The sequence below is a fragment of the Narcine bancroftii genome, chromosome 6, assembly GCF_036971445.1.
Source record: "Narcine bancroftii isolate sNarBan1 chromosome 6, sNarBan1.hap1, whole genome shotgun sequence".
In the NCBI taxonomy this organism is placed as follows: domain Eukaryota; kingdom Metazoa; phylum Chordata; class Chondrichthyes; order Torpediniformes; family Narcinidae; genus Narcine; species Narcine bancroftii.
This window is the reverse complement of record NC_091474.1, coordinates 222,622,364-222,766,542: the sequence shown is the minus strand read 5'-3', so window position 1 is coordinate 222,766,542 and position 144,179 is coordinate 222,622,364. Positions and strand designations below refer to the sequence as shown.

Genomic DNA, 144,179 nt, shown 5'->3' with positions numbered 1-144,179 from the left:
TCATGAAATTATTCAAAATTTTGATGTTAAGTACTGGTATTTTCCAATTTTAAAATAAAACCAAAGATGCAGGAAATACTTAAAATGGCAGACAGCATCTGTGGAGATGGTATCAGTGAAAGATCATTGATCTGAAACCTAGATTGTTTTCTCTCTCTGCTGAGGTAGCCTCCCTGCTGAGGATCTCCGGCATTTTCTTTTCATTTCAGTCTTTTATATTCCAGTTTGCTTTAAGCACCAACTAATTTGTGAAAATGTGTAAAACACCTACTTTACATTATATTTTTGAGCCTTGTCGAGAAATATAATTTATTTTCTAAATTTTTTGTATCACATTTGTGAGTTCTATCTCAAATTCATCGTATTCTGCAATGGGTTCATCGTAATTAACAGAAAACTAATGTCACAACTAGTGCTGAATTATCAGTCAAAAGTTTTGTCGGCAAAAATAGAGAAATATCAAATAAACATGGAACTAGTTTATTTTTATATTTTGTGCATTCAGTTGGAGGGGGAAATTAGTCCTGATTTACATAATTTGATTTTTCTGGGACAGAACAAACCCTTTCTACGGTAAAATGAAACGTACAACAACTTTTAATTAGGGCTAAATTGCTGAGTTATTAATGTAGCTTTTAAATGGGTATTAGAAACAAAATAACTGGGAAGGGAGGTGTGCACACCAAGGTAGCAAACACTTTAAACATGTTTAAAAATTGGGGGCGTGGCAAGATGGCGTAGGGAACAGACGTGCCTTCCAGACCTCTCCTGACTCTGATTTATTGTTTTGTCTTTAAGTTCCCGTTAAAGATCTTTTAAAAGTTTATAAATAATAAGAGGTGTTGGATTAGTGCCTAATGGTTTATATGCAAAAAAAAAAGGTAAAAGAAAACATCAACAGACTGTTAAAAAACTACATTTTCCGAAATTGTCTGAGCCTACTTGTTTACAAGAAGCCAGGACTCAGCGTAGAATGGATCCAGAGGAAGACGTACAGAGTTCGGCATTGAAACTCCGTTTTAAGCCGGTGAGGCTCTTTGAAGGTCGCATTCAACAGCTTTCAGACCAAAGAGCTGGACGGGTGCCAGTATTTCACACAACGGCCACTGTGAGTGCTGTTACTCAGACTTTGACAGTTGAATCAGCTGGGGCGCCACCAGCTGGAGAGTTAAAGAGCTGTCATTCGACTGCTACAGTGGTGGCGCTGCAAAATGAATCTTCAATTACAACGGTTTTTCCAGACATCGATTCAGTGAAGATGATTAAAGAGATTTGGCTTAAAGATAACTCTGATCTTCAGTCTCCTGGCATTGCTGGGGGGACTTTGAGAGGGATTTTTATACGAAGTCAAACTGCTAGAAAAGATACTAAATTAAGGGAAGGGACAGAAGATCCCGTGGTGTCTAAGGAACAGCAAGACCCCATTATGCCTGAATCTACTTCTGTTGAAATGTCTGTTAAGGATCTTGAAGATAAGATATATTCTGTATCGAGTCACTTAGCTAATTTTGTGAACCTGTTTATTTCCAAGATTAATGCGATGGCAGAAGTCATTAATGGGGCTTTTAAGCTTGAAACCATTGAAAGATTTGAAATGTGTGATTAAGGTTTAGTCGATGCACAGGATCAACTGCAAGATGAAAATAGAATAATTGAAACATTGCAGATCCAAAATAAAAATTTAGCAAAAAAGGTTGATTATTTGGAGAATCAATCTAGACGGAACAACGTGAAACTTGTTGGTTTGCCAGAAGGCATAGAAGGACCAGATCCAAGAAAATTTTTTACTGAATGGATTCCACGAGTGTTAGGTCAGGATAAATTCCATGAAGGTTTAATACTGGAACGTGCTTATAGAGTTTTAAGAAGAAAATCTTTTTCAGGACAGAATTCAAGATCTGTTTTGATCCGTTGTTTAAACTATTGTGACAGAGAGACAATTTTACGTACGGCTATTAGAAATGCCCAGCAAAATAGATCTCCTTTGATGGTTCAGAATAATCCTGTTTTCTTCTATCAAGATTTGAGTCAAGAAATTATGTTTCACCGACGTGAATTTAATTCTGTGAAAGAACGATTGTGGAAAAAAAGACATAAGGCAACATTCAGGTATTCTGCGGTACTGAAGATTTTTTAGGATGGAAATTAGCCAAAGTTCTTTGACAATCCTAAAGAGGTTATGAACTTTGCTCAGTCTCTACCAATCATGCAATTTCAGGAACGATGTAGTCCTTCAAGGTCTCCAAAGAGAGTAGAGATGTAAGGTGGGATCCAGATTTTTAAAAGAAATGGAAGCAATGGTGACCGAAGTGGTAACGTTGATTTTAAAAAAATAAATCTTTTATCTTTTTTTTGAGAAGAGTTTAAATAGTTTAAATAATGATGATAGTTTAATGAAATGGGAGTTGGGAGAGGGAACTGGGTGGGCACTAGTTTCCAGAAGTCATTAGCTACCTGTGAGTTATCTCACACCCAATATTTTGGGGGAGTTACCGCTTTGGGCGGTTTAAACAGGAGGAGGTAGTTGTGACCTCCGACCTGTTTTTTTTTTCTTTTTAATTTTTGGGTTAAGAAGTGAAGGTTTTTTTTATTATTTTTTAAATAAATAATTTTTTTTTACTCTTTTTGTTTTCTGATTGTAATTGAGAGGGAATTAGGAGGGTTTTTTTCTCCTTTTTTTCTTTTTTTTGGGGGGGTTTCTTTTTTTCAGTGGATGATGTCACAGAAGGATGATAAGTCAAAAATTGAGGATGTTGAATTAGATGAAGAGGAAGATGAGGGGAAAGGTGATAAGAGGAAAAAGAAGAAAATTAAGTACAAATACATTGAGGGAGAAGAGTTTAATAAAATTAAGTTAATTTCGATAGAGAATTTTGAAGATGTTATAAATGAAGAATATGGAGAATTTTATAAGAGTTTGAACTTTTTTTTTCTTTTATTTTTCTTTTTTATATAAGGGGAGGGGAAGAGAATAAAAAGTTTATCTGATTGTTTTTCTAAGGGATGTTTTTGTTCTCTCGATGAATTATAAAGGAAACTTGGTATTAATGGAAATTCTGTATTATGTATTATTAATTATGATTTTTTGTATAACAGATATGTGGTTGATATATGATTTTAATATTTGAACTTAGTTTTAAAGTGGATTTCATTTGTTAAATACATGTATTATGTTTGATTTAAATATATGTTTAAGGGTATTATTTTAGTATTGATATTTTTTTTGTTGTTAGTAATTTTTTTTGTTGTTAAGTTTTATCCTTTTTTTTGTAATTGGGGTTTTTTCTATTTTATTTACAACATTGTTAATTAATTCTTCACTCTTTATTTTGGGGGGAGGGTTGGACTAATTTTAAATTAGATGATTAATGTTGTGTTATAATTATTGGGGGGGTTAATTTGTGTAGTTTAATGATGTAGTATTCTAATTTTTATTATCTTATTTTTTATTATTTCTTTAAATGTAATTTTTATTTTATTCATGTCATAAAATTTTAAATAAAGTTTAAAAAAAAGTGTTTAAAAATTGCTATCTGCAAATTTGTTAATGTATTGTGTTAACATAGCAGGACCTTGCAAGTAGGATTTTTTGAAATGCACGGTAATGAAATGTGGATGGTTGGAGTAAGCCATGTGCTGCATTAATCCTGGAGCAGGTGACAACCTGTGGGAATTCAGATTAAAACTGAGTATGGAGAGGAGATGAGATGACGATGCTCATTGGAGGAGTTATATTGGACTACAACAGGCATCATTGTTGACAGCACTGGTATTTCTAATTGAATTGAACTTGGAAACCCAGTATAAATTAATAACATTTGCAGATAATGCTAAACTGAAATGGAGAGTAGAATACAGAGAGCCAGGTTAGAAATAGAAATATCTGCATGAGTAAATATGTAAGAAAACAGAACAGCCGGAATTTAAATTTAAATACATTCAAGGGATTGGCCAAAATGTTGACCTCATTGTTGGGGGTGGGGGTGAAGAGAAGAAATGTAAATAGCAATGAAAGTAAAAGAGTAGTTGTAGTGGACTGAATATGTCCTCTATGGCTTGTGGTTCAGCATACTCCAAACAATGGAGATCAGCAATCAATAAAGCTAATTAAATGTTGACCTTTACAGCTAAAACAATAGAAGACGTGTCAGGGGAAGTCACTGGAAAATATATCGTGCTTCGAAATGGCTTTACAGGTCGAGAACCCCTTATCTGAAATGCATGGGACCAGAAGTATTTCCGAGTTTGGAATAATGTGTTTAATAATGTGAATAATGTTTTGTACTTACCTAAAACAAACTTGATCTCTGCTTACAAAAGAAGATAAATGCACCAACCACCAAGTCCTAGAAATTGTGCTGGATGGCAGAAAACACAGTGAGTAATGCACGTAGGTCTGGCAGTGACGATGGTTGGTCACAAACTGGCGCCAACTTGTGGCGTCATGTCAGCGCTCAAAGCAGTTTGGATTTTGGAGCATTTCAGATTTCAGAACATCGGATAAGGGGTGCTTGACCTGTACTAATATCGCTGCATCCAGTCCCTTTTGTTGTAATACAACAGGAACCAAGATAAAGCACTGAGGCTAATGCAGAAAAGCACCAGAGTTTAGACAGGTAACTGGAAACATTTTGGCATATCACATTAGATGGTATGTGAAAGTTAACCTTGTGAAGGGATGGTTGTTCTTTCATGAGGTAATTCAATTAAAAAGTTCAAATCCAAGATACGAAAAAAAGGAATAGGAGATACTGTAGTGTTCAGCAAGATGGAAGGGTTGTATTTTATTGGCCACGAGATTACACAGATGGAGTCAAAATCAGATAACTGAAGTTCGGGGATAGAGAGTAATTGGACTAGGCATGCAACTGATACGTTTTGAGCTTGTAATTTTGACACATTTTTATAAATTTGAAATTCAACAGCCAATAGAAATGTGATATTCTGTTTTTACACCTTCCCTCCAATGGTTGCACATTGAGAGTGAACTTTCAACGGAGCGTCCTTTGGAGAGAGGCACAGTGATTTGTGTTGATGCTTGGGGTTGCACTCATTCCACATCCAAAAAAACAAGTTGTGTTCAAAGACACTTGCAGTAGTTCTCATTGCTCCACACAATCTCTGCTGCTCTTTCATTATCGCTGCTTGACTTGCTCCATCTCTAGTCCAGTTTCCATCTTGCTGAACACTACAGTATCTCCTATTCCTTTTTTTCGTATCTTGGATTTGAACTTTTTAATTGAATTACCTCATGAAAGAACAACCATCACGGTGCTTCCTCTTGGCTGAACTTCTCAAATAAAAATCCATTCTTTAGCCAACCCAATGTGGAAATCTAACCCCATGAGTATTAAGGCCTTCTGTGGAGCAGGCCAGTCAGTGTAGTGAACTGAGGCTGCCAGAAGTTTTAGACAGGTACATGGATGGGAAAGGCTTCGAAGGATATGGGTTCAATACAGGCAAATGGGACTGCCTCAGGAAGACAACTTGGTTACCAAGGACATTAGGCTGAAGGGAAACTCCATGATTCTAAGCTGTAATAATAAATCTGGGAATTTACAATTAAATATAAAAAAGCAAGAGAATATGAGCTTAAAGACATTAAATGCATCCAATGTTCCCTTCATCTCCAAAGTTCATTTGAAGGTATCTGTTTGTATAACGCCATGGCCAATCAATCACAAGGCCACTTGTATCACGCTACTAATTGAGGCTGAATTCCAAATGTCACCAATTTTCCTTCACAACTCCGATACGTACACATTCTCTCTAGGGCACACAGGGAGTGACAGCAAACTGGATGCAGTCTGTAGATGACATTTTACTCTGGTGTCAGTCAAAATATTGGTGGTAGAGGAGATGTTTTTTTTAAAAATAATGACTTATTTTACAGAAAGCAATGAAAGCCAAGATTATACATCCAGAAAGCAACAACTTCAATATCAGGCATCTTATTACGATGAATCTCCACTAAATGAAGAAAACGGAATGTAATTAAAATTGTAGCAGTTTCTCTCAATAGAATCATAGTTATTTCCTGAAATTTTAGAATATTATGAGTGATCATTTGACCTGCCCTTGCCCTGACCTGTCTCTTTTTGAGAGCAATCCACATTTGTGCAACACCCCCTAGATTTAACACATTGTGTCCAGTTGATCCAAGTGCATTTCTTTTATTTCTTTGTGCTGCTTATATTTCGTAATGAGATCATGCCCAATCATGATTTTTGTTGAGATCAGCCATGATCTCAATTGAATGGTGGAACAGGCTTGATGGGCCAAATGGCCTACTCCTGCTCCTATTTCTAATATTCTACAAGTCCATAATACACTTATACAAAATCAAATATGAAATAAATCCCAAGGTTCTTCATGGGAGAGAAATGTCAAGCCAAATGTAAAGAGGCCAACTCAAAACTTGGTTAATGAGTGGAATTTCAAGGGAGGTTATGAAGAAGGTGGGGAAGGCAAAAAGGTAAATGGCAACAAGGGAATTTGAAGGGAGGTCATGTTGCTATAGAAAGAGATTTAATCAAGAATAACCTAAATTTGGAGGTTAATATAGATGAAGGGGGGGGAATGAAATAGCAGGATGGTGAGGGGAAGAAAGTGTTTAAGATGAGGGTAGAGGATGGTAAGTTTACCAGTAAACTTTGAAAGATAAGATTGAGGCAGGTACAGCTGACATTATTATCCCAAAATGATAGACAGTAGTTGTGAGGTACAAAAAAATATATTTGGCTAAAAATGATTTTGAGGGTCAAATCTCTCTACAATAAATGATCTAAACTGAATAATAGTTGATCATAAGGATTGCTTCTTTATGGCCTCTATTAAATGTGAAATACTGCTAATTTTTATTAATGTTAGCTTAAATTTACCTCAAAGTAAATCCAAGTATTTTGAATAACTTAATCAGTCTCATATTTTGCAATCCCTAATATTATTCCATAGATTCTGATGAAATAACTTTTAGGTTTTCCAGAATATGTATGCTTCTGCAATGCTTCTTGGACACCTGCAATTCCTTTGCAGATGAGAACAGTTTTGTACAGTTTCTCCTGCAGTTTACTAGTAGCAATGTATCTTAAAGTTCCTAATGATGCACAATGCGCAAGTTTGACAGTTGTTTGTAAATCCATAATTTTTTTGAGTTAGAACTTTCAGAATCAATGAATTGAATCATTTAACCTATTTATTTTAAAGTTAGGAAAAATAAGAATGTATGGTAATTTAATTGGAAACAAACCAAATGGCATCTTTTCGTAGATACAACAGATTAAATATGCACTTTCCCTGATGTTTTATTTTTCTACTTTTCTGCAGTTGCGTCAAATAATCAAGGCTGGAAAAGGTGTGAGTTCATCTTATGAATTATGCCATTACCATGGAAACCAGGCACTGGAAGCCCTAAGATGCTTTCCTACTTCAGAAGCACGATCAACTTTGGAAAACATAATTTATGCTGTAACCAAACTCTGAACTGTGAATTTCAATGAAAAATCAACTATCGTACAACCATGTGGATAATGTGTCAGTGGAACCTGCTATTTAATCCTTTGTTTAAAAAAAAATTATGATTCAGTTAGTCCTCATTGAAATTGTGCACTGATAGAGAAAGGTTTGTTCTTTTAGTCTCAGTTTAATGAAGCAAGTTGGCATGGGATTCTCCTTCTTTCTCATCTCCCCCTCAAAAAAAATTATAGAAATTTACAGAAAGGTCAAACAGTTTTCCCTTGTCAGGCCAGAAACACACTGGAGGCAGCAAGGGCAGAAATAATTAATGAGTTTTGCTGCGGCGACCTCAGCAAATGGACAGGAAATAAGGCCGTATTGATTGGACACAACCAGGGATGGCGCCACTGTGATGCCCTGTGGTTTTTTTTGTCCCTACACTTGGAGGCCGGGGGAATGAGACTGCAGGTGTTGCAAGAAACACTTCCTTCATAACCTGGCTGATAGACCTGCCAGTTCAATTTATCACCTGATATTTTAGGATAAAGATTTTACTCAAGGTTGTGCAAGCAATACAGTTCTTTCAAGAAAAAAATCTATTTATGAATCATGGGGGGGGGGGATGTAAACACCAGACTGGAAACTTGCAAGGAATATTACATCTTGCAAATGCACAATGAAGATTTGATTATTTTTCACCTACCACTGACGTGTTCTTTTGGGTTTCCCTATTTATTGGGAAGGACCAGCTTGGTACCTTCAGGTGGATACTACACTTAAAACTGTAGCAATAAATCTGTTTATGGTAAAATTAGTCAATGCATCATTTATGAAAGTGTTTGTCTGTTTTATAACCATCAAACTTTCCCTTATCTGTCTGGGTCTGTTGATAGCTTTAACCAAAGATAGAAGAAAGATTTTATAATAAAATAGTTAAAGTATAAAAATTATTTCTATCATTTCACAAAGTTACTTTGATTCATTTCCCATTTATCATGTTCTTGCTGAGACAAAAAATAAGTATCTTTTTAACCTTAGGACTTGGAAAAGTCTTGAAGAGTGAAGCAAAAATGACAGTCGCAGTATCTGGGATATCAAGTCTGTAAAATGACACTGTCTCTATTTTGTTCATTGAGATGATTTTTGTGGTTTGCATTCATGCAACCTGAGAGCAACATTGACAAGAAGGCTGAGTTTACATAAATGGTCTGGGTCAGGACTAAGCTACCTTTCTTCCTTCTGTGGTGTAATTTCAGCCCAATTTTAATTTGAAGACAGCTAGCACAGCAAGCGATTTTATTACAAGGTTCACTCAAATAATCAGTGTGTTTACATTCTCTGGATTCCTCACCAAAAAACATTGCGTCACATTATTGTACTCCTATTGCCTCTTAACCTTCTTCAGTTACCTCCATTATGCTGATTTCAGTTAGCACTCAAGAAAAGTAATTTTTAATATAAATCATGTTGCTGCATTAATTTTTATTCTCTAACTGGTAGTCCTGTGTCATTTGTCTGTTAGGTGTCTTTGTTGTCGAGCCACTTTTTTTTTACAGAGCTGACAATCTCCTGAAATGTCTTAACTTACAAATTCATTCCTTTTTAGGTTTAATTGGAAAAAAAAAGATGCAATTTGTCTGAGTAATCATTCTTTCTGATCTGCATCTTCTCTGTCCAAGCATCTTTCCTTCAACGAGAAAAGATAACGGAATCCTATTTCATATCAATAAACCTTTGCACTCATAAGTGTTGATATGACTAGTTTTGATCCATGTAGAATAAGGAATGCAAATTAATTTCTTGAATGTGCAATTTGTCCAATCGCCTTTAGAGTATTTTAATGAATAGAAATGCCATTACAACCAGCAACTTGAACTTTGGGTTAGGTTTGAGGTCTGCTCTTCAAACATTCTTCTTCAGATGTATAAAGACTGTGCTGGTGTTATGGAAAATGTCATTATCAACATCAGCTTTAATGAGAAGTGGCTCCCGAAATACGTTAAGTAGTCTAATTTTTCCAGTGTCTCGATGTGGACCTGGGGATCATTACTGAATTTTCAAACTTGGAGAGGAGCCTCTGAGAAGCATATCAAATAAGAACCTGGAGGTGCTATAATCATGGCCATCTTTAAGGGAGGTTAACAAAGCGTATGGTGTGCTGGTCTTCATTAGTCAGGTGATTGAGTTCAAGAGCCTTAAGGTAATGTTTCAGCTCTATAAAACTCTGATTAGACCACATCTTTTGAATATTGTGTTCATTTCTGTTTTGCCTTTTTACAAGAAGGATGCAGAAGCTTTAGAAAGGGTGCAGAAGAAATTTACCAGGATGTTTGGAGAAAATGTCATAAGAAACAAGGTTAACAGAGATGGGGCTTTTCTCATTGGAGCGATGAAGGAAGAGAGGTGACTATTAAGTATATAGGATTTTGAGGGACTTAGATAGGGTGGACAGCCGGCATGTTTTTCCTGGGGCGACATTAGCAAATACACATGTTCTAAAGAAGAGAAATCTGATGATAGTAATTGCAGGGAAATTCACTGCAAGGATCTCCTTCCACTACTTGTTTCCTAAATCAGAAGAATTGACCCCCAATTTAGTGTAAATTTGGTCCATTGAGAGGTAGAACAAAAGTAGGAAAAAAGTGGTCACCTTAACAAAACTTTTACCTGTCAATCTTAAAACTTCCCTCAGAAATGTTATGCTTGCTACATGCTAACATTGCAAGTTTTATTCCAGCTACTGGATTGCCTACAATCAAATGGACCCAGTGGGTGGTGAGGTCATGCAAGGCTGCTACTTCTCTGCCCTTGTCTTTATTTCGACATTATTGCACCTCCCTTCCCACTGGACTGGCAGCTAATCTACAGAATGGATGAAATGCTGTTCTCTCGAATCCAATCAAGATAACATTCTCTTTCCAGACACTAGGTACGCAGCATCATGTCTCCTTTTATGCTGCAATGCAGTCGTCAACTTTTGGATTTTCTCACACCTCTTTCTCACCTGAAATTTCTGAATCTTTCGCTGATGAACTAGAGGAGAACTGGCACTGCAAATGGTAGAGCCGTGGAGAGTGCCGCATAAGGGAGAGAGCGAGGAGTAGAGGTGCACAGTTCTCTGAAGATGATAACGTGGTGAGGAGAGGCAATTTCTGCCACCTGCAAATGTGATCCTACCACCAGGCGCACACCAGCTTTCCAGCGTCCACTAATTCCACACCCTCCCCCTGTACCTATCCTTGTAACCGCAAAAAATGTGCCCACACCTCCTCCGTCACCACCATTTTCGTCCTCTGCCCCTTTCTCCACCTTTTTATTCAGGCTCCTCCCTGTTTTTTTGCTCATACCCTGATTAATGGCTCGGGCCTAAAATGTTGGTCACCCTTTACTTCCCAAAGACGCTGCATGACCGACCTACTGTGTTCCTCTCACACTTTTATTGTATATTGCAGGCTGATGAAGAAGGCTTTGGTCATGTTTGCCTTCATTGAGTAGTGTATTGAGTACAAAAGTGGGAACACCATGATGCAGCTTTGCAGGTCATTGGTGAGGCCACATTTCGAGTGCCCACAGCAGCTTTGTTCACCCAACTAAAGGAAGAATGTCATTAAGCTGGAAAAGTTTCAGAAGAGATTCATCAGGACTGTACCAGGACTGCAGGGCTTAAGTTAACTGGAGAGGTTGCCTAGGCTGGGGGTTTATCTCCTGGAGTGTAGGAGACTGAGAGCTAACTTTGTAGAGGTACATAGAATCATGATGGTAGATCCAGTCTTTTTCCCACACTAGATGATTGTAGAACTAGAGGTTTACGGGGAGAGATTTAAGAAGGGAACTGAGGACCACTTTTTTTTCCACTCAGAATCTGAAATGAGCTACCCGAGGAAACTATTACAAGCAAATACTGTACTATTACAAGCCCAAAAGACATTGGACAGATGCTGTGCCCTCCATAATGTTTGGGACAGACACTTTTTTTCTTTATTTGCCCTTTGTGCTCCACAGTTTTAAATTTTAATCACATATAATGAAAGGGCACATTCCAGATTTTATTCAAAGGTATTCGTGTACATTTTGGTCTGACCATGTAGAAATTGCAGGACTTTTTATGCATAGTCCCCTCATTTCAGGGCAACATAATATTTGATATTTAGCAATGATATGGACAGTATATTAAAGTAATCATGTTTAGTACTTTGTTGCATATCCCTTACATTCAATGACTGCTTGAATCATAAAGCCACTTTCAGGTGGCCAGAATACCTGATTGTAAAGCCTCCTATTCTACCCCAATGCAGCTGTCGGGTGGCCACCTGAAAGTGGAGAAACCGGCCAGGAGGAGCACTAACCTAACCCTCCTCCACCTTGGAGAATCCCCCGTTGCACCTGAAAGCAGCACCAGGTAAACCAGCTAGCTGCCTTCAGGTGCTTAGCAGGGGGCGGGGTGATGACAGTCAGCTGGTGACCCAACTCCCTGCTGCCTGGTAGCCCCTTCCTCACTGCCTGACAGACCCCGGCGTGGGATGTCAGGGCTGGTGCAGGACTATGGGGGCTGAAGTGGCCGGCATGGTACTACAGGGCTGGGGTGGCCGGTGTGGGACTATAGGGCTGGGGCGGCCGGCGTGGGACTACGCGGGTGGAGCAGCTGTTCAGCCCCATAGTCCCACACCGGCCACTCCAGCCCCGTAGTTCCATGCTGGCCCAGACTCAGGAGCCGGCATTTGTTCCACGCCACCTCTCCCTGTTTCGGACCTTTCAGGTGGCAGAACACCGCTTTCAGCGCTGCCATATAAACGTCCCTTCACAGACAGCTGCAGCCACTCTGGAGCCGGATTCTCCAGGCGATTCCACCTGAAAGCAGCTATAGACATCATCAGGTGCTGAGTATCTTCTGTGGTTATGCTCTACCAGGCTTGACCGCAGCCATCTTCAGCTCCTGCTTATTTCAGGGGCTTGTCCCTTTAAGTTTTCTCTTCAGCATATGGAAGGCATGCTCAATTGGATTTAGATCAGGTGACTGAATAGGCCAGTCAAGAATTTTCCAGTTTTCAGCTTTGAAAATCTCCTTTATTGCTTTAGCAGTATGTTTGGAATCATTGTCTTGCTGTAGGATGAAGCGCCGTCCAATGAATTTGGAGGCATTTGCTCAAACTTGAGCAGATAAGATGTTTCTATAGACTTCAGAGTTCATTTTGCTCCAGCAATTACATCATCAATGAAGATAAGTGTACCAGTGTCTGTGGCAGCCATACATGGCCAGGCCATGTCACCCTCACCACCAGGTTTCACAGATGAGGTGGTATGCTTTGGATCTTGGGCAGTTCATTTACGCTTCCACACTTTGCTCTTGTCATCACTCTGATGCAGGTTAATCTTGTTCTCATCTGTCCACAAGGCTTTTTTCCAGAATTCTGCAGGCTCTTTTTTTTATATTTCTTGGCAAACTGTAATCTGACCATCCTGTTTCTGTGGCTAACTAGTGGTTTGAATCTTGCAGTGTAGCCTCTGTATTTCTGTTCATGAAATCTTCTGCAGACAGTAGTCAGTGACACATCTACACCTACCTCCTGAAGTGTTTCTGATCTGTCGGATGGACGTTTGGGGATTTTTCTTCCTTATGATGAGAAATCTTCTGTCATCCGCAGTGGAGGGTCTTCTTTGGCCTACCAGTCCCTTTGCAATTACTGAGCTCACCAATACACTCTTTCTTCTTAATGATGTTCCAAACAGTTGATTTTGGTTATCCTAAAGTATGGGCAATGTTTCTTACTGTTTTATTCTTATTTTTCAGCCTGATAATGGCTTATTTGACTTTCATTGGGGCACAAGTCTGATCCTCCTGTTGAAAAATGGCAACTACCGAATTCAAAGGTGATCAAAAGCTGAGAAGCAAGCCGAGCTCTCTTATACCTGCACCAATGAAGCAATTAAACCTACATGAGTACTCACAAACACTTGTGAAGCCATATATCCTAAACATTATGGAGCCCTGAAATGAGGGGACTATGTGCAAAAAGTAGTTATTTCTACATGGTCAAACCAAACTGTATAAAATAACCTTGAATAAAATCAGAAATATACACTTGAACCTCAATTAAATTGCGTGATTACTAATTTAAAACTGTGGAGCACCGGGACAAATAAAGGAAAAAAGTGTCTTGTCCCAAACATTATTGCGGGCGCTATGTATGGAGGTGATATCAAGCATGTTGTCATTTAATATTTATTATACAATGTAGAAATGCAGCAAAAGATTTTTATTTGATGGACCCAAACAGGTACTTGGAAAGAAAAGCTGTAATAGTAAACTAATCAAACTAAAATAAGAGGAAATAATAGAAAAGAAAGGTAATAAATATTCACAGTAATATGATAGGTTGAAGCAGATCCAAATTGGTTCAGTACAGTGGCATGAGGGGAAAAGAAACATTTAATTCATGAACTGAAAATGAGACCATGAAAGAAGGACAATATAATAAAGGAATAGCCTCTTTCTGTAGCACTACACGCAATCTCAGGATGTTCCTCCAGGCTTTATTATGCATTTTCACTGACACTGGCTGCCGGGGGAGCTGCGGGGAGTTTGGTGGTGGACGAGGCAATGTATGGGGATGCAGTAACAAGACAGTGCACCCGGTATGGTTTTGCAGAAATTGGTTGATGTGAATCTGGGCGCCAAGCAGACCTGAAAGGCTGACATCAGTGTGGCTTATGAGTGGTCCTGAAGGAGAGACGGCAGGGCAGGGCGGGGCGACGCGTGAGTGGACCAGAAGGGGAGACAGCGGGATGGCATGCGAGCAAATCTTGAAGGGGTGAAGTCCAGCGGGCCGTGTAGGTGGAACTGAGGACAGGGATGGAGGGAGTGTTGGTGGAAGCAGTGATGGGGTTCCAGGTGAAGCTGGGAGCAGAGTGTTTGGGGAGGACCAGGCAATGTGAGGTCATGCAGGGTGATAAGTCAGCGCACCAGAATGGTTGGCTTGAAACATAAAGAAGTTAATCCTGAGCCACCTCACATTAGTTGTAATATTGGATGTGGCATAAAGCAGGAAGTGACAGGTGAGGGTGATAGAGGTAATGCAACAATCAAGAGTCAGTTTCACCACATTTAGACCGGATAAAGCATTTTTCATAATTACTCTAAACAAAACATCAATCCTGGTGCCGTTTAAAAGACATTTGTTCAGGTAGATAAACTGGACTGATTCAGAGGGGATATGGGCCAAACGCACCATGGACAAGTTGGGCTGAAGGGCCCTTTTCCCTGCTGTACTATGCTATCACTCTTACAATTTTAATTATAAACTTTCTGAAATGAATTCATTGTTGCAACATGAAAAATGTTGCAACAAACTTGCACACAGCAAGTTCTCACAAATAACAACTGGCCTAATGATGTCACTAATGCTGGTTGAGATATAATTATTTGCCGAGACACCGAGAGAACGTTGATGATTTGTTTTCTTTGAGAAGATACTTAATCATCTGATAGGTAGAAATGGGGTTTTATATTTATCACTTTCAAACAACCGTATTTTCAAAAGCCCCTCAGAACTGCACTAAGATTTTGTCCTCAACTTTTAACAGGAGTAGAGTCAAAAGAGCCACAGTTGACATTGTGGTGGGCAGGGAACTTTACACGTTGAACTTGGACATACAGCTGCAGAAAGTTTTTGCCCCATGTCATCTGAAAAATAGACTGGGCATGAACTGACTTTTCAGTAAGTCCTTTAACAGAGATCCCACTAAATTGGCATGTCAAAGCCAGGTCGGGTCGGATCGGAGTGTTCACACTGGACCAAGAAAAGCCGGTTCAGCATGACCTTTTACTTAGGGACCCGGCCTCCTGGTGCAAAAGGAGGCAGAATTGCAGCATTATAGCATTGGTGTCCCGGGAAGGTGGGTGAGCCTTTCACAATGTGAACTACATCGGCGCTGATACTTCTTACCATGGCGGGTAAGTACCGGGATGAAAATTGCACCCCTTACCGTGTTCGACACATTGACACAGGTAAGTAAGGCAGTAAAAAGGTGGTTAATTACTGTCTTTCAAGGGCAGTGTAAAAGGGCCAACAGATTACACAGAGAGTCCGGTGAAAATCTCATCCCATGAAAGGAGTTAAAGATAATGAGCAATAATGGTTAAAAATCTAATATATTAAAGGCTCTGACATAATTATGGTAAGGTTTAAGATGATGTGTGATGTTGACTAGTGGAGGATCAAGACTCCTTAAGATAAAGACCTGCTGATCACCTGAACAAAATTACCATATGAGGGTATCAATATGTTGGAAGGGGTGCAGAGAAAATTAACCAGTGTTGCTAGGACTGGAGGGTTGGTGTTAAAGGGGCAGATTGGATAGATTAGGTCTTCATTCTCTTGCGCACAGTAGGTTGAGGGTGACTTTATAGAGATTTATAAAATCGTGAGGGGCACGGATAAAGTGAATGGTCAAGGTCCTTTTCCCATTATAAACAATTCAAGAGCAAGAGGGTTAAATTTTAAATTTAAATTTTATTTTAAATTTAAACATGCTGCACGGTAACAGGCCCTTTCAGCCATGGGCCTATGCCGCCCAGTATGTTTTGAATGCTGGGAGGAAACCGGAACCTCAGGTAAAAACCCACACAGACATGGGGAGAACTTACAAACTCCTTACAGACAGTGCGGGATTTGAACCCCAGACCTGATCGTTGTTGGCACTGTAAAGGCATTGGGCTAACCATTATTCCAACCATGCTGCTCCTAAGGTTTAAGGTGAGAGGGAGAGATTTAAGAGGGATCTAAAGTGGCCACCTTTTCACTCAGAGGTTTCTCCTTACCAGAGGAAACTGTAGTAGAAGGGACAAGTTTGGTGTTCAAAAGGCAAATCTATGGATAGGAAGGGCCTAGATGAATATGGACCAAATGCAGGCAAATGGAACTTGGTCGGAGTGGAAGAATTGGGTCGAAGGCCCTGTTCTGTGACATCCTCTCTTTGAAGCAGTTTAGAAATGACTCTTTTCCTGTGTGCTTGGCTAGGTTTCTGCTTCACCCTTAAACCAGTTTGGCAGCACTCTGGTTTTCTCTCTGGATGTTGGACTATGCATCTTGAAGAGTCTTTCCAGGAAGCATTAATTATTCTGTAAGTTCTAATGTGACATGTAAGAGAGATCATTATTATTATGTACATAGATTCAATGTCAAATGCACTGAAATTCTTACTTGCTGGAGCTGAATAGCTAAACTATTCCAACGATAATGGCACAATGGAAGTCCAAAAGTCTGGACGTCAGAAATCCAGACCACCCAAGAATCTCGGACTTTTCCAAAGCTCTCAAACTTTTAAAATTCAGCATTCTTTTGTGTGTGTGCATGCACGCGTGAATACGAGCCACAGATGCACAGCAGCATTTTTATTGTTCTTTAAATCTGCTCGTTTTGATTAATGAATAAAACTATCAAAATTTACCTGTTCATTTCTTCTTCATTCCTCCTTAAATTTGAATTTTAAAAGTACTGCCCAAAAATCCGGAAAATTCAAAAATCCAGGCCGACTCAATCCCCAATCAGTCTGTCTTTTTGGATTTCCACCGTGTAGATGAAACTGCTGTAACTAGCCATGGCGAAGAACAAGAGATAATAAAGATAAATATTCACAGCTGCAGTTGGTAGAAAAACGGTGATATTTCAAGAGTGCAGTCCCTTTGGTGATTTGGTTACTTCAGAGAGGTTGAAAGGACTGATAGCTGTTGGTGGGGGGAGAGAGGGGGTGGGGAGGAATCTGTTCTTGAACCTGAAGGTAGCAGTGAGAAAAGATTGTGACCAGGGTGATGGGAGTCCTTGATGTCATTGGCTGCATTCCTGCGTGACGCTGCCTCACATAGATGTTTTCAGTGGACGGGAGGTCGGTGCCTGTGATGGATTTGGCTAGGTTTGGCATTTTCTTGTTGGAATATTGCTCGAGATAACATCATTTGACTGCCGGTAGCTCGACTTGCAACAGCTTTGCAATTAAACAGCAAAAGTGTTCTTAAAGCAGATTAAGATCCACAATCACAAACAAAATCAGCTACTGTGAATTTTGTCCAGGGCTGCTTAGAGTGGTGTCAGGGGGTTGGTTAGTCTTTAAAAAGCTTCCTGGAGTTGATATTAAAAATAAACTAATAACATTGTTTTTAAAATTTGACAGCGCTTTATCAAAGATAAGTAAAAATTAGATACATTTGGAGTGAAATCCTGTGATTGAAGGCAAATGTACACAATGAAACACGCAAGTCTGCAGACACTGTGATGGTAGTAAATACATAAAATGCTGGAGGATCTCAGCAGGTCAGGCAGTGTCCATAGGAGGCAAAGATATATATCCAATAGTTCGGGCGTGAGCCCTCCGTCAAGGCATGAGCAAAAAGCAGGCAGGCATCGAAATAAAAAGACTGGGTGAGGAGCACAAGCCAATAGCCAAGGGGCCAGAGGTGGACGAGAGTAGGGAGGCAGGAGAGGGAATAAAGATGATCGGAGAACGCAGAGCGGGAGGAGAGGAGACGGAGGGAGAGGAGTGGGAGAGAAAGAGAAACAGAGGGAGAGGAGAGATGGAGGGAAAGAGAAACAGAAGGAGAGGAGAGGAGACGGAGGGAAAGGGAAACAGAGGGAGAGGAGATGGAGGGAAAGAGAAATGGAGAGGAGACGGAGGGAAAGGGTAACAGTGGGAGAGGAGAGGAAACAGAGGGAAAGAGAAACAGAGGGAGATGAGAGGAGACAGAGGGAAAGAGAAACAGAGCGAGAGGAGAGGAGATAGAGGGAAAGAGAAACAGAGGGAGATGAGAGGAGACGGAGGGAAAGAGAAACAGGGAGAGGAGAGAAGATGGAGGGAAGGAGAAACTGAGGGAGAGGAGAGGAGGCGGAGGGAAAGAAAAATAGAGAGAGAGGAGAGGAGATGGAGGGAAAGAGAAACAGAGGAAGAGGAAAGGGGATGGAGGGAAAGAGAAACAGAGCGAGGAGAGGAGACAGAGGGAAACAGGGAGAGGAGAGGAGACTGAGGGAAAGAAACAGAGGGAGGGAAAGAGAAACAGAGGGAGAGGAGAGGAGACAGAGGGAAAGAGAGACAGAGGGAGAGGAGAGGAAACAGAGGGAAAGGGAAACAGAGGGAGAGGAGAGGAGACAGAGGGAAAGGGAAACAGAGGGAGAGGGGAGGAAACAGAGGGAGAGGAAAGGGGTCAGAGGGAAAGAAAGACAGAGCGAGAGGAAAGGGGACAGAGGGAAAGAGAGACAGAGCGAGAGGAAAGGGGACGGAGGGAAAGAGAGACAGAGCGAGAGGAGAGGAGACAGGGAAAGGGAAACAGGGAGAGGAAAGGAGACAGAGATAAAGAGAAACAGAGGGTGAGGTGAGGAGTCAGAGGGAAAGAGAAACAGAGGGAGAGGTGAGGAGTCAGAGGGAAAGAGAAACAGAGGAAGAGGAAAGGGGACGGAGGGAAATAGAAACAGGAGAGGAAAGGGGATGGTGGGAAAGAGAAACAGAGTGAGAGGAGAGGAATCGGAGGGATAGGGGAAGTTGAGGGGGAGGGGGTGATAACAGAAACTGAGGTTAATGCCAGAGGTTGTTCTGTGTGTTTTTCTTTACTCAAATTGAGAATAACAGCTTAAAAATGTTCATCATGAAAACATTTTAATGAAAATTTAGTGTGTCCATATCCTGAATGTGTTAATGATTGAAAGTATCTCTTTTTTTTCCACAGATGGTGTTTACTGTTCTTGATAGTGTGGAATTTAATCCCTGATCATAGAAAGCAAATAGATAGGTATTTTATCAAATTTAACATTTACAGTACATTCATTTAAGAATTACTCATATTTTTCAATGAATTTTCCGATTTTATAGAATAAAAGAACTGATTGAAAAAGTTTCAAACACCAATGCTTTATAGATTGTGTTTACCAGATTTAAACAGAAAACTTGAAAGTTTAATTATAGGGTTTAATTGCTTTTGAATGTTTCTACAGATGTTAAACATGCACTGTGTATATAAATGATTTCCCCCTATTCATGACCAGTGATTCTAATTCCATCTTCTGTTTGGAAACTAGATGTTAGTCTGTGATGTGAAGAATTTAGAAACAAGATAATTATCGAACGAAAACTCCCAACCTCTGTCATTCCGTAAATGACCCATTTTAAATAATTAAAAACCTTCCCAATCTTTGAATGAATTTAAAAAGTGTACTTTTTTGGTTGGCAGGGAAAGTATTCATAGACAAAACAGCTCATGGCACATTGAGTTAAACAAGGTCTGCAGACACTGGGGTCGAGTGCAATACACAATCGAGCTGGAGAAACTCAGCAGGTCACACAGCACCCAGAGGAGGTAAAGGGGAGCCAACATTTTGGGCCCAGGCCCTTCATCAAAGAGGGGAAGATGCCTGAATAAAAAGGTGAGGTGGGGGGGGAGGGAAATGGGAAGAGGAAAGGGGAGGACAAGTTAATAGGTAAGAGGTGATCAGTGGACATGGAAGGGTGGAAGAGAAAGAAGTTGAGGTGATTGGGGAGAGGCTTGAGGGTAGCTCTTTGGTAGAAGGGGCTGAAGGGATAGGGAAAGAGAGAGACATAGGGGAGTGGGGTTAACGGCATGGTACGTTGATATGTTGGGACTCAGAAGAAATAGGTAGCCCGTTCTGAAGAAGCAGGCAGAACCTAGCAGTGAGTGCTGAAAGGTAGGAACTCTTCCTCCATTCATAACATTATTTCTTTGAGTATATGACCAACATTCACACCTGCTCCCACAGTCCAGGCCAGTGTTCATCCCGGAAAATGAGGCAGCCCATGAAGATGTACAAATTCAGAAGATAATATTTAATTGACAGAAGGACTTTTTTCTTAAATTTATATTATTATTTTGTGGGCCTTTTTTTACAACTGTGATGCAGTATTGCTGGTTTTATCTGTGCTCTTTTAAGCAGGAAACAAAATTTTGATAAGATTTAGTTGGCATTAGCTAACAGCACAAGGTATACAGATAGTCCTTGATTTATGTCCGTAATGGGACCGAACGATTAGTTGCAACTTGGGTTGGTCATAAGTCAGGGACTGCAGGAAATGAGGTCCTTAGGTTGCCACGGGGAATGAGGACCTCGGGCTGCTGCTGGGAAAGGGGACCTCAGGCTGCCGGGGGGAACGGGGATGTCAGGCTGCCGGAGGGAACAGGGTCCTTGGGCTGCCATCTGGAAAGGGGACCCCTGTATCCAGTACTTTTATAACAAAATATGCACTTGTACAGTAGTTTTAATAAAGATTTCTTTAAAAAAGAATTTTGGTCGTAAGTGTGGGTGGACGTAGTTCGCGTAGGTCGGAAGTTGAAGGCTACTTATAGTTACCATCAAGGTTCCCATAACCACAGTAACCTTTCCACTCACAGTAAGTGACTGAGACTTTGCCTGTCATAGGCTCAAAGGCAGGAATTCTCCTCCCAATCTCTTTGGTTGTAATTTGATGATTAAAGGGAAATTCTTTAGGCACGACTAGACCATGATGATGAGCAAACCCAAATCACATCATTCATTGTGGATAGCACAGTGTCTATTGTCCTTGGTGCCTGGAGGCAAAGTCTCTGCAGCCTTCAGTGGCCTACCTCTTTGGCGTGGTGCTGGTACCTTCACCAGGTGCACTGCATCCAGGTGTGCCAGCTTCAGCCTGTCTGTGGTGAAGACCTCCATTTTGCCTATGACTTCCTGCTCAAACATTGCTGTAGATGACCCGGAATGGACCCTCGTATGGGCTCTGAAGCGGTGGATGATGTGGACCCCTGCGAATGAAAACATACTCACAGTCCTGCAGGTCTTTGGATATGTTGGCCCTTGCGTGTCCATGCCTGGAAGGTGGAATCGGGGCCAAGATGCCAACTCTTTCCCTTAGCCTGCTGAGGAACGCTGCAGAGTCGTCAGCCTGGGGATGGTATGAATTCTTCCGGGGCCACCAGTGAAACTCTGTAAACAAGTTTGGTGGAAGAGGTGTTGAGGTCCTCCTTGGGTGCTGTATGGATGCCCAACAATGCCCATGGTAGCTCATCTACCCAGTTGGGTCCTTGGAGTCTGGTCATGAGCGCGATTTTGAGGTGCCTGTGGAAGCGCTCCACCAACCCATTGGACTGTGAGTGATAAGCTGTTGTGTTATGCAGCTGGGCACCCCACAGGCTGGCTAGGTCAGACCACAGACTGGAGGTGAATTGGACCCCTCTATAGGACGTGATGTGGAACGGTAACCCAAACCATGTCACCCAGGACGAGATGAGGACCCTGGTGCACGAGGTTGTGGATGTGATGGTCAACGGGATTACTTCTGGCCACCTGGTGAAGCGGTTGACCATCATGAACAGATAGCAGAAACCCTGGGATACCGGCAAGGGTCCTACTATGTCCACTTGGATGTGGTCGAATCTTCATTCTGTGGGCTCTAAATGCTGAGGTGAGGTCTTGGTGTGCTGCTGTACTTTGGTTGGTTGGCACTGTGTGCACACCTTTGCCCACCCACTGACCTGTTTCCAAAATCCATGCCACACTTATTTGTTGGACCATGGTCCTGATGGATGAGTGAGCCAGTCGTGGATGGAATCGAAAACCTGTCATCTCCAAGCTGCCAGGACGATAGCTCGCGGATACTTTGCCTGGACAATACATCGGCCACCATGTTGTCCTTGCTGGAGACATGCCTTACATCTGTGGTGTACTCCAAGATGTAAGACAGGTGTCATTGCTGGTGGGCTGACCAGGGGTCCGAGATCTTAGCCAAGGCAAAAGTCAGGGGGTTGTGAAGGACCTGCTCTCTACGGAGTACCTGAAGAGCCAGGTAGCTCAATACTTCAGTTCTGGAGGCCGCAGATGTTTGCTGAAGAAACCCAGTGGCCACCAACTTTCTTCAATCTGCTGTTCCAGAACTCTGCCGATCACCATTCCTGAGGCATCCACTGTCAGGGCTGTTGGAGGGTCTGACCTAAGATGTGCCAGGAGAGCAGCATCCATCAGGCCTTCCTTGGCCTTCACGAAGGCTTCCACTAACTCCTCATCCCAGGTGATGTCCTTCACCTTGCCTGCCATCCGGGTGAACAAGGGCCGCATGATCTGGGCAGCTGAGGGGATGAACCTGTGATAGAAATTGATCATCCCCATGAACTCCTGTAGTCCCTTGGTCATGTTGGGTCTGGGGAACTTCCAGATGGCCTCCACTTTACTAGGTAGAGGTGTGGATCCCTCTCTGGTTATCCTGTGGCCCAGGAAGTCGATGGCCTCCAATCCAAACTGGCATTTGACTGGGTTGGTCGTCAGGCTGAACTCACTCAGTTGGGTGTAGAGGTTGCGGAGGTGTGTCATATGCTCCTGTTGGTTCCTCTTTGCCACCAAGATGTCATCCAGGTACATGAAGGTGCCATCCAGGTCTTGGCCCACTGTGTCCTTGAGTCACTGGAAGGCCTGTGCAGCGTTCATTAGCTCAAACAGCATTTGGAGGAATTCGAAGAGGCCGAACTGGGTGATGTTGGTGGTCTTGGGGACATCATCTGGGTGCACCAGGATCTGATGATATTCCCACTCGAGGTCCACCTTGGAGAAGATCCTTGCCCCGTGCAGGTGAGCCACGAAGTCCTGGATGTGTGGCATGGGGTACCAATCTGGTATTGTGGCCTCATTGAGCCGGCGGTAGTCACTGCATGGTCTCCAGCCCCCAGTTACTTTGAGTACCATGTGCAGAGGAGAAGCCCTTGGGCTGTCCAACTGCTGTATGATGCTGAGCTCCTCCAGCTGAATTCCCCCTTCGCCAGCTGGAGCCTCTCCAGAGAAAGGCATATTACCCTTGCGTGGCGGGCCCTGTGTCAGGATGTGGTGCTTTACTCCATGTCAGAGCATCACTGTGGTGAATTGGGGGGTGATCACTGGAACTCGGCCAGGACCTGGTGTACTCATTGTCCAATCTCTATACGGAGTCCAGGTGGAGTACTGGGAGCCTGGCATCTTTGAGGGGGAAGGTTTCAAAAGTCTTGGCATGGACCAGTCTCTTTCCCTTGAGGTCCTCTATCAGGCTGTGGGAACACAGGAAGTCGGCCCCAAGGAGCAGCTGTTCCACTGCGGCCAGCGTGAATACCCATGCCTCCCAACTGCAGTTGAACCTTGCGGGTACCTTAGGTCTGAATCAGCGTGGGGCCCAACTGCCTGTTCCTGGTGTCCTGTCCTGATGGGGGCAGGATGCTGACCTCCGATCCTGTGTCCATAAGGGAGCTTCGTCTGAACTGGTAATCCCAAACATACAGGAGGCTGTCTTGGCGGCCAGCTGTCATGGCCATTAGTGACAGTTGGCCCTGGCATATCCCTGAAACATGCATGATGTCCTGCACTGGCAGGCTCCGGCATCCCATCTCTGGTGGTATAAACACCACTGATCATCTGGATCACCTCCTCTGGGGCACTGCTGTTCTCTTGTCGGCTCTGCACGGGTCTGGCTGCGGGGTTTGGTGACAAACCTCACAGACGTCGAGCACTCTCTCTTCTGTTTCCACATAACATCTGCTCATGCTGCAACTTTCCGGAGGTTGCTGATATTCGTGTCAGCCAAGAGCAGTTGGATGTCCTCAGGCAGTTACTCCAGGAATGCCTGCACAAACATGATGCAGGGCAGATGTATGCTGAGGAGGGCCAGAATCCCATTTATGAGGCTGACATGGGCCTGTCCCCTAGCCCATCCAGGTTGGGCAGATGTGTCCCCTCTCATGCCATGAGAGCCCAAAGGTCTCCATCAGCAAGTCCTTGAAGGCGGTGTACACGCCTTCCGATGGGGGATCCTGGCCTGCTGTGTCCTGGTCCAGGGCACTCACCATGTGGTAGCTCCGGGTGGATTCTGCTGTGATCTGCCAGATCTGGAATTGTGCCTCAGCCTGGTCAAACACGCATGATTGATTTGTCCAGAAGGTTGGAAGCTTGAGAGCGACTGTAATAGTATGGATTCTATCACCAATATATATATGTGTATATTATAGTATAGGATGGCTGTGATTGGCTGAGAGCATAGCCACGCCTACTGGCAGGTCTTAAAGGGTTGCTCCTAGCCAAACCCAGATCATTCTGGACTGGTTGACCCTCATGTGATACGCTCCAGTCTTTTGGTTAATAAAAGCCTTGGTTTGGATCAAAAAGCCTTTGATTCTTTCAACGTGCACTACAGTGACCACGTTGACTGCTGTCTGTTTGCTCATTGCTGGGTTTAAACTATCGGGGTCACCAATTGTAGCTGTGCTACTCAAAAGAAGACACACACACACTTAGTGTAGTCAGGTTAAGCTCTGAGTTTTATTAGGGCTCAGGTCCGACTTTTATACTTGCAATGTTCCCACCGTTACCCCCCTTTGCTGACATCACAACATGGATAGCAAAAGCGGGTTACCTGCGCACTTTCCTGCATAACAATACCCTTCTTCCCCGGGCGCTGTCCCTGTCTGTTGGCTGCGCAGCAAGGCCAACACCATTTTGGGGTCGCTGGCCTTTAAGCTGCCCTTGCTATTCATTTTGTTGGGGCCAGGGCCACTGGCCTTTGGTTGTGCTCGCCGCCCAGAGCGCTGGCTCAATCACCACTGTGGTGAACCGCCACAACTCCACTGTTACTGATCAGCTTGGACAAACACACACACACAAACATATCTGCTAAGATCAAACTGAATGACAGAGAACAGGCTGGATGTGAGAATGTAAGTTTCAAAGTAGAAACCAAAATAATCCAGCATGGTGAAAGATGATTATGAAGAACAGCAATCCCCTATTTGGGAAAGACCGTGAAAACTATTAACCCTTTGGGTAAGGGACATTGCCCTGATTAACCAATCCCAAGAGAATTTTAAGAAGCATATATGGAGAAGTCTGTTTGACTGTTCTGGAAAACTGGAAATTTATTTGTATAAATATGCACCTTGTGAGCCACGCAGCAGACTTTCTTGTGGCGAGACTAGCTGCAGGTGGTAGGGCTTCTTGCTGTAACTGAGTTCTCACACTTTGCAAAGCAACAATAAAGCATGTTTGTTGATCAAGTGTTTGCAGATCCACTTTAGCAGATGGGCTGAACAGTCTACTTTTTCATCTCATTCTGGTGCAACATCTCAGTTATTTCTTTGTATAATTTCAGTCAGTGTTTGACCTTGCAATGCAAGTGCAATTGTTCTTTTACCTGAAGGGTGATAAAGACAAATGCCTTGTTTCCAAGCAGTCACACTCATCCACTTATTTTCCTGCACCACCATGTTCTCAAACATTGAATATGTCCTTGCCACAGGATCAACATTCTAAATACAAATAAAAAATATCCTAAACTTCAGGAAACGTGCGAACATGAACTATCAATGGAAAGAGCGATGTTTCATTCATCTCTCAAAAAGTAAGTTACATTTTAGTTAGTTTAGGTTTGTACTTTTCCTTTTTTTCCTTTTCTTCTTTAAACTGGATAATATAGCAGATAATGGCTTTGCTCAACCGTGAATGATACAACATTTGATAAAAATTATTACAGTATGAGAAGGAAAGACAATTATACACCAGCGCAGGCTTATTATAGGCCAGCGCAGGCTTATATCCCAGAGGGTGATTGATCCATTCGGGCCGACTGATTGCCAGCCGGCCAGGTCTTGTCCTGTCCACTTACACTCCTGCAGGTACAGAGGTTTCTCCCTGCAGTAGGCCGCTGATGTACCACCACATTCACCCCTTCTTTAAAATTGTACCGGGGGGGGGGGGGCATTAAAAAGGAATCGCACCCACTAAGTACGTACAATATTTACAGGTTGAGATGATCTGGCGGCCGCCGGGGTCTCTGTGTCTGTCTTAGGACTGGCTCCTGGTCACTGGTCAGAGGGGAAACTGGCGGCATGGGTGTGTGTGGCTGGTGTTGTGCCGCACGGAGGGGTGGCCGGGGTCGACGTATGCGGGTTGTATTGGATGGGTGGGGGGGGGGGGCGGGTTCATCTCCTAAGGCTGAAGCAGGCCCCTGGTGGTCAAGGAGGCCCTGCGTGACCCATAGCTTCTTGGAGACGGGGATGTATGCCTGGTCAGCGTCATCCTGGGTTGGAGGGAGGCGTGGTGTGGTGGATGCTCCTGCTGGTGCCAGGTCCCTGGTTGAGATGGTGTCTGCCCTGTCACTGCCGAACCTAACATAGGCGTAGTTATGCTTTGCATGAAAGATGGAAACCTGCTCTACCAGGGCTTCGGCCTTGTGTGTCCATACATGCTTACACAGAAGCACCGGTCCCGGGAACATGAGCCATGCTGGGAATGACATTCCAGTCGCCGACCTCCTGGGGAATGAGAACAGACGTTCGTGAGGGGTCTCATGGTAGCCGTGCACAGCAGTGACCGAATGGCATGGAGCGTCTCGGGCAGGGCATCCTACCAGTATTCAACGGCACACCCATTTTACCTGAGAGCCAGGAGGACTGCCTTTCAGACCACCCCATTCTCGCGTTCCACTTGCCCGTTGCCTCTCAGGCTCTAGCTTGTCATGTGACTGGTCACGATGCCCCTCACCATCAGGTACTGGCGCAGGTCATCGCTCATGAAACTAGACCCCCAGTCACTGTGGTTGAAGGCGGGGTAGCCAAACATGGTGAAAATCTGCCCAAAGGCCCTGATGACGGTGGCCGTGAAGGTGTCTGGACAAGGGATGGCAAAAGGGAAGCATGAGTACTCGTCCACTACCGTGAGGAAGTAAACTTTTCAGTTCGTGGAAGGCAGGGGCCCTTTGAAGTCCATGCCGAGATGCTTGAAAGGCCGAGTGGCCTTTACAACATGGGCCTGGGGGGGGTGGAAGAAGCAGGGTTTACACTCCGCACAGACCCGACAGACTTTGGTCCTGTCCCTGACGGTGTACGGCAGATTTCGGGTCTTAACGAAATGGTACAACTGGGTGATGCCCGGATGGCAGAGGAACTCATGCAATGCATGCAACCTGTCATTATGCATAGACGTTCAGGTGCGAGAGAGGGCATCCGGGGAGTTGTTAAACTTCCCAGGGTGGTACTGGATGTCGTAGCTGTAGGTTGCCAGCTCGACTCTCCAGCGCAGGATCTTGTCGTTCTTGATCTTGCTCTTGTGGGTAGTGTTAAATATGAATGCCATGGCCCGCTGGTCTGTGAGGAGTGTGAATCTGCTGCCAGCCAGGTAGTGGCATCAGTGGTGGACCGCTTCCACAATCGCCTGGGCCTCCTTTTCAATGGCGGAGTGCCCTACCTCAGAGCCGTGGAGGGTCCTGGAGAAGAAGGCAACAGGGCGCCCCCCCCTTGGTTGAGGGTAGCAGCGAGGGCCACCTCAGAGGCATCGCTCTCCACCTGGAAGGGGGAGTCCTCATCCACAGCCTGCATCATGGCATCCGCGGTGTCTTGTCTGAGGTGGGTGAAGGCTGCCTGCGCCTCAGGTTGGAGGGGAAAAGTTGTGGCTTGGGCCAGTGGGTGGTCCTTGTCCGAGAAGCGAGGGACCCACTGCAAGTAATAAGAGAACAGGCTCAGGGACCTGCGGGTGGCTTTAGCAAGGGGGGGAGGGGTAACTCCATTAATGGGTGCATCCTTTCCGGATCTGGGCCGACAACTCCATGGGCCACGATGTCCCCCAGGATGGTGAGGCATCTACTTCACACACACTTCTCCTTGTTGTAAGTGAGGTTCAGCTCTGGGGCCGTCTGGAGGAATTTTTCCACGTTAGCATCATGGTCCTGCTGGTCACGGCCTCAGATAGTGATGTTATCCAGATATGGGAACGTTGCCTTCAGCTCGTGCTGGTCTACCACGCAATCCATCTCTCACTGGAAGATGGAGACCCCGTTCGTGACCCCAAAAGGAACCCAGCAGAACTGGTACAGGCACCCATCTGCCTCAAAGGCGGTGTAGGGCTTGTCCTTCGGGTGGATAGGGATTTGGTGATTCGCTGACTTCAGGTCAATCGTGGAGAAAACCCGGTAGTGGGCTATCTCATTGACCATGTTGGCAGGGGGTAGGCATCCAGCTGGGTGTACTGATTAATGGTCTGGCTGTAATTCACGACCATCCTCAGCTTACTTCCCCCTTTGACCACGAGGACTTGGGCTTTCCAAGGGCTGTTACTGGGCTCTATAACACCTTCTGTTAGGAGTCGCTGCACCTCCGCCTTGAAGAAGTCCCTGTCTACAGCACAATAGCGCCTACTTTTGGCGGCAATCAGCTTGCAGCCTAGCGCAAGATGTGGGCAGAGCGCCGGCGGGGTGATGTGCAGTGTGGAGGGGCCGCAGGTTGGCCGGGGCTGGTAGGTTGGTGTACTGTGCAATGTGAGTGGAGGTTGGGGCCCCCCAAAGGCAAGTGTGACACTCTGCAGGTGGCACTGGAAATCCAGGCCCAGGAGGAGTGGTGCGCAGAGTTTGGGCTTGACCAGGAGCCTGAATCCTGTGTAAGTCTCCCTTCCCACTATTATATCATGCGAGCTATGATCGAGGGTACCAACAGTCTTATCCTTGGTGGCAAGGGCGATCGAGCAGGTGGTGAGGTGGACCTTTAACCTTAGGGAGTGGGCCACGCTTGGGTGAATGAAGCTCTCAGTGCTGCCACTGTCAAACAGGCACTTTGTTACCTGCCCATTGACTCGCACGTCTATCATCAAGCGCCGAGGTCATGGGGGATGTCCCTAGTCAGCGTGGTGGTGGCCAGCACCGTCTCGGAGTCGGAGTCTTCACTATCCGGAGAGATGGGGAGCATCGATTGGGCGGCCTGGTCATCGCCCATGTTGACCACGTCGACATCGGTCGTGAGGTGCAGCATATGGTAGCCGATGGTCTCAGGAAGCGTGGGGAGCGTCAGTAGGGTGGGGTCATCGTCCGTGTTGACCACGTTGCCGATGGTCGGTGGGTGCGGCATGCGGCAGCTGATGGCACCCAGAGGCATGGGGAGTGTTGGTAGGGCGGCCTGGTCATCGCCCATGTTGACCACGTCATTCTCAACGTCGTCGGGCACCCTCCGTGTCGGGTGCTGCCTGGCCCAAAATGGCGGCGGCACGTGAGGGGCCACTGCGTGGCTGGCCTCCTTCCCCAGCCGTGTCCGCTGTGCCAGGGGAAGTGACGTCATCATGGCCGGCAGCAATGACATTGTTACGTCAGCCAGAAGTGATGTCACACCATGTGCCGGAAGTGACATCACTGTAGTTCTCAGTGAGCAGCGCTGGTGAGGGTGGGGGCTGGTACAGATGCTTGGGGCACACACTGCAATGGTCGCTGGCAGGGCCGAATGTTCCGCGAAGTCGGGGAAGTCGTCGTGGGTACAATGGTGCCGCCCAGCATGCGCATGTGGGGGAGGTCATAGAGGGCCGCTGAGCTGTCGGCAGGTTTAGAGAGGCACACTTTTGCAAAGTGGTCTTTCTTGCCGCATTGGGAACAATACTGGTTCCTAGCTGGGCAGTTTTGGCACGATCGTCGATCTGACCCACACCAGGACCCACAGTACTTACAGGGGCGCCGGGCGCCTGCCGTAGCAATGGTCTCCTCCCCAGCTTGGCCTGGGGCTGCAGCTGCAGTGTGAGAGGACCATGAGGGAACCTGGAATTGAAGGCTTCGATGTGCAGGACTGCTGCTTCCGGGGTTTGGACCACTTCCACAGTCCTGGTTAGGGCATAAATGTTGTCTTCCAGCAGCTTCTGCTGTATGGCCCTTGAACATAGCCCTCGGACGAAGGCATTTAGGATCAACCTCTCGACCTCCTCTGCACCTACCCCGGGTTCAGCCAGACACGGTCTGGCCAACTCTCGCAAGTGTCCCAGGTAAGACTTAGCCGTTTCCCCGGGTTGCTGGGCTCAGGTGTTGAGGAGGTACCTTGCACAGACCTCATTCATAGGGGGGCTTGTACAAGTTCTCGAGAGTGTCCATTGCGCGCTTTTACATGGAGCAGCCTTTGGTTACCTGGAAGGCGCAGGCACCCAGCCTTGACCAGAGTAGGACCAACCTCTTCTGATGAGAGTCCAGGATGTTGCCCTCGAGTGCCTCGATGATTGCTTCGACCACGTGCTGCCAGATCTCAAAGCGTGTCTGGGCTTCCGGGTGGCATGGGTCGACCTCGAGGCTCCCTGCGCAAAGGAGTCTTTCCATAGCCGCCGTGGGAAAATTTTGTGGATTAAATTGTGGTGCACTGTTAGCCAGAATCAGACACACACAGAGATAAAGAATGTACAATAGGCTTTAATCGACAAAGACTTCCACAGAGCCAGGCTGGCTGTGACTGCAGCAACTCTGAGTGAAGCCTCGGGAGGCCAGCACAGGCTTATATCCCAGAGGGTTGGGCTTGATCCATTTAGGCCAACTGATTGACAGCCTGCCAGGTGTTATCCTGTCCCCTTACTCTCCTGCAGGTACAGAGGTTTCCCCCTGCAGTAGGCCGGTGGTGTACCACCACAATCCCAAAGTTTATTTTATTGTCATGTAATAATAAATAAATATTTAACGTGTTTTTTTTTTTTGCATTGCTAATTAGTGGTAATTCTGCTGTGCCCGCAGGAAAAAGGAATCTCAGGAAAGGGAAACCTGGAGAAAACAAACCATTCCTCATTGAGGGGTCAGAAGTGAAACTTCAAATTCCTGGGTGTCAACATATCTGAAGATCTATCTGGGGTCTTTAAGTCGATGCAATCATGAAGATGGCTCACCAATGGCTATGCTTCATGAGAAGTTTGAGAAGATTTCATACGTTACCAAGACTACAAGTGTATTGTGGAAAGCATTCTGACTGGTTGCATCACTGTCTAGTATGGAGGGGCCAATGCACTGGACAGGAAAATGCTACACAGGTTTGTGAACTCAACCAGCGCCACCATGGGCATTCGTTTTCACTCCATTAAGGACAATTTCAAGAGCTGGTGTCTCAAGAAAGCAGTCTCTATCTCAAGGACCCTCACCACCTTCTTCTCATTACTACCATCAGGAAGGAGGTACAGGAGCCTGAAGACAAACACCCAGTGGCACAAAAACCGCCTTCATATTTCTGAACGGACAATGAACCAGACACTTCTTCACTTTTTTCTCTTCTTTTCCACTCATTTTTATAAAATAGTGTATTACAGAAATGTGCACCTGTAATGCACAATACCGTTACTGAAAAACAGTACATTTCATGACGCATATTCATGACAATAAAATCTAATTCTGATTCTATTTGTTTTTAGATTTTGTACTGGTTTACATTCATAATCTATCTTCCCTTCTTGCTCAGTGGTTCTTTATACTATTTTAACATTTTCCCCATCTTCCAGCTTCCCACCACTCTTGGCAACATTATACATATAAGCTTATAGTTTGATGCCTTTCTTTTTTTTTCCCTTAGATATCCAAGCTTAGGTCTCCCCAATTTTATTGTCCTTGCTTTTATCCAGAATGTCTGGAATAGAAACAGAAAGTGCTGGGAAAATGGAACAGACTAGGCAACATCTTTGGAAAGAGAAGCAATTAATGGCAGTTCATGTATTCATCAGATAAAGAAGCTGAAGCTGGTCACATTGGCGCCAGATATTTTGGGCCTCATAGTTTAGCGCCCACAATTTGGTGCTGGACATTTTGGCAGCCACAGTTTGTGGATAGACATTTGGCCTGTCACCCCACTCCGTCCTGCCTGAACCTCCAGCATTGCAGAAACTCCCTCCCCCCCAGGAAACCGTCTCCTGCGGCTAACAAGGGTTTTTTTGTAGCTTATAGCAAAATATTGAAATTGTTAAAAACAGTCAGAGAACAATAAAAACAAGGGCTTTTGTTAAATTATAACGATATATTTATTAGATATATTGTAAGTTTTTTACATTGTGACAGAGTATATAGATATGTTTTTGGGAGATAAATTGGGAAAGGTTTATTAGAGTTGGTCACATACAGACACTTTAAAACAGATCTTATTTGAACTACTGGAGCTCTGCTAATGCGAGACATATCAGCCCCACAGCCTTTGCAAAAGCTTTTGAGAGTGCCCAAGAGACTTTACTAATGGACTGTTGTTTACAAAAAGGCAACAGATGAAAGATCTTTTCGGAGCCGCAGATTGTCTGGAGATGTTCTAAGAGGGTCATGTAGTTTGGCAACCCAGAGAGAGTCAAACATGTATTTTCTCTGTGTGTGTGAGAGAGAGAGAGAGAGACACACACACACACAAATCACTTCTACAGTTTTACAGCCAGCAACAGCAGCTGGGACTGGAACAGGACAAGCTGACAAGCTTGAGGAAAACCCCATTTGGAAGATGGGTTGTGAGTTTTTAATTCAGCCTGGTCAAAGCCCTTTTGGGTCATGCAAGAGGACTGGCTGCCTAATGTTTCACTTGGAATAAGGGAAACAAAAGGCACTCTGTGGTGTCCTGAAAGAAAAAGGTTATCATCTGGAGAACCCTGAAGGCAGCAAGTTTCATCAGCATGACACTGGAGTGACTGATTAAAAAGGAATCGGTTGTGGATGTCCTGGAACAACAAATCTCTCTCTGAAAACTGACAAGAACCTTCCTCAGCGGTAACCATTTACCTTTCAAACACCAAAGCCTGGTGAATTTTATAAATGTTAAATTCTGTTCACAGTATAAGAATTGCCTACAACGAGTGAACTTAGGGGAATGAGAAGTGAGATTGGACTGTGAACCAAAGAACTTTTCTGAACTTACATTACATGCACATGCGCTTAGAATTAGAAGGGGGTTAAGTTAGGTTAGTTAAGTCAATCGTGATAAGTTAAAGTGTGATTCTGTTTTCATGTTTAAAGATAATTAAAAGCAACTTTTGTTTAAGTTACCCTTTGTCTTGGTGAATATCTATGGCTGCTGGGTTTTTTGGGTCCTCTGGGCTTGTAACAACATATAATGGAATATATAATTAATTGAATTAAAAATTATTAAAAACATTCGTTAAAAACCATCCAGTTGTCATAAAAATTATTAAATTATTTAAAATTGTTTATTAAAAATAATCTAATGGTTCTTTCTCTGTGTGACTCACTTAAACCATTGTGGTGATGACCACTGTCACCAGTCTCTCTCTGCAGTGTCGTTCATGCAGCTTCTGACAAGAAATTGTGATAAAACTATTGAAAGTAAAACCCATAGTTAATCAGACAGTCTATAGTTACAACCTTCAGTACAAGTGATAGGGTGCAGGTAGGCGTTGTTAACAAGAAATGTGCATACACATACATATAATTAATACCCCGCAATATATTACTAATGACAACTACCGTTCGATCTGCCACTGCCTTTGCCACCAGGGGAGTGGTTTCCTGTGGGGAGGGTGTTGCTAAAACCCTGGGGGTGAAGGGCCAGGCCAGCACCAAACCGTGGGCACCAATATGTCGAAAGGGCTACACAAGTTTTTTTGCCAAATTGTTCAACGCTAAAATGTCCATCACCAAAATGCGAGCGCCAATGTATCTGACGCCAAAATGTCTAATTCTGCCTTGTTCCAACCATCACCCTTCCTCATCCTCCCTGCTATTCAGACTAACTTGTTTACTGCCTCTCTCTCAGGTTTTTTTAAATTTTTCACACTGTGAACCATATCAACCAAAATATATTCAAACGTTTCTCATTAAGTATACACAGTGGCATTTTCTCCCTTTTTCCCCCTACCCTCCCTCCACGCCTTCCCACCCCCCTCCAAAACCAATAAATATTCAACATATATAATACAATAAAACCATAAAACAATGTCTTCGCACAATGAAAAATGAACAAGAAAAATGTGTAATCTACTTTTACACACTGAATCAAGTCATTTCATCTTCTTATCATTTTAGGGGGTGGAGGTCTGAGGAAAGCCCTCTCTATTATGTTCCATGTATGGTTCCCAAATTTGTTCAAATAATGTGACTTTATTTTTTAAATTATACGTTATTTTTTATACAAGTATTGTATCCTTGGGAAAACATTCACTTTAATACAATTTACCCTCCCTATCAACTTTAGTGGGAATTCTTTCCAATGTTCTAAGTCTTCTTGCAATTTCTTTATTAGTGGCTGATAATTTAGTTTGTACAACTGGCTTAAGTTATTATCTAACCTGATACCTAGTTATCGGATTGCTTGTTCTTGCCATTTAAATGGTGATTCTTTTTTAAATTCTGTATAATTCGCGTTACTCATTGGCATCACTTCACTTTTATTTGCATTGATCTTGTACCCTGATATTTCTCCGTACTCCTTCAATTTCTTATGTAATTCTTTTATTGATATTTCTGGTTCTGTTAAGTATACTATGATGTCATCTGCAAATAAACTGATTTTATACTCCTTCTCCTTTATTTTTCTCCCTTTTATTTTATTTTCTGTTCTTATCAGTTCTCCCAATGGTTCTATTGCAAAGGCAAACAATGAGGGGGATAGTGGACATCCCTGTCTAGTTGACCTACTTAATTTAAAGTGACTCGATACATATTCATTTACTGTTACCTTTGCCCAACGGTCCATTATACAATGCTTTAATCCAATTTATATATTTTTCTGGTAGATTGAACTTCTGTAATACTTTAAATAAATACTTCCATTCTACTCTGCCAAAGGCTTTTTCTGTGTCTAAAGCAACAGCCACTGTTGGCTTCTTATTTCCTTAAACTGCATGAATTAGATTAATAAGTTTACAGACATTACCCGCTGTTCGTCTTTTCTTAATAAATCCAGTTTAATCTTGTTTTACTATTTTAGGTACAGAATCAGCCAATCTGTTTGCTAATAATTTCACTATTATCTTATAATCTGAGTTAAGTAGAGATATTGGTCTATATGATGTTGGTGTTAATGGATCCTTCCCCATCTTTGGTATTACTGTAATTATTGCTGTCGTACATGAATCTGGCAAGTTTTATGTTTCTTCTATCTGGTTAATTACTTCCAGGAGAGGAGGAATTAATAACTCTTTAAATTTTTATAAAATTCTATTAGGAATCCATCGTCTCCTGGCGTTTTATAGTTCAGCAGCTTTTTAAATATATCCTGTACTTCCTCTATTTCAAATGGTTTTATCAATTTGTTTTGTTCCTCTTCTTGTAATTTCAGCAGTTCAATTTTAGCTAAAAACTCTTCTATTTTATCATCTTTCCCTTCGTTCTCAGTTTGGTATAATTGTTCATAAAATTTCTTAAAGTTTTCATTAATCTCTATTGGGTTGTATGTAATTTGTTTGTCCTTTTCCCTTGATGCCAATACAGTTCCTTTAGCTTGTTCTGTTTTAAATTGTCAGGCTAATATTTTGTGTTTTTTCTCCCAGTTCGTAATACTTTTGGTTTATTTTTATTATGTTCTTCTCCACCTTGTATGTTTGTAATTTTTCGTATTTTTTTTTGTCCGCCAATTCTCTCTTCTTCATTATATCATCCCTTTTTACTTGTTCCTTTTCTGTACTTACTATCTCCCTTTCCAACTGCTCTATTTCCCGATTGTAGTCCTTTTTCATCTTAGTTACATAACTTATTATCTGCCCTCTGATGAAGGCTTTCATTGCGTCCCATAATATAAATTTGTCTTTTACTGATTCCGTGTTTATTTCAAAGTATGTTTTAATTTGGTGTTCAATAAACTCTCTAAATTCCTGCCTTTTAAGTAGCATGGAGTTTAACCTCCATCTATATGTTCTTGGTGGGATGTCCTCCAGTTCTATTGCTAATAACAGGGGTGAATGATCAGATAGCAATCTCGCTTTATACTCAGTTTTCCTAACTCTCCCTTGAATATGGGCCGACAATAAAAACATATCAATCCTTGAGTATGTTTTATGCCCACTCGAATTATATGAATATTCCTTCTCTCTTGGGTGCTACCTCCTCCATATATCCATAAGTTTCATTTCTTGAATTGATTTAACCATAACTTTGGCCACTTTATTCTTTTTGCTAGTCTTTTGTCCAGTTTTATCCAACATTGGATCCAAATTAAGGTTAAAATCCCCTCCTATCAATATATTTCCTTGTGTATCTACAATGTTCAAAAAAATATCCTGCATAAACTTTTGATCCTCCTCATTAGGTGTATATATATTGACCAAATTCCAAAATTCTGAATATATCTGACATTTTATCATTACATACTTCCCTGCTGGATCTATTATTTCCTCGTCTATTTTGATCGGTACATTTTTATTGATTAATATGGCTACACCTCTAGCTTTTGAATTATAGGATGCTGCCGTTACGTGCTCGACCCAGTCACTCTTTAATTTGTTATGTTCCACTTCAGTTAGATGCGTTTCCTGCACAAATGCTATATCTATTTTTTATTTTTTCAGTAAATTTAATAGCCTCTTCCTTTTAATTTGGTTATGTATTCCATTAATGTTCATAGTCATATATTTCAATGTGTCCATCTTATATCTTATTTACACCTCATTTCTGCTTCCTCACCACCACCACCATCCCTATTTTCATCTCTCAGTTTTCCCTTTTTAAACTCAATGTATGACAACACATTTAAAACATAAAATACTCCAACAATTCCCACACCCAATATTACCTTAACTCCAAATGCCCCCCCCCCCCTCTGAGTTGCCCCTTATCCCTTGCCGGGCAACCACAACTCCCCTTTCCATTTGGATTGCGATCTTGTTCGCAAGTGTCAACTGATTTCGCACTGACAGTTATTCTCTCCCCCAAAACCCCCCAGAAAACACTTTTTTTTACACATATAACAAAGCTCTCCCTTTTTTTCCCCTTACTTCCTTCCCTTCTTTAGTTCTTTACATATTCATTGTTTTTACATCTTTATATATACTTTATGGCCATTCTTCATTCTTATTACATCTCTTCATCTCTCCTCTGTCCCGCAAATGCTCTGCGAATTCTTGTGCTTCCTCCGGATCCGAGAACAGTCTGTTTTGCTCCCAGGGATAAATATTTTAAGCACAGTTGGATGTCTTAACATGAATTTATAACCTTTTTTTCCGTAGGATCGATTTTGCTGTATTAAACTCCTTCCTCCTCTTTAAGAGTTCAAAACTTATGTCTGGATAAAAAAAATATTTTTTGACCCTTGTATTCCAATGGTTTATTATCTTTTCCAATTTTATTCCTTGCCCACTCCAGTATATTTTCTCTTGTCATATATCTCAAAAATTTTACTAAGCTGGATCTTGGTTTTTGATGTATTTGCGGTTTCGGAGCTAGTGGTCTGTGTGTCCTTTCTATTTCCATTCTTTCCTGTATTTCTGTCATTCCCAGGACCTTTGGGATCCATCCTTTTATAAATTCCTTCATGTCTGTGCCTTCTTCACCCTCCTTCAGGCCCACTATTTTTATGTTGTTTCGCCTACTATAATTTTCCAACATATCAATTTTCTGAGCTAACAACTCTTGTGTCTCTTTAATTTTTTTTGTCACTTTCTTCTAATGTTCCTCTTAAGTCGTTTACTTCAATTTCAACAGCTGTTTCTCGTTCTTCCACATTCTCTACACTTTTCCCTATTTCTATCATGACTAGTTCTATCTTTGCATTTTATCTTCTGTTCTTTTTATTTTTCTTTTAATAGCACTAAATTCTAATGACAACCATTCTTTTAATGCTCTCATTTGTTCTTCAAAAAAAGCTTTATCTATATTCTGTCCATCTGTTTTACTTTCTATTTCTCTGTGAAGATCTTGGTCTTCTTCTTCCTCTTCTTCTGAGTCTGTACCTGTGTTTGTGTCTTCTTCTCTTCTTTGTATCTGTGTCTCTTCTGATTTCCCTTATGAGTTGCTTCTATCACTTTGTCGGGCCTCTTCTTGCTGGGCCTCTTGCTGTTGGTCCTCCCCTTCTGGGCTGCTCATCTGTCAGGCCTCCTGCTGCTGTTCCTCTTGCCATTCACCCTGTCGACTTTCTTTCTCACCTGGTACCTCACTCCCTCATCTTCCAGCTGAGACCCCTGGTGTTCGGGCATCCCTCAGCTGGTCACGCTGGGGTTGCCCGCTCCTCGACTGATCCCCCTTCCCGTTGTTTTTTTCTTTTACCTTCACACTATGGAAAGTAGCTCTGAAATGGAAGATCTTGCAGGATGTTCATCTGGAATATCACCAACTGCACTAGTCATTTATCATCTTACATTTTCACTTTTGTTTGTCTCTCCTTACTACAATATCCTGGGAATGCTTTACCAGAGTCATACAGTAAAGATACACCCCTCTGCCCACCATTTCCCTGCCAATCATCAGGTAGCTAGCCACCCCTATCCCATCCATTGGATTATGGCTTGTAACTGGCTGTGCCTTGGATTTAAGTGCTCATTTAGAGTTAAATACTTAAATATTGTGATAGTATCTACCATCACCAACTCATCCTCCAATACATTCTAGATTCCAAAAGCCCTCTGGGTGAAAACAATTTCCCTCAAATACCCTGCAAATCTCCTACCCCTTACCCTAAACCTCTTGTTTTAAAACCTCTGATGTATGTGGAAAGTTTCTCACTTACCTACCCTATCGGTGCCCCTCAAAAAACTTTGTACATTTCTTTCAGACCCCTCCCCATCACTCTCCCCTGCACTGAGAAAAAAACCAGCCAATCCAGCCTCTCCACATAACTGAAATGCTAAATCCCAGGTAGAATCCTCCTAAACCTCCTCTGCCCCTTCTCCATCACAACCACGTCCATTCTATGGAGTTGTAAAAAGAAGTGAATACAGAAGTTCAATGATACCCCAACCAACGTTTTATAAAGTTATACTATAACCTCTCTGCTATAATATTCTACAGCAAAGACTTTAAACATCACTGGGCACAATATTCATGGTTCGGACCATATTTAACTCACTTTTAAATGTTGCCCTTCAGAGACCACAAAGCAGTCCAATTCAGAAAATATTACATAAAAGGAACTGATTCACCATTCACTGGATTGACAGTGACAGATAAATTATAGGAGCAGGGCTTTAATTAACAACATCAACTTTCAAAAGGAAACAAGGGTTTAATGGGGGGAAAGATGGTCTGGCAGCCTCATTTGCTCTCGTGAGTAAGTACAGTGTGGAGCTCATTTACAATTGATATGGAAACCATTGTTTGTAATCCTTGCTGCAAAGTTTCTAAGAAAGGTTTCAAGCAATACCCCATCTACATTCCTTGTTGAACAACAGAGGTTAAAGCATTCACCCTACTTCCAAGGAAACTCCTTGTGGTGATATGTATATACTGTTCTGTGCTGACCTGTGTATAAGTGGCTGGCCCGCCCACTGATGACTCGATCCCCTGTAATCCCTCCCCCTGTGACCTGGCCATAAAGGTCGACCTCCTTACTCCCTTCCATTCATTCGAGCACATGGAGTTGGGCCAGCTGAAATCTAATGTGTATTAAAGCCTATTGTTCCTCACTCAGTCTTTAGAGTCATGGATAGTGCGTATCAATTTAAATCACATTAATTTTCCACACGGGATGGACAAGCTGCTGAGACCTGACTGCCTCAAAATCGGTCCCCAGACACCCAGAGCTGCTGAACGGTACAAACAGTGGATCGCCTGCTTCACAAACTTCCTCGGAGTCACAGTGGGCCTGGTGGACTCAGACGAGAAGAAACTCAAGGTCCTGCAAACTAGAATTGGCCCCCAAGTGCACCTGGCTATCAGGAACTGCACGACCTACTCAGAGGCCGTGGCTGAACTCTGCAATCGCTACCGACCTCAGGTGAACAAAGTGTACTCACGGTATCGACTGACCTCGAGGAGACAGCAAGCTGGTAATTCCATGGACAAGTTCCTCCAAGCACTGTACAACCTGGCAAGAGACTTCTGGGGCACTGCTACAGCCCCCATGCCTGTAACCCAGTGTGTGGAGGAGCTGTTCTGAGATACCTGCGTGGCTGCAGTGAGGTCTGACTACATTCATCAGTGACTGCTCGAGGAGGACAAGCTGCCCCTGAAGAGAGCCTTCCAGCTTGCCAGGACCCTTGACTCAGTCCCAACGCAACACTGACGAGATCTCCGGTAAGAACGGGGCCTCTATGTGTGGCCTCCAAGTACTGCCATGTTGGGACCCAGCGTCACAGATTGCCTCCGAAATAGTAAGCCACAACCCCACCCCTGCCGCAATCAGACACCTGAGGTGCCACTTCTGTGGCCAGCAGAAGCTCCCCCAACGACTCTGCCCAGCTAAAGAGGCGAACTGTTCAGAATGTGGGAAGAAGGGACATTATTAATGTGTCTTTAAGTACAAACACTCCCGAGCAAGCAGTGTGGCGCTGACATCACGTCTGGCCCCGAACGGCTTGACTGCGTGCGTGACTTGGGAGTTGCCATCTTACCTAGTGTCTCCTCTGCCCTCCTGGATGATGTCCCTCCACCTTCCACCACCCGGATGATGTCACTTCCTCCTTCTTCTTCCAAGGTGACAGTGTGGTCAACATGGAGGCTGCCATCTTACCAGTCTGACAGTGATTATGACGACCTGATCCTGGCCTCCGTGACTCTGAACGAGGGCAGCCCTCATCCAATCGCCTACTCATTGATGGAGATCAAGGTAAACAGGAAAAGAACAAACTGCCTATTTGACAGTGGGAGCACAGAGAGCTTTATTCACCCAGACACTGCCCAGAAACTCTCTCTCTCGGTCAAACCCACGAGCGGCACCATCTCTACGGCCGCAAAGGACCAATCCACTGAGATCGGGGGTACTGTGTAGCTTTGTTAATAGTGGGGGGGTGAATGTTATGATAACCTTCATTTGCATGTAATGCCACAGCTCTGTGCGCCGATACTCCTGGTACACAACACCTGACTCACAGCCCCCTCCCCCCAGCAGCCGGCCCCCACCTGCGGCTTCTCCACCCTCTGCATATCCCCTCCATCATTATTTGAGAACCTGACCCTGGAATTCAGGCCCATCGTGACAAAAAGCCGGGGTTATAAAGTCCAGGGTGCAGTGACTCCTGGCAGAGGGGATCATAACTCCCAGTTCGAGCCTGTGGAGAGCCCAAGTCGTGGTGGTCAGGGGTAGTAGCAAATCCCACATGGTGTCAGATTACAGAAAAACAGTCAACCGCTTCACTCAGCTAGATGCTTACACCCTCCCCCGGATGGCCAATATGGTCAATAAAATAGCCCCGTACAAGTGTACTCCACAGTTGACCTGAAGTCAGAGTACCACCAACTCCCCTTTGTGGCCCAGGGGACCACAAATACACTGCCTTCAAAGCGGATGGCAGGCTTTATCACTTCCTCAGGGTGCTCTTCAATGTTCTAAAGGGAGATGGATCGGACGGTAGACAGGTATAAACTGACAGTGACGTTCCCCTACCTTGACAATGTCACCACCTGCGGCCATGACCAGCAGGACCACGACGCAAACCTGGTGAAATTTCTCCGCACAGCCAAATTCCTGAATCTGACTTGTAGCAAAGAGAAGTGTGTATTTAGCACCACCGACCTGGCCCTCCTTGGATGCATTGTGGAGTATGGTGTTATTCCCCCGACCCCATGTGTCCCCTTATGGGGCTCCCGATACCACACAACCTCAAGGAGCCGAAATAGTGCCTCAGGTTCTTTTCTAACTATGCCCATTGGGTACCCAATTATGGCGATAAGGCTTACCCCTTAATAAGGTCCACAAGCTTCCCCTTATCGGCAGAAGCCCAGGTGGCATTCAACCAAATCAAAGGTGGAGAGCAATGCCTCCGACTTCACACTCAACCAGGCGGGCAGGCCAGGATTTTCATCCCGCACCCTCCATAGCCCCGAAACATGGCACTCCTCAGTCGAGAAGGAGGCACAGGTGATCGTTGAGTCCGTGCGCCACTGGCGTCACTACCTGGCTGGGAAAAGATTTACCCTGCTGACGGACCAAAGAGCCGTTGCCTACATGTTCAACACAAAACTGAGGGGTAAAGTAAAAAATGATAAAATCCTGAGGTGGAGAATCGAGCTCTCCACCTATAACTACGATATTCTGTACTGGCCTGGCAAACTCAATGACCCCCCCAGATGCCCTATCCTGTGGGACGTGTGCCTGCGCATATCTCAACTGCCTCCATTCCCTCCACAATGACCTCTGCCACCTCTGGGTCATGAGGTGTTCCACTTCATAAAAGCCCGGAATCTCCCGTACTCCATTGAGGACATCAGGTCCCTGACCAGACACTGGCAGGTCTGTGTGGAATGTAAACTGCAGTTCTTCAAGCCCAATGAGACACACCTCATCAAGGTCATGCACCCCTTCGAATGGCTGAGTGTTGATTTCAAGGGACCCCTGCCCTCGACCAATAGGAATGACTACTTCCTTAATGTCATAAACAAGTTCTCCAGATTCCCATTTGCCACCCCCTGTCCGGACATGACCTCTGCCTGTTTGGGTACCCAGATTATATTTGTAGTGATCAGGGGTCCTTGTTCATAAGCAACAAGCTGCGGCAGTACCAGTTGACTAGAGGCATACCCACTAGTAGGACCACAAGCTATAACCCCAGGGGAAACGGCCAGGTGGAGTGAGAAAACACCACCGTTTGAAAGGCGATCCTCTTGGCCCTTGTCAAAAGGCCTGGCTGTGTCTCACTGGTAGGAAGTCCTGCCAGAGGCACTCCATGCCATCTGATCTCTCTATGCACTGCTTCAAATATGACCCCTCATGAACTCATGTTTTCCTTCCCCAGGAGGTCGGCGACTGGAACCACTCTGCCGCCCTGGCTCTCATCTCTGGGACCAGTCCTGCTGAGGAAACATGCGAGGGGCCATAAGACCAACCTGTTGGTGGAAGAGGTGCAGCTCCTGCATGCAAATCCACAATATGCATACGTCCAGAACCCCGATGACCGGAGTCACCCACCTACCCCCGGCCACCACATACACACACATCATCCCCTATAGGGACTTGGTGCAGGCTATCAACCCCCCACCAACCCCCCTCTGCCTGGGCACCCACACCCTCACCCAGCCGAGCCAACCACTACAACCACCCCCAGAGTCAACCAAACCTCATCCGCTATGGTGACAGCTTTACTCCCCACCCCCCTACCTGGCCTCAAGACACCTGACAAACAACAGAGTTGACCAGTACACCACTGGCAGAGCTGTGCAGAGCTGACCGGCTGAACCTCTAGGACTGGGTTTTGTTTTTTTAAAGAGGGGGTGAATATGATATGTATATACGGTTCTGTGCTGTCCTGCATATAAGTGGCTGGCCTGCCCACTGATGACTCGATCCCCTGTAACCCCTCCCCCTGTGACCTGGCCATAAAGGTCGACCTCCCGACCCCATTCCCTTCATTTGAGCACACGGAGGTGGGCCAGTTGAAATCTAATGTGTATTAAAGCATATCATTCCTCACTCAGTCTTCAGAGTCATTGATAGTCCGTGTCACTCCTCAAAATGCTTTTGACAGTAAGAACAATCTTTGGGTGACACCTGGCTGGAAGTGAGGAGAGACCCCAGCTGGATGGTTCTCAACCTTTTTCAGTCTAAGGCCTACCTGCCTTCTAGCTTAACATGCCATGACCCACTAGTGGCAATGACTGAGCAACACTGGTGACTCGGTTCGCATAGCAGTTAGCGCAATGCTGTTACAGTGCCAGCAATCAGGATCGGGGTTCAAATCCAGCGCTGTCTGTAAGGAGTTTGTACTTTCTCCCTGTGTCTATGTGGATTTTCCCTGGGGCCTCCGGTTTCCTCCTACTGTTTGAAACATACTGGGGATTGCAGGTTAATTGGATATAATTGGTGGCATGAGCCAAAATGGCCTGGTATGTCTAAATTTATAATTTTTTAATTTAATATTTTCAAATCAAAGGCAGCTCTATAAGAAAGATTTTTTTAAATCTAATTTCAAATATTTTATTTAACATTTTTCAAGACCCACATGGGAAAATGCTGTGACCTACCAGTGGGACATGGCCCACTGGTTGAGGAGCACTGGTCCTTTGATGGACACGTGTGCTTTTGTTGGATGGCAATAGTGAAGGAGAAAGGCAGCTGGGCCATCCAGGTCACAGAAAGATATTGTTCACAGGAATCACAAAAACTGCAGATACTTGGATCTTGAACGAACAAAGAGAATCTGGAGGGATTCAGCCGCTTGCTCAGGCAGTGTCCATGGGTAGAAATGGTCAGTCAACATTTTGGATCGAGGCCCTTTACAGAGACATTACTGAGAAAATTCATTATTAGTAACTTTGGTAAAAGTATTTCACTGCTTTGCAAGTTTAGAGCAAAGGATTACAAAATGAAATTTCTGTACTGGCTCAAGGACAGAAACCTGACTGGAGAAATTCAAATAACTCCTGCTGAAAAAACTAAATTGTACTCATATACGGTCTGGAGCAATTAGCATCCATCTGGGATTGTCTGAACTTGTAACGGAAAGGAATTAGAAGAAAATTGTAGAATTCCAACAGTCTCTGAACATTTAAAACAATCTTGCACTGTTTACTTCGATGACCACGATATCTTACATTTAAATTTAGACATACAGCACGGTAACAGGCCGTTTTGGTCCATGAGCCCCTGCCACCCAATTTACAGCCAATTAACCTACACCCCATCGGTACATTTCAAATGGTGAGATGAAACCAGAATCCCCAGGGGAAACCCACGCAGACAAGGGGAGTACATACAAGCTCCTTACAGACAGCGTGGGATTCGAACCCCAGTCCCAATCGCTGGGGCTGTAAAGGCATTCAGCTAACCACTACGCCAAATGTGCTGCCCATAACCATCTTAATCCAGTTGGTTCAGTAGAAATCAGCTCTCTCTTCCTAATGTCCTTGCTATGATGTGAAAAGTAGCGGTATAGGGGGGTCAAATAAGGACCAAAAATTGAATATATGGGAGGTTCCTGTTTAACATAAAACATTACAGCACAGTACAGTACAGGCCCTTCTGCCCTCAATGTTGTGCTGACCTATACATTCCTACCAAAAAAAATACTAAACCCTTCATACCTCTATTTTTCTTACATCTATGTCTAAGTGGCTCTTAAATACCACTAATGTTTCAGCCTCCACCACCTCCCCAGCAATGCATTCTAGGCACCCACAACTCTCAGTGTCAAAATTTACCCTGATGTCTCTCCTAAACGTTCTTGCCTTCACTTTGTACAGAAGTCCAGTACTGCAACAACTCATCTTTGACTCCCTCTAGTGGTCAGGCTTATCACTAGCACTCTTATCATTACATCCTCTTTCCTTGAGATGTTGAATCTAACAACATGACATATTAATACAGTATTCATTTCAATTTAAAGTTCAACACAAATCTAAACACAAACGTCAACAGCACAAACTTTTTAAGTGTGCAGTTCTTTTACAGATTCAGCCTGTCAGGTGCCTTGATAACGCATGTAGATATTCTTAACCCTGGTGCTTGTGCCGGCTCTGCTGGTCCACTACTGTCTAGCACTGGTGATGTTTCCTCTGTGGCTGTGCAGGCCACTTCCTCCAGAAGGGTAGGTTATTTGTCCCAAGTGTTAAAATTTCCGAGTCTCACTGTGCCATGTTGTGCTAGTGGGCCTAAGCTTCTTGCTGACTTGTCGTAATTTGCTTTTTTTGTCTCCACTGCAGGTGCTTTTTGTTTCCATTCAACATCTTCGACGTCTCTGTTCTTGTTTGCATCTGCAGAGTAGGGTAATGTGATGCGTAGTCTACTTCCCATCGGAAGCTCAGTGGTGAAGGTCTGTAGCTCAATAGAGCTAGGTACAGATCTGAGCCACTGTCTAGTGCTTTCTTGAGCAACTGTTTAAGCATGTGAACTCCTTTCTCTGCTTTACTGTTTGACTGTGGATGCAGAGGACTTGAAGTCACATGTTGAAAATCATACTCTTCTGCAAAGTTCTGGAATTCTCTACAGCTGTAGCATGATCCATTCACACTGTAGACAACTTGAGGAATTCCATGTCTTGCAAAGATCAATTTCATATATTTGATCACACAAGCAGTAGACATGTTAAGAAGCAGCGCCATCTCAGGATAGTTTGATAAATAGTCAATAACCAGCCAGTAATTCTTTCCATCCATGTGAAGCAGGTCAGCCCCAACTTTCTGCCATGGTTCTGCTGGTAAGTCAATTATGATCATGGGTTCTTTTGTCTGCATTGCTTGATGTTTCAAACAGGTCTCACAGCTTGCAACCATCAGGTACTACTGTAAACCTGAAGTGGTGCTCTGTATCTTTAACTTTCACCTTGAGCTTGCATGTACCTTTCGTGTTGATGCTTTGAGCTGTACAGGATTTGCATGGATGAATGGCTTTATCTCCAATGACCTGATGTCTGTAGTTGGGAAAATGCTTGAAGCCGTCATTAAAGATGAAATAGTGAAACTTTTTGAACGTAAGGGTTCAATCAGGCAGATGCAGCATGGTTTTAGAAAGGGAAGATCTTATTTGACAAACTTGTTAGGATTCTTTGAGGATATAATGGGTGCAGTGGATAGAGGGGAACAGGTTGATGTTGTATATTTGGATTTCCAGAAAGCATTTGATAAGGTGCCGCACAAGAGACTTATCAGTAAGTTACAGGAAAGTGGAGTCCGGGGAAGTACATTGGCCTGGATTGAAAATTGGTTGTCTGACAAGAGGCAAAGAGTCGGGATAAATGGGAGTTTTTCAGGTTGGCAGAGAGTGGTAAGTGGGGTGCCGCAGGGGTCAGTGTTAGGCCCACAACTGTTCATCATTTACATTGATGACTTGGAGGAGGGGACAAAACGTGGTGGAGCCAAGTTTGCGGATGACACCAAATTGAGTGGAAGAGCAAATTGTAATGAGGTGGTGGAGAGTCTGCAGAGGGATATAGTTAAGCTGGATGAGTGGGCAAAGGTCTGGTAGATGGAATACAATGTTAGTAAGTGTGAGGTTATCCACTTTGGCAAGAAAAATAAAAGAGCTGAATATTATTTAAAGGGTGAAAAACTACAGCATGCTGTTGTTCAGAGGGACTTGGGAGTGCTTGTGCATGAATCACAAAAAGTTAGGTTGCAGGTGCAGCAGGTTATTAAGAAGGCAAATGGAATGTTGGCCTTCATCGCTAGAGGAATTGAATTCAGGAGTAGGGAGGAAATGTTGCAACTGTATAAGGTACTGGTGAGACCGCACCTGGAGTACTGTGTCCAGTTCTGGTCTCCATATTTGAGGAAGGATATACTGGCTTTGGAGACGGTCCAGAGGAGGTGTACTAGGTTGATCCCTGGGATGAAGGGGTTGACTTATGATGAAAGATTAAATCGTCTAGGATTGTATTCGCTCGAGTTCAGAAGAATGAGAGGAGATCTTATAGAAACATATAGGATTATGAAGGGTATGGATAGGATAGATGTAGGATGGGTTTTTGAGCTGGCTGGGGAAACTAAAACGAGAGGACACAGTCTCAAGATTCGGGGGAGTAGATTTAGGACAGAGATGAGGAAAAATAGTTTTTCCCAGAGAGTAGTGAATGTTTGGAATTCTCTAACCAGGGAAGTGGTTGAGGCTGCCTCATTAAACATATTTAAAATTCGGTTAGATAAATTTTTACATGATAGAGGAATTAGGGGATATGGGGAGAAGGCAGGTAGGTGGAGTTAGGTCATAAATTAGATCAGCCATGATTGTATTGAATGGCGGAGCAGGCTTGATGGGCCATTTTTGGCCTACTCCTGTTCCTACTTCGTATGTTCCTATGTTCACAGATCAAACTGACCTTTGCCCCTTTGTCCAGCTGGAAAGGAATATTTGTTTCATTTGCATGCAATGCACAGTCTACTTATCCTGCTCGACTCTGTTCATGTTTGGCTATTCAATGTCTGTTGGTTTAGAATCTTTCTGCACTACCATGCCAACAAAGAGTGCATCACTGAGAGCAGGTTCTTCTATAGTACGTATAGTGTGCACGCTTTCACTTCTGTTTTGTTTCCCCTTTGGAAAAACATTGCTTTGTGTATTAATTCTGCCATTTGCACTTATTACAGACTTTTCCACAGGCTGGGCATTGTTTTGGTACATGTTGAGTACCACATCGTTTACAACTGAATGTCTCTCCACCTTTTTGTTGTTTCCTATATCTCGGTTTTTGCTTATGTGTGTGTCCAAACTGGCTACGACGATGCCTTCATTTTCACTGGCTTTTACACTATCACTGAACTTTCTCACGCATTGCAGAGCTATTTCACTGCCGTGGCATAGCTTCACAGTTCCAGCTAAGATAAACTCTGTCTCTCGCAGCAACCTCTTTCACTTACATATCAATAATCCCAAACACAATTTGATCATGGATCATTGAATCTTGCAGCGATCCAAAATTACACGTTCTTGCTCTTAACTTCAAGTCCGTTAAAAAAATATTAAAGCTTTCTGCCAGGAGCTCCGTGCGTGCGTGAAATATCAACCTCTCAAACCTTTCATTTTTCTTTGGTGAATAGTGTTCATCAAACATCTCGATAACTTTGTTGAACTTGCCCTGGTCAGCTGTGTTGGCAAAATCAAATGTGTTGAAAACCTCTAGTACTTGAGGTCCCACCATGCTAAGTAGTAGTGTAATCTTCTATGTATCAGGTTTGCTATCGTGTCCAATGGCTTGCAGGTACAGCATAAATTGTTATTTGAACAACCTCCACTCGTGGTTGACATTTTCAGTCCAACTTATAGAGTCAGAAGCCTTTATACTCTCCATGTTTTCTGCTGCTATCGACTGATTCTCACTCTGCACACTTATGGTTTTTCTTCCACTCCTGGTGTTTACCCCACTCCTGGTGTTTACCCCACTCCTGGCACCATGTGATGTTTATTTTATTGTAATAAAAAAACTTGGGTTCTTTTATAACAACTGTAACTGCAACACACCACATGACCTCCAAGTTATATACAGGAAGTAAAGAAGACAGGCAGGAAGTAAAAATCCTCCCAGTCTCACTTTAAAAACAGTTACATTACAACAACTATACTTTATTAGCTACAGTACTCACTCACGACTTCGTGGAGACATCCATTTTGAATCTACTCTAAGCTGCAACAACTCGTCTCTGACTCCCTCTAGTGATTAGGATTATCACGAGCACTCTATCATTACAAACACCATACTCTAAGTGTGCTCTCACAAGAGATTTGTAGAGTTGCAACATGACCTCTCAATTCTTGAACTCAATCCCCTGACTAATGAAGTCTAGCATCCCATAGACCTTCTTAACTATCCTATCAACCTACGTGCAGCCTTCAGAGATGTATGGATGTTGGCCATAGGTGTTAAGTAACTGACCATTAACATACTCAGCCTTCAGGATTCACCTCACACTTATGCAGATCGAACTTCATCTGCCTCTTTTCCACCCAACTCTGAATTCTGTCTATATCCTTTAGTAACCAAAGACAACTTTCAGCTCTATCCACAACTCTTGCAAACCTTGTATCATTTGCATACTTAATGGCCCATCCTTCTGTTTCTTCATCTTAGTCATTTATAAAAATCACAAAGAGCAGGGGTCCCAGAACAAATCACTGATCTTCAGGCAGAATGGTTTCTATCTACAATTACTTTCTGATTTCTACAGGAAAGTTAAATTTTAATCCACACCCAAGGTACTGTAGATCCCATGCCTCATGACTTTCTGAATGAGTCTCTAATGGGAGTCTGCCACACCAACCACCCTGTGACTGCTCTGCCAGTCACCTTGTGACCACCCCACCAGCCGCCTCGTGACCGCCCCACCGGCTGCCCTGTGACTGCCCCACCGGCCGCCCTGTGGCTGCCCCACCAGCTGCCCTGTGACCGCCCCACAGGCTGCCATGTGACTGCCCCACCGACTGCCTTGTGACCGCCCTGACAGCCACCTATGACCGCCCCGACACCCAAGCTGTGACTACCCACCGGGCGCCCAGTGAACTTTCCACTGACCAACCTGTGACCGCCCTGCTGGCCACCCTATGACTGCCCCACCAGCCACCCTGCTGGCTGCCCTGTGACTGCCCCACCAGCCACCCTGTGACTACCCCACCAGCCACCCTGTGACCGTCCTACTAGCCACCCTGTGACCGTCCTACCAGCCACCCTGTGACCGTCCTACCAGCCATCCTGTGACCATCCCACTGGCCACCCTGTGACTTCCCCACTGGCCGCAACCTGACTCACCTCCACACAAGTGTCCTGGTCAGACCGCCGAGGATCTGCCAACTGCTTTTTTGTAAAAACGAAATACCTTACATAAAAGCGAATTTTTGTAATTTGAGTATTCGTAAAGCAGGGTATACCCGTACCACTTGCATTGAAATAAATACATTTCCTCCCCGTTCTGTGTTTCCTCACCACATTAGATCATTCCTTCTACCATTTGCCCGATTCTCTGCACTCACATTCTGGTTCCCATTACCTTGCCAAACTAGTTTAAACCACCCACCCCTCCTGCAACAGCAGCTCAAGTAAACCTCCATACTGGTCCCCCTCCAGTTCAGGTGTAGCCTGTCCTTTTTGTACAGGTCAGACCTTCCCCAAAGAGATCCCAATGATTCACAAATCTGAACCCCTGCCTCGCCTCCCCCCCCCCCCCCCCAAAACTGTTCCTTCAGCAAGACACTGGAGTGGCTGATTGAAAGGAATCAGTTATGGGTGTCCAACTAGCAACAAATCTCTCTCTGAAAACTGACAAGAACCTTCCTGAGCAGTAACCATTTACCTTTCAAGCACCAAAGCCTGGTGAACTTCATATATGTTAAATTCTGCACACAGTGTAAGAATTGCCTGCAACCTGTGAACTTAGGGGAGTGAGAAGTGAGATTGGACTGTGAATCAATGAACTTTTCTAAATTTACACACGTATCACATACATGTGCGTTTAAAATTAGAAGGGAGTTAAGTTAATAGTAATAAGTTAAAGTTTGATCCTGTTTTCATGTTTAAAGATAATTAAAAGCAACTTTTGTTTAAGTCACCCTTTGTCTTAATGAATTTCTATTGCCTCTGGGTTCTGGGCACATAACACTATGTCATTGGTACCAATATCGACCATGACATCTGGCTACTCTCCCTCCCACTTCAGAATGCCGTGGATTTGATCAGAAGCACCCTTGACCCTCGGGGAGTCTCAATCTTGTTCACAGAACGTCCTATCTGTTCACAGTGCATCTAAAAATCTGAAAGGGAATGGAAATGAGAACAAATGAAATACATTTACAGAATCAGAACTGATCAAGCCCGTCGACATCCCCTGCTCCTGTTTGGAACTTTAACAATGAGGGCAGTGATTTTAATAACCACAAGTGCAGATAACGGAGTTAAAGGATACACCATGTACTCTGATGAACACTTGTCTAATCACTGTCTACCTGTGGTGTGTTAAAGACCTTGTGCTTCAGCATGGGAAATATTCACCATACCACATTGTTAACACTGGACAACAGTTTCTTTCTCAAAAGGTTTGCTTCATGAGAGAAATTTAGGGATTATGACAGACAGCTTCAAGCTGAATACAAAGATAATTTCATATTTGCTGTATCACGTGGGAAGTTGGAGAATCATTAAATTAACTTTTATTGAATTTAGCAGGTTTAATCGCATAATGATGTTGACACATTGCGTTAGTTCAACTGACCTAAAAAATGTTTTGTTGCTGATTTTCATTTAGACTCATCTGATACCTCTCATGTCAGTGTCAAACAACAGTCGGGCAGCATTGATAGATTCCAGTTGCCCTGATACCACTTTTCTATGGTTGCAATGTCCTGGTGAAACCTTTCACCTTTAGTAAGGCCTTTGACAAGGTGGACAGGGTTGTAACGAGAGCTTTTGGTATCTTAGAACCATAGAACGCTACAGCACAGTAAACAGGCCATTCAGCCCTTCAAGTCTGTGTCAAACACCACTCCGCTAGCCCCATTGTCCTGCTCCCATTCCATAACCCTCCAGACCTCTCCCATCCATGTATCTATCCAATTTATTCTTAAAACTCAAGATCGAGCCCACATTCACCATATCAGATGGCAGCTCATTTCACACTCCCAGCATCTCTGAGTGAAGAATTTTCCCCTAATGTTCCTCCAAACCTTTCCCTTTCCAGCTTAAAACTACGACCTCTCATATTTATCTCCCCCAATCTAAGCTTAAAAAGCCTAGCACATCAACTCTTAGTTTTTATAAATTAAAGTACTGAGTATAGGAGTTGGGAAGTTATGTTGAAGTTGTTTAAGATGTTGGTGAGGCCAAATTTGGAGCATTGTGTGCAGTTCTGGTCATCTAACTACAGGAAGGACATCAATAAGATTGAAAGAGTGCAGAGAAGATTTACTAGGATGTTGCCAGGTCTTCAGGAGTTGAGTTATAGGGAAAGATTAAACAGGTTAGGACTTTTTTCCTTGGAGCAAAGAAGAATGAGGGAAGATTTGATAGAAGTTTACAAGAGGTATAGACAGAGTGGATGCGAGTTGGCTTTTTCCGCTTAGATTGGGGGAGATAAATATAAGAGATCATAGTTTTAAGCTGAAAGGGAAAAGGTTTAGGGGGAACATTAGGGGGAATTCTTCACTCAGAGATGGTGGGAGTGTGGAATGAGCTGCCATCTGGCATGGTGAATGTGGGCTGGATCTTATGTTTTAAGAATAAATTGGATAGATACATGGATGGGGGAGGTCTGGAGGGTAATGGAATGGGAGCAGGTCATTGGAATTAGTGGAATAAAGGTCAGCACAGTCTTGAAGGACCGGATGGCCTGTTTTCTGTGCTGTGGCATTCTATGTTTGTCATTGGCTGAACCAAGATCGGCGGGGAAGAAGTCCAAGTGAGAATGCAGAAAATGAATTTTCAATGACATGTTGCACTTTAGGGTTTTGCATGCTTGAAGGAAAATTAACATATGGCAGAAATCACAAACGTAGGTCATATCTAAAAAATGGTACGTGTTAGAAAAAGTTTAAAGTGATTTTCGTGATCTGCAGCTCAAAATCCATAAAATAGACCGAAAGGCGTTCTTTAAAAAAAAACTTCTTTTAGACATAACGCTGAAACTAGGGTGCTTTTCCCAGGCAACAATTAGTCCTGTGAGCATATTGCAGATCCCAAGGCTGTGAAAATAATGAGTTCTAAGACGCACCTTTGTTTCTCGATGTGGGAAAAGACTTACTCGTAGTTTAAAATGAAGTGTCTGTGAGGGAATTTTTCAGAGACCCAGGCTCATGTAGAAAAAGTTAAATCTAGAAACCAAGTTCATGACAAAGTGAGGGAAGGTGAAGTACTGATGTCAAATTTACGATTAGCAATACGAAATTCTTTACACAAAGTCTGATTAATCACTCTGAGATGAAAGTTAAATGCCAGATTAAATTTTAGTAGAGTGCCTGGATGCTATGATGAGGGAGAATAATTGTTTCTGAAATAATCGGGCAACTATTCATCTAAACCATTTAATTAAAGCAGTGATTGCAAAATAATGCAGAAAAATGTCTGTTTCTGCTGCAATAATCATATTATGAAGCTAGAATCCAAAACATTTTTTTCACATTTCTGCTGATCTTTCTGAGTGTCAAAGTCTTGCAATTAGGAACTTAGTGACTTTGACTGAATTTGGGAGAATTTCAAATTACAACTACTGCTTCCCCCAAGTAAATAGAACCGTCTGTGCTGCATGTCTGAAATCAGCCCTGTGCTGTCAGGGGTTAAACAGCAAGTAGATTCAATACACCTGCACAATGACAGGTACCTTCTGGCAGTGCCACTGCATTGGCTAGCAATGACCTCCCATTCAGCCAGATGCAGTTGGCAAACAACCTGAGAGCGCACTCTGCAGGCAAAAGTACATCACTACATTCAGTGAGCAATATGAAGTGCTGGAACGCTACCACCATTCTCAAGTTCAAGTTTAGTATCATCTGACTATACATGTACCATCAGACGAAACAGAGTTTGTCCGGAAACAGTGCACACACATATATACACACAATACAGTGCACACACGTATACACACAATACAGTACACGATAACATAAAGATAGACTTTGAAATAAATATATGTAAATATTTTGGAATGACTTACTCAGTTACAAGATACTGTTTATCCACTTCACAGCCTGCGGAAAGAAGCTATATTCCAGCCTGGCAGTCCTGATTTTGATGCTCTTGTACCTCCTTCCTGATGGTAGGTTAAAGCTACTGTGGGCTAGATGGAAAGGATCCTCTATAATTCTTTGAGCCCCCTTCAAGCAACGCTCCCAGTGAATTTCATCAATAAAGGAAAGGGAGACACCAGGGATCTTCTCGCCAGTTTTGCTCATCCCCTGTACAGACTTCCAGTTTGCACATACCATTCCTCACGATGAAGAGGGAGACAGGACACTCTCAGTCGTGCTCCTTTAAAATGTTATCAAGATGGGGGCAGTAACCTTGCCCTCCTCAATATCCTCAGGAATGTGACAAAAAGGTAATTCTCATTTTATGCCTTTGTAAAGGTACGACAGATTAACACTTAGAAAAGTTTACGTTCACAAGCGTGAAGGATTAATGTGCAACACCAATGAACTGTAGATCAGATATATTAGCAAACTGCTTTAGACTGGAAAAACAAGCAACAAAGCAAACATCAAGAGGAGAAGATGAACTAGCAGTGACAATCGATCAACAGTTCAAACAACAAAGATGAGTAAAGGTATCCACAGCTAGTACTGAGTGTGCTAGAAGTACTCAGCAGGTCAGGAATGGTCTGAAGAAAGAGAGAGTCAGAGCTAACCTTCCAATATGGTGATCTTCCATCAGAATTCCATCAAGAGGGAGAAATCAATTATGTTTAATTGCAGATTTTCCATGTTATAACCAAAGAATAAAAATTTATAGTCACAGCTAAAATAGAGCATGTTTTTAGCACACTGGCATCAGAGTGCAGTGTACAGAGTGTGGACTTTGGTGCAGTTAAGGAAATGAAAGAAATATTTTCAAGGCAAATTTATTGTTGTCTGATTGCACAAATGCAACCCAACAAAGCAATGTTCTCTCTGGTCCTCAGTGCAAAACATGCAGGCACACAACCAGACATGACTCACCTACAGACAAACAATATGCAAGTAGGACAAGTGTTCATATAAATAAATAAATAGATGTTGTTTCATGAATGTGAGAGTGTAGGATGGTTAGTGTGAGCAGTACCTTGGGTCATGCCGCATTCTCACTGCTGTTCCTCAGCCAGGAGGATCTGGCTCTGATATTCCTTCCCAACGGGAGCAGCTGAAAGATGCTGTGTGCAGGGTAGAAGAGATGATTCTGGTAGATCACATCAATAATGTGGGGGGGGGGGGGGGGCAGGGAGGCTCCAGTGATCTTCTCTGCCACTCCTTTAGTGCTGTGAATTGACCTCATATCCATTTATCTGCAGCCACCGTATCACATTGTGATGCAGCCGGCCAGGATTCTCTCGGTAAAACTCCTGATGGTGAAAGTAAGGTTCTTCTTCTTTAATACTTTCAAGGCTAGTCAAGCCTATTCCTCTCAAAGCTTTTAGTCAGGGCAGGTAAGCTCAGACCGGTCTTACGTCCCTCCTGCACAAGGTGGGAACTGCTAGTGGATTCACATCCTATAGGGGGATTGCCTGCTGGCGCTTTTAGGGAGGATCTGAACTAATAATGACAAGGGAAAGGAAGAAAGACAGGGGGAAGCAATGCAAAGACCAAAGCAAAAGTTAAAACATAGAAAGGTAGAAGGAGAGTAAAGTCAAGTGCAAAAGAAACAAGGATGACAGAAGGACAATCAGCATAAGGGCATTTTATCTGAATACCCTTTGTACTTGGAACAAGGTCAATGAACTTGTGACACAAAAGGGTATGATTCAGCAACCATTACAGAAATGTGGATGCAAGGAGGAGACAGTTTGAAATTAAATTTTAAAGGGAGTCGGGTAATTTGGAAGGGTATGCAGGAAGCTAAGGAGATAGGGTGGCGCTCTTAATTTAGGATGAGATGAGGACGATATTGGGAGATGATACAAGATCTAAGAAGCAAAATGTTGAATCCATCTGGGTAAAGATTAGGTATAGCAAAGGGGAGAAAAAACACATTGGTGAGAGTTAAAATGGCTCAGGCGATAAACCAAGAAATAGGTGATGTGACTATAAGGGAGAGAGATAGCTATGGGACTTTAAAAGATCAGCTCAGCTCTGAAACTTGTCTAACAGGTACAAGGTTCTTGCATTTTCTCCGCACTTTTATAGTTCATTTGTTCTTTCTTGGACTAAAATTGTAATGGGCCTAGCAAATTCAAAAATAAACATAATGGTAAGAAGGTGCCATCAGATGGGTATGTCCACAACAACCTCTGTGCCTTGTAGTTTAAGAGTAGATTGATGGGTGGTAATCTAGACTGGATTTGTCCTGCTGTTTCTCTGTGATGTTACTAGAAATGTTCCACTTTGTCGGTTAATGTCAGTGCTGTACTGGGGCAGTGTGGCTTGTGGTACATTCACTTCTGGAGCACAAACCTTCATTATGACACCTGAGACATGATCTGTTCTCAAAGCCTTTGTAGTTTTTGGTGGTTCCGATATCAAATTAACGCTGCCATCTATGTTGAAACATCAAATCAGATGATTTGTTTACTCTGCAATCCTGGATGAAGATGGCTGGATCACCTTCCGATCATCCTCAGTAAGGACAAGATGTTTGTGGAGCCTGATCCTCATGTTATTTTTTTTTTCCTTCTGTAGAAATGTTTTAGGCTTCAAATGCAGTAAGATACATTTACAGGTATTGCATGTTAAACCAGTAACTTAACATGCATGAGAAAAAGCATCATTTTACTTATCTATGAGAACAGGGAAATAATTTGTGTTGACCTTGATGTTCCTTTCAAACCATACCAAAGAATGTAATAGGCATTGAGGTATCTTTGAAGTACGGTCACTAACGTCATACAAACACTAAGACCAATTTACATGTAGCACAAGCAGAATAGAGACCCCATACAGGAGAGGCTGGATGAAAGAAGCTCCCAACACACACAAAATAAATTTAAATTTAAACAACAAGGTAACAGGCCCTTCTGGACCACGAGCTCGTGCCGCTTAAATGCCCCAATTAATCCACAACCCCCATATGCTTTGAAAAGTAGGAGAAAACCAGAGCACCATAGGAAGCCAACGCAGATACGGAGAGAACATACAAACTCCTTACAGACAGTGCCAGATTCGAACCCGGGTTGCTGGTGTTGTAATAGCTATGTTAACTCTGCCACTCTTTTATAATTAAATTCAATTTTTATACATTTTAGACATTAGGATAATAGCATTTCAAATAATATCAAGATATAGTGTCCGTCAATGTTTTGAAAGGGTGTAACTAAACAGCTCCACAGATTCTACACTAAAAGCATGCCCTGACATGACTTTGCTAAGATAAGGTGGCTCCACTCCCCTAATCAGAACAACTTCTCACTGCTACGTTTGCACAGAAATTACAGAAGCCTGAAAACCAGCACCTCTAGGTTCAAGAACAATTTCTTCCCAACGGCTATCAGACTCTTGAACCTCCACTTGGTTCACTAATCATAGACTGCTCAGACATTACTAAAGGACTTTTGTTTGGCTGCAGCGAGTCAGAATTTCAGTGCATAAGTGATTGACATCATCAGGTTTAAATCATCATTCTTATAGCTTCTGAGGGAAAAACCCAGAAATTCAAAATACTCTTACACAGTATTGTGAAAGACAGCTCTCTGGGAGCACCAACATCTCAATTCTTTCAGGATATAACAGATTTCTACAGGTGTACCATGGAGAGCATTCTGACTGGTTGCATCACCGTATGCTATGGAGGTGCCAATGCACAGGACAGGAAAAAACCAGAGAGTTGTGAGCTCAGCCAACGACTTCATGAGCATCAGGACAACTTTAAGAGGCAGTGTCTTGCAACCATACTTAAATTCCATAGGAGCACAATTATAGTGTGGACCATTGCGCCTTGCTGCCCCACCTTCTCCGTCTATCCCTCAATTGGTGGGGGGGGGCAGGGGCGGGGGTTCCACTCCACCCCAACCAAGAGAAGAAAACAGCCTGAGCACTAGCCTCTGTGTCATGACAAATCCATAAAACTCTGACATATGTCTTGTACCTTTGTTGAGAGTGCCTTGAATGCTGTGTGTAACTGTGGTTAGTTAAGGTCGGGGGGGGGGGGGGATGTTGGGAGGAGGATGAAAAGAGCTTGAACTCTGCAGAAAACTGTATAGAATTGATAATTGTAAATTGTAGTCCTGCTGATACTATTAACACTGATAATGTTGATAATTGAGATTGTTTGGAAAATCATTAATAAAATATTCAAAAGAGGGGGTCACTTAAGAAAACAGTCTCTATACTCAAGTAGCCTCACAAATCAGGCCACGCTCTCTTCACACTGCTACCATGAGGAAGGAGGTACAGGAGGTTGAAGGCAGCTTCTTCCCCATCGTCATTGGATTTCAGAATGGACAATGAGCCGCAGGCACTACCTCACGTTCTCTTTTTGCACTGATTCATTTTGTTATACAATTGATGCACCATTAATAATCACAACAGACTGAATTTGTGAAACTGACAGGCTTTTATTAGCTATAGACTGGAACAACTGTCAACCTCATTGACTGATCGAGGCAGAGCGGAATGGGGACAATGCAAAGGGCTATGGGTAGGAACAGTCCCAGGAGGAGTGTCCAGCTGGCAGCAGCCAATCATAGCATAACAGTGGTTTACCACAATAATTTATAGCAATATCTGCACCTGTAATGTTGCCACAAAACAACTAGTTGTGTGACATATTCAGGAGTATGATTGTGACCCCATTTGATGCGCAAAGTGGCAAAATCAGTAGTCTAGGATCTCCTTTGCTCCCTTTCCACAGTCGGAAACACAGGATTCCTTTATCTGTGTCTAGTGCCAGATTCCAACGTTTGGAGCTTCACATCTTGCTTTTCCATACAAAAGGATGCCACACTTTTTCCTGTGTAGTTGTGGTCGGGTCTTTGATATAGACCAATTAACATAGTTCTGTTGTCAGAGCATTTGGCCAGAGCATATGGGAATGTCGCATGGTGTTCTAAGTTTCCAAAGTACTGCATATCAATTAGGTGACCTCCACAGTGAAGCGGCAGCATGCTTCCATGAGCACTGTTTGTTTAGCCAGCTGTCCTTGGCATTTCAAAACTGATTGCAGCTTGTAAGTTACATTTGGAAGTAGTTTGAAGGCTGTTTCTTGCTAGTATTAATTGTCAATGGTTATTTTATACTCTCTGTTTTGGCCTGCTGGTCTCTAATAGATCTTCCATGAACAGCAATCTGTTTCTATTGAAGTCCGAGGCACTGTGGATAATATCTCTTCACTTTCTCAAGATAGTGCTATGAAATATTTTATGCCTTTCAGACGAGACCTTGCATGAACAACTTATCTAAAAAATAACAGTTCCACGCATGCAGTCCTCTCCCAGCTCTATATTGCCTCTCATAGGCTTGTTTGTTTACGTGCAAGTATCTGAAATTTGACTTGATTCCAAAACCTCTGACTCAGAAGACAAGATTCCTACCACCTAACTCACAAATGACAAGAAGAAAGATGGATATTAAAGGCAGTTCAATATTATTGTTCTTGAATAAGGTGAAGTGAACTGACATTCAAGTAGGTAACCCTGCTGTCTGGGAAGTAGTTCATTGATTTGACTCTCCAGGTGGTGACTGGTAACTATATCGGTGGGAGGAAATTTAGTCAATCTCTTCAACCAGTGTCCATCCAGATGATAACAATCAAAGGTGGCACAGTTAGCGTAGAGATTAGTCCACAGTGTCAGTGATCTGAGATCGAATCCAGCACTGTCTGTAAGTTTGTACATTCTCCCCTTGACCTGTGTGAGATTGCCCTTGGTTCTCTGGTTTCCTGCCACCCTCCAAAAATGTAGAGTTGGTAGGTTAATTAGGTATAATTGGGTGACGCGAGTTTCATGGGGCTGGAAGGACCTTCTATCGTGCTGTATCAAAGAAAATGGCAATAAAATTGTTCCTTATCCAGGGTTTAAGGCTCTTTAAGTCACAATTATAATACTCTCATAATCAGATCATTGGTCTAATGTCAAATAATTTTGATTAATAATAATGCATTTAATACTGTTTTATTTTAGCTTTTCATTTTGTTAAGTAGTTCTATACATTTACAATTTGCTATTCAGACTGGCTGAAAACTTCACCAATATTTATTCAACACTTTTCCCTCAATTTTATTCCCAAATTGTTATTTTGTAACTACTAAGCCATATGTTTACAAGCAGAAAGAGTTGAGGGATAGAGGTTAAAACCTTGTGTTTATGCTTTTTGGTTGTTTTATGACTTTCCCTTTAAGGATTAATTGTTTCTGTAGAGTTACCATAGATACTATGATGTCATATATTATAACATCTGAGCGGCCAATGAGCACATTCTCATTATTGGAAGAACCATGGAAGGAGAGTAAGTTCACTTGGGAAACTTTTCTTTGAATTTATCCTTATTATTCATTATTAATCCTTTATCATTTTAATTCATTTATATTTGTTTGAAGTTGAGTATTGTTATCATTTACAATATACTTTGTTTTACTCATCGTTATGAAGTGTGAAGCTATAAAAATATTTATTTGCTTTTATCAACAAAAAATTAAAGCTATTTAAAGCTGCAATTACGAAGTTTGATTTATTTGGACGAATGAGATACAATTCGGAATATCAAGGCTTACTTTCCTTGGAAGATGACGTGTTTTGAGATTGAACAATATTAGAAGCTGGGAAGAGTTATCTACAATGAGGAGCTGGTGGAGAAACAACATTATCCCTCCAGCACATGATAAAGGTAGAAAGGAGGCACAGTTACAACACTGAACAACTTTTATTCAGTGCTTATCAGAGTGGAAAAATCTCTCTGTAGTGGGTCGCGAAGCAAACATTAACCAAGCTCTGCTTAATCAGATCCATTGCATAAGCAGGTAATGTCTTTCTAGTTAATTCTGTAACAGAGGTAATAAATATCCTGATGCATCATCAATAATCACAAAAGATTGGAGTTGTGAAACTATCAGGCTTTCATTAACTATAGACTGGAACAGCCATCAACCTCAGTGACTGATCAAGAGTGGAATGGGGGACCATGCAAGGGGCTATGGGTAGGATCGGTCTTGAGAGGCGTGTCCAGCCGGCAGCAGCCAATCAGAGCATAACAGTGGTTTATCACATATCCTAATCAAGGATTGTGCGAATTCTTCTCATTTGAACTCCTTACTGCATGGTCAATTTGACTGTCTGATGAGGGCATGACTAACTTTGAGACTAATTTCCCAGTAAAACTGAAAAGAACACTTCCAGAAAATATTTGTCAATATATGAAAATTCAGAATTTTTCATTAGAGAGTACCTGAAATGTCAGCATTTCGGTGAAAAGGTTGTAGACCATGGAACAGGACAACTCAGGAACAGGCCCTTCAGCCCATGCATCTATGCCGAAGATGATACCCAAATTAAACTAAAACTTTGCTGTGTGCACATAATACATATCCCTCTATCCCCTGTATATTGATGTATCCATCTAGTGCTTCTACCACTACTCCCAGCTGCCCATTCCAGGCACCTACCTCTCTCTGTGTAAGAAACATGCCCCCTACATCTCCTTTAACTACACCTCCACAGTAAACACATGTCCTCTAGTGTTTGACATTATTTTTTACCCTGGGGGTAAAAAGATCCTGATCAATACCCATCAATGCTCCTATAATTTTATAAACTTCCATCAGATCTCCTCGCAATTTAACTAACAAAAGTGCAACACCTCACACTTGCCAGATGAAATGACCACCGACCAGTGGCTTTAACATCCACCATGATGAAGTGCTTTGAAATGCTGGTCATGGCTCTCATTGACTCGAGCTTATCAGCTACCACTTCAATTTGCCTACCAGCCAAACAGATCCACGGCAGATGCCATCTCCTTTGCTTTCCACTCAGGCCTAGAATTCCAAGACACCAAGGACATCATTTTCAGACTACTGGTCAGAATTTACAGGTCTGCCTTCAATACATGGCATCTCTTTTCAGCCAAGGTTCTCTTAACTTGCCATTTTTGTTCTTCCTTCGAACTGGAACATGACAGTCCTGGGCTCTATTTAGACATAAACAGCTCCTATCTAGCTGTTGTAGACTTGGCCAGTAACCGCTGCTCTCAATTAGCTCCCCCTACTCTATTAATGTTATAATTTGTCCTCCCCCAGTGTAGAACTTTTCCACCAGGTCCAGTCTTATTCTCATTTACAACTATTCTGAAACTTAAAGAACAGTGATGACTATTCCCAAAATGCTCTCCCACAGAAACTCTGATTATCTGGCCAGACTTGTTTTCCAGTGCATGGTCTAGTAAGGCCCCTTCACTGGTTGGACTATCTACTTGCTGCTTCAAGAAACCCCTTGGATGCACTTAACAAATCCTGTCCCACAAAATGTCTGACACTAAGGGTGTCCCATTCTAAACGGATGTCCCAACTAAAGTCTCCTACCCTGAAAAATCTTCCTAATCTGTTTCCCTTTTTATTCCTCTAACTTCACATTCTCAGAAAGGAGCAAAGACAAATTAAGAAACAGATGATTAATGTTAGCAAGTGGTCTGTTCACAACACAGAACAGGCCCTTTGGCCCATGATGTTGTGCCAACCCATATATACTTACCAAAAAAAACCTACACCCTCCCTACCTCATATTTTTCTTTCATTTACGTGTCTGTTTAAGAGTCTCTTAAATGCCCCTATGGTTCCAGCCTCCACTACCAAAGGTATGGAGTAAGATCAGTCCTAGTAACACAAGAACTACAGATGCTGGAACCATGAGCAAACAGAAACTGGAGCAACTCTGCAGCATCCATGGAGAGAAATGGACAGTTAACGTTTAAAGTTGTTTTTCGAGACTAATGCTGGCAAGGGCTTTATCAATGACAGTGGAACAGAAGTCATGTTTCTTGAAGAAGGAGGACGCTCAGATGTCCTGAAGTGGAAGGCTTAACCCTGGGAATGGATGTAGAGTAACAAGGGAATTGGGAGAAAGGGATGGTACTGAGAAAGGGGGGGAAGAGGTGCAGTTCAGGTAACTGTGAGTCAGTGGGTTTGTAATAAATGTTGGCAGATAAAATCAGACCAAATTCAGATTGTTCACTTTGTTAATCTGCAAGACTAAGTTATAAAATTAATCTAACCTGGTTCTGAATGCCCAAGCAGACTATCCACAAGTTGCAGTGGATTGATACGATTCAGCCGTAAAGATTGCATCTGTAAGGAACAGAAAGAGAAATAATCACAATTGGGAAAACAACTCTATCCTCAATCTTCTCCCCTCATGCCTTCTGAAGATGTACCAGGCTGCAGCTCCACATGTGATATTCACACTCTCTGTCTTATCTAAATATCTAATATCTTGTCTAATACTAAAAGTATTAGAAAATGTGACTCATGAAAGTCAAACTGTTCGCTGACGAAGTTTTACACTGACAAATACATTTGCTTTCACTTGTACAACAATTTAAATGTAATCATTTGAAATCCAGAATAAGATAATGGGACATGTGGTGGTTCAGAAAGGCTTCACATTGCAATAAGCAATGCTTGTACTGAAGGCTTGCAAAGATGGCTACGGTTGGTTATTTTGGTCATTACTGTAGAACTGGCAGGTATAGAACTTGCTATATGGACTGGTTACATTTTATATCAAATGCTGTCTGATATTTAAGAAAATAAGTTTCAATTTCACAACATCTCTGTAAATAATGTATTCAATAAAAGAGAGATAAGAAATAATGTTTATTGTCACATGTAAAGTACATATGCACCAAAATTCTTATGTACTGCAGCTGAATGGGTATTTTGTTTAAAAAGTATATATTAAAAAGAGAAAATAAATATAAAAAAAAATAATTGAGCAAGAAAAATGAAAATGGTGTTACAATATGCAGTCCTTTATGTGGTGCCATAGTTTATGATTTGCATTGTAAGGGCAAGTCCAATAGCCTGACAGACATTGTTCTTGAATTTAGAGGTGCTGGCCTTCAGGCTTCTGTACTTTCCACCAAAAGATAGCAGTGAGAAGAGGTTGTGACAAGGGCGATGGTGATCCTTTTTGATGCCGGCTACCTTCTTGGGACAGTGCCTCAGATAGGTGACATCACCCTGTGATGGCTATACAGAATTGCTCCCTCAGGGGTGACCAAACTACAGCCCGCTAGCCTGTTGCTCATTTTTAAGTGGCCTGTTAGAACCCTGATTCTACAATAAATTGCACTGTATGTATATTGCACTTCTGCACTGCCGTATTGAACAACTACTAAAGTTTTATTGTATTCATTTGTATTGTATGTCACCGAAGACTCTCAAAATCTTCTACAGTTGTACTGTGGAGAACATATTGGCTGGTTGTATCACAGTCTGGTTCGGAGGCGCCAAATCTCAGCACAAAGGAAAACTCCAGAGGGTTGTAACTCGGCCTTCAACATCACAGGTACCAGACTCCACTCCATTAAGGACATCTATATTAGGTGGTGTCTTAAAATACCAGCCTCTATCCTCAAAGACCCCCACCTCCAAAGCCATGCCCTCTTCACTCTGCTACCATCAGGAAAAAGGTACAGGAGCCTGAAGACGAGCACTTATGGCAGAGAATCCTGAATAATCAATGAACCAAAGACACTGCCTTACTTTTCCTCCACTGTTATTTTTATTTTTTATATTGTTGTTAGAAGGTTTACACTATGAAGCTGCCACAAAACATTGAATTTCGTGACTTGTTCATGACAATAAATTGATTCTGATTCTGAATTTAAGAGCAGCAAATACAGAAGTTCCTATTGTCATATATGAGCACATCATTAAACTACTATAATGTCAACAGTTAAACTGTTCAGTAGTGTCATATAGTTTTTTTGATAGAACAAGAATTTTTGATGACACTGGGGTTTTCTGGTCTTAAAAAACACCATTTTTCTTTCAGTGTAACAGTGTGACAGATATACAGAGTATATAGATATGTTTTTGGGAGATAAATTGGGAAAGGTTTGTTAGAGTAGGTTACATACAAACACTTTAAAACAGATCTTATTTAAAATACTGGAGCTCTGCCCTATGCTAGACATATCGGGGCCTCCGAGCTTTTGCAAGAACCTTGAGGAGTGCTCAAGAGACTTCACTAATGGATTGTTGTTTACAAAGGCAACAGATGAAAGAGCATGTTGGAGCCGCTGCTGTCTGGAAGAGAGCTTGCTGTTCTAAGAGGGTCATGTGGTTTTGCAAGCAGAAAGAGTCAAACAGGCTTTCTCAGAGAGAGACAGAGATCAGTTCCACAGTGTTACAGCCAACAAGAAGCAGCTGGGTCTGGAACAGGACAAGCTCGTAAGCTTGTAGAATAGCCCATTTGAAAGACGGCCTGGTCAAAGCCCTGATGGTTCATGCAAGAGGAGAGGACTGGTTGTCTAATGTTTCATTTGGACTAAGGGAAACAAAAAGGAACTCCGTGATGGCCTGAAAGAAAGAGGTTATCATCTGGAGAACCATGAAGGGGCAAGTTTTGTCAGCAAAACACTCAAGTGGCTGATTAAAAAGGAACAACAAATCTTCCTCTGAAAACAAACAAGAACCTTCCTGAGTGGTGACCATTTACCTTTCAAGCACCAAAGTCTGGTGAACTTCATCAATGTTAAATTCTGTGCACAGTATAAGAATTGCCTGCAACCAGTGAACTTGGAGGAGTGAGAAGTGAGATTGGACTGTGAACCAAAGAACTTTTCTGAACTTACACACACATTACATACACGTGTGTTTAGAATTTAGAAGAGGTTAAGTTAGGTTAAATAAGTCAATAGAGATAAGTTTGGTTCTATTTTCATGTTTAAAGATAATTAAATACAACTTTTGTTTAAGTAACCATTTGTCTTGGTGAATTTCTATTGCTGCTGGGTTTTGGAGTCCTCTGGTCTCGTAACAGTAGAAAACTGCTGGGCTTAATATTGTTTGGCCCATGACTCCTTATATTTTTCTGTATGTGGCCCACAACCATAAATGTTTAGCTTTCCCTGTGCTACCTTCTGCATTCCTGGGTAAGACCCGCTGAGTTTCTTCAACACTTTTTTGTACAGTACTGTGATAGTACAGATCTATCACCAATGTATATAGTTACAGTATGTAGACTGTGCTTACAGCGATTGGCTGAGAGCTTAGCCACGCCTACTGTCTGGGCCTTAAAGGGTTGTGTCCCTAGCCAGGTCGGATCATTCCAGACTGGTTGGCCACCTGTGAAGAGCTCCTGTCTTTTGCTAATAAAAGCCTTGGTTTGGATCAACAAGTCTTTGATTCTTTCGACGAGCTCTACATGTACTCAGCCCCCTCACCTGAATTCCTGGGCATTAAAATGACCAAAACCAGGCTGTGATGCAACCGGTCAGTATATGTTCCACAGTGCACCGGCAGAAGTTCAGCAACATGCCAAATCTCCTCAGCTTTCTTAGGATGTAGTTGTTGGTGTGGCTTCTTCATGGTTCCCTCAATGGTTCTGACTCCAGGGAAGATCTTCCAAGATATGGTCCAGTCCAGTTACTGTCACTGTCTTGGGCACCAGGATGACCAGTGGTTGCCTTGAATCCTGTGGATACTGCAGGGAGTTGTTAAAAGATATCTGTTAGGATCTCTCAGCTGGGCCACACAGATCTTCAGCACCCAACCAAGTACGTGGTCTGATCCTGCTGCTTTGCGTGGGCCAACCCTGGATAGGATGCTCCTCATCACTGCTGTGGGTCTGCAGAGTGCCTGTTATACAGTAGGATGCAGGGCTTTCCTTGGTGTTGCATTATTTTTTTTCATCACTCAGAGCATAGAAAGTATTCAACCTGTCAGGAAGGGAGACATCATTGTCATTGAGCCACAGGGTTGACTTATAGTCAGTTATGGTTTGAATACCCTACCACAGGTGCCTCACCTTGCCAGTGTCACACAGGTGTCTATGGATCCTGTGTGCATTCTCCCACTTTGCTTTCCTGATTGCACAAGAGAATTCAACTCTTGCTGATCTTAATGTCCTCTTGTCACCACACCTGAAGAGAGAGGTCTGAGCAATGTAAAAAAATTCTGCATCTAGCCAGTGGTGACACTAGGGTTGGTATCACCCAGTGCAGTAACTCATGGTGTCACCTCCCCACCACCCCCACCCCCACCATGGACCTCCTCCCGTACCAGACTATACAGAATCCTTAGTAATGCTTTTTATACTTATGTTACTTGTAAATCCTAATTCCCATATATCGCTGAATGTAATGGCAAAAGCAATGAGATAAACTAGGAAAATTAAAATTACACCTTTAAATGACAATATCATATGCAGAGCCTAAATGCATTTACAATACTAATGACAATATTATGGCTGAACTACCAGAAAATGTGACTGAAGCAGCGACGATAAAAATACCAGAAGCAACAAAAACAACAGCATGTGCTGATAGCACGTGTAGACGAGACGTGATTTGAAGCGTCATTGTAACTGGGTAATAACAACAGCTCTGACCAGAGCACATTAGGAGGTTCAAAAAGTAAAATAGCATCACGTTTTAACCTTGTAGGTATATTGATACATGTAAGCTGGGCTCATGAAAATGTAACTGCACAAAGATGTTTTAGACAATCATTTTGGTGTCACACACTCTGATGGTGTTATCGGATGTGGTCCACATATCCTTCCCCCCACCCCACCCACCCCCCCCCACCTCCCCCCGTGACACCATGGTTTCTTATTTTTCCTTTTCATGCTTGTGGAATTAAAACATTTGTACACATTATAAATGTAATTAAAACAGTCAGTCTTCCTTAATTCTATCTCCTTGCCCTGGTATGCAATATAAGCATACATACCCTGCTCAATCTCCCCCACTTCTTAATTCGTGGAATTAAAATAGGCAGATCCTGTCAGTAGAGTTTCCTCCATCTCCATGGGATTGGGACAAGTCATCTCCTGGTTCTTGGTTCATGGAATGCCAGTGATCCAGCTATTTCTCCAGAGATTAATCAGGCAACCCTGTTCAGTGGATTCTCCAATAAAATTGTGACCCTTTAACTTGTACATAAAAATTGTTGTAATTTGTTCGTGTGGCTAGATTTGATGAGAAAGTAATGAATTTAAGCAGAGTGAATTTTTGTTATCGGTAAGTCTGCAGACACCTGAATCAAAAACACAATGCTGGAGAAACTGAGCAGGACAGTTTACTTTATGTCGCAAAGATAGATACAGAACCAAAGTTTCCGTCCGGCTTGAGCCTTTCATCAAGGTATCTTATGAATAAAATGCCAGGAGTTTGTTTTGATCTCTGGCAGCTGTCTAACTCCTTGTTTAATATTGTGTTCACTTTTCCTCTTCTCCAATTCACTTTTGTTTCTCTTCTCAGTCTTATCTCATTGGTTTACCTGTTCATGCTGTTCTTCTTTCTCCATCTACATTTTCCTTGCCCCATCTTTCCTATGCTCCTTCTTCACTGAAGCCTCGTGTTTCCTCCCATCGTTTCCAGCCTCTTTTAGTTCCCTCTCTTTTCCTTTCTCCCATCACTATCCTGTTGCTCGCTGCGATTTCTCATTCACTCGACCCCCCCCCCCCACCCCCGAACTCCGGCGCGCGAGTCCCGGCTCATCCATCCCCCGTCCCTCTCTCGCCACCCCCGTCCCTCTCGCCCCCCACCGCGGGTGTTTGTGCCCTTCCCACTCCCCCCACCTCGGGTGTTTGTGCCCTTCCCCCTCCCCCCCTCGGGTGTTTGTGCCCCTTTCCCCCCACTCGGGTGTTTGTGCCCCTTCCCCTCGGGTGTTTGTGCCCCTTCCCCCCCCACCTCAGGTATTTGTGCCCCTTCCCCCTACCCCCCCCCTCGGGTGTTTGTGCCCCTTCCCCCCACCTCAGGTGTTTGTGCCCCTTCCCCCTCCCCCCTCGGGTGTTTGTGCCCCTTCCCCCCCACCTCAGGTGTTTGTGCCCCTTCCCCCTACCCCCCCTCAGGTGTTTGTGCCCCTTCCCCCAACCCCGCACCTCAGGTGTTTGTGCCCCTTCCCCTCAGGTGTTTGTGCCCCTTCCCCCCCACCTCAGGTGTTTGTGCCCCTTCCCCCTCCCCCAACCGGGTGTTTGTGCCCCTTCCCCCTCCCCCCCCCTCGGGTGTTTGTGTCCTTTCCCCCCACCTCGGGTGTTTGTACCCCTTCCCCCTCCCCCCTTGGGTGTTTGTGCCCCTTCCCCCTCCCCCCTCGGGTGTTTGTGCCCCTTCCCCCCTCACCTCGGGTGTTTGTTCCCCTTCCCCCTCCCCCCTCGGGTGTTTGTGCCCCTTCCCCCTCCCCCCTCGGGTGTTTGTGCCCCTTCCCCCTCCCCCCTCGGGTGTTTGTGCCCCTTCCCCCTCCCCCCTCGGGTGTTTGTGCCCCTTCCCCCTCCCCCCTCGGGTGTTTGTGCCCCTTCCCCCTCCCCCCTCGGGTGTTTGTGCCCCTTCCCCCTCCCCCCTCGGGTGTTTGTGCCACTTCCCCCTCCCACCTCGGGTGTTTGTGCCCCTTCCCCCTCCCCCCTCGGGTGTTTGTGCCCCTTCCCCCCCCACCTCGGGTGTTTGTTCCCCTTCCCCCTCCCCCCTCGGGTGTTTGTGCCCCTTCCCCCTCCCCCCTCGGGTGTTTGTGCCCCTTCCCCCTCCCCCCTCGGGTGTTTGTGCCCCTTCCCCCTCCCCCCTCGGGTGTTTGTGCCCCTTCCCCCCCTCACCTCGGGTGTTTGTTCCCCTTCCCCCTCCCCCCTCGGGTGTTTGTGCCCCTTCCCCCTCCCCCCTCGGGTGTTTGTGCCCCTTCCCCCTCCCCCCTCGGGTGTTTGTGCCCCTTCCCCCCCCCACCTCGGGTGTTTGTGCCCCTTCCCCCTCCCCCCTCGGGTGTTTGTGCCCCTTCCCCCTCCCCCCTCGGGTGTTTGTGCCCCTTCCCCCTCCCCCCTCGGGTGTTTGTGCCCCTTCCCCCCCCCCACCTCGGGTGTTTGTGCCCCTTCCCCCTCCCCCCTCGGGTGTTTGTGCCCCTTCCCCCTCCCCCCTCGGGTGTTTGTGCCCCTTCCCCCTCCCCCCTCGGGTGTTTGTGCCCCTTCCCCCTCCCCCCTCGGGTGTTTGTGCCCCTTCCCCCTCCCCCCCTCGGGTGTTTGTGCCCCTTCCCCCTCCCCCCTCGGGTGTTTGTGCCCCTTCCCCCTCCCCCTCGGGTGTTTGTGCCCCTTCCCCCTCCCCCCCTCGGGTGTTTGTGCCCCTTCCCCCTCCCCCCCTCGGGTGTTTGTGCCCCTTCCCCCCCCCCTCGGGTGTTTGTGCCCCTTCCCCCTCCCCCCTCGGGTGTTTGTGCCCCTTCCCCCTCCCCCTCGGGTGTTTGTGCCCCTTCCCCCTCCCCCCCTCGGGTGTTTGTGCCCCTTCCCCCTCCCCCCCTCGGGTGTTTGTGCCCCTTCCCCCCCCCCCTCACGCCCTCTCCCGTGGATTATTCCCCTCGCCTCTCTCTCCCCCTCCCCCTCTCTGCTGGCTGCGGAAATGACACAAAGTCACGTCACGGGAGCGGACACCCGGAGAAAAAAACACGGGCGGAGAGCGCGCTGCGCCGAGCCGGACCGGGCACGGACACGGACACGGGCGGGTGCGGCGGGGCCGAGCAGGTAAGCGGAGCGATCGCTGCCCTTTGACGACAGGATAAAGCAGCTGCGGGGGATTCAATTCTGTGCCAACCCGAGGCGTGTGGGTCTCTCGGCGACCAAGGACGAGCCGTGGGAGGGTCATGGCGCCACGCATTACGTGTCCAGACTCGTCGTGGCGTCTTATCCCCCCCCCCAAGCCTGATTGCTCCCAACGATTTGCAGACTCTCCCCCCGCCCCCCCACGCCGCCAGAGCCCCGTGGAATGTGCGCGGCGGGGGCTTCTCGCAGGTCCGCTGGCCTTGTCCCTGCTCACTTGGGCACATGGCGAAACCCGCTCGGCTCCCACTGAGATTCACGGTGGGCGGAACGCAGCTTGCGCGGCCCGCCCCCCCTCCCCACTTGCAGCCGGCGCGGCCCGCCCCCCCTCCCCACTTGCAGCCGGCGCGGCCCGCCTCCCCTCCCCACTTGCAGCCGGCGCGGCCCGCCCCCCCCCTCCCCTCTCCGCATGCAGCCCATACGGCGCGGCCCGCCCCCCCTCCCCACTTGCAGCCGACGCGGCCCGCCCCCCCCCCCCTCTCCGCATGCAGCCCATACGGCGCGGCCCGCCCCCCCTCCCCACTTGCAGCCGACGCGGCCCGCCCCCCCTCCCCACTTGCAGCCGGCGCGGCCCGCCCCCCCTCCCCACTTGCAGCCGGCGCGGCCCGCCCCCCCTCCCCACTTGCAGCCGGCGCGGCCCGCCCCCCCCCTCCCCACTTGCAGCCGGCGCGGCCCGCCCCCCCCCCTCCCCACTTGCAGCCGGCGCGGCCCGCCCCCCCCCCTCCCCACTTGCAGCCGGCGCGGCCCGCCCCCCCCCCCCTCCCCACTTGCAGCCGGCGCGGCCCGCCCCCCCCCCCTCCCCACTTGCAGCCGGCGCGGCCCGCCCCCCCCCTCCCCTCTCCGCATGCAGCCCATACGGCGCGGCCCGCCCCCCCCCTCCCCACTTGCAGCCGGCGCGGCCCGCCCCCCCCTCCCCTCCCCTCCCCTCCCCTCCCCTCCCCACATGCAGCCTATACGGCACGGTCCGCCCCCCTCCCCGCATACAGTCCGCCCTCTCCCGCATGCAGTCCGCCCTCTCCCGCATGCAGTCCGCACGGTGCGACCCGCTCCCCCTCCCCCCATGCTGCCGGCGCGGTCCCCCCCCCCCCCTCCCCTCTCCGCATGCAGCCCATACGGCGCGGCCCGCCCCCCCCCTCCCCACTTGCAGCCGGCGCGGCCCGCCCCCCCCTCCCCTCCCCACATGCAGCCTATACGGCACGCCCCCCCCTCCCCTCCCCACATGCAGCCTATACGGCACGGTCCGCCCCCCTCCCCGCATGCAGTCCGCCCTCTCCCGCATGCAGTCCGCCCTCTCCCGCATGCAGTCCGCCCTCTCCCGCATGCAGTCCGCCCTCTCCCGCATGCAGTCCGCCCTCTCCCGCATGCAGTCCGCCCTCTCCCGCATGCAGTCCGCCCTCTCCCGCATGCAGTCCGCCCTCTCCCGCATGCAGTCCGCCCTCTCCCGCATGCAGTCCGCACGGTGCGACCCGCTCCCCCTCCCCCCATGCTGCCGGCGCGGTCCCCCCCCCCCCCCCCTCTCTCCTCATGCAGCCCGCATGATATGTCTTGAAAATATAACTAATTGGAGCATCTTACTGAGCGTTAACACGCATTCTCAGCCAAAGGATAGCGTTCAGATGTCGTTCATGAAGCATGTTGTTACACTCTCCACATTTTGGACAGGGTTCAGATTATAGCCACCGTCTGGGTTGAACCTCAAATGATGGGTTGGATTGCAAGAGAGAGAGGGAGTGTGACTTGTGCTGAGGCAACTGTTACTTCTTCAAGGTCAGCAAGGCCAAGGAGCTGGTTAAAGACTTCCAGAAGAGGGATGAAGCTCATTCCCTGGGCTGCATCAATGGTGCCAAGGTGGAGATGGCAGACAGCTTGAAGTTCCTAGGTGTAAACATCTCCAGTGGCTTTTCCTGGTCACCCACATTGAAGCAAATGGCCAAGAAAGCAGAGGGCATTGTTCATCTTTGGCATATCACAGGTGCATCCTATCAGGTTCAGGAGCTGCTCTGCCCAAGATGGCAAGAAATTGCAGACCATCACACAAACCCCCCTCCTCTCTCTTCATTGACTTCATCTATAATTCCCTCTGTCTCTGATATTAATATATTAAAAGGCTCCCAACATGGCCACGATTACCTTACTCCTCTCCTGTCATGCAGAAGATGCGTAAGTATGAGATCACATACCACCAGGTACAAAGACAGTTAATTTAAACCTACATCATGGTAACAGGCCCTTCCAGCCCATGAGAAAATGCTGCCCAAATACCCCAATTAACCTACAACTCCCATACTTTTTGAACAGTGGGAGAAAACCGAGCCCCCAGAGGAAACTCGTGCAGAGATGGGGAGAACATACAAACTCCTTAGGGACCGTGTGGGATTCAAACCTCAGTCACTGGCGCTGTAATAGTGTCGCGCTAACCACTTCACTAACCATGCTGCCTTGTACATACAAATTATCTACTGGTCCACTCACACTGTCACTGAATCTTAGTACGAATGGCAATAAATATGAATTTGTTTGAGAAATTCCCCAGGATGCTGGTTGTCTACAGAGGGCATGGTTCAGTCCAAAAATGATGACGAAATGCCCACTGTTGACTTGACCAGTCAAATCCAGGCAGTTAGTCACTTGGATCCACAGCAGAAAATTGCTGAGTAGCTCATGGCAGATGCAAGTCCATCTGCCACCCACAAGATCTCATTGTTAAGTCCATGCCATGAAAACAACTGCTGCAAGTGTGTTAGGATATAGACAGTGCAACCAACAAGTTGAAAATTATGTTGAAAATGGAAGAGCTTCATTGTGGCAATATCCCTCCTGATGTGGAGAGGACACATGGGAGATTGCAGATGTGGAATCTAAAGCATGAAACAATCAAGAAACAGGAAATTTAACGCGTCAAATAGCATCAGTGGGTCAGATTTCCAACCCAAAACATCAACAATTCCCTTTACCCCACTGATGTTGCTCGACCCACTGAGTTCCACCAGAATATTGTTTTTTTTCTGTGGTTCATGTGATATTTCACACAGCTGAATAGTGCTGGACATTCATAAGCTTTGGTGTCTGTGGATAAAACTGCACACAGGCGCGTATAGATCAGGGTGGATGGCAAGGACAAGAATAGCATTGGACAGTTTTGTGAGAAACTTCTAATGTGTTTGACACATCTTGCTACATTTGTCTCAAGGCTAACAGCAAGTAGGCCAGTTGTGGGTTAGATGTTAATACCCACCCATGTGTTATTTTTGAACATGTTGATGTAAAATCTCCGTTATCTGGAATTCAGGCACCGGCAGCCTCAAACAACCGGCAAAAAAAAAATTGAATAAGATAAATAGGTAAAAAGTACTGAAGTTTAAAATTGGCACAAATGGACTTATCTGATATCTACCAATCCCAATAGGTGCCGGATACTGGGTGGTTTTACTGTAGCAAAGGTGAATTGTGCTCCTGTTGGGTTGAAGGCAGCAGATCTCAGGTAGTCAGCCAGCTTTACACTGTTGACAGGGTTTCTTTTCAGCTAAAAGATAATTGCAGCAGATTTTGTCCCTATGGGCATACTTCCCAGACTTTTTTCCCCTAAAATAAACTTTATTCACAATAAATTGTTTACAAAAAAAGAAAAACGGTTAAAGTTTTTTCACATCCTTATTGTCATTCCCATATGATTCCATTAATGGACATAGAACATTAGCACACAATACAGGGCCTTCAGCCCACAATATTGTACCAACCCATATATACCTACCAAAAAAGGAAACCCTCCCTACCTCATAACCCTCTATTTTTCTTTCATCCATGTGTCTGTCTTAGAGTCTCTTAAATGCCCCTATTTTTCCACCCTCCACCACAATCCTTAGCAATGGATTCCAGACACCCACAACTCTCTATGCAAAAAAACTTGTCCCTGATGTCTCCCCTAAACTTTCCACCCTTCACTTTGTACACATGTCCTCTGTTGTTTGCTATTTCCACCCTGGGGTGAAAGGTGCTGACTGTCTACCTTATCTATGACTCTCATAATCTTGTTGACTTCTATTAAGTTATCTCTCTTCTTTCTTCGCACCAAAGAAAAAAGCCCTATCTCTGCTAACCTTGCCTGATAACACATATTTTCCAATCCAGGCCACATCCTGATAAATCTTCTCCATAACTTCCACATCCTTCCTGTAATGAGATGAACAGAACTGAACATAATATTCTAAGTGTGGTCACGCCAGAGATTTCAAGAGCTGCAACATGACCTCTTGACTCCTGAACCCAATCCCCTGACTAATGAAGGCCAGCGTATCATAGGCCTTCCTAACTACGCTATCAGCCTGCATGACAATCTTGAGGGATCTATTGATTTGGACCCCAAGGTCCCTCTGTTCTTCCACACTGTTAAGCATCCTGCCATTAACCAGGTACACTGCCTTCATGTTGGACCTACCGAAATACATCACATTGCACAGCCAAATTGAACACCATCTGACACTTTTCAGCCCAACTCTGCATCCTATCTATATTCTAATGTAACCTACATCACTATCCATAACCCCTCCAAGGGGTCCAAGGACAGAATCCTGCAGAACTCCATTAGTCATCGACCTCCAGGCAGAATATTTTCTGCCAACTATTACTCTCTGCTTTCTATAGGCAAGCTAATTCTGAATCCATGCAGCCAAGGTTCCATGGATCTCATGCCTCATGGCATTTAGTATGAGTCTCCCATGGGGAACCTTGTTAAATGCCTTACTAAAATCCATATAGTCCCCATCTACTGCCCTACCTTCATCGATTTCTTTTTTAGTTCCTCAAAAAACTCAATTTAAGCTTGTGAGATACGACCTTGTCCTCACAAAGCCATGCTGACTATCCCTGAGAAAACTATCTCATAAATCCTGTTATTAAGAATTCTCTCCAATACGACTGATGTAAGGCTCAGGTCTATAATTCCCTGAATTCTCCTTATTTCATTTATTAAGCAAGGGGACCACATTTTACATTCTACAATCCTCTGGCACCTCCCATGTGGCCAAGTAAGACACAAAGATCTTCACCAATACCCCAGCAATCTCTTCCTTCTCTTCACATAGTAACCTGGGGTATACCTCATCCGGTTCCAGGTACTTATCAAATCCTAATGTTTTTAAGAAGATCCAGTACTTCTTTCCTAATCTCAACATGTTGCATCATATAGGCTTGTTCTATTTTTACCTAATTTTGAACAAGGTCCTTTTCTCTGGTGAATACTTAAGCACACTATTCACTTAGTACCTCCCCTACCTCTTCCGCCTCCAGTCACGATGCCTCCTTTATCTTTAAGGAGCCATTCCTTCACTCTTGTCATCCTTCTGTTCTTCACATACACATAGATTGCCTTGGGTTCTCCTTAATTCTACTTGCCAAGGCCTTCTCATGTCTCTTTTGAGTTCATCACAAGCCCTTCCTCTTTTTGCTTTCTAAATCCATTGTATACTTCCTTATTCCTTTTAACTAGCTGCTTCACCTGTTTTCTCTGCCACGGATCCCTTTTCCTATCATCTTTTCCCTGTCTCACCAGACCCCCATGCGTGGTCCCTAAACATCCTCCACATTATTCAGTGCTTTCTACCATGAACATGTTTCCATTTTACTCTCCCAAGTTCCTGCCTCATCCCATCATAATTAGCCCTTCCCCAATTAAGCACTTTACCATTTTGTCTGCTTTTATCATTATCCATACTTATGGTAAAGCTGAGGGAGTTGAGGTCATTATCTCCGAAATGCACCCCCACCAACAGGTCTGTCACCTGACCAGGTTCATTACCCAGAACTAGATCCAGCATGGCCTCTCCTCTTGTCAGCTGGTCCATAAGAATCCTTCTTGGACTTACCTGACATTCTGCCCATCTATCACTCTTGCAGTAAGGAGGTGGCTGTCAATATTCTTGAAGTTGAAGACTCCCATAACAACCCTGTTATTTCTGCTCCATTCCAAAATCTGCCCACTAATCTGTTCCTCAGAGTCAGGAAGGCAATTTGAGGGGCTATGGACTACTCCCAATAAATTGATTGCTCCTTTCCTATTTTTGACTTCCACCCACACTGACTCAGTAGACACTCCCTCCACAGCGCCCTCCCTTTCTGCAGCTGTATTACTATCCCTGACCAGTTATACTACTCTCCCTATTTGATGTTTGAGGGACATCCTCTCAGTCTCAGTCCCTCAATGCCCTGTAACAGAAGGACTCGAGATTGTGTTCTTACCCCACAGGGCCCTCATGTTGGCTGCACCAAGCCCCAGTCTGTCCCTCAGCACACATTCCTGCAGCCTGGAATGTACCAGTTGGCAGCATTCCTTCACCAACATCTCACTGTGCTGGAAGGCCAAGAGGTTTCAGGTAGACCAAAGCATGTCTTTCACCGAGTTGATGACCTTTCAACAATTCTATATGCCTGTCTCTGCATGTTTGATGCCAAGTAGTTAGTAAATGGGTTTAAAAAATTCTGAGCTGGAACAGGTTGGGGTTGAGACTGTTCTTATTCTCGTGTTCCATGAACCATCTGACAGAGAGTAATAGTCTAGTCATGCCAGTCAAAGTGAATATTTTGATTATCAGGCCCAGTTTTCACACAAACCATCAGGTGGAATTCATTGGATTGAGCAGCATCTGTGGAAGAAAAAGAACGGTCAATATTTTGGGCCAAATTAATTAGTTTTTATGTTCCAGATTCCAGCATCTGCAGTCTTTCCTATATCCTCAGCTCCACACTGTTTTATACTCTACTGAGGTCAAGGGGAGTAACATCTGTTTTCAGACTTCTTTGTGAATTATTTTGAATGAATGCAGTTAGTGTAAATAACTCACCGCTATGCATGGTCAATATTTAAGATGTGATTTGCTATAGAGCTACACATTCTGGGATCTTGAAATGGACAGAGAGACATGATGTGAGCAATGGTTTCATGCCCACTGACACCCTTTTCCTCAGACATTTGTAATTCATTTCAATGGATTTAAGATTGTCCAAGAAAGGGTCAGATTAATCCCTGGGCTAAATTACCCAATGAATGAGTTATCCTCAGGAAACTAATGTCTAACGAGTTTATGTGTGGAAGATTTATAACTTTGATACTTGTAAATCTGCATCTCTTTATTGGCTGTTTACATACACATTTTATCTGGTATTTATTTCCTTTAATTATAGAATACTTTAGTACAGATAAACAATGAACATTACAGAAAAGAATGAAGAGTCTGGATTCAGAGCACCATTCAGAGGTCTAAGCCCTTCAGTCAGTAAGGATGAAGAGTTGGGAAAAGAAGAACTTGGTAAATTCCTTTGCACATTTTTTTTGGTGGGGGAATTAATGACCTTTTTGATATAATGGGACTCATGCCAAGCAAGGACTTAGATTTGCAGACCCTCCCTGCAATGTGTGGAGGGTCAGTGGGAGATAGAGCAGGGAATATTTTGGGCCAGAACACTTTAATAGTTTTATTTTCAGACTCATTATTTTTAAGAGCTCTTGTAACTTGTGAAGTTCAATTAATGTTTCTTTGTGCTTAATCGCAGAAAAACAGCCCATACTTTAAAATCTTGTGTTTAGCAGACAGAATTGGAACTACAGACAAAAAAATCCTGACAGCAAGTTATTTTTGAGTAAATGTGATCTGCAAAGTTGAGACTAAAGACAATTTTACATGATTTTTCTGATAGCGCACTTCCTCCAATATATAACCCTCTTGGTTTGGGTAATTGTCTTGATATGAATGTAAATTATATTTTCTTTAAAGTCATGTGATGGTTTTCACTGGGAAACAGAAGCTTACTTTATGTCATTTATATCCTACTTTGTTCCTCTTGAGTAGCAATATCCCATTAAACACCTGTTATGTAACTGTTAATAGCTAATCTTGACTAGGTGGCTGTTTCTCATGCTTGGTGGCAATTTAGAACCAACATTATAGTTGCTATCATTAACTTCCTTCTTGCATGCAAGTCTCAGGTCTCAAGTCCATTTTTCTTTTACTCCCAAGAAGAAAGATGTCTTGTTTGCTGCATTGCTGGTTTCAAGATGACCTGTTTTTAAATATGTAATGAACTAACCAGCAATCAACAATCAGCCATAACTCAGGGAAGCAGGAGCTGGGAGAATCTTGCTCCAGTTGCTTTCAAATAATTGGAAGGGATTTAAAAAACATTTTGTAATGGTGTGGCAAATATTTTGTGTTTAAATCCACTTATATAAATCACGAGGCCTCTATATTAGTATTGTTTCAGTCCTAATCATGCTTTTATGTACCTTAAAATACCTAAATTGGACATTGATAAAGTCAAAAATTAAGATAAGAGCAGAATAACTGGACAACATATTCTACATGGCAGGTCAAACAATATCTGTTGAATGAGAAACAGAGCAAATATTTCAGGTCGAAGATCCTTTGTCAGTCCTGTCATTATTCTGCCCAATGACTTTCAGACCTGACACGTTAACCCTGTTTCTCTCCACAGATGCCGCATGACTAGCTGAGTGTTTCAAGTATTTTCGGCATATATCAGATTTTCATTATCTGCAGGTTTTTTTTTAATTGGTGGCATTTAATACCAGATTTCTGCCTCCCTACCCCACAGACTCTTGAATATAAAGATAAATAACAGAATTTATCCAAAGGAGATGCAAAACTTAGTAACTTTTCTGGCAAGTGGGGGATTGCTGCATCAGATGACAATATTCCTAGTGTGTGTTCAAAAAGTGACGTTCATAATATACCTGCTTGAGAAGTCTCTGGACTTCACCCCAGCACATAAGAGAGTTACATAAATAGAAGTTGCTTTTGGAGCCTGTTGCCTGGTGTCTCAGAATCTGCTAGTACAGAATTTCCCACATCTTCCTCCCGCAGTCCTCTTTTAAATGTATAATGTTACAGGAGAATTCATGAACACTCTAGTGGGACTTCCTTTTAGAGCAAAAAACCATAGAATATTACAGCACAGTACAGAGGCTTCAGCCCTCTATGTGGTGCCAACCCATATATTCCTTAAAAAAAAGTACTAAATCTCCCTACCTCGTAACCCTCAATTTTTCTTCCATCCATGTGCCTACTTAAGAGTCTCTTAAATGCTCCTAATGTTTTGGCATCCAGCACCATCCCCAGCAAAGCGTTCCAGGCAGGTACAACTCTCTGTGTATATTAAAAAAACCATGATGTCTCCCCTAAAATTCAACTCTGGTAACAAAGTCAACTTGTGTTCCAGTCAGTCGTGTTTGGAAATCAGGATACTCTGCTGAGCAGAAAATATATTGGCAAATCTCTGGTGTACTCTAGAAACCAATTCCCTGTTGGAACTGTGTGCTCAGAAAATGACTGTCATATTGTACAGTCAGCTAAACTATTGCACTGTGCAGAAATTTGAGTGCAAGCATGGATAATAGTGTAGGTGGATGAATGAGGGAAGTATATTTTAGTCTTTGTTAGAAATCCGTGGAAAGGCAAAACACACAGATGGTGGAAACTTGAAATAAAAACAGAAAATGCTGGAGATATTCCAACAGCTTGTGTGGCAGAAGCAAAGTCAAGATTTCAGATCGATCGGAGGCGGTCATCTGACTGAGCCAGTTCATTTTGGTAGGTTCTCAATAACATTTTTTCATGCCATTTTTGTCATTGAACAATTTGATGACAACATTTTAAAATAAAACAAGCAAATTGTCCATGTTGGCTTTAACATTTCCCATCCCTTGCCAGGTTGGCATCTTGTGGTTGCAGGAATGGTGTCCTTGTTCCCTTTGTCCTCAGGCGCACCTTCAGCAGAACACAGAAAAGTTTGAGAACAAGCACCTATCTTCTCCACTTTCACTGTACATGATGTCTAGACTGCCCCACTGAATTGTGAACATGTTCTAAATGACTAAGGATTTACCTCCACATCACAAAACTAACCATATAGGTTTCTGTAATAAATTCTACATACACCTTTGCCTCAAAACATCAACCTTTCCCCCACTATCTCTTCTCCCTCTGTTCATCCTCTCTCTCTCTCTCTTCCCCTTCTCCTCTCTGTTTGCCCCCTGTTTCTCCTCCCCCCTCTCTCTTTGTCCCCTCCTTGCAACTCTCTCTCTTCAGAAGTCAATGAGTTCTAAAAACCTAAACAACGCTTTCATTACGGTCATAGGGTCATTGGAATATACAGCATAGAAACAAGACTTTCAGTCTCCCATTTATGCTGACATAAAAACATCCATTTACACTAGTCCGACCATAATTTGTTTTACTCTCTCCCCATATTGCAACCAATTCTCTCCTGATCCTACCATTCATCTGCCCTACAGGGACAATTTCAAGCGGTGAGTTAACCTAATACTCTGCACATCTTTAGGATGTGGCTCAAAACTAGAACACACATAATCAGAGGGAGAAGGTGCAAACTCCACATGCCAGAGGTGAGGATTGAACCATTGTCACTGGAGTTGTGAGGCAGTGGTTCTTCCACCTGTGCCACTGTGCTGTACCTTGGCAGATTACTTCCAAAATCCACATTTTGGATGTCGAATAACAATCTGGTCTTCGCCAGATTTGGTGAGCAGTGGGAGCAGGAGTTTCTCAACTTTTATACCCATTACAGCTTGATTAAGAGCAAGGGCAATTTCAAGCATCCATTGGAATAAATTTTCCTGAGTCCAGTGTACAGTTTGAAAATAAAAATTATCTAAGAATTAGGGCTACACGGTTAGTGTAGTGGTTAGCGGAACACCTTTACAGCACCAGCGATCAGGAATGGAGTTCAAATCCCACACTGTCTATAAGGAGTTTGTACATTCTCCCCATGTCTGCGTGGGTTTTATCCTGGGGCTCCGGTTTTCTCCCACTGTTCAAAATAACATACCAGGGGTGTAGGTTAATTGGGTGTAAATTGGGCGGCATGGACTTGTGAGCAGAAATGGCCTGGTGCTGTATGTCTACATTTTTTTTTAATGAAATTTCCAACAGATTATTGTAAGCCACTACAAGTTTGTTCAACCTTGTATCCGTCTCTTGTATCTAAAACTTTGTCTGTCGAACTACACTCCCTATCATGGTTAACGCCTTAAATTATTTACAAAAACAAACCTGTATAAAACTTGTATTTTGAGAAACACATTCCTTTTCTATCCCCAAAAGACCTAACTATCAATTGCCTAAACTTGGAAATATCTGAAACAAGGGAAAAACCAGATTGGACCACACAGGTTAGAGCTAGATAAAATAGGGGAGAAGGTACCAGAACATATACTTTATAAGTGGGATGAAAAGCTGGTGCAACATAGAAGTTGCCCAGTACTGCACCATTTTACTCAACATTTGGAAGAACATTCATGTAGAAAGGAAAAAAATAAATTACCAACTACCAAAATTATTATTGAGGCAAAATCAACTAATCCCTTTCACAATAGATAACCTTTCCTTTAGAGAATGGGAGAGAAAAGAGATCAAAAGAATAGAAAATTGTTTTTCGGGAAATAATTTATTATCTTTTGAACAAATGAAGTACAAATATGGAATAACTCACGGTACAATGTTTGCATACCACCAACTGAAAACCTACTTAAAGGACAAATTGGGAAGCAGACTGAGATTACCAGAAGGAAGCAGCTTTGAATACGTGATTACAGAAACAACAATAATCAAAAGATTTATAACAAACATGTACATCAAGCTGCAAGAGAAAGAGAACGATGAAATAAGCTATAAACCCAAACAAAAGTGGGAACGAGATCTAAACATAAAGATAAAGAATGAAAAACTTGGGAACTCTTTGGACATCATTAGCTTCATGTCTGTGTCATCTTCAATTTTCGTCATAGGAAAATCAGACCAAAGTAAACTCTGAATTTGATGATGAATACAACTGAGACATCAATGTTGTTATTATTGCATTGTCAGATGAATTGATACTTTCTGCCCCTCTCTCCACTTACAGTGACAAAAGTCAATATCGATGTGGTCAAGAGGGAAATATGTGTGAAAGATGATGATGTGGATGGTTTTGGTCCAGAGAGAGCTGCAGAAGCCTGCAGTGTACAAGACGTAGCGAAACGGAAACAGATACAGAATGGTTTTGGTGAGAAGATCACAGAACATGAAAATCCCATCCTGTTAAAAAGGAGAAGAGTAAACTGCGAGGTAAATGTCCTCTACATTACAATGCATTTATAACCAGACAAAAATCTTTCAACTTCACGTAATGCCTTGATTGAAAGAAATGCAATACTTATATTTACCTGATCCACGTGTAATTATATTTCAGTGTGCTTTAATGAGCTCACTGGAGGTTTTGTAGAACTGTGCTTTGGAATGCTGATGTCCCACAAGCTCCCCTCAGTTCTTCATTCTACTTTGTTGCCGCCACTGACTGGATAAGTGCACCCACATAGAAGAGACAAAGCACATTTGATTTTCACAGTCCACTCATGGGATAGAAGGAGGCCATAGTCAACTTTAATGTCATCTGATTGCACAAGTACAACCCGACAAAGCAGTGTTCTACGGTCCTCAGTGCAAAACACATAGACACCCAACCAGACATAACACACAAAACACAATATATGTGCAGGACAAGTATTCACATATACAAATAAATAGATACTATTTCATGAATATGAGATTCTCAGAGTCATCAAGTTTATATCGGGTCTTGAAGGAATTTCATTCCCCTATTCTAACTTGTTCCTTTATACATGTCCACTAACAAATGCAAATTGATGCATTTTGGGAAGTTTAACCTGGGCAGGACATAAATAGTGAAATGCAGGGCCCTGTGAATTGTTATTGAACAGAGAGACCTTCAGGTATAAGTACACTGTTCCCTGAAAATGGAAACATGGGTAGTCAAGATGGTTAGGAATGCATATGACATGCTTGTTTTCATTGGTAAAGGCATTATTGTGACATTTCCCTTGATAATCGCTTGAGAAACATACAGACGTTGTTTTCACTTGTTAAAAATGAATAGTCCGTCCAAAGTAGCATTGAGTTTTTCATTGTTTATTTGAACTCTTAAAACAATTAATAAACAGACAATAAAATATTAATACATTCAAAAGTACACAGTCAAAGAAATTATCTGGATGATCTTCATCTTACTCTTGTCCAACATAGTACAAAAGCAAATTCAAAACTAACTTGTTATATTAAACACGCAGAAAAAGACTGGCTTAACAGGCTGTTTTGGAGGTATGCAAAGAATTCGTAAACATATTTAGTTGCAATGACTGGCAAACATATTTCTTGGAAATATGTGTTTGCAAGTCATTTTAGCCCTTACAATATCTAAAAATAATAATTACCACTACAAAGAAAATCAAACATGGTAATATATCGTGTAAATTTTCAAAAGAAAGTGAAAGTCAATCATTAAAGCTTTCTGCTCCTTGTAAAAGACGGATTTTGGTAATTGATCTGTTCATAAAGCCATTTTTAGTTTCCAAGGCATTCACTTTCTTGAGGGCACAACTTGGGATTTCTTTTTCTTTTTCCTTTTCTTCTGCGGTTGGTTATAGAAAAGGTAGGGCTCTCACAGCATCGGTTCCTCAAATGCTTCAGCAGCCACTTTTTTCTTGTCTTGTAATTCTGGATGCAATTTTGCAACATCCAATTCAGTTTCAATTTCTGACAATTTACCTTGAAGTCTTTTATTAGGTTCTCTCTCTGCATTAATTAACTGGGTCTTCAAGAATGTAACTTTCCCTCCTTCCCTCAAGGTGCATTGTTTTCAATAGTCAGTTATCTTGTGTCATTAAACAATGTATCAAAAAATGTATTTCTTCTTTCAGCTGTATGCATCTGTATCCATTTAGATAAGGCTAATTCCCTTCAATAACTGCATTCATTTTTGTAGCAGTTATTATTTTCTTCTGCCTGGTTTTACAAATTCTATTTACAAATAATTATCCATTTTTGTCCACTGCTTTCGGATCCTCTCTCATGGTTACCTTCAAAACTGAAGAATCATCAGATTCAGTTTTGTTTCCAAGTACAAAGTTAAAATCCTTTTGGTCATTTCTGGAATATCCAACATTTCTAAGTCCTTTCTCAACATTTTGTACAGTGAAGGCAGTTGCACCATATTGCCAATTTATACGATCGATGCAACTTTCTGCGTTAGCTCATTTTAAAACATGCTGCAAAATTTCTTCATTGATCTTGTTTGCATCTGGAGGATTTTGATTGTTATCAAGGTGCAGGAAAGTCTGTCTTGAACGGTTCTTTCAATGGTTCGTTGAGTCTCACGAAAGATAGCACATTGACACTTGTTGACTGCTTCTAAGCAGTATCAGTCGTTCCATTGATTGTCCTTCCAAGCAAAAGGTCCATCTTTCACACTCTTTATTGCTTCTATTGGTTCCAGAGCCTTTGGTGCATTTAAACTAATTAGCATCTCTATCTCAGAAAGATATCTTCCTTTATGCACAGGCATAGTTGAAAGATCACAAAAATCGTCGCTGTGTATTCCAGCATCCTCTAACCCTGAAACCGTTAGTTTCAATGACCTTTTTTTGTCCCATCATTTTCAATAGTATCGTCCTCTTTTTTTCCCCAAACTCCACAGTGCAAAATGATGCAGTGTGACCTGCGTCAAGAAATGCATGTGTGCATTCCTGTTCTTGGCTTAACTTGTACAGGCACTCTTGAGAGTTTGTAATGATCTACACCTCACTGACAAAAGGCAAAGGAGGAAAAACCCAACCCCAACCCACCAATTTTCCCCTGCAACCGTGTCTGCCTGTCCTGCATCGGACTTGTCAGCCACAAACGAGCCTGCAGCTGACGTGGACATTTACCCCCTCCATAAATCTTCGTCCGCGAAGCCAAGCCAAAGAAGAAAGACACCAGACCCAGTAAGACCACTTGTCAATACTGAAGTTTCAGCATTATTTTCACCTGCTTCCTTCATCGACCTTTGTTCCTTTTCAGTATTCTTATTTTCCTTGAAGATATGTAGCATTTTGGGATGCATTTGATTACATATAGCGCAGTGGAGTTGCTTTTTGCAGGTGTATCCTTTGCACAGACAGCTAAAACACACTCCATTTTCCTTCAAAATAGCAATTTTCTCATCACGCATCTCCTTTTCCAAATTATGCCCATCATTACAAAACAAACAATTCTTCTCAACAGATGAACTTTCATTTTCCTTAATTTATCCAACATTTATAAGAGAAGTGGCAAATGTACTTTTCTTCCTTATTGGTTGAGGATACGATATGGACTTTTCAACTGTTCGAGTACCTTTAATTTCATACACTGGATCTGTGACAACATCCACTTGACCTTCAATGAACTCCACCAAATCCTTAAAAGTAGCTGTCACATGGTATCTTCTTTGGTATTCAATAATTTGTCTTCTCCATAATTCTCTCATCCGGTTGGGTAATTTATCTACAACATTTACCATATTCTGAGGTATGTCAAGCTCTCGAAGATAGCCAATCTCCGACATGACATTGCATCATCCTCTGAGAAAGAGTGCATAAGCTTGTAAAGCAATCGTGTCCTCTCGTCTTATTAATGACCATAAAAGAGCCTTCTGTATACAAGCTCGAGAAATTCTATACTAGTCACCAAAATGCCTCTCTAGTAACCACTTAGCCTGTTGGAATCCTACTTCAGGATTCATATGTTGGCAGCTCTTTTTACAGTTCTTGTGGTGATCCCTTCATGGACTGTTACAAAAAAATATAAACAACCCTCCTGGCTTTGACACTTAATTCCAGTAGTGCATTCAAAGTTTTTTTTTATAAACTAATGGAGTTCAAGGGGATCACCATAAAAACATGAAATCTCTCTCTTAGGCAGAGAAGAGTCTGTAACTACATTAATGATGCAGCTATCTCATCTTTGCTTGTCATGCCTAGTTATACATTACTTTGTTCCCCCTAATTTCTAAAACTTGTCGGGAGCACCTGGTATGACTATGTAAGAGATGGAATTTGGCTCCCATCTTTGTCCAATGCAGCCATCATTAGGGTTTGATCTCTGGCTCCTTGGATCAACTCGGTTAATTCGGGATCTTGTATCAGCTGCGCTGCCTCAGCCCAGGGCCTAAACCAGCCTGGTCCAGGACCAAGCCCGTCTTGTGGCTATAACACTGACTCAGGACCCGAGTCTTAATCTGCTTAGTCCTTGACCAAGCCTTTCTTAGGGTTCTATCACTGACTCAGCCCTGTACCTAGCCCTGTACCTAGCCCTGTCTGTTTCAGGGCCACGCCCGTATTGTAGCTGTAGCACTGGCTTATCTTTAGAAATTAATACTTTCTTTTTATGAAGTTCTTTATCAAAAATTGATGCTTTCAGTAATTTAATTTGAGCACCAAATACCACTGAGCCTTCTAATGCCTATGACCTGGCCTTATTAGCAGCAATTTTTGTCCAGTTCCAGTCGCTTCTTATGCTTTTTTTTCACTCCATTTCCTCCATTCTTAGCTGCTTCGCTTGTACCTCCTCTTCTTTCCATTGCTGCAACTCCTTTTCTTATCATCGCCGCACGCTTGTCACTCGTATCTGCTCCTCCTTATCTTTTAAGTCCAAATTCAAATGAAGCATTGCCTTTTCCACTTTAAGAGCTGCCTCATATGAATCTTTAAATGCATAGATTCAGTACTTGTAACTCTGGAGCTCCTCCTGTTGGTAATATTCCTCTTAGGTCCTGTGCATCAGGTGATGCTTTAATCTCTGACCATATGTCATATGGCGAGCTCTCCACTGGCCACCGTGACAGAGGTGCACCAAAGAAAAGGTACAAGGACTGCCTAAAGAAATCTCTTGGTGCCTGCCACATTGACCACCGCCAGTGGGCTGATATCGCCTCAAACCGTGCATCTTGGCGCCTCATAGTTCGGCGGGCAGCAACCTCCTTTGAAGAAGACCGCAGAGCCCACCTCACTGACAAAAGGCAAAGGAGGAAAAACCCAACACCCAACCCACCAATTTTCCCCTGCAACCGCTGCAACCGTGTCTGCCTGTCCCGCATCGGACTTGTCAGCCACAAATGAGCCTGCAGCTGACGTGGACATTTACCCCCTCCATAAATCTTCGTCCACGAATCCAAGCCAAAGAAGATATGTCTCCATTTTGGATTCTTCATCCTCCACACTACTATCTTGTCATATAGCTTCAGCCACTATCGAGAATTCTAATGGTTTTTGCAGTTATTTTGTGGGATGTGTATCCCTAACAACTGTATTTCTTATCTATATCCTCCCTGAAGAGCCACTTTGTTTCCCTTTGATTCTATTTGGCACTTTTGCAATTTATTTATAAGTTCTGTTTTCTTCATCTTCTCGACATGTAGCTGCTTTAGCAGCTTCCTGCTGCTGTTTTCTTCATCGTGTCATTTGTCACACTCAGAAATCAAACATGCACAACAATCTCTCCAAAACCAAAACTGTCCTCATAGGACAAGTGGATCCAGTGCACCAAATTGTGTCCTAACCCATAATAAACACACAGAAGGCTTACCGCTTCTTCAGTGGCCTTGGTTGTTGATGTTTGTTTCTCCTTTTTAACCTGCTTCAATCCAGTCTTCTCTTCCAAATCCAATTTCCAATTTTCTATGTCTTCAATTCCATCTTCTATTGACTGACAAGTTGGTTTTTGCTGGAGCCAACCAAACCAAGAGGTGGCATGATAGAGGGATATAAAGTTGTAAGGGGCAGAGATAGGATAGATAGCCAGGGTCTGATTCTTCTCGTGTCAAGGTCCAATAATAGTCAATTAGCATTGATGGATTCCAGGTGTTCTGATACCCCTTTTCTATGGTCGTAATGTACTGGTGAAACCTTTCAGCGCGTTCGTCACTGACTGCACCAAGATCAGAAGGGAAGAAGTCCAAGTGTGAATGCAGAAAATGAATTTTGAATGACATGTTGCACTTCATAATTTTGTATGCTTGAGGTAGACTTAAAATATGACAGGAAATCACAAAATAGGTTATATCTAAAAAAAAGGTATGTGATAGGAGTATTTTAAGGCGATTTCTGTGATCACCGTCCTAGAATCCATAAAACACACCCAAAAGTGTTCAGGAAGCAAAATCTTCATTGTCCAGAGTAATTTCACCACAGTACCATTATTCCCATTCTGCCTTCATTTTAGATCAGTTCATCTGCCTCCCCTGATGTCCATCAAAGTATGGCCTTAAGAAATTAGAGGGGATGCATTCCATTTTTTTTTTATAATCATAACTGCTAAGACTTTTGGAGAATCCCAGTATTTTTCTAAATGGAACCTTTCTTGGTATCAACATTCATTGGACATTTGAAAGCAGAGGGAAAGTTCCTATATTGTGGAGTGTGCTGTGGAGAAATAATTACAGGACACATGGGAAACTCTGAGCAGGTAGCATTCAGGTCGGACACTTTCCATCAGAACTGACTTTCATTTGAGAAAATGCTGAATACAGAGATAGACATCCTCATTATAATTTAAGTAATTGGATTGTTAATCATTGGGATTGAAATTGATATGCCCTGTGACCACAGCATGGATATACAGTTGGGTTGCATACATCCAGTCTATCAAGCTGCATTTAGTCTCTTTCAAAGAAAATAAGTGAAGAATGAAAGAATTTGCTCTTGATATGTGCTGAAGAAATTGTTTAAATGCTATGGCATGTGCTTTCTGGCTGGGAGTTCAATGTATGTGGAATCTTTTGTTCCGTAGTATTCACTGAAGCTCTTTCACTTTGTTTTCCAAGGATATGCTTGCAAGTTTGAGGGGCACCGGCTCTGTAGTGTCTTCGCAGAGATTCTTTGAGGGTGCAAGCAAAGTCAAGGACACCAGTGGACCTCTGTTGATGGAGAATGAAGAGACTGGACAGGTCAGACCCTCATTCAGGAAGCCCTTGTACAGCATCACACACAAAATATCAGACCGACGAAATGTACAAACCGTGGACCAGCACACATCTGCTGAAACTCCCGACAGAACTTACCTCAACAATCTCTTGCAGCAGCGAAATGTTGCTGATACTCCCAAGGGTTATTCCTGCAACCTATCAGCTCACATTGCTGAAGGTGACTCAACCCTATACTCCTTAATCCATAGAATGTTTTTCACTCTCAACACTTTGAACTCCACCATGACCCAACTACATAGCAAAATTGATTTGTTGTCATTAGAAGTCAGCAGAATTAAAAAGCATGTGAACCCTGGGGAATCAGTGGTGGAGTTTTTACCACCTGCAGAGTACCAACTCAACAATGCTGAACTGAAGCAGGTTCTCGACCAGAGCTCCTCCCCCGGAGACTTTGCCTGTCGCTTACTCGTGCAGCTCTTTCCGGAGCTCCTCACCAAAGACGAGGTCAGTGGGGGTTGCAATGCCTGCAGGTCCATGTCAGAGAAGAAACTGGACACCCTTCACCTTCAGCTCATCAGAAACTACGTCGATGTCTGCTATCCATCGGCCAGGAACGGGAACATCTGGCAGGTAGAATGCCTACCCCAAATAAGTGACTTCTTCAACAGGTTTTGGGCACAAAGGGAAATGGAGAGCAGTCAGCAAAATGACAAGGTGATCAACTTCTATCAGACAGACCAAGGCTTAGAGCAGCCTCAGCCCAACTGCTATATCGATGAGAATGCACAAGACGAAGGATTGTCCATGGACTCCTTCAGCAGCATAAATTCAGACTTTGTTTTGGAATCTCAGGAAATCAGCGAGTACCTGGAAGAAGCTTCATCTCCTGGAGAATTTGCCATCTTGTTAGTCCATCGATTTTTCCCGGAGCTCTTTGATGTGAGGAGTTTAGCGTCACAGACCAGCTGTTACGGGTCGTCGGAGAAACAAGCACTCGATCCACAGAGGGTGCAGGTTATCCGCAAGTACACTGAGATCTACTTCCCTGACGTGCAAGACGACGAGGTCTGGCTGCAGCAGATTGTCCGCAGGCTGGATGAGGAACTAGGGAGCACCCATTGTGATGTGAGTGAGTCTGACGTCCACAGGAACGAAAGCCGCTGCTCCTCAAGCGTCTCCATGGTCGGAAGCAACGAGAGCTTTGATTTTGACAGAAACCCACAGAGGTGGAATAAAGTCTGGCTGAAGCCTATTGACTTTAACAGCCTGCCGATACCCTCTCCAGATTTCGAAGTACCTTGCCCGGAATACTTGCTCGACAAGCACCAGTTGAAAAATGTGTACGAGAACAGCCTCTCCATTGGGAATTTTGCCTCTCGCCTATTGGTGAGACTGTTCCCCGAGCTCTTCACGCCAGAAAATCTAAGGAAACAGTACAATTGCAGTGGCTCCCTTGGCAAGAAGCAGCTGGACCCGGTGAGGATAAAACTTATTCGGCACTACGTGCAGTTAATATACGCCCGAGCCAAGTGTGACAAGGTGTGGAACCAAGAATTCGTATCGAAGCTGGACGAGAGGTGCCGGCGCAGAGACACCGAGCAAAGGCGTGTTTATCAGCAACAAAGGAAAAACTCCATCATCGGCATTGAAAAGGAAGAGACAGTGACTTCACCAGTGCAGCCAGAGCTAGTCAGAAAGGAAGTTGTGCATCCAACACCAGAGAGAACAGAACGGTACAATAGAAACTTTTGCCAAGTGGCACTTGATGAACTAAACATCCCTGCTGTTGATTTCCCAGTGTCAAATAAAAATCTGCTGTCCACTAAAGATTTGAAAGAAATAGTGCAGGACAGTCTGTCGGTTGGGAACTTTGCTGCTCGGCTTCTTGTCAGGATCTTCCCAGAGCTGTTTACATCTGAAAATCTCAGACTACAGTACAACCATTCAGGCGCATGCAACAAGAAGCAGCTGGATCCAGTCCGCTTGAGGCTTATTCGGCATTACGTGGAAGTGGTTTACCCTCGGGCCAAGAACGATCAGGTGTGGCACCTGGAGTGCATACCGAGCATCGATGAGAGGTGCAGGCGGCCAGACAAGAGGAAGTCCAAGATTTCGGGAAAGTCCAAGGAGAAGAAAAGTTAAACATTCTCTCAGCTGTCTTTACAAATATCAAATTGTTTTTTTTTTAAAAAAAAAAGAGGTTTACCACAAAATACTGACTCATTTATAAAATTTACCGTAAGCTAAAAATATTTTTTAAAACTTCGAAAGAACCGTAAGTGCCAGTTCAATAGAGAACATACACTTGGAGTTCCTGCCTCCCTGGTTGTTTCATGTACGTTTCATATCTTTTTGATTTCTAATAGTGCGTTATTTTAAAATAGCATTATCTCTTCTGTCGCTGCCACCAAGAGCAAAGTTGTGAACAAAAGGTCATTGTCCTTGGTACTTGATTCACTCTCAACTCTATGCCCACTCTGCCCTGTCCAGTCCAGAGTCATCCTCTCAACAAGGACTGCGGTGTTTTTTTTTAACCTGAATGGGGAATAGAAACAGTTCCTAGGGAAGATGTTCATGTCATGAGGGGAGCTGAATTCTTGAGGTGCTGGGCAGTTCCATCCTTTCATTTTGAAACAAGATAGTTTGTCGATGCTGTGATTGTGGTTAATACACAAAAGTGCTAGAGAAACTCAGTTGATCCCGCAGCATCCATGGGAGGCAAATATTGAGAACCATTTTTTAGGCCCTACTACTTTTGTGTATTACCTAACATCCTGTGTTTATTATGTTGTCAACTTTGAGGTCTGGTTTCAGACCCAAGCAGGACAGATGGAATGAAATGTGTTCCTCATCTGGGAGTAGGGCCTGTTGGGCAAAATCTGTGTTGGCTCTCTGCCCTTCTGACTGAGCAGCCGTGGTCCTCATCCGACAGAGACATGGGGCCAGGGACTGATAGAGCCCGGTCTCTCAGAGCACAGTGTGTAAGACATCCAGAAATAAAAATTTGCATTTAGTCAAGTAGACACAGAGTGCGGTGATTGGCTGTTGTCCTCACCAGGAGTAACAGCTGCTAGAGCTTCTATTACCGTGGTGAAATGATGCCAGGGTGTGTTTGCAGATTTTTGTTTCTGTGGCAACCAGGAGTAAGTGTGAAATGCTGGTCGGAGAATTCTCATTTCTGTGGAGATATCAGCAACTTGTGGAGGCTAGTTTGGCAATGAGCACTTCTACAGAGACAACAGTGTGCGAGGTCTGCGACAGCAGCTCGTTACTGTGGAGACAGTGCAGACATGAATGGCTTGACCTCCTTCCCCAACCCCTGTCCCTTTCCCATTAAATTGTAAGACTAAAAATTTGGTACTCAGTCAACTCCTGGAGGTTGTAAGGTAGTAATGATGATAAAAACAGTGTTAATATGCACTCCTTTAACTCAATTACTCCGATGCATCACCGTGAGCAGTGGCTTTGTTGATGACATGATTGCCTCATGCTTGTCATTGGCCCAGTTATTGTCATAGAGTACCATACAAATTGCCCAGATGGAGGCAATTTGTCCTGCCATCCAAAGTAAGGTCAGTGAGACATCTCTGCCCTGACTACACCTGATAGAACATGGAACAATACAACACAGTACAGGGCCTTTGGCCCACAATGTAGCCCCGACACCATATCACACACATAACCCTCTATTTTTCATGTTTCTATCCAAAAGTCTTAAATGTCCCTATTGTACCAGCCTCCACCACCAGGCAATGCATTCCAAGCACCCATAACTAGTAAAAATAAAATCCTACCTCTGACCTCTCCTCTAAACTTCCTTCCACTCACCTTAAACAGGTGTTCTCTGCTATTTGCTATTGTTGCCCCGGGAAAAGTTATGCTAGCTGTCCGCTGCATCTAAGCCCCTCTATCACCCTTCATCACTCCAAAGAGAAAAGCCCGAGCTCACTCCAGTTTGCTTCATAAGACATGATCTACAATCTATGCAACATCAGTCAACTTCTGCACCCGCACTAAACGCAATACTCAAAGTGTGGTCAAACCAGTGTTTTATAGAACTACAACATAACCTCGCAGCTCTTGAACTCTATTCCCGAACTAATGAAGGACAGCATACCATACCCCTTTTTTAACTACCCTATCAACTTGCGCAACAACCTTGAGGGATCTATGGACTTGGACCACAAGATCCCTCTGTTCCTCCGCATTGATCCGAGAGGTCTGTCACTTGACCAAATTCCAGAAAGGCCTCTTCTCTAGTTGTCCACATACTGTGTCGGGAATCCTTCTTGGGCACTACTAACAAATCCTGCTCCATCTGAACCTTCTGCCCAAAGAGATGCCAGTCAATATTATGGAAGTTGAAGACTCCCATGACAACAACCCCATTATTTTTGCACCTTTCCAAAATCTGCCTACTTCATCTGCTCCTCAGTGTCCCAGCGGCTATTTGGGGTCATTTAGAATACACCCAATAGAGTAATTGGTCTCTTTCGGTTTCTGGCTTATTCCAATGCTGACACAATAGTTGATCCCTCCACAAGTCCTCCCTTTCTGCAGAAATGATATTATTCCTTATTAGCTTCACCACAACTCCCCCACCCACCCCCCCCTTTACCTCTGTTCCTATCCCTTTTGAAACATCCAAACGCCAGAACATGCATCAGACAATCCTGTCCATCCGTCAGTCAAATGACACATTAAGCAATCACAGGATTCTTTTTAAGACACAGAGATTTCTTTCCGTCTTTCAGGCTTTGGGTTCCAGATATCATCCTCTGCATAATAAAACTCAACTCCTCTCTGCAGTACACAAATGTGCAGGGGACACTTAGTAGGTCATGTAGCATTTCATAGGAAGTAACGAGGCCTGAAATGTTGGTTACCCTGTACTTTCTAAGGGCACCACATGATCTGCTGAGTATCTCCAGCACATTTGTAAATTGAACTCAAACCCAGCATCTGCAGAATTTCTTGTTTAACTCAACACCCCTCTGTTCCACTCTTTTGTATGCTGTCAATCATAAATGGTACTTACCGTACATTTATAAAATTTTGCAAATACTGATAATTTCTGAGATAACCATATAAAGTCCAAATAGACAACATCCACAGCTTTCCCTTCATCAACCTTTTTTGTAACCCCCTTGAAGAACTCAATCAGGTTTGTCAAGCATGATCTACCCCTGACAAAACCATGCTGATTACTCCCTATCAATCCCTGTACCTCCAAAAATTTGTAAATAGCATCCCTCAGAACACTTTCCATCAACTTGCCCACCACAGACGTCAGACTTACAGGCCTATAATTCCCAGGTTTGCATTTGGACTCTTTTTTTTTTAAACTTTATTTAAAATTTTATGACATGAATAAAATAAAAATTACATTTAAAGAAATAATAGACCCTTTCTTTGATATTTGAATGTTTCCCAGTTGACATTCATTGAAACAGTAAATAATTAAATATACAAAGTTATTATATACCAAAGCTACCAATGAAAACAGACAATGCTGGAGAAACTCAGCAGGTCAAATAGTGACTTTGATAGCAAAGATAAAAATACACAACCAACGTTTTGGGCTTTCATCAAGGTATGGAAAAATGTTGGTAGATGTCTAAGCAAAAGAGTAAGGCGTGGTTGCAAAGGCAGGAGGTGATAGGTGGAGAAGGAAGGGAGGGAACAGCAGAGATCAAGGGGAGGAGGGATGGCTGGATGGAGGGAGGGAATAGAACTGGAAAGGAGAAAGGGAAGGAGGGAGGGGAAAGAAAAGAGCAGGTTAGCAGAAACCAGAAAAGTCTATGCCATCCGGTTGGAGAGGGCCCAGACAGAAAATCAGGTGTTGTTCCTCCAATTTGTGGGTAGTCTTGATGGGATAGTACATAAGGGCATGGATAAACGCGAGTGTGGGAGTGTGACACAGAACTGAAATAGTTGGCTACTGGGAGGTCTCTGTCACTGGTGCAGATGGAGCGAAGATACTCAGCAAAGCAATAAATAAAAGAAGCGAAGTAATAAACCAGCATCCTTGAGACTAGTTTGTAGATTTTTGTACTGAAGAAGTACAATTTTACTGCTTTTAAAAAGATACAATCTGAAGGTTTCTTTTCAGTTTACACATTGGACTGCCAACCCAGCACAAGTTTTATAAATTTATTGTCTACTATCTATTGTTTTGGTATATTTATGTAGGTCAGCTATCCATAATTAACTCACAGAAATAATGTATTAGATAGATTTATTGCCTACATAAAAAAATGTGTATTGAAAATGGGCAAGTTTATTGGTACTGTGAACATATTGTAGGCAAAACCCTTGATGGTTGTCTCAGTATGAAAGTGCAGCAAGTGTAACTTGTTATGCAACTGACTGATTTTTCTTTATAGGAAATTATTAAATAATTGCTCACTGTCATTGAAAATTTGTATGGTGTTTATATTGTTTTAGAGACTCCCCACTAACTCACTTCAGTCCTTCATCTAAACTTCTATTGAACCCTTTTTATTGAGATCCTTTACTTATTCATGGTAATATTGTCAAAAACATCCATCATTTGGGTTCACTATTGCTTACCATCTTAACCTCTCATTCTTCCAGATTAAAATATACCTCGGTGTTTGCTCAGGTTAGTTTTCCCATAAATGGTGAAAATGCCAATGTTATCATCAACCATTTTATAGCTTAAAAAAACATGAACCCAATTTCCCCTCTCTTGCTCTAAGAGCAAGTACATCCTTTGTGTGATTGTCTGATGAATGGTGTACTTGCCTCCAGGAAGTATTTTAGTGATGGTCTAGGGTTAGGGTTAGGGTTAGGGTTAGGGTTAGGCTCCCCACCATGACTACCAGCCCCCCCACATCTCCATCGGGCACACAAAACTCAAAACGGTCAACCAGTTTACCTATCTCGGCTGCACCATTTCATCAGATGCAAGGATCGACAACGAGATAGACAACAGACTCACCAAGGCAAATAGCGCCTTTGGAAGACTACACAAAAGAGTCTGGAAAAACAACCAACTGAAAAATCTCACAAAGATAAGCGTATACAGAGCCGTTGTCATACCCACACTCCTGTTCGGCTCCGAATCATGGGTCCTCTACCGGCATCACCTACGGCTCCTAGAACGCTTCCACCAGCGTTGTCTCCGCTCCATCCTCAACATTCATTGGAGCGCTTTCATCCCTAACGTCGAAGTACTCGAGATGGCAGAGGTCGACAGCATCGAGTCCACGCTGCTGAAGATCCAGCTGCTCTGGGTGGGTCACGTCTCCAGAATGGAGGACCATCGCCTTCCCAAGATTGTGTTATATGGCGAGCTCTCCACTGGCCACCGTGACAGAGGTGCACCAAAGAAAAGGTACAAGGACTGCCTAAAGAAATCTCTTGGTGCCTGCAACATTGACCACCGCCAGTGGGCTGATATTGCCTCAAACCGTGCATCTTGGCGCCTCACAGTTTGGCGGGCAGCAACCTCCTTTGAAGAAGACCGCAGAGCCCACCTCACTGACAAAAGGCAAAGGAGGAAAAACCCAACACCCAACCCCAACCATCCAATTTTCCCCTGCAACCGCTGCAACCGTGTCTGCCTGTCCCGCATCGGACTTGTCAGCCACAAACGAGCCTGCAGCTGACGTGGACATTTACCCCCTCCATAAATCTTCGTCCGCGAAGCCAAGCCAACGAAGAAGATAAATGGTATATAAAGATCATTGAAATGCATTGGTGCTAAAGGGACAATTGGAAACAATTTTCTTGGTGGAGAAGGCTGTGCAAGAAATATTTGTGATGGTATTTACCCAGTTGAAGTCTCATAAAGAATTAAGACCTCAGCCTTGCACATCTATATTCTACAGTTCACTCCGTACAGTGGTCATTTTGAGAAAAAGATGTTATCTGAAGCCATCAGAGAATCGAAAACAAAGCGACTTTGTGGCTGTGTTCTTTGATTCTGAAAGACATGAATTGGTATGATACATCCTGAGCAAGGATATTGAATATGCCCATCTGCTAATTACTTTAAAGTTATGTTGGTTTACTAGCCCAGTTACATAAAGCTTATTGGGTGCCCCTGTAGTATCACTTTGGGGAATGGACCAGAGATGCTAGATCTGATTGAAAGGCTCTCATGCTGCTGGGATTTCTCTGGTTCCCTGGGATTTGACAGATAGTATACCATGTTGCCAAAAAAAGGACCAATGTTGCAATGTGATCTGTTGATCGGAAACACACGTCAAGTACAGTCTGAAACTCCTCAGGATAGATGCCTATAGTAGAAACGACTAGCTCGGGAATAGAATGCACACAGAATAAGCATCCACAGAAGCGTCCCTCCCTGTGCCAATGAGAGCTGAGAAAGACAAAAATAACATCTGCCTCGCCCTTGGAGTTAATTCATCACGTGGTACATCTCACACTGCGCAGGTTTAATGTTGCTCTTTTTATCTCCATTGTTATTTTGGAGTCCAGAGTTCACAATTATTGTCAATGAGGCTGAGCTCTCATGCCCACAGCTTTGGTGAACTGCAGCATTTTTTCTGGCCTCAGGCACAGGGGTGATCTTCCCCAGAGAGTGGAGGCCTTAGGGGTAAAACTGGTGGTGTCACTGGGGTGGGGGAAAGATCCATCCATGTTCTTGGCTGACTTGTGAACTTCCTCACCGAAAGTTGTAGTTCATTGGGTATTCCACTGCTCTTGCTCTCCCAGAGCTGGATGGGGTAGTAGTGGGGCAAGAGCCTCAACACTGCTCTCCCCCCTCCCAGAACTGGGTGCGGGGGATAGAATTTCAACAGTGTTCTCGCTCTCCCAGATCAGGGAGGGGTGGTGGGGAGAGTCTCAACACTGCTCCTGCTCTCCCAGAACTGGGTATGGGGGAAAGAGCATCAACAGCATCCCCAATCTCCCAGAGCTTGAGGGGTTGTGGGGGAGCCTCAACAGTGTTCCTGGTCTCCCAGAGCAGGGGAGAGGGGTGGGTGGTTGGGGCTTTCCCTTTTCCTGTTAATCTTTTTAAACATTTAATTAAATTTAGACATTCAGCATGGGCCCATAAACCCGTGCAACCCAATAGCACCCACGGTACAGTGGGAGGAAACCAGAGCACCCAGAGGAAACTCACACAGACACGAGGAGAACGTACAATCTCCTTACAGGTTGCACTGAATTCGAGCCACTGTCGCTGGTATTTAAAGTGTTGCGCTAACCGTGCCACCCTTTGTCCAGGATGTTAGTTGCCAGTTTCTCTCATGCTACATTTTGTTTCTTGACTCTGCTATTGCTCCATTTCCTCCACAGCCCCCTCCTCCATCAACTCTTCCTCTTGTGGAGGAAGCTCAGGCCCCAAGGCTGGGGGTGGATGTGATTGTGGTTTCCTCGCTCCACCTCGTCTCGTTCTTAGTGTTGATGGGCAGTGCTGGCTGAGGGGTTATTGATGTTGTGGGGGGGGGGGGGGGGTGGGTGACACGTTGGCAGCTCCTAGGCGTGGGTGCAGGAATGTTTCAGGCAAGCCCTGCAGAGATACCACACTTGATTTGGTGGCCTTCCTGCCTGCAGTTGTTGCAGATGACTGCACTGCATTGGGCTCCTACCTGGCAGGTCTTTTGCATTTCTGGCACACCCTGGACTGTCCAGTGTAGCCCAAGGTGCCCTCTAATGGGAAGCACCAAGGGGGTTGGTGGATGATGGCTCTCTTGCTGTCCACTCTCAGCTTCACCTTCACTTGGTGTTTGCTGGTCCCGATTCCAAACAGGTCTTTGACTTCCACACAGGTCCCTGCCCCCCTTAACTGTGGCAGCACTCCACTTGCAGGGTTGCCGAAAGCATTGTACAGCTGTGTGTCCTTTACCGTCGCCATCAGGAGTCTGGAGGAGCTGTCCAGTCTGCTGTCGGCACCACCAGATCGTCCAACTGCACTAATGATGCAGTTGAAGTCACCAGCCTGAACAATTGGCCAGGAAGATGACCATCCTCTTGCACCACACAGGCAAGGCACAGAGCACGGTGCCATAGTGTGTTAAATCTACCACGAGGAGACGCCACTCAACCACCTCCTTAACCTCGGTGATTAGAATGTTGCCTCTCCACATACCCAGATTGGAGGGATGACAATCATTTCCCACCCCACCCCCCCATCCCTTAACCATATAGACAACCCATGGGCCCAACATCACAACCACCTCCAGTAGATTCTGAGGTGCGGCAGCCCACACTTCTGAAGAAAGTCACATCTGCCTTGTCTTTGGCTAGGTATTGCAAGGTGTTTACACATCGCATAGGGCAATTCACACTGTGCACGTTGAGGATTGCTATTTTAATCTCCATTGTTGTTTATTGTAGTCTATAGTTCCCAATCCTTATGGGCCAGTGTCAATCAGCCTGTGCCTTCATGCCCACTGCTTTGGCGAACTGCTGGACTGTTTTTGGGCTGATGAGCAGGGTTTGATCCTGCTCTGGGAGAGTGGTCTCCTCAGGCAAAGCTGGTGGTGTTGCTGGGGGGGTGGGGGGGGGGAGGAGATCTGGCTGGTATTCCTCCTCCTTTTCCTGGCTGGCTGGAGCAGTTGGGGGGGAGGGGGGGGTTCAACCACCTCTGCACTGCTCCTGGAGTTGGGGGTCATTGGGTGCTGAACGCCCCATAATCCTGTTTACTTAACCCGTTGTACTTTCTTTCACCTCTAATTTGGCTCCTCCTCTATCTTTGTCAGGTGCTTGTACTGGCTTCATCCTTGGAAGATGAGAGGTTGATGGCTTCTGTTTGCACCCTGATCCTTCCCACTGCTTGCTGTGTCAGTTGCCAGTTGCTTTTGAGGCTTTTTTGAGTTTTCTTTCTTGACCACCTGCTGCCATTTTTCCTCCGCAGCTACCTCCTCCTCAGGACGGGCGTCTGGCCACGTGGCTGGAGTCTGAGGATTGAAGGCTTGGATGTGCTTCCAGTCTCTCTACTCCCCCCCAGTCTCTGTCAAGGTTGAGGGGTTGTCGGCTTCGCTGTGGGTGGTAATGTTGGTCGTTTCCCCTCTAGTTGCCTGTGCATAGGGCGCAGGCTGTGTAGAGGTGGCCTGCTTCTCCACGCAAGTTGCAGCACTTACTCTGTGCACGGTCTGGTGGCCTTCCTGCTTGCAGCTCTTACAGATGACTGGGCTGCATTGGGCCACCACATGTCCAGATTTATTGTGGTTCCTGCACACCCTGTGCTGTCATGCTACATTTGGTGACCTCCATTGGTAAACACTAAGGGGGCACCTTTCATGTCCTCTCTCAGGTTCACTTTACTTGGGGCTTGCTAGTCCAGATTCAAAAAGTGCCTTTGATGTCTACACGGGTCCCGGTACCTTCAACATAACGGCCCAGGAAGGTGAGCATGTCCATGGCTGTCTCATACGGGGTGAGACTTGTTTCTTCTGCATTAGAAGGATGAAGAGTGGCTGTGCCTTGAATAGCAAGAGTGGAGACATGCTCCTCTTCTCCTGGAAGTCCTGGAGTATCCTCTGCCACCTAACTGGGGTCTTGAAGGTCACATCAAAGTGACCATTATCCACAATGTCCTGAGGGTAATAGATGTCCTTCACCTCAAATTTTCAGCATTCCATCAAAACCTTCCTGACAAAAATCTCCCAGGAAAACACGGTCCTTTCGCTCACGTCCTTCACCATCACCATGATGGTGTCCATATTCTTTGTCCTCCCAAGGATTTTGTTGCCATGATCCTCCTCGTGAGACTGGTAGAGGTGGACTTACTGCTGGAAAGGACATTAGATTGGTCCCCCAATCAGCATGGATCTGCCCTTGCAGCAGTAGGCCAGGTCATACCAGCTGATCTCTTCTGCTCCAATCGTCCTCTCAGTTATCTTCCTCTTTCTTTATGAGACAGCTTCTCGTGGATCCAGTTAATCAGCTCACTGCACTTGATCTTAGCCAAAAGTCTTGTGAGGCCTGCCCCGATGGCCTACATCTGCTCCTTATTTTCTGATGTGTCCTACTTCTCCCACCCAGGAACCAAGGAATTCCTTCTGACATTTCATTTGGTGTGACACAAAGAACCTAGCTGCTGCTCAGGATGGTACTCGGAAATTACTGCATAAAAGAAAATGAAAGGCCCATAATTATATCCAGCTAAATTTGTAGTCCTGTGGACTTAGTTGAATCTCAGTTTTATATTCTAGAGTTAAAGGTGTGAATTAATCAAAACTGGCTCTGTTCCTTTCCCTTGAATTTCTTTTCCTGCTGTCCTGAAATCATAACCCCACTGTGTTTGAAAGGATCAGGTTTGCTATAATAGATTGAAACATTTAATGCTTTGCTATTGGGGTCTTGCTGTGCACAAACTGCTTGCTGTGTTCCCTTGCATTGCAACAGTGAGTAGATTGAACAGTTCCATTGGCTGTTTAGTACCTTGGGGAGTCCTGTGCTTGTGAAAGGCACCATATAAAAATAAGACTTTCTTTCCAGGAACCACAGACGTACCTGGGCCAATGAGCTGTTTGCGTTCAACCAAATGGCAGAGTGGAGACTCTACTTCTCGCCAACACCAACAGATCGGAGCCCACATCCACAAGGGAAGGCAATTGCTCCAGTGTGTAAACATGCCCATCACTTCCAGTTTACTGCGTGTGTTTACTCACTATCCACGCCGCGTCTCCTTTTTCCAGGGTGAAGTTGCCCCTCCCAGTGGAGGATGCAAACACATCGCTGCAAAGCATGCAATACTCAGCAGTATGAAAGAATCGCAGCTAATCCATCCCACTCACCTGGCAAATGCAGCAACACAAACCAATGGGTGCACTCAGCTCTGTAACTGCTGCACTGCAATATAAAATGATATTCTGTGGTCCTCTTTTTTTCTCTTTCAAAGTTTTATTCATGTCCTTTTTAAAATTGTGCCCTCAAACCAATACATTCCATTGGCATTGCTTCGCACATTTCCCCTTCAACAATACACCCATGAAATGTTTGAGAGGCTGTTACATGGGACCCATTCCCTCAGTGTCCAGTGACAGCAGTAATCATAATTGATGGTCCTTCACCACACATTCGTTTCTGATCAAGACTGATAAGGCTATTTTGTAGGTGTGCATACAACTCATTTAAAAGTCCTTAAGATATTTTGATGTCTTAAAAATAACACATTCACATTTTGAAGTGGTGCGTATATTTCCTATTATAGAGTCACACAGAATATATTACTTCCCTTAAACCAACAGTATCTCCTCCTCAATTCTTCCATTTTTCAATCAATTGACCTATTTTAAGTGAGTGCTGTTCACTTGCGAATGCACAGCTGGGTCAGTGCAGGTTGGGTGACAGATTGTAGAGTTGAAGCAGGCAGCAGCTGAGCTGGCGGTGTGCCACCAATCAGCCACAGTCATGGGGCACCACTTGGCAGGAGGCACGAGGAGGAAGTCTGGAGCTGCAGGAGCAAATAAATCTCGCAGAGGTTTAAGAGGGAATGAAGAGATGGCAATGCTGGGTCTCCTCAGACACTGAGGCTCCAGCTCTTAGATCTGAATTATCCCAGTCAATCAAACCCGGGTAATTGCACTCACTTCTGAAAGACTGCAGGAATATCCCGAAGATTCCTGCACTTGAAGATTGATTTACAGATTGCAATTGTTAACTATCCTGGAGAACAAAATCACTGGGGCAAATTATTTTGTGTTTTTAGACTATTCTTAGAATGCTTTTTGTTTATTACCTGAAGATGCGGGTGGAAGAGCAATCTTTGAAGCTGAAAACTCTTCCCATCACAATGAAGAATCAGCTTCCTTCTCAGCTGCATTTATGAAGATAACGTGAGAGAACTGGTGTTGGTCAGCCTGTCTGGAGGACAAACACACACTGACTGGTAAAGCTAGGAGGAGCTTCTAATCACACCAAGGAGGGAACAGGAGAACATACTGTAGGTCCAAGTATGAAGAGGGACCATCAGCCAAACTGGAAGATCAGCAACAGTCTGGAGAAAGTTGAGAAAGTGCCAACCTAAAAGTCTCTTTAACAAAAGTACCTGGATAGAAATTGTTCCATCAGGCAGATGCAGCAAGGATCCAGGAAGGGAGGGTTATGTATGTTAAATTTATTGGACTTTGTTGAGGCTATAACAAGTGCAGTGGATTGTGGGGAACAGGTGGATGTTGTATACAGCAAATCCCCTAGTATCCGGCACCTATGGGGATTGGTAGATGCCAGATAAGTGTATTTCTTGGTTGCTTAAGATTGTATGCTGTGTGGATTGGTGAACTGATTGCTATGGGTGCCAATTTTAAATGTTCATTTTTTTTTTAAAACATTTATTATCCCACATTTTTTTGCAAGTTGCTTATTTCTGGATAATTGAGATTTTAACTGTAGTTAGATTTAAGAAGGCAAAAGTGTGTGTCACACTAAAGACATCCATAAAATTGCATGAAATTGGGGTTAAGTATTAGGTTACTAAGTATTAAGTGTTAGCATGGAGAGGGGATTGGTTAATCAATCAATTGGTTAATCAATAGAAGGCAGAGAAATGGATTAATGACTAATATTCTCAATGGATGTTTCTCTGGTCGGCAATCAGATGAGAGCAGAGTGTTGCAGGGGTCGGTGCTGGGTCCACAACTGTTTACAATGTACATTAATGATTTGGAAGAGAGGATATAATCAAAACTAGCTGTTGACACTAAATTGAATGGAAAAGCAAATTGGTCACAGGATGAGGAAGTCTGCAGAGACATATAAATAGGTTAAGTGAGTAGGCAACGGTCTGGCCGATGGAGTATAATGTTGGTAAATGTAGGCTCATCCAATTTGGAAAGAAAAACAAGATCGTTACTTTAAATAGTGAATACAGCATGCAGTGGTGCAGAGGGATTTGGGAGTGCTCGTGCATGAATCACATGAAACAGGTAATCAAGGTAAATGGAATGTTGGCTTTCATTTCCAGAAGGATTGGGTTTAAGGGCAGGGATGTCCTACTGCAATTGTACGGAGCACAGTTCTGGTCTCCTTACCCAAAAAAGAATATACTGGCTTTGGAGGTGGATCACCAGGTTGATTCCAGAGAGAGTTAGCCTTTGAGGAGAGCTTGAGTTATTTTGGACCATATTCGCTGGAATTCAGAAAAATGAGGGAATTTTATTGAAGCATTATAAAATTATGAATCCAATAGAAGCAGAAATGTGCTTTCATTGATAGCTGAGACTAGAACAAGGGGACATAGGCTCAACATTCAGGGGAGTAAATTTACAATGGCATGGACAGAGGATTTGGATTAATCAATAGAAGGCAGACAGGATAAAACAGAGTTTCTCTGGTTGGCCATCAGTGGTGACTGGAGTGCTTGGTTTGCTGGTGTGGTGAGTAATTGGGACAGCAAATGGAATGTTTGCCTTCATTGCTGAGAGATAGAATTTAAAAGATGATGCTTTTATGATTCTGGATCTTCTAGCTACATTTAAATGGTGTGATTTGAGCATGCTGGTGTGGCAGGCTTGGTAGATGGAAGGGAGCTTCATTCCCAGGATTCATCCACATGGCCAGTCTGCTCAATGAAAGTGGTTGTGTAGAGCCCCTGAAGATGAAAGAATAGGTGCTCCTTAAAAATACGGCGTTAACCATCATGAACCACTTCTGGTGATCCACAATGACCTGTGCATTGAGGGAGTAGAAATCTGTCCCATTCAAAGAGGTTTCAGTCCTTAATGGGATCCTACATTGAGATGTGAGAGTAGCCCATGGCTGCCTTTATAATTGAGAAACCAGCAACGTTGGGAAAAACTTGGTGCCTGAGATATCCCTCATCTCACCTGATTGCTGGTGTAGCATGGAAGAGCCTGCAGTCACTTGAACAGGTCCTGTGGCAGTGAAATTCAGTCAATGAGAGAGCAGTTCTGGGTCAAATGAAGCTGCAGTTTATCTCCGAGAATGTCAAGTATCTCAGCAATGCAAGCCTGCAAATACATTGTTCACCTGAGAACTGTGGCCAGGACGTAAAATCTCTTTATAGACCCTCCGCAGGAAGACTCTTCTGAGATGGGTGGGTCTTTGCCTCTTGCCACAGGTGTCCCAACCCACACTAGATGATAGCAAAGAGGGCTTTCCATCATGAAAAATTGTCTTTGGTGGCTCTGGTTTCTTAGCAGCTAGTTGTTGGAACACTCAGTTAGCTTCCAGCATCTCCCCTCCATTGAAGACATCTATGTGAGGCGCTGTCTCAAGAAGGCAGCCAACATTATAAAGTATTCCATGACCCTGGTCACAGTCACTTCTCACTGCTGCAGTAAGTCTATGCCTGATGTTGGGAAGAAGTTGATCACTCTCAGAAGTGCCTGGTTTAATTTTAAAACGATTACTAATGCAAGTTCCTCAGTGCAAATTCAATTTTGATTCACATGGCACTTTTTTTTTAAAAAAGTACAAGTGCTGCAAGATCAATATTCTGGGCTCTTGATGAATCCTGCATTGATGCCACCTTGCAGGGGCAGGTGCTGGCTTAGCAGTCACAGGACACACACCAAGGCATTGTGGGCTGCCATGGTAAATTGTTGGTTGGCCATTTGTGGGGGGGGGGGGTAGTGGGCAAGGAACAATGAGCTTGATCAGTTTATTGGAACAACTCCTAAATAATTACACAAGAGACTTTTAGACAGAACCAGGAAAACCCAAGGAACAGAGGGCCAAGGATCATGTGCAGACAGAATTGATTGATTTTAATTTGGCGTTGTGCTGAATACATACATCTTTGGCTGGAGGACCTGTTCATGTGCTATATCATTTAATGTTTGTCTCTTATGGCTCACTGGGAACCACAACTGCTTCTGGTTCAGAAGGTTGTGAGCTCAAGTCTTGCAACAGAGGATTGAACATAGAATTTAAACTGACACCCCAGTATAGTGTTGAAGGAATACTACATGCCCATATTAATGTGAAATTGCACAGAAACCCCAACATCCCCTCAGGTGACACAAACGATCTAGTATAATTATTTGAAAAAAGACCATGGAGAGGTCTCCAAAGGCCCGCCTGACCTTTTGTATCTTACAATAAATTAACTCTGTGGGATTTTAAATTGCTTGCTGCAACACATTACAACAGTAGAAGTACCTCAGTGCTTGAGAACCTAATGCCATGAGAGATGTCATATAATGCAAGGCATATTCTCCACTAACATTTTCCCATTTTTAATGGGGTAAAATGCCCCCAGCCACTTTAGAATAGAATCAATAAAATGTTAATTTTGAGGAGATATTAGAACAGCTAATCAAAAGCTTGGCTAGAGAGTTGGCTTTAAGGAGCACCTTGAAAGAGAGAAGCAGAAGCTGAGTGGTTTAGGGAGGAATCACTGAAAATCAAGATACCATTGGAGAAGCCATGGGTTCAGTACCTCTCTGAAAATAAACTCTTGTGGGTGTTGTACAGCCTTCATGCACCAATACCATCCCAGGGAGAATAATAATTTATTCAACCTACAGTTCCAATATAGGAATGGGCTTTTCCAACTTACTTTTAAACCAAATCCCAGAACTACTTTATTTGGTATTGTTGGAGAGAGTGACATAACTTTATCAGCTCTTATGGCTAGGCAGGCAGTGGTTCTGAGATGGAGGGACGTTCCCCCGCCTCCTCGTGCTCAATGGCTACGGGGCATCATGTCATGTTTATATTTGGAGATTAGATGCTCAATTTTTGATTTGAATTCTAATTTTCAGTTTGGGGACCCTTTTTGAATTACTTTCAAAATTGTTGATTTGTTACGAAGATAGAAGTGTTGACTTAATGAGGTAATTTATGACTCTAAGAATTGTCTTCCATTTTATTGGCCAAACAACTTTTTTGGGAGTGAGTTTAGATTTTTTTTAAATAAAATATTAATACAATGTCATTTGTTTGATTGAGAATGTGGGGTACCTTAGATGAAATGATATGATTTAAGTGCAATGTTTCTTTATGACTTTTAACATGCATTTTTTATGTGAAATTTCAATGTTAATAAAAATACTGAAAAAGCAAGAAATAGCTTTAAGTAACAATGGAAGCACTGACTGAAGATAGGCTGGAGACATTCTATGCCCACTGTCATCATTACATACCAAGCTGTGACCTGAAGCACATGGCCACGATTACCAAGCTGACTGGGTCCTGAACACACAGCCACCAGATAAGGCCAGGGGCGAGGTGAGATAAAAAACATGAAAGATACTTAACCTTACCCTCTTCAACTTGTTTGAACAGGTGCAAATTCTTTGAACAGAGGCAAACTTTAATATACTTTGCAGTTTAAAATAGAACATGTTGATGATAAATCGGGCAATTTAAAAATCGACCGACGATCGGGTGCTATGGACTATGAGCAAGATGTGAGCTCACGCCCTTGTATATGGCTCATTCTACCGTTACCATCAAGCCTGTGGCTCATTGAGGAGTATGGAAGGAGAGGCCAGGAGAGGCATACCTAAATATATGATTCCAGAATGAGGATTGCAACATTGGAAGACATGCAGATAAGCAATGTGTTATAAGAAGGGTTAGGGATGAACTCGAGATGGCAGAGGTCGACAGCATCGAGTCCACGCTGCTGAAGATCCAGCTGCGCTGAGTGGGTCACGTCTCCAGAATGGAGGACCATCGCCTTCCCAAGATCGTGTTATATGGCGAGCTCTCCACTGACCACCGTGACAGAGGTGCACCAAAGAAAAGGTACAAGGACTGCCTAAAGAAATCTCTTGGTGCCTGCCACATTGACCACCGCCAGTGGGCTGATATCGCCTCAAACCGTGCATCTTTGCGCCTCACAGTTTGGCGGGCAGCAACCTCCTTTGAAGAAGACCGCAGAGCCCACCTCACTGACAAAAGGCAAAGGAGGAAAAACCCAACACCCAACCCCAACCAACCAATTTTCCCCTGCAACCGCTGCAACCGTGTCTGCCTGTCCCGCATCGGACTTGTCAGCCACAAACGAGCCTGCAGCTGACGTGGACATTTACCCCCTCCATAAATCTTCGTCTGCGAAGCCAAGCCAAAGAAGAGAAGAAGATAAGAAGGGTCAAGTTCCACAATCCTGTTACACCCAAAGTGAATAGTTGTTGACAATTAAACTGGTAACAGAAAGAGAAAAAAACAACTCTTTGAACAACTCCATTCAAAGCAATGGCAGAGCCCTTCAGGAGGATGAATCCCTTGCAATCACTTTGAAACAAAAGTCTGAGAAGATCAGAAGTCTCAGCACACTCCTGTATATCCATCATGACATATCCAAACACGAACATAGCCAACATATCACCCTCTGCAATTTCTGCTACCTACATTGTGATCCCACCACCACACATAATCTCTCCACCTTCCATTGGGACCGCTCCCTTGTCCACTCATCCCTTTCCACTTATTGCCCCTTGCTACCCTCCCTGTGACCACAGGAAATACACTTGTAACCACACCTCCTCCATCACCTTTATTCAAGGCACCAAACAGTCCTTCCAAGTGAAGCAGCACTTGTGAATCTGCAGGAGTCACCTACTGCATCTGGTGCTCCCATTGTTGTCTCCTCTACACCGAGGAGACTGGGCGCAGACTGGGAGATATTGTAGCAGACAGAGTGAAGGTGGCCAGTGAAACTAGCAGTGATCTCCCAGTGGCCAACTATTTTAAATCCACACCCCATTCCCACTCCAACATGCTTGTCTGTGGTCTCATGCACTGCCAAACTGAGACCACCTGCACATTAGAGGACCAACACCTAATATTCCTTCTGGACACTCTCCAACCAGATGGTATCAATACTGACCTCCAGTTAGTTAGGCCCCTCTTCTGCCTCTCCTTTTGCCCATGTCTTCGTTCCTCCAGCTCCCCAACCCCCTCCCCATTACTTCTCAACTTTTTCCTCTTCTCTCCTCCCACCCATGTCCACCTTTAACCTCTTGCCTGTGGCCTGTGCTCCTCCCCCTGCCCCTTCTTTCCCCCGCCCCTTCTTTCCCCCGCCCCTTCTTTCCCCCGCCCCTTCTTTCCCCCGCCCCTTCTTTCCCCCGCCCCTTCTTTCCCCCGCCCCTTCTTTCCCCCGCCCCTTCTTTCCCCCGCCCCTTCTTTCCCCCGCCCCTTCTTTCCCCCGCCCCTTCTTTCCCCCGCCCCTTCTTTCCCCCGCCCCTTCTTTCCCCCGCCCCTTCTTTCCCCCTGCCCCTTCTTTCCCCCTGCCCCTTCTTTCCCCCTGCCCCTTCTTTCCCCCTGCCCCTTCTTTCCCCCTGCCCCTTCTTTCCCCCTGCCCCTTCTTTCCCCCTGCCCCTTCTTTCCCCCTGCCCCTTCTTTCCCCCTGCCCCTTCTTTCCCCCTGCCCCTTCTTTCCCCCTGCCCCTTCTTTCCCCCTGCCCCTTCTTTCCCCCTGCCCCTTCTTTCCCCCTGCCCCTTCTTTCCCCCTGCCCCTTCTTTCCCCCTGCCCCTTCTTTCCCCCTGCCCCTTCTTTCCCCCTGCCCCTTCTTTCCCCCTGCCCCTTCTTTCCCCCTGCCCCTTCTTTCCCCCTGCCCCTTCTTTCCCCCTGCCCCTTCTTTCCCCCCTGCCCCTTCTTTCCCCCCTGCCCCTTCTTTCCCCCCTGCCCCTTCTTTCCCCCCTGCCCCTTCTTTCCCCCCTGCCCCTTCTTTCCCCCCTGCCCCTTCTTTCCCCCCTGCCCCTTCTTTCCCCCCTGCCCCTTCTTTCCCCCCTGCCCCTTCTTTCCCCCCTGCCCCTTCTTTCCCCCCTGCCCCTTCTTTCCCCCCTGCCCCTTCTTTCCCCCCTGCCCCTTCTTTCCCCCCTGCCCCTTCTTTCCCCCCTGCCCCTTCTTTCCCCCCTGCCCCTTCTTTCCCCCCTGCCCCTTCTTTCCCCCCTGCCCCTTCTTTCCCCCCTGCCCCTTCTTTCCCCCCTGCCCCTTCTTTCCCCCCTGCCCCTTCTTTCCCCCCTGCCCCTTCTTTCCCCCCTGCCCCTTCTTTCCCCCCTGCCCCTTCTTTCCCCCCTGCCCCTTCTTTCCCCCCTGCCCCTTCTTTCCCCCCTGCCCCTTCTTTCCCCCCTGCCCCTTCTTTCCCCCCTGCCCCTTCTTTCCCCCCTGCCCCTTCTTTCCCCCCTGCCCCTTCTTTCCCCCCTGCCCCTTCTTTCCCCCCTGCCCCTTCTTTCCCCCCTGCCCCTTCTTTCCCCCCTGCCCCTTCTTTCCCCCCTGCCCCTTCTTTCCCCCCTGCCCCTTCTTTCCCCCCTGCCCCTTCTTTCCCCCCTGCCCCTTCTTTCCCCCCTGCCCCTTCTTTCCCCCCTGCCCCTTCTTTCCCCCCTGCCCCTTCTTTCCCCCCTGCCCCTTCTTTCCCCCCTGCCCCTTCTTTCCCCCCTGCCCCTTCTTTCCCCCCTGCCCCTTCTTTCCCCCCTGCCCCTTCTTTCCCCCCTGCCCCTTCTTTCCCCCCTGCCCCTTCTTTCCCCCCTGCCCCTTCTTTCCCCCCTGCCCCTTCTTTCCCCCCTGCCCCTTCTTTCCCCCCTGCCCCTTCTTTCCCCCCTGCCCCTTCTTTCCCCCCTGCCCCTTCTTTCCCCCCTGCCCCTTCTTTCCCCCCTGCCCCTTCTTTCCCCCCTGCCCCTTCTTTCCCCCCTGCCCCTTCTTTCCCCCCTGCCCCTTCTTTCCCCCCTGCCCCTTCTTTCCCCCCTGCCCCTTCTTTCCCCCCTGCCCCTTCTTTCCCCCCTGCCCCTTCTTTCCCCCCTGCCCCTTCTTTCCCCCCTGCCCCTTCTTTCCCCCCTGCCCCTTCTTTCCCCCCTGCCCCTTCTTTCCCCCCTGCCCCTTCTTTCCCCCCTGCCCCTTCTTTCCCCCCTGCCCCTTCTTTCCCCCCTGCCCCTTCTTTCCCCCCTGCCCCTTCTTTCCCCCCTGCCCCTTCTTTCCCCCCTGCCCCTTCTTTCCCCCCTGCCCCTTCTTTCCCCCCTGCCCCTTCTTTCCCCCCTGCCCCTTCTTTCCCCCCTGCCCCTTCTTTCCCCCCTGCCCCTTCTTTCCCCCCTGCCCCTTCTTTCCCCCCTGCCCCTTCTTTCCCCCCTGCCCCTTCTTTCCCCCCTGCCCCTTCTTTCCCCCCTGCCCCTTCTTTCCCCCCTGCCCCTTCTTTCCCCCCTGCCCCTTCTTTCCCCCCTGCCCCTTCTTTCCCCCCTGCCCCTTCTTTCCCCCCTGCCCCTTCTTTCCCCCCTGCCCCTTCTTTCCCCCCTGCCCCTTCTTTCCCCCCTGCCCCTTCTTTCCCCCCTGCCCCTTCTTTCCCCCCTGCCCCTTCTTTCCCCCCTGCCCCTTCTTTCCCCCCTGCCCCTTCTTTCCCCCCTGCCCCTTCTTTCCCCCCTGCCCCTTCTTTCCCCCCTGCCCCTTCTTTCCCCCCTGCCCCTTCTTCCCCCCTGCCCCTTCTTCCCCCCTGCCCCTTCTTCCCCCCTGCCCCTTCTTCCCCCCTGCCCCTTCTTCCCCCCTGCCCCTTCTTCCCCCCTGCCCCTTCTTCCCCCCTGCCCCTTCTTCCCCCCTGCCCCTTCTTCCCCCCTGCCCCTTCTTCCCCCCTGCCCCTTCTTCCCCCCTGCCCCTTCTTCCCCCCTGCCCCTTCTTCCCCCCTGCCCCTTCTTCCCCCCTGCCCCTTCTTCCCCCCTGCCCCTTCTTCCCCCCTGCCCCTTCTTCCCCCCTGCCCCTTCTTCCCCCCTGCCCCTTCTTCCCCCCTGCCCCTTCTTCCCCCCTGCCCCTTCTTCCCCCCTGCCCCTTCTTCCCCCCTGCCCCTTCTTCCCCCCTGCCCCTTCTTCCCCCCTGCCCCTTCTTCCCCCCTGCCCCTTCTTCCCCCCTGCCCCTTCTTCCCCCCTGCCCCTTCTTCCCCCCTGCCCCTTCTTCCCCCCTGCCCCTTCTTCCCCCCTGCCCCTTCTTCCCCCCTGCCCCTTCTTCCCCCCTGCCCCTTCTTCCCCCCTGCCCCTTCTTCCCCCCTGCCCCTTCTTCCCCCCTGCCCCTTCTTCCCCCCTGCCCCTTCTTCCCCCCTGCCCCTTCTTCCCCCCTGCCCCTTCTTCCCCCCTGCCCCTTCTTCCCCCCTGCCCCTTCTTCCCCCCTGCCCCTTCTTCCCCCCTGCCCCTTCTTCCCCCCTGCCCCTTCTTCCCCCCTGCCCCTTCTTCCCCCCTGCCCCTTCTTCCCCCCTGCCCCTTCTTCCCCCCTGCCCCTTCTTCCCCCCTGCCCCTTCTTCCCCCCTGCCCCTTCTTCCCCCCTGCCCCTTCTTCCCCCCTGCCCCTTCTTCCCCCCTGCCCCTTCTTCCCCCCTGCCCCTTCTTCCCCCCTGCCCCTTCTTCCCCCCTGCCCCTTCTTCCCCCCTGCCCCTTCTTCCCCCCTGCCCCTTCTTCCCCCCTGCCCCTTCTTCCCCCCTGCCCCTTCTTCCCCCCTGCCCCTTCTTCCCCCCTGCCCCTTCTTCCCCCCTGCCCCTTCTTCCCCCCTGCCCCTTCTTCCCCCCTGCCCCTTCTTCCCCCCTGCCCCTTCTTCCCCCCTGCCCCTTCTTCCCCCCTGCCCCTTCTTCCCCCCTGCCCCTTCTTCCCCCCTGCCCCTTCTTCCCCCCTGCCCCTTCTTCCCCCCTGCCCCTTCTTCCCCCCTGCCCCTTCTTCCCCCCTGCCCCTTCTTCCCCCCTGCCCCTTCTTCCCCCCTGCCCCTTCTTCCCCCCTGCCCCTTCTTCCCCCCTGCCCCTTCTTCCCCCCTGCCCCTTCTTCCCCCCTGCCCCTTCTTCCCCCCTGCCCCTTCTTCCCCCCTGCCCCTTCTTCCCCCCTGCCCCTTCTTCCCCCCTGCCCCTTCTTCCCCCCTGCCCCTTCTTCCCCCCTGCCCCTTCTTCCCCCCTGCCCCTTCTTCCCCCCTGCCCCTTCTTCCCCCCTGCCCCTTCTTCCCCCCTGCCCCTTCTTCCCCCCTGCCCCTTCTTCCCCCCTGCCCCTTCTTCCCCCCTGCCCCTTCTTCCCCCCTGCCCCTTCTTCCCCCCTGCCCCTTCTTCCCCCCTGCCCCTTCTTCCCCCCTGCCCCTTCTTCCCCCCTGCCCCTTCTTCCCCCCTGCCCCTTCTTCCCCCCTGCCCCTTCTTCCCCCCTGCCCCTTCTTCCCCCCTGCCCCTTCTTCCCCCCTGCCCCTTCTTCCCCCCTGCCCCTTCTTCCCCCCTGCCCCTTCTTCCCCCCTGCCCCTTCTTCCCCCCTGCCCCTTCTTCCCCCCTGCCCCTTCTTCCCCCCTGCCCCTTCTTCCCCCCTGCCCCTTCTTCCCCCCTGCCCCTTCTTCCCCCCTGCCCCTTCTTTCTTTCCCCCCTGCCCCTACCTTTTTCTTCAACTGCCTGCTTTCCTTCTGCCCTCAGGCCCGAACATTGGTTATATACCTTTGCTTCCTCTGGACACTGTGTGACCTTCAGAGTTTCTCCAGCACCTTTTGTACATTTAAAAAAGCCTTAAGCCAGTTTGATCCACTCCTGTGAATTGAAAGCATGGATGAGATCAATGATACAACAAAGATGCGGGGCCTGGCCAACATTAAAGGTGAACTCAGGAACTGTTTAATGTCTCAAATTTGGTTATTCTGATGTAGCTACAAAACCATTACCAGCTGACTATGTGCAAAACTGCTCAAAGTTTTTTTTAAAAATGTCCACAACCTATTCAATCAGGCCAATTACTTTCTATCAGTCTCACTTTGATCACCTACTGTTCAGAAGATGTCATCAACCATGTCATCAGCCACATACCACTCACCAATAACCTGCTCAATCTCAGTTTGTATCCCATCAAAACTATCCGACGTCAATGAGTTCATGCCAACATGGGTAAGTATGCCTGCAACAGAAGCAGGTGAGAGTGACCACCCTTGGCATTCCATTTAACCAAGTGGGGCATCAAGGATATTCCGTAAAATAGAAGTCAATGGGAATCAGAGGAAAATCTCTCACAGGGAATTAGATTTTGATCACTGTAGGCCAATCATCTCAGCTCCAAGAAATTGCGACTTGGGTTGTTGTTTGTGCCAATGTCGAGAGACCAACCACCTTCAGTTACTTCATCACTGGCTTTCTCTTCATCAGAAGGCCATCCATGAGGTTGTTTACTGACAATGGTACAACATTCTCTTTCACTTGTATTCCTTAAGCACACTATGTCCATGTATTTCATAATGTGGAAAACATTCAGACTCTACCTGATAGGTGATAAAAGAGTATCAGTGACACACAAATGCCACATCATCATCCTCCATATCAAACCGCTTCCTGAATCTTTATCAATGGTATTCTGGGATACCATCAATGAATGGAAGCTTAAGTTGACCAACTAGATCAATCTGTGGGCACAAAATCTGGTTAAAGGCTGGTACACTGCAGCAATAGTGAAGTTAGAAAGAGGAGGAGGATAGTACGGCTTAACATGTAGCTGAAGAGATGATGAAGGAGGGAGGGCTTCAGGTTCCAAGGAAGGTGGGACATGTACTGGTGGGATCATTTGCATCTGAACTGGAGGGGAACTAATATGCTTGCGGGAAGGTTTGCTAATGCTGCTCCATATGGTTTAGCATTGGGGTAAGAAGCTGAAGATGGTGGAAAGGTTGATGCAATGTGCAGTGAGTTTGCAAGGAAGGACAGGCAGTGGAGTGAGCATAAATGTAGTCAGCTTGAGGAGTTTAAATGTATTTATTTCAATGTAAGAAGTATAGGAATAAGGGAAGTGAACTTAGAGCATGGATCAATAAGTGGAATTGCTATGGCCATTGGGAGAGAGTTGGCTGATGCAGGTACTGGGGTTCAGATGTTTTAAAATGAGCTGGATAAGGGGAAAAGGGGGGGGTAGAATTACTAATCAGGATAGTATCACGACTCTAGAAAGGGAATACATTGTGGAGGGATTGTTGACTGAGTCAGTGTGGGTGGAAGTCAGAAACAGGAAGGAAACAATCACAAATAACCCTCAGGACACGGAGGAGCAGATAAGTAGGCAGATTTTGGAACGGTACAGAAATAACAGGGTTGTTGTTACAGGAGACTTCAATTTCCCAAATATTTACAGGCAGCTCCTTACTGCAAGGGAAATAGATGGGGCAGATTTGACAGTATGAGGGCAAGCTGAGGAGACTGGGTAATGAAATTGGTCAGGTGACAGACACCTCGCTAGGTAATATTGATCACAACTCCGAGTTTTACCATAGCTATGGACAAAGATTTTTTCTTTTCTTTGGCTTGGCTTCGCGGACGAAGATTTATGGAGGGGGTAAAAAGTCCACGTCAGCTGCAGGCTCGTTTGTGGCTGACAAGTCCGATGCGGGACAGGCAGACACGATTGCAGCGGTTGCAAGGGAAAATTGGTTGGTTGGGGTTGGGTGTTGGGTTTTTCCTCCTTTGCCTTTTGTCAGTGAGGTGGGCTCTGCGGTCTTCTTCAAAGGAGGCTGCTGCCCGCCAAACTGTGAGGCGCCAAGATGCACGGTTTGAGGCGTTATCAGCCCACTGGCGGTGGTCAATGTGGCAGGCACCAAGAGATTTCTTTAGGCAGTCCTTGTACCTTTTCTTTGGTGCACCTCTGTCACGGTGGCCAGTGGAGAGCTCGCCATATAATACGATCTTGGGAAGGCGATGGTCCTCCATTCTGGAGACGTGACCCATCCAGCGCAGCTGGATCTTCAGCAGCGTGGACTCGATGCTGTCGACCTCTGCCATCTCGAGTACCTCGACGTTAGGGGTGTGAGCGCTCCAATGGATGTTGAGGATGGAGCGGAGACAACGCTGGTGGAAGCGTTCTAGGAGCCGTAGGTGGTGCCGGTAGAGGACCCATGATTCGGAGCCGAACAGGAGTGTGGGTATGACAACGGCTCTGTATACGCTTATCTTTGTGAGGTTTTTCAGTTGGTTGTTTTTCCAGACTCTTTTGTGTAGTCTTCCAAAGGCGCTATTTGCCTTGGCGAGTCTGTTGTCTATCTCATTGTCGATCCTTGCATCTGATGAAATGGTGCAGCCGAGATAGGTAAACTGGTTGACCGTTTTGAGTTTTGTGTGCCCGATGGAGATGTGGGGGGGCTGGTAGTCATGGTGGGGAGCTGGCTGATGGAGGACCTCAGTTTTCTTCAGGCTGACTTCCAGGCCAAACATTTTGGCAGTTTCCGCAAAGCAGGACGTCAAGCGCTGAAGAGCTGGCTCTGAATGGGCAACTAAAGCGGCATCATCTGCAAAGAGTAGTTCACGGACAAGTTTCTCTTGTGTCTTGGTGTGAGCTTGCAGGCGCCTCAGATTGAAGATAAAAGCATACCAAATGGTAAAGTGTTTAATTGGGGAAGGGCTAATTGTGATGGGATTAGGCAGGAATTGGAGAGTAAATTGGAAATTAATGTTCTCAGGAACCAATGGGAAGGATGTTTAGGGACCACTTGCGTGGGGTTCTGGATAGGTTTGACCGAGACAGGGAAAAGACAGTAGGATAAGGGAACCATAGTTGATAAAAGAGGCGAGATAGCTAGTTAAGTGGAAGAAGGAAGCAAAAGACAGGAAGGGCTCATGAGAATTATATGGTAGCCAGGAAAGGACTTAAGAAAGGACTGAGAAGAGCTAGAAGTGGACACAAGAAGGCCTTGATAACAAGGATTAAGGAAAACTCTAAGATGTTCTATGCATACATGAAGAACAGAGGGATGATGTGAGTGAAGGCAGGGCTGCATAGGGATAAAGAAGGCAAAATGTGCCCAGAGGTAGAGGAGATCCTAAATGAATACTTTGCTTGAGTGTTCTCCAGAGAGAGGGACTTTGGTGAATGTGAGGTCAGTATAGAACAAGCTTATGTGGTGGAGCATGTGAGGTTAAGAAGGAGGAAATGCTGGATCTTCTTAAAAACATTAGGTTGATGTCCTCAGACCAGGTTACTACAGGAAATGAGGGAAGAGATTGCTGGGGCTTTGGCAATGAATTTGGAGGATGGCAAGTGTGCTCCCCATGTTGAAATAAGGTAATAGGGAGAATCCTGGGAATTATGGATCAGTGAGTCTTATGTCAGTGGGCAAAGTTTTGGAGAGGATTCTTAAGGACAGGATTTACAAGCATTTAGAAAATTATAGACTTTACAAGGATAGTCAACATAACTTTATGACGGGTAGGCTATGCCTTATGAGCCTAATTCAGTTTTTTGAGGAAGTAACAAAGAAGTTGATGAAGGTAGGGTGGTAGATGTGATGCATATGGATTTTAGGTAGGCATTTGACAAAGTCCCCCGTGGTAGACTCATTTAGAAAGTCACGAGGCAGGGGTTCCATGGAGCCTTGGCCGTGTCGATTCAAAATTTACTTGCCTGCAGAAGGCAGAGGGTAGTAGTAGATGGAATGTATTCTGCCTGGAGGTCAGTGATTAGTGGAGTTCAGTTGGTCGCCTGCCCTTTGTGATTTTTACAAATGATCTGGATGATAAAATAGAGGGATAGGTCAGTAAGTTTGCAGATGACACGAAAGTTAGAGGTGATATAGATAGTGTATCAGGTAGTTGTAAGCTCCAAAAGATATAGTCAGGAAAGTTGGGCAGAAAAGTGGCAGATGGAGTACAATCTGTGAAGTGAAGGGAAGGTCAAGCTTGAAGGCAGAGAGCATGGCTAATGGCAGGATACTTAATAGCATCCAAAACAGAGGGACCTTGGGGTTCAAATCCATACATCTCTCAAGGTTGCCGCGGAAGTTGATAGGATAGTTAAGAAGGATTATTGTATGTTGGACTTCACGAGTCGGGGAAATTGAGTTTAAAAGTCGAGAGTTTATGTTGCAGCACTATAAAATTCTGGTTAGACCACACTTGGACCAGTTCTGGTCACCTCATTACATGAAGGTTGTGGAAGCTTTGAAGAGGGTGGAGAGATTTTTTACCAGGATGATGCCTGGATTGGAGAATGTGTCTTATGAGGCAAGATCAACAGAGCTAGGACTTTATTCCTTGGAGAGAAGAAGGGTGGGACGTGACTTAATATAATGAGAGAACAGCAAGCACATTTTCCCTGGAGTAAGAGCACCAAACACCAGAGGAGATCTGTACAAGGTGAGGGAGGAAAGTTTAGGGGAGACATCAGGGATATTTAAAAAAATATATAATACAAGTCAGATTATCCAAAATGATTGGAACTGGGCCTATTTCAGTAAAAGATATTTTGAGATAACTGGTCTTTTTTTTAAAAAAAAAACAGCCCAGTAGCAAAAGCAAATCACTCATAACAGTGTTTAAACAATAATAGGTAAGACTTTTTAAGCATGAAATAATACTGAATTCTCAACAAAAACTCAAAATTCTACTCAGAGATTTTTCCAAAAGTTTTTCTAACCTGTGACGTCAGTTCAGCTCCAGAAAAAAAATTTTGGATAATTGAGGATTTTTGATTGTTTCAGATATCCTCAGTTATCCAAATTTTTTTGGAGGCAAAATTGCATCATTTTGGCTTCAAAATTTTTCGTTAAATGAAGATTTCTTAGTTTTCTGAAATCTTCAATGACCTGAAAAAATGTTCGGAGCCGAACAGACGTCACTTCCGGGTCCAAAAATTTTTTGGGTAACTGAGGATTTTGGAAAATCGTAGTTGAACTGTATAAACACAAAGTCTAGGGGGTGACTGGAATGCATTGCCAGGGCTGGTGGTGGAGGCTGGTTCAAAAGGGACATTTAAAACTCTTTGAAAGGCACATGGATACAAGAAAAGTAGAGGGTTATGTTTATATAGGTTGGCACAACATTATGGGCCAAAAGGCCTGCATTGTGCTGTAATTTTCTATAGGTTTAAAGTGAGAGGAGAAGTTTAAAGGAGATCCGAGTAGCTAACTTTTTCCACAGAGGCGTGGAGGTTATATGGAACTTTGGAAGTGCTGGTAGAGGTAGGTACAATTATGTTTAAGGTGCATTTGGACGTGCAAGGAGAGGAATGAAGCTGAGGATCTATTGCAGGCAAATGGGATTAGATGGCACAGACAAGTTGGGCCAATAAGCCAATTCTGTGCTATAGAACTATGAACTCTGAATAACCTAGAAGGTCAAGGGCAGGTAGTACATGGAAACTCAGCATCTGAAGGCTCCTACCCTAATCACTGACCCTCATCTTGGAAGCAATGCCCCCTTTCTCTATTGTTACCTACAAGTGGTTAAAGTTGTTTACTGCCTCCTTCTTGGTGTGCCTGTGAAATACAACCCCCTCTATGTGACCATAAAATAAGCTACAGCTCACCACAGCTTTGCGGCGTAGCTTACAGAAATCTCGTGGCATTGCTCACGACATGGAAATCTTACATATAGTTAACAAGAGCTCCACGTTTTAAAAATAGTAGGCTTACACGCATATAACAAAGTGCAATTTCCTGTGTTTGCTAGATTTCCTTAATAATTACGCTTCATCAACACATTCAATTATATTTTATCTGCATCATATCTTTGTCGAATCGCAGTGGCTTTAACATCTCCTGAAATGCTTTCAGTCACAAATTGTTATTTTAAAATGCCTTATAAAATGTATAATTCCACTACTGAACAATGGCACTTTAAAATTCCCATAGTACAATTACTCTATAATCACTACACCAGCATCTGGAATGGAACAAAACAACCTCCACTGAACAGAGTGAGCATCAACTCATTCAAAAAAATGTTTGAGTAATCGCCGCAAATTCGAGGATGTGTCTCATTCTACAAGGGGGAGACCAATGGATTCCAGAAGGCTTATAAAGATGCCATGCAGAGGTTGTCAACACAGAATTGGAGGCACACACCAACATGGATTGAGATGGTTATCAGCCAGATTCCAGACAACAGGTACAGGCTGGTCTTTATTAGTTTTAACTAGTGGAGTGATGCAGGGATCAGTGTTTGAACCCCAACCGGATGGCATCAATATCGATAGAAGTCTTCAACCTCTAATTTCTGGTTCCACCCACCCTTACTTTACCTTAACTCTCTGACTCCTTTTCCTTCCACCTCCCACCTTACCTGCCCAACCCCAAAACCTTCCTTCCTGTAGCCCCACCACCACCTTCCTTTCCTCCTATTCGTAGATCTTTCTCAGCCCTCTGCCCTTTCCTCCATATCCCCTTCTCATATAACATCTGCTAGATTGAGTTCCTATCCTCCACCTCCCTCCCCACCATCAGGCTACCAATGAAAGGTTCCTGCCTGAAACCTCGACTGTCTATTTCTTTTGATGGATGCTGTCTAGCCCACTGAGTTCCTCCAGAATTTTGTGGATGGTTCCCATTTTCCAGCATCTACAGTCTTCTTGTTTAACACTTCACAATCTACATCAACAATTTGGCTGAGACTTCCCGCTCGCACATTCCAAGTTTGCTGGGTGATAGTGAACTGGTTGGAATTAGTAGGGTTTGAGAAGGTAAAGAAGATTCAATGGTCACAAACAATTCAATAATGAGTAGAAATAGGCTATTCAGCTCATCGAATCTGCCCCGCGGATCTATTTTCCCATTCAGCCCCACTGCCTGGCTGATCAGGAACCTATCAATCTCTGCCCTAAGTACACCAAACAGGGGTAACACCATACATAATGGAAGCTATGTAGTTTGATGCACGGGACAGAAGTGTTACCTTTATAAGTACAGAAACACAGCAGTCAATGAATCTAATAGCCTTGTATATACATTATTCAAAATCATTGGGAAGATAATAAACAATCCAAGAAGCAAATGGGTACATTAACCTTGCACAAGAGGACTTGAGCATCATATTTCAATCCTGACAGACTGCACCTGGATTGAAACATGACACTGTACACAATCCAGGTGTAGCCTCAGTGTTGGTCTCCTTACATAAAAGAGGATGCAATTGTTGCAGAGGAAATGAATCAATGAATCGCTTGACTGGTTCTAAGGTTGCAGTACAAGGTGAGATCGAGTAGGCTAGACTGGTATTCTCTCAAGTTTAATAGAATTAGAGGAGATCTTATTGAAACTTGGATTTTGGGATGCAAGAAAGATGCTTCCCCAGGCTCAAATTTCTTATGTTCTTTGTTTTCCCTGCAGATGAGTTATCCATTTCTTCACGAGGCTGCTCTTTCAACCCCTATTCAGGCCAGATTTCAGTTTCAAAAACCTCCCTTTGCGTCTCCAGAAGCCTCTGCAAACCTCTCTTATTCCCCCGTTCAACTCACAATCACCACCCCCAAATCCTCCTCCTGTTGCTTGGGACTGATACATCCTCCCAGGAAACTCTCAGAATGTTCTTCAAGTGAAGAGTGTTCCAAATAAAAAATGCAAATACTTGCACTTATGCATCTTTCACCATTGGGTCAGGATAAACCTGAGTCCCTTTACAGAAATGCAGAAGTTGTGAACTCCTCATGTTGCCATTGAGAAAAACACTGCAAGGTAGGGATTTTCTGATTTTGGATCCTGTCACATCATACGTCATGGGTAAATAGTCAGTAGGCAGAGCAAACTTATTTGGACACTTCCGCTCTTGGCAGCTTCAGATGTTTCCAACGTCTCAAGGTCACCCTGTATTTATTGGTGTCAGTCATTTCCTCGGCAACCTTTCTGAACACCACCCTCATGACTGTGGCAGTCTCGGCTTCTTTGTCCTCTCCAATAAGGTGATCCAGGACATCGCCCTCCTTCACCTGCAAGTCAAGAGGTAAAACAAAACACCTTCAGATCCAAATTTCAGTTCAGCATCTTGTGTATTCACATCATAAACTCAGGGAGATTCCATGTTTGTCCTTTTGATCTCTCACAATTTCAGGATATCAACAGGAACCCTTCAGAGATGACAGAAATTCTCAGCCAGTACGTATCAGGAAACTCTCACTCCGTTTTCTTTATCTATTTTAAGGTTTATTCCCTAAATTCCCCAGTCTTTTACTTCCTGTTAGATTCTTAAATGAGGTCTCATTGACAAAAGATGATGTCCTTGCACCGTTTTAACTTCAATTCTCCCATAACCTGGAATTATTCCACAATATCTTTATATCTTTACATCTTTATGATTTTTATGGGTTGTGTATTATGTATACAAGTGCACCATGATCCGGGGAAACAGTATTTTATCTGGTTGTATATGACAACAAACTTGACCTCAAAAACCGGTTTTATTTTTTAAAGCTGATGTTGGAGGATAAATATCATCCCAGAGACCAAGGTGAATTTGCTTATTCTTGCTGGAAGAGGTGCTAATGGACCTTTTCCAACAACCTAGCAGACCAGAGAGTATCTAGGTTTCAGAAGAAATATGCTACACCTCATCTGGGCTTAAGGAGTGGAACGGAATAAAAGACTTTTGGATTCAGAAGTGAGACCACTAATAAAGGAGTCAAACCAGACATGTGATCATTGCAAGTTGTTTCCCCCCCCCACACCCCCCCAGCATGATGTGATGGACCAAGCCGCCACTATTTCACAAAGGACTGTGTGAGTGTGTGTGTGTGTGTGTGTGTGTGTGTGTGTGTGTGTGTGTGTGTGTTTTCTTATCCTTCCCTGCCTGCCATTTTGAATCCATACCTTTTGAATGGACTACAAAATAGAAAACACATTCAATTTCTCTCACTGTAAAATTACTGAGCTAAGTGTACCTGGATGGACTCAATGGGTCAGGCAGCATCCATGGAGAGAAATGATTGGGAACGTTTTGGAGGACCCTCTTTGGAGGCATTGCTGTTCTTTTAAATTTTTAAAATTTAATTTTTTTTTCAATTTTAGTTTAGACATACAGCATGGTAACAGCCCATTTCAGTTCACTAATCCGTGCCGTCCAATTTACACCCCATTAACCTACACCCACGGTATGCTTTGAAGGGTGGGAAGAAACTGGAGCCCCAGAGAAAGCCCAGGCAGAGACGGGAAGAATGGACAAAGTCCTTACAGACAGCGCGGGATTCGAACCCTGGTCCCAATGGCTGGCGCTGTAAAGGCGTTGCACTAACCACTTCATTATCCATGCTGCCCAAACAAGTAATTCCAAGCCCATACTTGGATGTACTTACAAAAGCTAATTAGACATTTGTTGCACAGTGATATTTTAAATAAAACAAAATCAGCTTAGTAGGACTACAGGTAAATCCTCAGTTATATCCTCTTAAGATGAAGAAATTTCCCAGACACTTGAGAGCTGAAATAATATGAAGTTTAAATACAAATGCTGGAGGAACTCAGTAGGTCAAATCGTGTATTTTATGTAGCAAAGTTAAAGATGCAGAACCAATGTTTCAGGCTTGAGCCCTTCATTAAGGTATATGAACAAGGTACATACTTTGATGACAGGCTCAAGCCTGAAATGTTGGTCTTGTATCTTTATCTTTGCTACATAAAGTACACTGTTTGACCTGCTGAGTTTCTCCAGCCTTGTGTTTTTACTTCAACCACAGTGTCAACAGACTTTCGTGTTTTACCACAATCTGAAGTCTGGCTAATCTGGCTCCAGCTAATACAGTGGCCTGGTTTATATCAAAGACAAGGACTAGAGATCAGAGTCCAAACATGGAAGGTACAGAATAAGCCTCAGTATAAATGCAACAAAGACCACCAATTGATACAAGTATGGTGAAGGAAGATGGAATTGTCACTTGGTCTTTTAGTTGAGGAAGAACTCCAACTAACAGACCTACTGCTGAATGATTTGTGCCTGTTATACACAGAACAGTAATTAACTGATAAGAAAGAGACATCATGCAAAGGTGCATGTACGCCCCTCCCACTCACGAACGACATGGGCACCACAATTCGCCCCCCCTCACTCACGAACGACATGGGCACCACAGTTAGTGCAGTGGATAGTGCGCCCCTCCCACTCACAAACGACATGGGCACCACAGTTAGTGCAGTGGATAGTGCCCCCCTCCCGCTCACGAACGACATGGGTACCACAGTTAAGTGTAGTGGATAGTGCCCCCCTCCCGCTCACGAACGACATGGGTACCACAGTTAAGTGTAGTGGATAGTGCCCCCCTCCCGCTCACGAACGACATGGGTACCACAGTTAAGTGTAGTGGATAGTGCCCCCCTCCCGCTCACGAACGACATGGGTACCACAGTTAAGTGTAGTGGATAGTGCGCCCCTCCCACTCACGAACGACATGGGCACCACAGTTAGTGCAGTGGATAGTGCCCCCCTCCCGCTCACGAACGACATGGGTACCACAGTTAAGTGTAGTGGATAGTGCCCCCCTCCCGCTCACGAACGACATGGGTACCACAGTTAAGTGTAGTGGATAGTGCCCCCCTCCCGCTCACGAACAACATGGGTACCACAGTTAAGTGTAGTGGATAGTGCCCCCCTCCCGCTCACGAACGACATGGGTACCACAGTTAAGTGTAGTGGATAGTGCCCCCCTCCCGCTCACGAACGGCATGGGTACCACAGTTAAGTGTAGTGGATAGTGCCCCCTCCCGCTCACGAACGACATGGGTACCACAGTTAAGTGTAGTGGATAGTGCCCCCCTCCCGCTCACGAACGACATGGGCACCATAGTTAGTGCAGTGGATAGTGCCCCCCTCCCGCTCACGAACGACATGGGCACCACAGTTAGTGTAGTGGATAATGCAACACTATTACATCTGGGTTTGAATCTTGCTCTCTGCAAGGGATTTCTGTGGGTGCCCTAGTTTCCTCCCACCCTCCAAAACGTATGGGGCTGGTAAGTTAATTGGGTGGTTCAGCTTTCACGGGCTCGAAAGGCCTGTTACCGTGCTGTATCATTAACATTTTAACAAATGTAAAAAAATGTAAGCTGTGAAAATATAAAATGTACCGCTTTACTTTTCTTCAGCAACTTTTCCCCATTCAGCCTCAGTTTGTTCCCATAGAAGGCATCTTCCACCTTGCTGTAGGACAAAGCACATGTCTCTATCAGAGACAGACTCCAAGAACAGAGAAACAGATCTGTTGGCCATCATGTCTATACTGACAATCTATTCTAAGCAGATGATTGTTTCAGAAGCACCTGCTACCCTGGTCTTCTTTGGGAGTACAGGTTGCAGTTTTACAAGGTGCTCTTAAAGTAACCTGTCAACAAACAACTGCAGCACATTTTATAAATGCCACACATTGCAGCCATTGACCTCCAATAGTGGAGGAACTGAACATTTTTGTAGCATAGTACAGAGAGTCAATCAACCAGGCTACCTGGAAAAACATTAAAATAGAAATGCTGGAAGAACACAGCCAATTATGCAGCATCTGTGGAAAGAGAAGCCTGTTAACTTTTCAAGTTGAAGGTCCTTTTCTCAGAACTGAGATGGCTCATTGGGCCTAGTTAAAGCAGGAAGGGGAAAAGGGAGAAACAAGGGGAATATCAGTAAAAGGGTGAAATGACGGTCAGCCAGTGAGTGGATAGTTATGCCCCTTTATCCATGTAATGTGCTGCAGATGCAGTAAGGTCTGGGAGAGGTTGTAAAGTCTGACCAGTGATGGACTGATTGAGTCCAAGGATGAGCGAGATCACTGCAGGGCTGTAGGAGATTACAGAGATTGGACAGACAAGAACGATCGTTTTTTAGACTGAGATATTGAGGAACATTATAGACTAACACTGGGTCAGGTGACACTTGGATGTCCTCACGTTTGTAGAGACAATTGCCAAGAATGACTGCGCTATGGAAGTGGAAAGCACGATGTTGGAAATTATAGAATAAACAGTAGGCCTACCATCTGATAGAGCAAGTTTTTGTTCTGTGTAAATAAAAAAAGTCTAACTACTTAGAAGATAGGATTGGAGTATCTAATGAAGGAGTGATACAACATGATTGTCATGGACTTATGGACCAAAATGGCCTGTTACTGTGCTACATGTCTAAATTTAAAATTTATACACCAAATAAACAAGCAGTGTTGTGAATAAGCCACATGTCAGTGCTCATGACCATACAATCACTCAGCATCATTAGAAGGGTCCTGAATATCGTTAGTAAACCACACCAGGGTAGTGCAGGCTTGAACAGTAACACCCTTCACACTACCTCCACTGAGCCTGATAATATTTAGTACAATGGGAATTATCATCCTTGTCCTGACAAAATGAACACCTAAACAACCGCGTGGCATATTTTAGGGAATTCCACATGTGAGCTGAAAACAATCTCAAATTCCTGTAGTTAAGGGCAGGGGTGGGCAAAGGAGTTAATGGTTATGGGGATAAGGCTGGAAAGGGGTACTGATGGTAGTGAAATGGCGGTGCTGGCTCGACGGGCCGAAGGGCCTACTCCAGCTCCTATTGTCTATTGTCTATTGGTCCATCCAAACAGAGATCAATAAATTTCTGGATATTGAAGGGAAGCGAGGAGTCGGAGATAGAGCAGGATATTTGCCCACGATCTCGATGAATAGTGGAGCATGCTTGAAGACTAAGTAGCCCACTCCTGGCCCTGTCTCTTGCATCATATATTCTTATGAATACCAAGGCTGGTATATGCCGATGACTGTAGTTAGGTGATAATTAGGATCTTGGCCACAACTCTACTTTGCATCCCAGTATCTGTGCTGAAATAAAGTAAGAATGATGCAACAGTTCAAAGATTTGACACTTACTTCCTTGCCATATCCAGACCTGCTTTCATGATGAGGTCATACCGAAAAGAAGTCACTACTTTCTCAAGATCTTTATAGGTCTTTGGCTGGATTCTGTCATCTTCCTCTTCTTCAGATTCATCCTCGTAGTCACTTTTCTCAGGATCCTCCTCCTCGTCATCTGGGTCATGCAACATCTTCTTATGTCTCTTTTTTGAGCTTTTGTGCCTTATGAATTCAAGAAGTGGCTTCTCCCAGAATCCAGGCAGAGCACAATGTCTTTTGGATCTCTGCTGGACAGTGCTCAAGTTCGGACTGAAATTGGCACAGATTGCTCGCAAACCCTGCACTCCATACAATTCGCCTGATGCACACATTCTCCACAAGACAACATGGGAACTAAAACTCTTCAGGGTACGAGCTGGGGAGATCATACTGTTCATATTGCCTACAAAACAGAAGCGAAGAGTGCAGCAACAAAAGGTTAAAAGCTTAATAAAATAAGAACATAACACAAGAGCAGGAGTAGGCCTTCTGATCCATCGACCCCACTCAGTCTTTCCATAAAATCAAGGCTGATCTGGTTGTGGATTCAGCTCCACCTATCTGCCTGTCCCCCATAACCCTTAATTCCTCTTCTATTCATAAATCTGTTTCCTAAAAATGAGGCAGCCTCCACTGCTTCATTGGGCCAAAAATCCCATAGTTTCATTACTCTCTGGAAGAACCAGTCTTAAATCTACTCCCCTGAATCTTGAGGTTATGTTCCCTAATTTTAGTCTCACCTGCAAGTGGAAACAATTATCCTGCTCAACTATTTCTTTCATAATTTTATAGTTTTCCATAAGATTGCCCTCTCTTAAACTTCAGTGAGTACAGTCACTGGCTATATTCCTCATAAGCTAGCCCCCTTATTTCAGAATCAACCTGGGGAACCTCCTCTACCATAGGTAGATATAATTTCTCAAATAAGGAGACCAGTACTGCTCACAGTAATCCAGGGATGGTCTTACCAGTACCCTGCCTTTAAATTCAATCCCTCTCGCATGGAAGGCCAAGTTCCAATTCACCTTCTTGATCATCTGCTGCACCTGTAAACCAACCTTTTTTCATTTATGAACAGCATGAATAAGGCCCAGGGAATACGTCCAAACTCAACATAGAGTACCCAAGGTCAGGACTGTGCCCAGGTCATTGGAGCTTTGAGGTAGTGGCTCTGCCACCCTAATTTGGAGAAACTACAAGTGCATGAAAATGCCACAGCAGTGGAGTATTTCTAACTCTTGTCAAACAGTCTGGCATAAAATGATTCCCTGTGATTACCTGAGTTTCGCCAGAGTGGTCCAGTTTCCTCCCATAACTGTGCGATTGGAGAGGGAATGTTTCCTGGGTCAGGGCACCTCTAACATGGCTTGCTTTAATTCTCCGAATTAACATCTGAGAATTACTTGGGAATTATCAACACCCCACCATCATCTTCTCAAAAATTTGGTAGGCTTTGTCATAATGAATACGTATTAGTTAAGTTTATTGTCATCTGATTGTACAAGTGCAACCTGATTAAACAGGTGTTTGAATAAGACCGTTTCCAAAGCCATATCAAATTAAAATGTCCAAGGCAGCCCACCTAATTGTATTGAACTACCTGATCAATACTACTGATCCAAGTCAATAAACAGAACTCAAGATGAACAAAGTCACTGTCCTCAGTGGTGCACAGCTCAGAGGTTAAGCTGATGAAAGGCAATAGAAACCCTGGCTAACTATTCCACTCCTCAACCATTTAATCAAATGGGAGCTGAAGGGCAGCCAACACAGCACTCGGTGTTTTCAGAAGGGAGGGAGAGAGAAAATGGGAAACTATAGACCAGTTAGCCTGACATCACCAGTAGCGGCGAAAATGCTAGAGTCAGTTTTTAAAGATACGATTGCGGCACATTTGGACAGTAGTGATGTCATCGGACAGAGTCAGCTTGGTTTTATGAACGGAAAATCATATCTGATGAATCTAATAGAATTATTTTTGAGGACAAGGGATGTGGTATATCTGAACTTTCAGAAGGCTTTTGATAAGGTCCTGCACCAGAGATGAGTATACAAACTTAAAGCATATGGCATAGGAGGTATGCTATTGAGGTGGAAAGAAAATTGGTTGACAGACATGAAGCGAAAAGTAGGAATAAACAGGCTCTTTTCAGAATGGCAGGCAGTGACTAGCTGGGGTACAGCAGGACTCAGTGCTGGGACCACAGTTATTTACAATATATATCAACGACTTAGATGAGGGAATAGAAAGCAGCTTCTCCAAGTTTGCAGATGGCATGAAGCTGGGTGGCAGGGTTAGCTGTGTAGAGGATGTTAAGAGGATGCAGGGTGACTTGGACAAGTTAGGTGAGTGGGCCAAAGCATGGCAGATGCAATATTAATGTAGATAAATGTGAGGCTATCCACTTTGGAGGCAAGAACAGGAGAGAAGAATATTACCTAAATGGTATCCGATTAGGAAAAGGAGAGGTGCAACGAGACCTGGGTGTCACTGTGCATCAGTCATTGAAAGTGGGAAAGCAGAGAGGAAAGCGAATGGTATGTTGGCATTCATAGCAAGAGGATTCGAGTACAGAAGCAGAGAGGTTCTACTGCAGCTGTACAGGGCCTTGGTTAGACCACACTTGGAGTATTGTGTACAGTTTTGGTCTCCTTATCTGAAGAAAGACATCCTTGCCATAGAGGGAGTGCAAAGAAGGTTCACTAGATTGATACCAGGGATGGCAGGACTTACATATGAAGAAAGGCTGGATCGACTAGGCTTATACTCACTGGAATTTAGAAGATTGAGGGGGGATCTTATAGAACCGTATAAAATTCTTAAGGGATTGGACAGGCTAGATGCAGGAAGAGTGTACCCAATTTTGGGGAAAATCAGAACCAGGGGTCACAGTTGAAGTCTTTAAGGAGTGAGATGAGGAAAAAAAAATCTCTCAGACAGTGGTGAATCTGTGGAATTCTTTGTCACAGGAAGAAGTTGAAGCCAGTTCTTTATCTATATTTAAGAGGAAGTTGGATTTGGCCCTTGTGGCTAAGGGGATCAGGGGGTATAGGGAGAAGGCAGGTACTGGGTACTGAGTAGACGATCAGCCATGATCAAAAATGGTGGTGTAGGCTTGAAAGGTCAAATGGCCTACTCCTGCACCTATTTTCTATGTTTCTATGGTCCAATGCCAAGAAGATCTTAAAACCTTAATTTGACATTATAATGAGGAACACTTTTAAGTCATCAAGGACTGGAGGGGGGGGGGTTGAGGGGCCTGACTGCAGTGTGCTCTTGGGGGAGGAATGCTAATTATTAAATCCTCAGGTCCAATCATACAACAGCATATTAATTTAACTGGTGTGACTAAGATGATAATATAATATGTTAGCAAACAATGGGCTGCTTCATGCTGAATTGGGACCACTGCCCAGGATCTCGTCCCTTCCTGTACTTACCTGGGACAAGTTTGACTTGCTGACCTTCCGAACTGTATTGAATTGAATTGTTTACTGTCTGAGATGCAGGTAAAAAGTTGTTTTGTGCACATTCCAGGTAAGTCAACCTAAACTGAAATTCAATAGGCAGCATAATATAAAAAAAGAACACCCTAAAAGGGTGGCACGGATAGTGTAGTGGTTAGCACAACACTTTACAGCACCAGCAAATGGGACCGGACTGGGGTTCGAATCCCACACTGTCAGCATAGGTTTTATCCGGGGGTTCCAGTTTCCTCCCACCGTTCAAAACATACCGGGGGTGTAGGTTAATGGGGTGCAAATTGGGCGGCACGGACATGTGGGCCAAAATGGACTGTTACCATGCTGTATGTCTAAATTTAAATATTTATGTGCATGAAAAAAGCAAAAGTGTATATAGCTTTTTTTAAAATCAGAAACACATTTGCCAGAAAAGGAGCATGAAAAATTAAAAGGAGACTGGGTGGAATGGTATTGGCATCATTTAATTTTAAAGCTAGAGGTGTGGCAATATTAATACATAAAAATTTACCAGTTAAATTATTCGATACAACTATAGACACAGCAGGAAGGTATTGGTTAATTGTCAAATTTATTCAGAAATTTGGACCTTATTGAATTTATATGCACCTAATATAGATGATGGAAAATTTAAATATAAAAAGAGTGCCGGGCATGTTCAATACCCTGTCAATGCCTGAATCTGGGATTTAATCAAGGTCCAGAACTGTCAAGAAGTATATTGTGGCAACCCTATCTCTCCCTGGAGTTCTGTCAAATTCATGCAAGCCGCAAGTCATTTTATTAGTTTTTTTGTGTCTCCAAAATTCATACATTTATCATTCATATAATTAGTTACTAAAACAATTTTGGAAAATTACCCTTTGTCACACTGCCTTCTACTTTACTGCCTCTATCTCTCCTGTGCAATCGCTAATGAAATTAGCGAGGCTTCCAATCCAGCAACAGGTCTAACCTGTGGTATCCGAGAAGGAATTCTCCAGAATAACCAGGTTCCAGACCTCTGTCGCAGGACAAGCTGACAGATTTGACCCTCCACTCCAGAACACATCAGTAAATCCCAGCACAAAGCCAATTTAGGTCACCTCAACATTAACAATACCATATGGTTTCCAGGCTTCACCATTACATCCCTGGTTAAATAAGAAACAATAATGGGGGCGTGCCATGTGATGACATGGGGTTAGACTGTTCTCTTCGAAATAGTCGAAAAAAAGTCCAAAAAGGTTTTAAAATTGTGAAAAAAAACAGAAGGAAAAAGTGTTGGAAGACCTGAGAATAAATCAAAATGCCACCAAAGAAAGAGGAACCAACTGCAACGACACAAGAAGGTTAATGCCTTTGTCTCGATGTATCCGGCTATTTTAGGTTTTTGTTCCTGATGGAAAAATAAGATTTTTTTTAAAAAACGGAGCTTAATGAGGCAAAGGTGAATGCAGATTCATTGCCTGAAAGAGAGAGGCAAGTAGTGGTTAATACTTGAATGGAATATTACTGAATGATGAATGGTGTTTGATGTAATTCAGAATAATTTCGAGAGAGTTTAATGGGGAGAAGGATTTTAACCTACAAGAGGATGTACTACACATAAACCCAAAAGATCCATGAATAAATAAGAATGTATCAATATAATGCAACAGGAGACTGTATTGCATTTCAAGCGAGTTAGTCAGGAGTATGGAGCTAACTGCTGCGGAGTCATGAGTTTCAGTGTGGTTTGACCATGATCATAAAAATCAGGAGTTTAGAGATGCAACAATAATACTGTACAGCTTTATGGGGTGGGGGGGGGGTGGATTATTTCCTTTTTTTCTTTTATACACTTAGATTAAGAACAATAAGAGAAAAGTTGTTAATATTTTGAGAGTGGGAGAAGTGGGAGAGAAGGATAGATGGACCAAGGATTTAATAAAAATATCTGATGGCGAGTAGAATGAATTTTATGTGTTTTAATATAAATGGGATACAGAACCCAATAAAAAGAAAAAAAAATTTATGTGCATGAAAAAAGCAAAAGTGTATGTAGTTTTTTTTTAAAATCAGAAACACATTTGACAGAAAAGGAGCATGAAAAATTAAAAGGAGACTGGGTGGAATGGTATTGGCATCATCATTTAATTTTAAAGCTAGAGGAGTGGCAATATTTAATACATAAAAATTTACCAGTTAAATTATTAGATACAACTATAGACACAGCAGGAAGGTATTGGTTAATTGTCAAATTTATTCAGAAATTTGGACCTTATTGAATTTATATGCACCTAATATAGATGATGGAAATTTTATACAAGATGTCTTTATGCAATTAACAAATGCTAAAGGGAAAATTTTATTAGGAGGAGATTTTACTTTTGATTCCAAATTGGATAGATCTGGTGATAAAATTATAAAAAATAGGATGGCCAAAACTGCAATGGGTTTAATGAAAGATATAGGACTTACAGATATTTTGAGGCGAACCCATCCAAGTGAAAGGGACTATTCCTTTAGACATAAAACATATACTCGAATAGATATGTTTTTAGTCTCTGCACAACTTCAATTTAGAGTTCAAAAAATTAAATATAAATGAGAGTTTTATCTGATCATTCACCATTGACACTTTCAAATTTATTGGAGGAATAACAGAATATAGATTATAGATGGAGACCTAATACGATATTGTTAAAGAGGAGAGATGTGACTTTATGAGATAGCAGATTTTTAAAAATTTAAAAACTAATGGAAATTTAGTAACAAATAAATTTATAAAATGTGATTAAATGAAGGCTTATCTAAGAGGTCAAATAATAAGTTATACTTCGAAAATAATGAAATAACATGAAAGAAGTAGGCCAATTGGAAAAGAAAATATTAAATATGGAGAAATAAGCAAAAAAGATGATGAGATTATTGGAATCAAAAAAAGTTAAGATTTAACAAACTTATAGGGTAGAAAGAGATAATAACAAGAACATGAGAGATATTATGAATTAGGTGAAAAAGCCCATAAATTGTTAGTTTGGCAGTTAAAAGAGGAGCAAGTTTCTAGAACAATAATTGTAACAAAGAAGGAAACTGGTCAAATCACCTATAAGACGCAGGAAATTAATGATAACTTTGAACATTTTTATAAAATGTTACATCAATCAGAATCCCTGAAAGATTTTTTAAAAAAAGATAGAGGAATATTTACAGCAAGTTAATATTTACCCAAGTTAAATACAGATGAAAAATTAGAGCTATCTAACTCTTTTTCTAAAATAGGTTTATGAGATTTTGATGTCATTACAAAATAATAAAGCTCTAGGAGAAGATGGTTCCCCACCACCCCCCCCCCAGAGTTTTACAAAGAATTTAAGGAATTACTAATTCCTTTATTAATAGGTGTTTTAGATCAAAATGAGAGATACATGACTTAACCAGAATCTTTTAAAACAGCTTTAATAAGTTATTCCAAAAAAAAGGAAAAGATCCTATAAACTTTCATCTTATAGACTCATATCATTATTGAATACAGATTATAAAATTGTATCTAAACTATTAGATAATTAACTAAATATTTACCAAAATTAATAAATATGGATCAGACTGGTTTTTATTAAAAATAGATCTATAGATAATATAGTAAAATTTATGAGCTTAATAGGGGTAACTCAGAAGGAAAAGAAACCAGCAGTAGAGGTTGCATTACATGCAGAAAAAAGCTTTTGATAGATTAGAGTGGGACATTTTATTTAAAGTATTAAATACATTTGTAATTCCGAATGCCTTTATAAATTGAAAGGAGTATTATCCTTTATCCGGTACCCTTGGGGGACAGTGTGTTCCAAACTTCAGATTTTTATGGATTTTGGAAAGCAGATTTAAGCCCACCCGAATTGTGCTGCCGTATCCACCCCACCCCCCTCCAGTCGCCCTGCCGGTCTCCCCCCTCGCCTGCCCGACTTGCGCTGCCGCCTCTCTCCCCACTTTCCAGATTTTATATGTCCAGATAAAGGATCGTATACCTTTATGAAGTAGTTATAAATAGGCAAATATCAAAACCTTCTCTATTAGAAAGATCATCTAGACAAGGTTGTGCAATATCACCATTTTTGTTTGCTTTAGCTATAGAAACTTTGCCCGAATCAATTAGAAGGGATGAAGAAATTAAAGGTTTCGAGATAGATAATAAAGAACATAAAATTAGTTTATTTGTTGATGATCTTATAGTTTATTTAACAAAACCAGAAATATCATTGAATAAATTAAATAAAAGATTAGCATAATAACTTTACAACCAGATACTAAACCAAAATGTTGATAAAAGTGAAGTTATTAAATTATTTACCATTATTTAAAAAATACAAGATGATTTAAAAAGATGGAGAGATTTACCAATAACTTTAATAGGGTGGGTAAATTGTGTTAAAATGAATATTTTCCCAAGAATAGGATATTTGTTTCAATCATTACCCATTCCTATACCAGAGAATTTTTTTCAGGATTTAAATAAATCTGTGAGAGTTTATTTGGAAAGGTAAAATGCAAAGAGTAGCTTTGGAGAAATTAAGTGGAAATTTGAACAAGGATTAAGATTAGCAAATTTTTAAAATTATTACAAAGCAGCTCAATTAAGATTCTTATCCTTCTGTTATCAAAGTTGTAAGAAAGTAGCATGGGTTAAGATTGAAATGAATAAAATTACAGAAACTATTCCAGAAAATTTTTTGCACAAGTGTAATATAGTGAATTATTATAGATGAAAATAGAAGTAACAATTTTAAAACATTTACTGAAGGGATGGAACAGAATTCATATAGAGAGAGGAATTAAAAATTACCAAATATCTAATATGATGTTAAAACAAAATCAACTTATTCCTTTTACTTTAAATAATTCCTTATTTGATATTTGGTAAAGGTATGTAGAGATTAAAAGATTGCTTTTTATGTTTTTTTTTTAATGACATTTGAACAAATGAAAGAGAAATACGGTATACCACATAATACAATTTTTTCATTTTTACAATCATTTTTTTAAAATAGGTGTGAATTTAAGACTTCCGTTACAAAGTCAATTTGAATATTTAATTACAGATACATTTATTGAGAAATTTATGACTAATATGTAAATTAAATTACAAGATACTACGAAGAAAAAAAGATTTGTATAAATCCAAGCAAAGATGGGTAAAAGACTTATATTTTACATTGAAGAAGGTAGATGTTTAAGGTTATGTCAAGAGACTGTTAAAATTATGATTAATGCTAAATATCGAATGGTTCAATATAATTTTTACATCAATTATATTATACTCCACATAAATTAAATGGTCTTAATTCAAATTATTCTGATAAATGTTATCAATGTAATAAGGAAATAGGGACTTTTTTTTAAAGATTAAGTTTGGTCTTGTGTGAAAGTGGAAACATTTTGGAAAGATTTGAGTATAGTATTAGGACAAATTATGAAGCTAAATATACAGAAAGATCCAAGAATTTTGTGGCTTCATAATATACAGATACAAAACTGAACCTGGATAAATATCAAACAAAATTTTTGAACATAGCAATAGTGGTAGCGAAAAAATATTTAGCAATAACATGGAAAACAGAGAACTTTGTAGCAATAGATAGATGGAGTAGTGAAATACATCCTCAACATTCATTGGAGTGACTTCATCCCTAACATCGAAGTATTTGAGATGGCAGAGGCCGTCAGCATCGAGTCCACGATGCTGAAGATCCAACTGCGCTGGGTGGGTCACGTCTCCAGAATGGAGGACCATCGCCTTCCCAAGATCATGTTATATGGCGGGCTCTCCACTGGCCACTGTGACAGAGGTGCACCAAAGAAGAGGTACAAGGACTGCCTAAAGAAATCTCTTGGTGCCTGCCACATTGACCACCGCCAGTGGGCTGATATCGCCTCAAACCGTGCATCTTGGCGCCTCACAGTTCGGCGGGCAGCAACCTCCTTTGAAGAAGACCACAGAGCCCACCTCGCTGACAAAAGACAAAGGAGGAAAAACCCAACACCCAACCCCAACCAACCAATTTTCCCTTGCAACCGCTGCAACCGTGTCTGCCTGTCCCGCATCGGACTTGTCAGCCACAAACGAGCTTGCAGCTGACGTGGTCATTACCCCTCCATAAATCTTCGTCCGTGAAGCCAAGCCAAAGAAAAGATATATACCATTAGAAAAGATTACATATAAGTTTAAAGAGATTGGAAATTTTTACAAGATTTGGGAACTATATATGGATTTTGTTAGTAAAAGTCCATATCTCCTACTCCTCAATGAAAAATTAATATTAGAATATAAAATAAGTATCGGAAGAAAAATGAATAGTAGTAAAGGTGTGGATTTAGGTGTTTCTTTCTTTTTATTTCTTTTCTAGGGAGTAAGAGGGTAGAAAATATAAAAAAATGTTTTTGTATCATTTTGTGTGTTTATTATAATGTGATATCGATATACACAGTCAAAGTTTGTATTGATGCAAATGATAAATAAAATTTTCAGAAAATAAGGAACACTATTAAGTGTGCATATTGCACACTATTATACTGGATGCAATGTACCCATAAGAACTGGACAAACCACAATATGATCCTGGTGAGTAGATTACAAGTATGAAAAATCACTTCTGGGTGTCCACATAAAACTGGTATAAATAACTGCAGAGTTCACTGCAAAGGCATTTTCCATTGAATGTTTCTGTTACTGGTTTTGATTCCAGTATCAGTTCAGTGACTTCCCCACAAACAACTATCACTCACACCTCCTAACAGAAATAATTCTCTTGGCAGATGAGCAAATAGTTTGAAAATCTGATATGGGAACAGAAAATGCTGGAAGCACTCAGCAGGTCTGCAGACGAAATAAAAATTGGTGGAGTGAAGGATGGCAAAGAAGGTTGTCAAAGGATACAACTGGAATGTTGGGAGGAGCAGGGCTGATGGATTCAATGCGAGATTATGTACTTTTGAGAGGTCAAATTCTGGTCTACATGTAGGGTAAACGGCGGGGACCTTACAAGGATTGATGTGTAATGAAACCTTGGAGTGCAAGTCCCTGCAAGAAGGACATAAGAGTAAAAAAGGCATTTAGTACACTTGCCTTCAAGATTCAAGAATATACAATTCGTCATCCTTTTGATAATGGCAAGGTTAGTGTAGCAGTTAGCACTGCACCGCAAACCAGGTTTGAGTCCATCATTCCCACAGGGTTCAAAACAGCCACCATTATCCCAGTACCCAAGAGGGTGACAACAACAGGCCTCAATGACTACAGCCCTGTGGCACTGATCACTGCCGTCATGAAATGCTTCAAGCGTCTGGTGATGGAACGCATCAAAGCACACCTCCCAGAGACACTGGACTCATTTCAATTTGCCTATAGAAGAAACTGCTCCACAATCGATGCTACAGCCTTGTCGCTTCACTGCGTCCTGGCCCACCTGGAGAACGACACCTCATTCGCCAGGCTGCTGTTCATTGACTTCAACTTGGCGTTTAATGCGATCATTCCCCAGAGGCTGGTGGAGAAGCTGTCCTCACTGGGACTCAACACCCCTCTGTGTAACTGGATCCTGGACTTCCTAATGAAAAAAACCAGTCTGTCTGGGTTAGCAGCAGAAGTCGAACACTGTCACGCTGAGCACTGGCGCACCTCAGGGGTGTGTGCTACTGACCCACGACTGCATTGCCAAATTCAGCTTCAATAGAGTCATCAAGTTTGCAGATAACACAACAGTTGCTGGCTTCATCAACAATGATGAGTTGCACTACAGAGAAGAGGTGGAAAACCTCGTGAAATGGTGAGAGAATAACAACCTGAGTCTCAACGTGGACAAGATGAAGTAGGTGATCATAGATTTTGGACCAGGAATGACCACCCTCCACTACACAGTAACAACTCTATAGTTGAGAGAGTGGAGAGCACAAAGTTCCTTTCACTTAACTATCATGGACACTCAACATCTCCTCACTTGTCAGGAAGGTGCAACAGCACTTTCTGAGAAGACTGAAGTGGGCAACCTACCAGCCATCATTTTGTTAACCTTCTATCGGAGGTCTATTGAGAGCATCCTGGCTGGCTGCATCACAGTGTGGTATGGTGGCTGCAGAGAAATGGATCGGAGGTCAATCTACAGGACCATAAGAGTGGCAGAGAGGATCACGGGAGTCTCTCCCTTCCCTCTCCCCCCCACCCCACCCCACCAACCCCCTCCCCACCATCGGCGTGATCAACTGGGATTGTCTGAACAGGATGTTTTAAATCATTGAAGATGTCTTCCAACTTGTACACAGCACCTTTCAGCTGCTCCCACTGGGGAAAAGATACAGGAATATCAGAGACCACTATCAGACTGAGAAACTGCTTCTTCCCACAGGAAGTGAGAATACTGAACAACCAAAGGAACTGCTCACACCAGCCATCTGAGATACACATATGTACCAACAAATATGTTTATTTGTTTTGATGAAATAATTGTCCTGCATGTGTATCGTTTGGCTGTGTGTGTTTGTCATGCCTGGTTGTGGCGTCTGCATGTTTTGCACTGAGAACTGGAGAATGGTGTTTTGTCAGGTGAATGGAGAAATTCAACAGAATGTTGCCTGGAATTCAAGGCTTTAAGTTATAAAAGAGTGGATTTATTCTCACTGGGAGACTGAGAATAACAGTGTACTAAATTATGAGGGCATAGACAGGATAGTCAGAATCTTTATCCAATGAATCTAGCGTGAGAGTGCATAGATTTAGGTGAGAGGGGAGAAGTTTAAAGGAGATAGCAGGAATGGGCTGCCAGTGGAGGTTACACAATTACAACATTGGTTAGGGCAAATACTCGTTTAGGAAGTGTGGATTTAGACAGGCCTAATGGGATTCGCGTAGATATGGTTAGCATGGATGAGCTGAGCAGGACAGACCCACACCTATGCTATATAGTTGTACAATGTCCTGTTTGTTGAATTGAGTGAAAACACCCTGGCTTAAACTGCCTGAGTTCCTCCAGCATTTTGGAATGTTTTTGCATCAATCACAGCATCTGCTGACTTTCACATTTCACTTGGTTGTTGAATTGAGGTGTATTGCTTTTGGAGAACTGAAGCTCTCCAGCCTTCCCGTTTTCCAGTCATGGATCATTGCTTTTTAAGTTATGGATCCTCTTATGTTCACTTGGACTCGTAAGCAGTTGGACAACACGGGGTTCAACTGCAGTAAGCAGTTGAAGGTGCAGACTCCCTCATAAACTATCCAACTATCCTAATCAGAACCCACAAAACTGGAGTGAAAGTTAAGCCATCTTCACTCCCAATGGACAAAGAATACCAAATGGTTTTCAGCTAGCAAGAACCCGCTGGGACAAATGAGGCGTAGCGGTTAGCGGAACACCTTTACACCACCAGCAACTGGATAGGGGTTTGAGTCCCGCGCTGTCTGTAAGGAGTTTGTATGTTCTCCCCGCGTCTGCGTGGGTTTTCCCCAGGGACTCAGGTTTCCTCTCACCCTTCAGTGGGTGTAAATTGGGCAGCGCGGACTCGGGCCGAAATGGCCTGGTCTGAATTTAAAATGTAATTACACTCAAGAAAAACACAGGGCTGGAGAAACTCAGCAGGTGAAACACTGTCCTTCTGAATAGCAAAGCACTGGCTTTTCGTGCCCGGCCCGTCATCAAAGACGGGCAAGATTTGGATGAAGGGCTCAACCCAAAGCACTGGTCCTGTATCTTTATCTGAGCGAGTCTTCAGGGCACTGCCTGACCTGCTGAGTTTCTCCAGCCCTGTGTGTGTGTGTTTCTACATCAACCAGGGTGTCTGCAGATTGTCCTCTTTTACTCCTCTCCTCCTCAGTGCCCACGTGTGAAGTCTTTTAAAACCTTGCCCTAATACAGGCTGGGCACAGTTCATTTTCTCCGGTAGCACGTCCTCGGTTCCGATGGAGGGGCCGAAACGGTCCCATCCATCACCCACTGGATAATCCCATCGTTTTCTGCCCCCCCCCCCCAACTTTGGGGAGGGGGACCGACCCGAGACCCTCCACCTCAGCAGGACCAGGCTCTGCAGCAAAACAGGGGCTGCGGACCCCTGATGCCTCGGTGACGGCGGCGCCCCGGGCTTGGGGGTCCCCGAAGCACGCCCCGGCTCGCTTACCTCTTCCCCCTCGAAGCGTTCGCTCAGCCCGACAGTCTTGCACGTTAACTTCCGGGAGCAAACCAGCGAGTCACCAGCCCCGTCTTGCCCAGCGCGTCCGAGCGGTCCCCGAGCCCCGTCTTGCCCAACGAGCCGGCCAACCCCCTTCGTTTCTCATCCAGGCTGGGAATCCGTCTGTCCTGCCTTGAATGGCCCAGTTAAGGTTAAAAATCAAATAGAAAACTGCAGGGGCTGGAATCTGGAGCGAACCCAGAGCAATGCGAACGAGTCAGCGGGTGAGGAGTGGCCAGACATCGATGTGTCCGCCAGCTCTCCAAGGGAGAAGTTGGCCTTTGCTCTCCGCAGGGAGGGGATTCTCGCCCACTGCTCCTCATCCGTCGCCCCTGCTGCTCTCCAGCTCCACGACCCCCCCCCCCCCCCCCCACGTTGGAGAAGAAAAAAACCCCTTCCCCCTTTTCTCCGGACATCCCTCATGTTCCCCCACACCCTGGTGAAGGACTCAAGCCCGAAACGTTGGCGATGGATCTTCCTTCACCTTGGCTACATCAAGGCACTGTTTGACCTGCTGAGTTTCTCCAGCATTTGTGTGTTTTTCCACAAATGTTCTGCTCTGCTGGCATGTATTTGCTGAATCCCATCCCATAATTTTTCCACTAAGACCCCTACACATGTTTGCACTGAGAGCTGGAGAATGGGGTTTTGTCAGGTGAATGGAGAAGAAATTCAACAGAATGTTGCCTGGAATTCAAGGCTTTAAGTTATAAAAGAGTGGATTTATTCTCACTGGGAGACTGAGAATAACAGTGTACTAAATTATGAGGGCATAGACAGGATAGTCAGAATCTTTATCCAATGAATCTAGCGTGAGAGAGCATAGATTTAGGTGAGAGGGGAGAAGTTTAAAGGAGATAGCAGGAATGAGCTGCCAGTGGAGGTAACACAACTACAACATTGGTTAGGGCAAATACTTGTTTAGGAAGTGTGGATTTAGACAGGCCTAATGGGATTAGCGTAGATATGGTTAGCATGGATGAGCTGAGCAGGACAGAGTGGCTGCAGTGTAAATTGAGCGCAGGTCCTCTGTAAGAAACTGGGCTAATCAATTATGATTTTTAGACTGCAATGTCGGGAAAATCGTGGGGGGACATTAACATAATTACTGGCCTTGTGGAAATTCACACTGGGCGTCTTAAAAGACTGCAAGTCCCTGAGTGCAACAGTCCCGGTGGGTGGACGTGCAGAAGAGTGGATGACCGTCAACGAATTTTTCCGGTACGATTTACACTGCAGGCTTCCTCCAAAAAGTAGTAGGGGTCCTGCAGGATAAATCGCGGTGCAGGAATTGCACATTCCTTTTTAGACTGCCCGTGTAGCAGTCAAATTCCTTGACTGTGCCGTTACATTCCTGCAGTCTAAAAACCGTAAATGCGAAGTTCACCCTTTTGTATACACTCATACAATTAAGACTCAGAGACGTGATGCTTTCTCATCCTTTACTTCTATTAGACTAACATGGCTACTGACACAAAGGGTTATATGGAAGGGTGATACTCTCCCCCCCCCCACCCCCTGCAGTAAATGCTGACTGGGCCACTTCAAACTATTAAGGTTACATCGGGCCCAGGACTACAAGTGAGAATTAGAATACATCTCATGAGTAATTATAATTATAAAAGGGAAAGTATTTAATAATAATCAAGGCACATAGTCTTTAAAGTGTTCAGGTGGTCTTTTTCTTTTGGACCATCTCGGCATGGTTGGTTGTGCCGGTCTTCGCTCGGGACCTGTAGATAGTCAGGTTGGCGATCAAGTCAGTGGCAACTGCCCACCTTCGCTGACCTTTAGCGGTGACTGCCCGTCTTTGCTGCCCTCCTGGCTGTGTATCTCAGTTACTGGACTCCTTGGCTCCGCAACCGTCTCCAGCCCCCCCCCCCCCTCACTCAGCCTGAGGGGTGGGATGGTCGGGGCAGGCCATGGCAGGTCTGGTTCCACCTCCAGTTCATGAGGCAATTCATGTGTCAGTCAATGCTCGTAATTAGTTAATGTGTCGCTTCCACAATCGGTCCCCCACTACAACAGAGTATGAGCAGGGGCTCAATTTTTGTAAGATTACTCCTACCACCCATGGTTCTTTATATTGTCCATAATATTGTACCAGACTCTCTCACCCACTTCCAGTGTTCTAGGTGAGGTCTGTGGCGATGCTGTTTTTTGCATTCTGAGACTCAGATCTGGATGACCTGTGAACTGCCTGATCCGCAGGTTTTGGTCAAACATTAGTTCTGCTGGGGTGCATTTTGTGGTAGAATGCACCATGTTTCTGTATCCCAATAGGAAATTTGCGATTTTGTGTGTCCAAGAGGCATTTAGAAGTTTCATGGTTTTCATTGCTTTTTTGAATGTTTCCCCATTGGTACTTGGGTGATAGGGTGCAGATAAAATTTGTCTGATATTGTTGTCGCACATAAATTTAAAAAAATGTTCTGATGTAAATTGAGGCCCATTGTCTGTAATTAATTCATGAGGCAATCTGTAAGTGGCAAAGATAGCTCGTAGACAGTCATTCGTGGGATCTGCTTTGGTATTTTTCAGCTGTGAAACTACTGGCCATTTGGAGTGTGCATCCACAGCTATTAGGAAAGTCTCACCCATGAATGGTCCAGCGAAGTCTACGTGAAACCGATGCCAGGGTTTGGATGGAAATTTTCATGGGTTAGATTAGGCTTGTGGTATTTTTGGCTGCATTGACTGACATACTTTGCATTCTCTTACTGTTGTTTCAATGTCTGTCTATGGAGGCCACCAGACGTGCATCTGGGCAAGTGCCTTCATTCGTACCATTGATTGTGGTGTAGTTCTGATAACATGGTAGTTTGCCATTTGGCTGGAATAATTGTATGGGTACCCCATAGTAAACCTCCTTCTTTGATAGTTCATGGCGGCGTGTGTGGTAAGGTTTTAGATCTTCTGGGATGACCAGATTCAGGCCACCCATTAAGGGTGAAGTATAGGATCTTGCTTTTTTTTTGTTTATTTATTTAATATTTCACTATGAACTACTACAATAATAATATATACATTCATCATTAAAATATACAGTGAAATTTCTCCTTTTATCTACCACCTTCCCCACCTCCTATAATTTAAAAGAAAAATAAATAAACAGTAAAAGAATACATAATAAATGAGAAACTGATGAAGACAGCCACCAATGGCGAGATGATCCACTGACGGTTGGAGAGACCATGAAGAAGACATCACCACACATACATAATAAAAATAATATTGAAATAAAGGATAAAAATGAAAGTCAACAGCGAGATGACGA

General features: G+C 44.2%; 3 protein-coding genes and 2 long non-coding RNA genes across 19 annotated transcripts in view; 2 read left to right on the top strand and 3 right to left on the bottom strand.

The window, feature by feature from the left end:
• Nucleotides 1–8,402, top strand: part of pdss2 (prenyl (decaprenyl) diphosphate synthase, subunit 2) — a 243,407-nt gene extending 235,005 nt beyond the window's left edge. For 8 of the 9 annotated variants that reach the window (XM_069887508.1, XM_069887514.1, XM_069887512.1 and 5 more), the window contains one exon: nt 7,327–8,402. In XM_069887508.1, coding sequence (XP_069743609.1) covers nt 7,327–7,482 — 156 coding nt within the window. In that variant the 3' untranslated portion in view covers nt 7,483–8,402. Of the gene's footprint in view, nt 1–5,893; nt 5,991–7,326 lie in introns of all 9 variants that reach the window. The other variant, XM_069887510.1, reaches the window with a different exon arrangement.
• A 55,006-nt stretch (nt 8,403–63,408) lies between these two features.
• LOC138737053 (uncharacterized) lies at nt 63,409–68,890 on the bottom strand. The gene is made up of 4 exons (XR_011340733.1): nt 68,181–68,890; nt 67,255–67,369; nt 66,671–67,165; nt 63,409–63,566 (listed from the first exon to the last, which is right to left on the bottom strand). It is a non-coding gene; the product is annotated as an uncharacterized lncRNA (long non-coding RNA).
• Nucleotides 64,657–96,237, top strand: bend3 (BEN domain containing 3). Of its 5 annotated transcripts, none has more exons than XM_069887490.1 (4): nt 64,657–64,788; nt 78,193–78,317; nt 82,948–83,150; nt 89,722–96,237. In XM_069887490.1, the coding sequence occupies exons 2-4, from the start codon at nt 78,215–78,217 to the stop codon at nt 91,963–91,965; spliced, it is 2,550 nt and encodes an 849-aa protein (XP_069743591.1). In that variant the 5' UTR covers nt 64,657–64,788; nt 78,193–78,214; the 3' UTR covers nt 91,966–96,237. The 5 variants fall into 5 exon arrangements, with proteins under 5 accessions (XP_069743591.1, XP_069743590.1, XP_069743592.1 ...); XM_069887489.1 differs by lacking the exon at nt 64,657–64,788 and adding an exon at nt 70,722–70,941; XM_069887491.1 differs by lacking the exon at nt 64,657–64,788 and adding an exon at nt 72,891–72,988.
• On the bottom strand, nt 78,099–114,942 carry LOC138737054 (uncharacterized). The gene is made up of 3 exons (XR_011340734.1): nt 114,042–114,942; nt 83,249–83,379; nt 78,099–80,792 (listed from the first exon to the last, which is right to left on the bottom strand). It is a non-coding gene; the product is annotated as an uncharacterized lncRNA (long non-coding RNA).
• A 5,530-nt stretch (nt 114,943–120,472) lies between these two features.
• On the bottom strand, nt 120,473–141,129 carry mtres1 (mitochondrial transcription rescue factor 1). Of its 3 annotated transcripts, none has more exons than XM_069883568.1 (5): nt 140,852–141,126; nt 138,738–138,816; nt 127,223–127,649; nt 125,448–125,520; nt 120,473–122,323 (listed from the first exon to the last, which is right to left on the bottom strand). In XM_069883568.1, the coding sequence occupies exons 2-5, from the start codon at nt 138,745–138,747 to the stop codon at nt 122,144–122,146; spliced, it is 690 nt and encodes a 229-aa protein (XP_069739669.1). In that variant the 5' UTR covers nt 138,748–138,816; nt 140,852–141,126; the 3' UTR covers nt 120,473–122,143. The 3 variants fall into 3 exon arrangements, with proteins under 3 accessions (XP_069739669.1, XP_069739670.1, XP_069739671.1); XM_069883570.1 differs by having other exon boundaries at nt 122,133–122,323; nt 125,456–125,520; nt 140,852–141,129; XM_069883569.1 differs by lacking the exon at nt 138,738–138,816 and having other exon boundaries at nt 140,852–141,125.
• Between the last annotated feature and the right edge of the window lie 3,050 nt (nt 141,130–144,179).

Bases quoted from the DNA above. Each gene is read 5' to 3' on its own strand.
- bend3 (XM_069887490.1), top strand. From the start codon at position 78,215: ATGAACATTACAGAAAAGAATGAAGAGTCTGGATTCAGAGCACCATTC. The intron at 78,318-82,947 runs GTAAATTCCTTT...CTCCACTTACAG, and splicing joins GTTGGGAAAAGAAGAACTTG to TGACAAAAGTCAATATCGAT. The intron at 83,151-89,721 runs GTAAATGTCCTC...TTGTTTTCCAAG, and splicing joins GGAGAAGAGTAAACTGCGAG to GATATGCTTGCAAGTTTGAG.
- mtres1 (XM_069883568.1), bottom strand. The intron at 125,521-127,222 runs GTAAGTGTCAAA...TTTGTCCTACAG, and splicing joins GGTCTGGATATGGCAAGGAA to CAAGGTGGAAGATGCCTTCT. The intron at 122,324-125,447 runs GTACATTTTATA...CTTGACTTGCAG, and splicing joins TGCTGAAGAAAAGTAAAGCG to GTGAAGGAGGGCGATGTCCT.